General features: G+C 38.8%; 1 protein-coding gene and 1 long non-coding RNA gene across 4 annotated transcripts in view; both read left to right on the forward strand.

Annotated features, from left to right (window-relative positions):
• The window catches only part of LOC113966167, a 16,248-nt gene extending 14,828 nt beyond the window's left edge, over window positions 1-1,420 (forward strand). Inside the window, exon 3 of the long non-coding RNA XR_003533730.1 lies at window positions 1,296-1,420. This is a non-coding gene — a long non-coding RNA (uncharacterized LOC113966167). The remainder of the gene's footprint in view (window positions 1-1,295) is intronic.
• A 2,072-nt stretch (window positions 1,421-3,492) lies between these two features.
• On the forward strand, window positions 3,493-119,602 carry LOC113966181 (protein cordon-bleu-like). 3 transcript variants are annotated; one of them, XM_027680544.1, is made up of 10 exons: window positions 3,493-3,705; window positions 45,438-45,644; window positions 54,254-54,464; window positions 55,179-55,407; window positions 57,453-57,497; window positions 59,908-60,002; window positions 63,290-63,373; window positions 87,897-88,091; window positions 112,589-112,727; window positions 119,296-119,602. In XM_027680544.1, exons 1-10 carry the CDS (start codon window positions 3,662-3,664, stop codon window positions 119,337-119,339), a joined length of 1,293 nt encoding a protein of 430 aa, XP_027536345.1. In that variant the 5' UTR covers window positions 3,493-3,661; the 3' UTR covers window positions 119,340-119,602. The 3 variants fall into 3 exon arrangements, with proteins under 3 accessions (XP_027536345.1, XP_027536352.1, XP_027536360.1); XM_027680551.1 differs by lacking the exons at window positions 87,897-88,091; window positions 112,589-112,727; window positions 119,296-119,602 and adding an exon at window positions 64,764-64,986; XM_027680559.1 differs by lacking the exons at window positions 57,453-57,497; window positions 63,290-63,373 and having other exon boundaries at window positions 3,508-3,705.
• The last annotated feature ends 13,292 nt before the right edge of the window (window positions 119,603-132,894 follow it).

Raw genomic sequence — 132,894 nt, forward strand, 5'->3', positions numbered from 1 at the left:
AATTGCTCTAATTACACAGCCAGGAATTTTACAATTGTACACTAAGTCAACTCTCTTACAGGGACTAATACTTAAATTGCAACTTCTAGATTGCTGAGAATGGGAAACGGATTTATGTGGTTAAAGATGTGTGTTTGCTATTAACTAAACCTAACTGCACTAACTTCTATTCACAATTTTTTCTAGCTATAAATTACAGTTTGTTATTTTTGCTTTGGTTTTTAAGCTCAAAACTGGTTTCTGATTTTAAGATGGCCCTCAAACAGCGGAATCATAGGAAAAGATTACATGCTAGACTAGAGAAAAAGCTTGGTTAACTGGTGCATGTTAGCTAATGCTGAGCTAATTTTAACCTCTTTTTGCTACCTTACAAACAAATTCTTTGGTATTAGACTCATCTTACTAGATTCCTTACATGTTCAGTTATGTTTATACTATAAACTCAAATTCCTGAAATATTATAGGCCAGTTTTAGCAGAAGAAAAATGTAGCCTTAAAGGTTTGATTCACTACTAGCAGTGAAAGTGAGGAAATATAATGTTTTAAAGACTGTACAAAAGCATGAATGTGAAATTGTTCTGGTGAATATTTTTAAAGGCCCAAACTATTTTTCATCAAGGATTTTGTCACCTAAATGTTTAAATTTTCTTAGGAAATACAGATGAAGCTATATAGAAATGAAAGGGTTAAAAGCAGTCTGGGGGTGGGGTTGAACATGCCAGTGTCACAGACATTTTATGAGCTTGGCAAACACTCATGCAGCCCCTCTCCAAACTAACGCCCTTTGCCTAAAAAATGAGCCTAGCACCACAATTGTGGGGATTACAATGCACACTAGAAATACCCCCTTTGCCCTTCTTTTAAGAGCCAGACCCAATGCCAAAGAGCCTAGAGAAAGGCAGATTCCCATGCTGTATCACAGAGCGTACTCACCACATTTTAATCCAGATTTTCCATCAGCCAAACGGGACTGAAGAACAGGAGAATGGGCAGTCGCTTCTGCTGGTGCTTCAGGGTACAAGACTGTGAGTTCGGTAATTAATAGGCTTTCACTCTTTTGCTGTGCTATATAAAAAGAAATGAGCATCGTAAGCAAATATTATTTTGTTATTTTGTGCTTTACACCTCTGCTCATGTATATCATGGTAGAGTAAAAGTTACAGCTGAGGCAAGAGAAGTTCTTTCAGGTTCTTGAAATAACTGGTGCAGCATAATTTGCTAATGATGCAGACAGGAAAAGGTTTGGAGGGGTCTGCAGAGGTTTGGTGCCTGTGCAGCCTTTGCATCTATTCTAGGATAGGGAAGAGTTCATTAAGATTTCCAAGGAAAAAAAGGGGAGATGAAAAATGACTGAGTAAATGATGGACAGAGCTATGAAATCAAGTTCCCATGATTTAACAGATCACCATTCATTCCTGGAGCTATGGTAACTGACAGCGCACAGTTGCTGAACCAATCCACTCGCAAAATAAGGTATGTAACCTAGCCTATTTATTTTCATAAGGGCTCAGATTAAGATCATGCATGTGGCTCATTACCATGGCATGTGTCTCAGATGACTGGGGTAATTACTGAACTGTGGCAACTCAGTCAACTTCTACCCATGGTAGCAGGGAAATTAGAGATCCATGTTTTGCTTCTCTAAATTCGTATTTTTGTTTCTCTAACTACAACTAGGACAGCCAACTGCCTCCCTTGCCCTTAGGCCATCTGTATATGCAGGGATGGAGAGGAAGGAACTCTCTGCTGAGGAGATGGGAATTAAGGGAAGACCTCAGGTTGCCAAAGCAAGAAAAGACAAAGTTAAGGATGGCTATACTACAATACAGTAGTACTTCCCTGTCTGTTACACACTGGGGTAAAATACACAGTTGATCATAACATAAAAGCCTGGGTAGACATGTGCATTTACAGTGATCTCCCAATCATAGTACAGAAAAGGTGAACATGTCCTTTTCTGATACTGGCAATTAATTCAGTGTTTGAATGTTTCAAAACATTTACAGTCAGCCTGGAATGGGGGTTTCTCCAGCAATGCCATCAGCCACATGTAGCTTTTGACCCAGATCTGCCAAGTCTTGCTTGCTGATTCACCAGTCCATCTTTGGCAGGACTTTTTCCATACGTTCATTGCTACACTGAGGAAGAAACTCTAACTTTTGGAGCCAAAGAAGCTACTTGCATTTACTCTGTCTGATTACCGAACTGGGCAAGACACTTTCCAATGGGCAGAACATGCCCATCGAGCTCAAGCCTGAAGGGATGGAAGTGTTTGGGGGAAGGAGTGACAATTAAGCAGGACCTGTGGAACCATCACAAAGGCAGTCAGGAGAAATGCAAGTCAGGCAGCATCTCCCGTTCCCGTCTCAGTTCCACACCCAAATCTCTCACCGGCACGTCACTCAGCCTGCTTGCTCCTGTCTCCTGATCTCCGTGTTGGCTGGTAGCCTGACCCGTCTGCCATCTCTGCCATCCTCCCACCATGGCCAGGAAAGCAATGTAACGCAAATGGCTGGCTGGAGAGAAACTCCTGAAACATCCGAGAGGCCACGCTGCCCAACGCCGGGCACGCCGGACAGCGGGCACGTACCGCAGTAATACCAGCCAGGCTCCCCCGCCTCCAGCCTTGTTCTCCTTTCACACACAAGCGTAAGAGTTGATATTCCGGGGAAACGGCGTGAGGGGGATACTCCTAAAACAGCACACACAGATTTTTAACGCGGTGCCTGAGTTGCCGCGAAGGCTGTGCCGGCGGGCTCCCCGCACCGCCCGGGCTGTGGGTCTGCCTTCCCCATGATGAGGGAAAACCCGGGAGAAGCCTGCCTTGCCATGCCTGCCCCGTCAGAGCCCTCCAGCCCCTCTTCTTGATCAAAGCCGCTGGTAGTTTTAAAGTAGTTGTTTCTGCCGCCTCCGAAAGAAGAAGAAAACATCTGTAAGAACAGGGATGACGAGAAACGTGCGGAGGTGGCAGCGCCAGCGTCCGTGCAGGGCGTGAGGCTGAGGAAAAGCCTCCGTTCCCCGCAAGGCGCAGCCTCGGGTACAGCCGCCTGGCAAGCGCCGGATTTGCCAAGTTCGCGGCGAAAGAGGCGGAGGAGGGTTCTCGGAGCTAGCGCTGACGGGGGCGTTTGTCGCTCCTCTCCCCCACCGGTCACCCCATCCCCTCTTTTCCCACACCGCGGCGGGGGCGGCGGGGGCGGCAGTGCCTGCGGGGGCGGCGGTCGTGTTTGCGTTTGTGCCGGCCAGTCACATGGAAACCGGCTCGCAGCGCCCCCGCACCCCCGGGCTGCCCAGGCAGCGGCCAGCTGAGCCCCGCCGTGCCCTGCCGTGATCTGGCCGGGCAGCCGAGCTGTCAGTGCCCGCGGTGCGGCGTAGCTTCCCTGTCGGCCCGGTAAGGCGGGCGGGGGCCGCCCTGGCAGGGCATCCCCGCCCTTGGCCGGGCTGGGCAGCCGTGGGCGGCGCAGCCCGGGCAGTGCCGCCCGGCGGCGGGGCGGAGAGCGGGGGAGGTGGGGGCGAGGGAGGGGGCGAGGGCGGCTCTCACTCCTCTGCTCTCCTCTTTTCCCTCCCTCTCGGTACCCCCGCCTCCGACCTTCGGCGCTGCCCCGCTGCGGGATCACGTCTTGGACCGGCCCGTCCCTTAAGAAGTGGTGACGAGGGCCCGGCCATGGAGACCCTCGTGCGCCCCGGGGCCAGCAAGCCTCCCACCGGGTAAGCCTCCCTCCTGCCGGGACCCCGGCCCGGCCGGCCACTGCTCGCCTGCATGGGAGGAGCGGCTCTGGACGGCGACAGCGGCCGTGCTGGCCGGCGGGCCTCGGTGTCTTCCCTCCCTCCCGCCTGCCTCCCTTCCCTCTCGGGGCGGCGAGACGGAGCCGGCGCGCAGGTGTCGGCGCCCGGCCCGCTCTGAGTGCAGCCCGTGGGGAGAGGGGGCACAGCGGGGAGCAGGGAACGGCGGGCGGTGAGCTGGGGTGCAGAAAGGTCAGGAGTGGGAGAAAGTGCCTGCTTCGCCTTTGCCCTGCGGGAGGGGCGCCCCGGCCCGGCTGCCGGCGCTGCCCCTCCGGGTGCGAGAACGGAGAGCGGATTGGGTTCGGGGGTTATTCCTGCGGAGGTTGCTCGGGACGGCAGGCAGCCGCCGCCTGCAGCTCCCGACCCGGGCCGCCGGGGCTGGAAGCCGTACCACCAGCCGGGGAGGAAGCCGGGGACGGACCCGTCCGGCCGAGGGTCTGGAGCAGCCCCCGCGGCCGCAGAGATTCTCACCCGAGCGCCAGCACGCAGCTGCCAAAAGCCTTTGAAAGGTTTATTCAGCCGTCCCAGCTGTGGGTCCCTCGGCCCCACCGCACGGCCGTGGCAGAGGAAGGAAAAGCGCTGCCAACCGCGCATTAAAAACGCCGAAACTTGTCCGAAGTTGGTGGGTGACCGCAGTGCCGGCCGGACACAGGGCACCTGCAGACGCTGTTCCCAGTTCTTCCTGGCTTTGGTGACAGGCACCGCTCTCGCAGTACTGTTGCTAAATAGTAGTCAGTCCTAGTGTAAACCACGGGTGGGTTTGGAGTTTCTCAAGAGAAGAGACAAATAAAGAGTGTGCCAGCAGTGAATTTATTAGTCCGTTAATTAAACGACGAAAGCAACACCACGCTGAGGTCCTAAGTGATCCCTTTTGTCAGAGTAGAAGCTGGGCAAGTTTTAAGAACTGTTCTGTCTTCTTGCAGCAATTTACTGCTCTACTTCACACTGTCTGTATGGACTGAAAGAGACTGTGATTGCTTCAGCTGCGTTTTTATTTTTAGTTCTAATGTTTAGGTCATAAATTTATTTTCAACGAAGTAGGAAACAGCTTTAAAGTATGTGCTAGTGGGCTACAGTAGTTTTGTTTCCTTAGTTTGGGTTTGATAGGGAACCTTGTAGTGCCTAAAACAGAAAGTAGTACAGGGAGCAGTGGTTGAAGATGCCGTTGCTAGTGCTGTGGTAATGAAACGGTGTGTGCCATGTTTCTTTGACTTGCAGAGCGTGACATAGCTTGCTTCTCTTTTGTAAATAAAATGTTTAATTCCAGTTGCAAGTCAGCCTTTTTGATCATGACCTTTTAGGCTTCCAGGAAAAGCAGTACATAGAAGGTGCCTGCCCCTCTGTGTACTTAGTTAATGTAATGGTATAGCTACTTTCTAAAATTCTGATGAAGAGATCATTTCTGGTGCCAATTTACATGTGTGCTTTGAAGAGTAACTCAGATGCAGTGCTGTTTAAAAATTTGTCTTGGTTTGTAAAAATCCAAAGATTCATTAAAGAGTTTGAATTTGAAGTGGGAACGTGTCCTTAGTGCATCTCAGAGATGAACACTGGAGTCTGGGGGCGTTTCTGAACAAAACTCCTGAATCCTTTGTAACCAGTTTCATCTGTGTAAACTTATCCGCAGACAGACTCGGATATCACAAACAGGAACAAAAATTATGGTAACTGTATTAACTTCAGATTGCTTGTGACATGGCTCAAGGAGATGAATCCAATTGTAAGGTGCAGATGCACTTGTGATACTGTATAACAAAATGTGTGGGTGCTAGTCTGCTCCTGTGGAAGCTGATGGCAGCACTGTCATGTGCACCAAGGGGGGACTGCCCGTCTGTCTTATCTGAGCTCTGAATTTCAGCCTTGAAATACTTCTTGTTGCCTTTTCTTGCAAGTCACAGGTTCCCAGCCTGGATATGTCAGTGCTGTTACAGGGGGCTTCACTGAATGGTTCATAATTCCCTGAGTTGCTAACATCCATATTGGATATCAGTGGATATTTGGGCTCTAATCAGATTTTACTTGCTCAATGACGAAATCTGCTAGGGTCAGGCAAGTGTGGCAAGAGGACAGCTTTGTCTGTCCTTTTTGGTTCCCATGTTAATCCAGACGTGAGCTGCCTCTGTGGAGTGTGCCTGGAGACCTTTGGCTGTTAAGTCTGTTGTGACAAAAATACCTTCCTTTCATGGCAGAAGAAATGCTATACATGGTTCCAGCTTATTGATTGGGTTAGCTTGCAGTTATGAAAGAGAGGTTAAAATGACTGCAGCTTCATAATTTTTAACAAAATTTAGGCAGAGCTGTTTTGTCTCTATGTAAATCATTAACAGCAACATTATGAGTTTTCCTTGTTAAACAGTGAACAAATTTAATGTATCATTTGGTGCAGGGTAGAGCAGCTTTGCTGTGTGCATAGACAAATAAGTTGACTGTGTGTTTCATGGCATGGCTGCTTGAGAATCATACATTTAAAAGGAGGATACTGTTGTGGGTTTTTTTGTTTTAAATGGCAAAGGAAAACTGCAATTTGTGCTGGTGTTGCAGGGTTTTCCCCATTTCTCAGTTTCAAAAAACAATGGTAGACTTCAGCACCAAGAATTTTATTATTACTAATTGCTAGGCATGAGTTTTTTAAAGCTTTACCAAATCCATAGTGCTTTATTTAATTAATTATTTTTTTTAGCTTATGAAGGTGAATTTAAGACAATCAGTGGCATCAGCAGAAATTAGGATTTACTCTGTGATCATGCAACAGAAGCTAAAAGACAGAAATGCACGATTTTAAAATCTACTACCTTAGTGTCTGCATCTCCCGTTATTTCAGTAGGGAGAGCAGAGATAAACTTCTCTGGGTGTCTTGATTGGTTACTTTTTTGACCATAATATGTCATAACAGACATGCATTGGTCATAAGTGGTACAACAGGCTAAAGCCTAAAATGAGAACTTACAGGATCAGTTCTTTTCTGCTCTTTTAGGAGCCTTGCAGAGGGCAGAGCATCTTCCCCTTTCACTGTAGGCATCTCCATCTCCCACAGAAGCCAGCAGTTTGTGGGTCTATCTCCATGCCTTTATGTCTGAGCACAGAAAAGCTTCTGCTGAAGTCTGGCAAATGTGGGGAAAGCCTCTATGTTAAACTGGAGGTAGGAGCTCTTTCTTTAAGTAGGACCTTTATTTTCTGTGCTTCAATGTCCTTCCCTATCTCACAGGGCCTTATAGTACTAATAAATACAGGCACACATTAGCACACCTACTGCTGGATTGAAGTGACCCTGGAAGTTAGGTAGACAGTGTGAAACATCAGTAATGTTTACATGCAGAACCCCTATTTCTGTATAATGTGCAGAGTAGTGGATGGCAAAGCGCAATTACTGCAATTAGAAATGTAGAGTAGCAATATGGTAGAATCATAGAGTGGTTTGGATTGAAAGGGATCATCTCATTCCAACTCCCCTGCCATGGGCCGGGACACCTTACACTAGGCCAGGTTGCTCAAAGTCCCATTCAACCTGCCTTGAACACCAGGGATGGGGGGATCCACAGCTTCTCTGGGCAGCCTGTTCCAGTGCTTCACCACCCTCATAGTCAAGTATTTTTTCTAATATCTAACCTAAACCTACCATCTTTTAGCTTAAAGCCATTGCCACTTGTTCTGTCTTTGCATAGTACCAACTTTGAAGATTGCTGCCTTGACCAGTTGCAAGACTGACACTAGAGCTTTTGGGATTGTCCTTCATGTTCTGTCCCCATTTGTATCTGCACCACGCCTGCAGAATTCAGTCAACACTTCATATGTGTGCACCTGAGACAAGGAGCTTCCCTGTGATGCATTTTTCTGGCACCACAATCAACATTAGCCCTATCTTCCTCTCAGTCTGGGTCCAAAGTATTGCTTTCCATGTCAGTGGAGAGACATCACATTAAATAAAACTCTGGTAACAGTAACAGAAGAATTGTGCTTGCTATTGCAAAGAATGAAACAAGGAAATTTTTACTTTGTTTTGCAACTCCATGTGAATATAACTGTTAAGAGATTTGTAAGAGATTTGTATTTTCAGTCATGACTAATATGTCAGGATCGCTGAAGATAAGGATACTAACTGTAAAAGTATACTAAATGGTGAGATAAATGCAATGCAATCCAGTCCTGACAGCTGTTCTTTCTGAATTCCAGCTTCCCATTTCTTATATCTTACTTTCCCCTTTTTTTTTTTTTTCCTTTCTCTCAGAAATCTGCTAGTCATGTACCAGAGTAGACAATGAAATAGAAGGCTTTGTAAAATTTCTTTCATTTCTGGACTGTCTAAATATTCAGGGTTTGTTTTGACTTTCCCCATCTCCCAGTCATCTCCCATTATTTTCTTTCCCATGAATAGCTTTTATACTTTTTTATCTTGCTCTTTTATGCCACTCCTGCCACTCTTAGATGAAATTGAACCTTCTCTTTCCTACTTTCATCTGCCTTGGTTGTTCTTCATATTCTTTCCCTTGTAATTACAGATTCATTTTTCTGCAGGTTTTGCTCATGTAAATTTACGTCTCGGTCAAATTGCTAGTCTTCATGGAATCACTTCACTGCTCCTCAGGAGGTAGCACTACATTTTGATAGGACAGATTTTACTTACCATCCTATCTGGGCTGGTTGCACCAATTTCAGGATGCTGCATTAGAGAAGGGGGAGGGTTAATTACATTTTGAGCACTCTTATGGGTAGACTTTTAGATTATGCTAACCATTACAGAAAAACAACTTCCTAAATATTTATATTGAAGTCAGTTCAGTAAATACATGACTGCTTTTTGTGTAGTTAATCTGGCTAGAGATGTGATATATTTCTTTTTACCAATTAGTTCAGATCACAGTGCGTGATTATTGCCAGAATGAATGGAATTTTTTTTGCCTTCAAAGGAATGAGAGTTCTTTTGAATATGTGTATTCATTCTTAAACATCTGTCCTCATGTAGACTTCTGTTGTCACAGACCTGAATCATCTTACAAGCACTTATGAAGACTTCCTAACAATATTAATTTGAGTTAAAGAAATACACATAGGAGAGTCCATGTTATTTATATAGGCAAAAGTGTAAACACTTTTACATGACCAGCTCCAAAAGCAGCCAGGAGGTCTGTGTCAGAGTTAGGGAAGTACCTCACTTCTCCTGAATCACAATTCAGTGCCTTAACAAGTATCCCCCTGTGCCTGGCCTTTAGCTACTCTGTTAGCATCAGCAAACACTTGATTTTCTGGCAACGACTGTGTTCTGTATGCTGCAGCTTTTTGTGTTGCTCTGGCATTGTGATTTCCATGAAAATTGACAGTTTTCACACTTTAATGCTGCTTCTAAGAGATTGAGGGGCCTTTAGAAATTGGTTTCTCCATAGCAGTTTAAGCCAGCTCCTGCATTAGAAACAAGGAATGGGAAAACACTTAAAATCTGTGTTTCTAGCTAAAATTATGCTTTAAGGATCTTTGAAAAATAGCTGCATTTTCAGCTAATAGAAATTAAACCTTTATTAATATATTAATTCTCTTAATATAGAGAGTGTTTCCAGAGCTGTTAGTTGCCCATTGAGCCAGGCTGCTTATCATTAAATAAGTGATGCTGGGAATAGTGTATTGTTGTCATAGTTTCAGCATGAGAGTGTCAGAGTGATGAGCCAGGGACTTAACCCATGCCAATGAGTGAGTCACAAAGCTGTGTGGCAGGGCTGTGCCACGATGGTGCTGACACACAGCATCTCATGCCCACTTTAGTCCCCTGGCACCAGAAACAATGTCTTTTCAGTTTCATTAATCCCCCAGATAATGAGCTGCCTCAGGTGCTATGCTTTTGTGCAGACTAATTGTCATAACAAGAGGAATGGGAAAGAAAATGGATTGAGAATGGTTTTTCTATTCATGTTTCTTTGTTCTTACTATAGGTTCCAGATTCAGAGTGTCTATGGGGCAAAAAATATAATTTATTATTCCTGACCCTGTAAGTTCAAACTGATATTTGCATGTTAAACTGTATTTTGTGTGTTCCTTGGGATATGTTGTATGGAAGAGAGTTGGCAATCTCCTTTGACAGTTTCAGTGATGAAATGTGAGTTACAAAGCTTTCTTTAGTAGTCAGAAAATTCTACAACCCAGATATACTTATTTTTTCTTTTTAACATCATTAAAGCATGTAGAAAGGTGGAAATGAAGTGGTATAGGCTGCCCCCAGGTACTTGCAGATCTGCAGTAGATAGACTGCATTTTTGTGTTTGGTTCTGTGTTCTCCAGTGTCTTGTTTCATTAAAGGTGAATAATACCTGTGCATAAGTATTTAAGGCTTGTCTGTGAGTTGTTCTGCCTCTTATTCTCTCAGTGTTGGCGTGGTGTATGCAAAGTGGAACAGCTCAGTAAGGTGTGATGGAGAGTCCCTCACCTAAGTAATCAGCACCTAGGTAATGAGGGAGATATCTGACAGAAACCCCACATTCAAGGCCCTACTTGGCACAGGAAGGGCTGAGGATTAAACCCGCAGTAGCTTTTACTAAACTGAATTGCCAGGACCACCCCGCTGCCTGGAGTCTTCCTGTTTCCTTCAAGCAGGAAGTCAGGCAGATGTAAGCCTCAGTATTCCTGAAGTTGTGTTGGAGCTGGTGCTTCTATAGCAAGCTCTTAACTAGTGATTCAAAGGCTAGAGAAAATACAGTCTTTCTGGGCCACGGTTATTTTGTGGTACTAACAATGAAAACTTCGTTTACTCAACAAAATAAACAGATAAGGTGCAAAGTCATCCCTCTGTTATGGAGCTTGAGCAAGAAAATTACATTTTGTGTTATCGATGTTCTAAATATAGCTATAATGTAAGGTTCAACAGTAAGTACCAATCCAAAATTACTTAATCAGATAAGTATTACTTTACGTTTTCACCAAGGGCGACTAACAAGCAGTATAACTCTCTGTTTGCCATACCTGCTTCCCTTTCCCGTGTGTTGGGTTTTATTTATATAAAGGAGTGTTGATCTGATCAGGTGTTACTGAGGTTTTATTGTGAAGTTGAGCCAAAAGGGCAGAGCTCTGTTGTTTTTCAGTAACCAAAGATAATGAATGATTTTTTTTTTAAGGCCACACAAATACGTAGAGATTTAAAATGGGTATCGTTACTGGTTGATGATGTACTTTCATAGTTTTCAAGGGCCTGAGTATGAACGCACCATTGATTGTCGGTTGTCACCATCTCCCAGGCTGTTCCGCTTAGTCTGCCAGTCCACCTTTTCTCTGAAAAGGTAGGGGTTTTTTTTTAGGGACTGAGATGGTTTCTTCTTGGTATTTGAGCAGGAGTTTGCCCTCTGAAGCTGTGTGAGGTTCCCATGCTGTAGTGTACATAAGAACCACCAGCTGCAGAATCATCTTTGTCAACTTCTCCAGGGACACAAGAGGAAAGCTCTGTTTTATATCATCTAGATTACTTTTCTTTTAAAAACTTGTCTCTTCCTTCCCGCCCCATGCATCTCACAGCGGGCATTCTCCAGTGCTCGCCCTGGAGGTCTGCTGGGTGCTATGGCAGTGACTTTCTGAGATAAGAGAAAATAAAATAGTGAATTCTGTTCAAGACCCTTAAAAATACTCATCTTTTATTTTTGTTGTGTAGAGTTATTTTGTGGCATAACAACAATTACTTTTTCCCTGCTTTAGTAGGTTCCAAAAACATGAACAAAAAATCCAACTTATTTTATAATAAAATATATTATTTCATTTTTTCTAACTTCTGTGCTTAGATGGCTTTTCTTTCTGCATTTTTCTTTTTATGTTTGAGGTTGGTATCTTGCATATGAAGCAAAAACACCACCTAGGTAAATACATCAAGCGTGGCATGTCTGATTTCACTGTGCACAGGACATGTATTTTTCCTTCTGTTTTTGTCTGAGTTTGCCATGAGGGGAGTCTCCAAAATCAATAAAAAGTTTCAGACAAATGGGAAGAAAAAACTGTTTTCTGTGCTTTTCTTCCATCTCTGCTCCTGTGGCAGTGCTTTATTTCTGAACGTCACAGCAATGGTTCAGGGTGTTGAGGAGGGAATATCTTGGTCTGGATCCAGATTCCTTCTGTTTCTTTTTGTGGTTTTGAGTTTAGTTTTACTTTTCTGTTTTCTTTTGAATACCTTCTGATGGTACTTTTGGTACCAAGCCTACACTTTTATGGATACCAAATAAATTACTGCTGGGTTCCCTGGGGGTACAGCTCATGTTTCAGTGTCAGCACAGTTTTCTCTGCTTTAACAGAGCTGGTGGTGTTGCTCGTGGCCGTTCGTACGAATGCTCCCTGTAGGACTGGACTTTGTTTTTGGGAAGGACAGCCTTTGGCTTCTGCCATGATTAAAATCTTGGTACTGTGACACCTTCAGGTTCTCCTAAGACTGACTTCACCAATTTGTTAAATACAGCTACATATAGGTCAGATCATGTTGCTAAATTGCTGATGTTGTAATTAACACAGTTATTTATTTTGGTTGCTTTTAATTATCTGTGTTTCTTTGCCTGTATTGAACTGAGAGTCACTTGGTCACCTCATAGCAACACAGACCAGCATTGCATGCTAAAATAATGTTACGATGTCAGATGTGCATAAACTTGTGCTTTTTGAGACACACGGTCTTCTTACAGTCTTTTGGAGACATGCAGTCTTGTTTTATGGCTCCTTAAAGTCTGTTGCACAGCTTCATTCCCTGGGTAGGGACTTGTTCAGCGGAGGACAAACTAGGACCATTTTCTGTCCTCAGTGAATCCCAAACCCTTATTTACCCAGAGAAGCTGTGGATTCTCCAGCACTGGGCTGTATGTCATAGCAGACTTGCATGAGACCAGGCCAACTAGTGGATGATAGGGATAAACCAGAGTGTACAGGAAGTCATTCTCTAACTCCATCAGGTCTTTTGTAAACCAGAAGATATTTTTACTCCTGTGCTTACATTAGTAAATACAGGATTGCTATCTTCAGATTGCATCTGTTATTCCTGAATATAATGTGCTAATGTGGAATTACTTATTATTATTAAACCTAGCTTTTCCATTGTGAGACAACCATGGATGTATCCATGTGTGATTGATAGAGAGTCCAGATCAAACTTTAAATTAAAATAGAAAAAACCTCATGTTTTACGTGGGTAATTACAGAACAGAATTTTATCTTAAATTCAGAGATTTGTGGATTTTCCAAATTCCTGTGTATGTAGGAGAAGGATAAAAAGTTATACTGCAACTTTAAGTAATAAATTTAATTGGCTGGTTTTTTTTCCCTTCACCTCAAGTCTTGTAGATTGTACCAACTTTGTAAAACTATCTAGAAAGAGACTACCTAAGCACAACCCTGGAACTGTATGTTGATCTTTAAACCATGTCATGATGACAGTAAAGTTGCTTTTTATCCTAACTTCTAAGCAAATACTTGAATTCCCCTTCCAATTCTTAGATGGATTTGTGAGAAACAAGAGAATACCTTCCTGAAAGAGCAATCAGTTATTCTGCAACGAGTATTTACTCAGTTTTCAACTTCACAGCTGTCAGGAAACATTACTCTTCTGAAGAACAGGAATTGGTCAGGAATTTGTCTTTCTGAAGAAAGCAAATTGTGAATACTGGAACTATTTGAATATCAGTGGATACAAGCTGCTATTTTATTTCTTTACTTTTAGTAGTTTTGTTTCACAAGTAATAAACAATGTCTCAGGGTATATTAGCACTTGATGCCAGGATCAAAACACAGAGTCTTCCCTCTCCTGGCTCAGATGTAGTGTTTTCTTTCTAAATTTTTTATGGTTTACTGTCTTCCAGCCTCATATAAGAGAAACCAGGGATTTCATTTTTTCTTAGAAACACTTCTTTTTTGGTTGGTTTGGAATTTTGTTCATTTGTTTTTAATTTTTTTTAAGGCTGTTAGTGTAGTATTGTACAAAATGACTACTAGGGGCTAGGCAGACTCAAAGTCTATCTTGGACTCTGTTGGGACAGAGTTGGAGAGTCTGCTTGCACTTGCCAGAGAATAAAGAGCAGCAAAAGCACTGGCTAATTGTTTAATGCAATATTGGAAATGGTACTTTGATCAACTGCTCTGAAGCAGCTTGAATTTATTTGATCTCTTTAGCATGGAAGAGACTGGGCATGACTACGCTCCCATTGCCTTATTATTCAGTTCTTGAGGGCCCTGTGTGGCTTGGTTTTTCTGTGTTTCATTTGCCAGGCTGTGTGCAAATCTCAAGCAGCTTGGCTGAAATCTCTGGGTCTGCTCCTGCGTAAAACAGGTGTGAAAGGGACCAACATGGCCTTCGCTTGGGCAGATCAGTGAAATACATGTGAGTGCACAATAATCTTGCTGCTCCAAGGGGGTTCAGGTTTATATTTTATGTTAAAGTAACAAAAATTCGGTATCTCATTATAAAAATTGTTTCTTGTTTATTATTGTGTATTATCAAATTAGCCATAGTTATTTTGGAATGAAATCTCTTTGCATTCAAGTGGTTAAATACCATACTTTCTCCTATTAGAAAGATCCAGGTCTACTGGAAAGTATTTTACACATACAAAACTGCCTGAAGAATAAAACCTGTTTATACAGATACCATGGATTTCTTGCCATAAAAAGCACCGTAAATTCCCCATGCTGCTTCATTTTCATAAGGAGTTACTTGGAAAGAAATATTGCTTGCTGTGCATTGCCAATTATTTATATACTAATTTGCTACCTGAGAATAATTTCAGATTTTTAAATTCAGTTTGATATTGAAGTGATAGAGAGGAAAAAAGGTCTTAAACTATTTCATATTTTACAATTTAGCTGAAATTTACCTGGGAAGAAATTGGCAACATGGAAATTTTTTAAAATTTATATAATTTAATTTTTTGTTGGTGAGTTGAGCTTATCTTTCAATAAAAGTGGTGTATGTATAAAGAGTTTTGAGTCATTATTTTTTAATGTAAATTCCCACTTACCTGTATTGTTACAAGATAAAAAATTCTGTTCTGTATATAAAATATTAAGCAAGTAGTCTCTGTGTGCAAAACTTAGGTGCCAGATTCGAATAGCAGACCGAGCTCTCTTCTGCCATCATTTGAGAGGACATACACATCAGCCTCCAGTACAGATCAACCCTTCAATGAATGATCCAAACAGCTGAAAAGGGGAAATACATTCTCTTGCTTCTCCTTTACAGATCATCTTTTGTACTTCAGACTTTTGATTAATTTCGAAGAAATAACCTAGGCTACTACTTTTTGTTTTCTGAGCACATGGTAACAAACATGTCGCTAGCGTGAAGATTTTCCTTCCCAGCTTGACTGGGAAAGGGGTAGGCAGAGTTACTTGAGAAAACATGATGTGAAAGCTCAGATTGCAAAGAAACCCCTCATGCCCCGCTTAGCACCTGGCTATATCTGTGCAACAGTATTCAAATATTTATAAATCTTTTCATAAGCATTGTTTATTTGAAGACAAAACCCCAAATCGGCAGCAGGGGTTTTCCTGCACTAAAGTGCTTATATCAAGTATTATTTATGGTTAAAAGCTCAAAACTCCCTAGAGAGACTTTTCTCAATTTTCTATGCTATTTCTTCATTTTACAGAGGAAACTATCACTGCCTGTAGAAAAAAACCCGTAAGTTCAGAGGCATTCAATTGTACTATAGTAACTATGCAGTTAAGAAACTAAAAGTAGCTCTTATCTTCCAGCAACCAGATAGTTTTTCTTACAAAATTTGGGGAAATAAGTGGATTGGAGACTTTGTGTTCCTTTGTGCCTTCTGAGGTGTCTGTTGATTTGTTCCATAGTGCTTATCATAGAAAAGACCTCAATTCTTCAGACTTGAATTATGTAGGCTTAGAGAGGTCCACATGGGAGCTGCTTTGGAGACTTCTTTGTGTGATGTGTGAGTGGTACATGTGCAACTGCTTGGAATTGAGGAAGGATTAGAGTGTATATGCTCATGCACAGCTCTAGTCCTTGAGGACAGGCAGTCTTGGTAGAAAGCCTTCTTACCTGTGGGTAGCACAAGGGAGAAAAGCACATGGCACTGGTCTGTTTTACTGCTCATAGAAAGAAATAGCTTCTTCTTTCATCTAGCTGGTTTGGTAAGCTCTTTTGGCATTTAAAAGGAAATGTGTGACTATTTTAGGAATCTTTGAAAAGGGTACTGTATCTCTGAATTAATGTGTTCATATTTCTCACTGAGTTGCAGATGGAAGATTCAAAACTGTGGTTTGGGCAATACATGTTGATTAATATTGGAAATAAATGCTACTATATGGGACCTTGCTTATGGACCCAGCACGTCCACTGTGTCATACAGCTGTGGCATTCCTTCCAGAATTGTTCTGCAATCTGTTTACTTTGAACGAATGTTGCAGTCATGGATGGATTTATGAGGATAATGATCTGACAGACCATGCAAGCTTATATATTATAAAATTTTCCATACACAGGGAAACTAACTGTTCCCCGATGAAACTCTTTGTATGTAGGGGGTGATTCTGTTGTGTTCCTCCAGATACATGTGAAAGATGAGGACTGACGGTTATCGTTTTTATTGCTGCATATTACGGTCCAGCCGCGTTGACACCTGATGCAGACTCAAAATTGCCTGAAATTCTCTGCTGGCTTGTATAGCACAGTGAGCGTGTTTCTGTGGTTTGGCAATTGTGCCTGGAGATTTCACAAGTGGAGGAGTTCGGATCTTCATGGTTTTTTTGGGTTTTTTTTTAAATTGTCAGAAAGTACATGTACATTCCTGGGAGCTCACAGTAAATATATCTCACTTGGAGAAAACGCTTGGAAAAAATGAAACTGTCCCTTGATAGTTAAGTCTGTTCCTCCTGGTCTTTTTTTTTTTTTTAATTCTCTCTAGCAAGTTTCTAATTTTGTGGCATGACAGAAGAGCAGAACCGCATACTTGAATTTGTACCTGGAGTAAAGTTATCGCTGTTTGGGGACTGCGCTATAAAAGCATTGGAAGGAGCTCCCTCTGCCATGGCTTGCCATCTGACAGCCACATTCTGCTTGGTCTTGTGCTCTTTGGTCCTTTCAGGTCTCCTCTGCAAGCCTGTATCTCTCGTCAGAGCTGTGACTCTCCAGGTAGGCTTCAAGCAGCACTTTGGTCTTCTAAGCTGTCCTTACCACTGACATTGGCCCAGAAAGTCAAGAACTGAGCAGAGCAGGGAGTGTGTCTGAAGACACAGCTGGACATATGGTAAAGAAAAGTTTTAGGAGTCCACAGCTATGTAAATCACTTTCCTCAAGCCACTTGTCTTTTTTTTTTTTTCCTGACATCTTTCAGTTCTCTCAGCTGTCTTCCCTCACTTGGGGGTTCCTGTGCTGCAATAAAAAAGAGGGGAGAAATGTTATGCATGAACTAACAAGTTAACTTGTATAAGCATAGTAATAATCATAAAGTTTTACATTTGAATAAAAATTTTACAACCAGTGTGTTATAAGAAACACCTAAACCCTGTAGATTTAGGCTTATAGGTGAATTTAGGCAAGAGTAAAATTACTAATTTTTCTCAGTCTAATTTTAGATATTTTCAAGCTTAGACAATATGAGTGTATTCTGCTACACACCTTTGTAATTATATAAAACTGATAACAAGACATGTGACCTCTGGTTACAGATCTGAATATTGCCATCAATTCATTTATGATATTTGAATATGTGTCTGTGTTTAAGTCAGTCTGTAATTCATAATGTGTCATCTTTATTACTATTTGCATAAAGAAATATATTAGAACAGTATTTCAAGGAACACTTAAATGAGAGAACTGAGCACGTGTTAATGCACTTATTTTTTTACAGTGAAAATGTTTTCCTTTCTAAATAGCATTTAGTACTTCAGTGCATTGTTATTTTTGTCACAGAGTGCCATTTGCATGTACATTGTCACAATGTGAAAAAAATTGTACGTACAGATTGAGTAGATGGAGTTGTATTGATTTAGTACTTCAGTACATTACTTTTTTCACCCCATCCCAAAACTTCTTAATAATCAAAACAAGTGAATGTTGTGTAACTTTGTGATACAGTTATATAAGTCATGAAGTTCAGTTTTAGTAATGAAATTAAATGTAATATACAAAGAGCAGGGACCTTTTTTGTCTACAAAACTGACTTAGTCTTGAGTGAAAGTTCAGAACTTTACTGGTGGCAGTTTACTTTCATCTTTGCTGCAAAATTAATGTTTTAATGACTGAATCCAATTTTGAAAAAAGTACACTTGAAAAAATAAAGATTTTTCACTTTATACAACAAAAATACATGTCATATCTTTCAAGTTTTGGTTTCTAGACATTCTAGTTTAAATAAACTGAGGCAAGTGACCTTTTAGGGTAAGAGGAGGGTAAAAATGAGGAGTTTTTCTTACAGATAAACTCTTAATATAAAAAGCTTTTTTCCCCCTTTCAAATCTTTCCTGAGATGACAAAATCAAAAGGACTTTTGTTTTATGAAGCCTGCTTTTGATTAATTTGATTGAGTTTAATTTACCTACTTAATCTGAACTGTGCTTGTTCCTTATCGTGTAAAGTCGCTTACTGTTTCTAAATATACCCGTGTATTTTAAAGAAGCAAAGCTGTGCGTGAGTACGACCCATTCAGAGCGGGGTTGTGGGGTAGGGAGGGACCTACTGGTAACCCGAGAGCAAGAGCAGATGCTAAATTAGCAGCTGGATCGTTAGTAATGAGTCCACAAATGTCTGCTGGGAAATGATCTTCTTTGGTCGCATGTAGCGTGGGTGTATGGGTTATTCAGAGTTTCTAGCATCTAGTTGCTCTTTACCAGTGACTCAAAGGAAAGTTGTGGAGCCATGAGGATTTTTATTTGTGGAGTGACTGCCAACTTGTTTTCATTGAAAGTACAGGCTGTATCTATAAATTGTCATTGTGTGGTGTTTTTTATTAAGATGTGCAATTGGAAAATGACTGCAAGGGCAAGGAGATTGCTGGCAGTATTTAGTTACAGAGATAAGTGAAAAACACTAAAAGATCTGTGGAAAAGCAAATAACACTATAAGGACACCATTAATAATCCCAAGGTTATATTCCATTTCCACCTTTAACGTAAATAGGTATTGACCATTGACTGCAGTCAGACGTAGTTGAGATTGTGACTGGATGAGACCCTAAATTGTGACCAGGGATTATTAAATGATATATGTTAAATAGCAGCCAAGCAGAAAAATACCAATAAATAAAAGATCATGAGGAAAAAAATTAATAAGAGACCTGTAAGAAAAGTGCCAAGGAATCTGGGTTTACTTCATATTGAAAACTAATATATTTCTTTATACCTTAAGCCAATGATTATGTAAATATGTGCTCTGCAAGTCACCATTTCTCCATATCAAAGAGCATGTTTGTTTGGGTTTTTTTTTTAAGCTTATCAATTTGGTGAAAGTTATTCAAATTTCTAGTATAAACAGGTGCAAAAATGATACATACAGGCAAAAACACGGTATATGTGTACCAGGGTCCTAATGTCGCCAAATGGTTTTGTGTTTTTTTTTTTTTTTTTTTTTTTTGTTGATCAGGGAAAAAAGCCTTGTTATGGAAGGGAAAAAAGCCTTCCAGCTGACTAGAGTGACCCTACCTGCCAGTGACAACCTTGTCATTGGCAAGATTACACTCAACAAAGTGAGTTTGTGGTATCCGAGGCAGTAACTACGATCAAAACCTCCCCCCCAAAAAAAACAAACAAAAAAATCCCCAGATGGACCCTTTCCAAACTCATGTCTGGACACCCACGCAGCAGTGATTTAACGTATGAAGGTGCTGTATCCTGTTCAGTTATCCTCCTCTGGTAATTCCACTCCAGTACCAGGTCTGACTGAAGGTCAGTCAAAAGTTAAGGCTTTGGGGCTGGCAGGGAGGTTTTCAGTTAGATGTCAGAAAGGGCTCTGCGGGTCATAAAGATGATTTTGACAGAACCTTCCTTCTAGACACAAACTGCTTAGCTATTTCAGAGGGATGCACAAGATGGGTCTAGAGTTCAGGCTTTCCTATTCTGGGGAGGATGAAGAAGAAATTTTTAAACAACTGTTTCCATTTGAGAATCCTTTTCTGCTCAACAACCCAGCAACTAGACTAGGTCTTCCCTCCTTTTTTTTCCCTTCAGAATTAAGTATCTGTGTGAAAGAGAAGGAACAAGTTACAGTCAGTGCGTTTCTGTGCAAGTACAGAAGTGCCCTCCCCCCCACTAAAAAAAAGCATAGCCAGTTTAGGATTGGGTAGTGGCTATATTAGCCTAAATATGGAAAAAATTTGAGTTCCTATAACTTGTTAGAAAAAGGCAATCATATTTCTTGTATTTGCATGTGTATGTGTACACAGACATAACATTATCAGTTTTAATTAACATGTTAATGCCTTGGTAGAATAGTGCATATGTGTGAAGACCATATAATGTTACCCAGTTCCAAGTACAAGCATGGGGGTGGTTTTATTTTGGGAAGGAAAAAAAAAAAAAGAGGTTACTCTCTGGTAGCTATTTTTTTTCAGGGAAATAAAGGAGTGTGATTCTTTAGTTGCCTTTTGGCAAGGAATTGCTTTTCCTTTTTTGTACACATGACTGTAATTTAGCATTAATGGAAAAACAGAGTAGTTTGGTGTAAATCCTCCAGACAGCACACCCCATTCTAGTGGGGATTTAAAACGTTCTGGTGCATAGCTGATGTGATGGTTGAAACTGCTGTTGTGAAGCAGGTGGGATGGAGAAGGAAGAGACTTAGGCAGTTCTTTGTGATCACCAGGCACATTACATGTTACGTAATGTAATTTTTTTTTTTAATTAGTATCTCCCCTGTACAGCAGTTTACTGTGAGCCTTTGTCACTAGCAAAGAAAACTCTTTGGGGTGACACTAATATTCAGAGAGCAGTCAGGCTAACTCTACACAGTTGTATAGTTTATCCAGTTCACTTTGCATACTTGAGTCTTGTAGAATTTTTCTAAATGATAGTTCCTTGTAGTTTCCTTATATATACACTTCCATGCTTTAAACCAAAACAAAAATTAGCCTTTGTATTACTGTCTGTAATATCTTGTCATTAGTAAAATGCTCATTTTTGCATTGATTTGTACCTTCAGTCTTGTACCTGGCATGTTAGTTTTGAAGCTTTGGGTAGTATCTCTTGGTTTCATTTCCAGTGTTTAATGTCAGGTCTAAATATGAAAATGTACTGCATGATCTCTCTCCATGTGCAACTCTGTATTACAGAATTTCATTTGGTTCTGCTCACTTTCCTGAAGACAGCACTTCTCCAACATACCTTAACACTTGTCTAACAATTATGTTTTCTTCATAAACAGGTCTTAGGTGTTTGGACCTATTTGGTCTAATTCTCCTCAACTTGTTTGTACCCATGTGCCTCATTTTCTAGTGTTTCCTAATATCATGGATGATGTGTGGTAATGGCACCATGAATGATTTCTAAAGCTCTGGATCGCTCTCATGTAAATTTGTGGCAGAGTGCTGCTCAAAGCATGTCTAGGGAAGAAACCAACCATAAGCTTCAGTTTTTGTTAATTTGTGCTAATTTATATATTTGTAAATCAGGAGCATTTCTGTCCAAACTGGTGATTTGAGAGACAGTAGCCACTGTTTTTTATGAGATGTGAACATTTAATGCAGCATTTTAATATAAATTAAATAGTAATTTTTAAAAGCCCTATTAATGCAGAGAAAATGTTTATAATTTATCATAATTAAATATCTCTAGGGATTGTGGGAGCTAGCCTGGAAGGGCTAGCCAGTCTGAGGCTTTGGTCTTTAACCTTGAGCTTGTTGTGTACAACAGCCAGTGAGGTCAGTTAACGAGTCTGCAGGACAGATCTTTTAAGTTCATGTAGGCATGAACTTAAACAACACTTGGGATTGTTTACCCAGGTGTATGGCATATTATGTGAAATTTCATATCCTTTGAAACTGTGGTGAAAACAGACTCCTCTCTGGAAGTGGCTGATTGAAGTAAAGTCTCTCTGCGGATTTTATGTAAAGACCTGGAGGCTACTTCAGTGCTTCATCCTCTGGAAGAGAAGCAGCACAGAAATCATAGCCTTCTATATCCTTACTCTAGTTCCTGAGCTGCTACAAAAGCTAAAATACCTCAGGTATTCAAGTCAGAGCAACCTCTCAAAAACCCTTATTTACACATCCAAACTTTGTGTATATCAATCCTTTTTTTTTTTTTAACCCCAGCAAGCCGTTTCTGTTGGATTTGCAGTGGGAAATCTCTTTGTGTATGGCCTAACATATTTTTATAAAACTTCTTTGGAAATCAGAATTACTAGACCCAGAAGTGAAGTCAGTTCATGTCCCTGTGACAGGTAAGTTCTGCAAATGCAGATGCAACAGCAGATATCCTGACTGTGTGAACCCAGGTCCTGCACACAGAATGTGTTCCCGTGCCTGCATTGCATCTTATTGGTTGTGGGTGGGGCACGGGTGATGCCATTTTATTACACAGTTCTGGGACTGCAAGGCTAAATTAAAATACAACAGTAGCAAGCAAAATTCTTCCAGTCCACCACTGCAATAAAAAAGGAGGAACAGTTGCTCACACTGCATGTCTTTTGGTTTATGTATTCCTTCCATTATAGTATTGTCCTGGACCCTGACCATACAGTAGGCATCTGTAACAGATGAGCGAAGTTGATGGTTTTTGGCATTAGTAATCACAGTGGATTTTTCCTACAGATACAGCTGTTGGGAAATATGGTTTAGGCGTTGAGACAAAATCCTTGTGGTTTTTTAACTCACAGGAATGGAGGTGTTGAAGACTGAAGTGAAAAAGTGGAAGTTTTATGCTATCTCTGAGTTCTGTTTGGGTTTCCATGGCATAGGACAGAGCCTTGGTGAGGAGGAAATGTATTAAGAAATGCTTGTTAAAAGGTCCGATGAGTATGGGAGCCTCTGCAGATATTCTCTCCTTAAAGGTGTTTTACTGCGTGCTTTAGTACAGATCCATTATGATGTAGCATTTCTCCTCCTCCCCTGCTCCCTTCAATGTGTTTCATACCCTTTCAAGTCTGCCTTGTCCATTGTATTTCTCTGCTGGCTACACCTAGTACCTCTCAAGCCTCATCCTGCTTTTCTGCTGAGCTGAGTGTCTGTCAGGCTGCACCCTGCCAGGTTGCTGCTTTGACCTCATTGCCTAATAGAAAAGCCTGTTGATGCTGGCTCCAAACCACTCGGCTAGGGTAGATGTGCCTCTGTGCTTAGGAGGCAGGTGTAAAAAGATTTTGCTCCTGTGTGCTGGATTATTCTTGGCCAAAGTGTTTCTAAGATAACACAGGTGTTGCCATGTATAAACCCACTTCAGAGGAGAGGGTGTGTGCAGGGTTTGAAAGAAACAGGGCATAAAAAAGGCGAATCCACTGCATTTCTGTGGCATTGCGATCCCACGAAACCTGCCCAGAAGAGAAGCTAGCTTGTGGAGAGATTGATTCATGCTGTGTAAACTGAGGTTTGGCTCTGGGAGAGGACTCCTTTTTTCTTTTTTTCTTTCTTTTTCTTTGGTTTGTTGTTTTTTGTTGTTTTTTTTTTTTTTTGGGTAGGAGGAGGATTAGGAGTGTGGGAGCATCTCCCTTTCATATCCTTGCTGACTGCACACAGAGGAGCTGTTGTAATTTAGCTACCAAAGACTCACTGATGATCAGCTGCTGCAAATATAAATCCAAGATCAAGAAAAACAAAACGGGGCTCTGGCCCTGCAATGGAAATGATTTCTCTTTCACTGCCTTAGGAGGATAAATGAAGGAGGCATTATACTTAGCAGTTTGAATTAAGCTGCTGTTTGGAGTGATTTCAGGCAAAATTCTCCCCAGATAGATCACATGGTTTAATGTATCCACCTGAAAATGAAAATGCCATTATAGACTAAGTGTCATAAATATATGACTTCTTCATATAGGTCATTATAAAAAAGAAAGGTGGCATAACTATCTGGATTTTATATTTGAAGAAACATGTACAGTGATACATCCAAGGTAATAAGAGAAGAAAATCTGTCTTTCTACTTTTTCACCCACAGTTCAGTTGTGATTCTCTACTTTCAGATTCATAGCGCTTTTTGAGCAAGTTCCCCTAACAAATAGGTAGGTACAGGTGCTATCTTTTAGGTTTGTGCTGAAATACAGTGGTGAGGGCGCAAAGGGAGGTGTTCAAAAGCAGACTGCTGCTTGTAACAACTCATGCACCTTGTATGTCTTAGATCCTCAAAGTACATGGGATTTTGATTTGACTGGAAATGGTATTAAAAGGAGAGACTTTACAAGTGGTGTCACTTGCCAGTCTTAATTGGACAAGAGGTGAAAGCAGATGGATAGTTGGCACTGGAGACCATATGCTACCACGAAACAGAGGTAATTGTCCAGTGTCTCTTGGTGACACTGCTATGAAAAGCTAGGACTTTTATTTTTTGATGTTGAACCTTCTTATGAGACAACATAAATATCATTTCATTAACTTTTTAAAGCATGAGTTGTTGTTTTCTCACTTGGAGAAAACAAAGTGCATGTGTTTTGTGCGACTGCTGTTTAGTAATGTATGATATTGAGCTGTCTGTCTTTAATGTCAAATTTTCATAATGAAATACAGAAGTACGGGTTATCTTTGCAATTATGACAGCTGGGGATGATAAACTTTATATAGAGACACAAACTTTGGGAGCATATCTAAAGTGGTAATGTTCTCTATTTAGTCTGAGATCAAATTGGTAATGGGATGGAACGTGGAACTCCTTTCCAGGGACTAAGTCAGACTCATAGCACCAAGGTTACTCTGCCTGTAGCAGAATATCAGTGTCTTTTCTACAGTAAATTTGTAATTATATAACATATATTAAAAACATACTTCAGTATGTTTAATATATGTATATAACATATATTAAAAACATACTTCCTTTTTGGCTTCATTATTTGTCATTTGTTATCTCATTCTGATCTGGGAATCCTTCTTTTGGCATATGTGATTCTTGGGGGCTTGCATGTTCTTCACCTGATACGTTTTCTTGGTGAATGTGCAATCCAATACCTGTTAGTATTAAAAAGCTATTGTTGCCTTTTTGAACTAATATTGCAACATGCCAACAGGGTTCTGAGTTTTTAAGCTGATCTGATTCAGACTAAATTAATTTTGCATTTGAGTATATGCAAAACTGATCTGCACCACTGCTGTAGCTGGTGAGAACATTATGTCTAATTCTGGCAAGATGTCAGATCTGTTATCTTCTGTTAGTCCATCTTTCAGCTCCTCTGCTAGTGCAACGTTTAAAGTTTTCTAAGAGTAGAATGGGAAAGAGCAGTTTGTTTTAGGATATCCCTGAGTGTGGAAAGTATTAATGTGCATGTCTTTTTTTATCTCCTTTGAAGCTCATTTTCAAACTTGAGTATTCTGTTAGTTTTCTGTGATAGTAGTTGGCATCAGATGGAGAGATCATGAGAAATCACGAATTATGATGGCGATTTACTTCAGGTCAACCACTGGCATGGCTGTGATTTCCCGTTTATCTAGAAGAGAACAGAAAAGGAGTTCAGGCTATCTAGTCAAGAATTAAACTAGAGATGAGTAAATTGATGTGAGGAAAAATGAACAACTACTGCTTCAGGATCCATGGATCAAATTGTAGAATAACTATGACTGATGCAATAGTAAGCATTTTTCTGTTGGGAGCAATTTCCACAAAAATACTAATTAATAGTCAGGAAGTTGAATATGCCTAAGGAGTCTGGCTTTAATTCATCAGTTTTGTATTTTCTGCAACATAATGCGTAATCCCATTATACTGACTGTAAAAAACTGCTTCCGCTTTTCCTTCTTGCTCCAAAATGGGGTACTGTAGAATATTTATTGTATATGCAACAGGAGTAGAGACAGTGGTCTTTTTTTTTTTTTGCGCACAATGGCTTACTTGTGATACTGAAGGTTAGCTTTCAGCTGATTACTGAAAAAAAAAGAACAGATACACTGCGTATCTGGCAGCACTGTATTTCTCTGCAGACTCTTTTCAGCTGGAAAGCATGGCCCTTTAAACGGTCTTTGGATAAGTCTGTATAAACTGTCACTGCCATTCTTAAAAACTAATTAAAAACATTAAAGTGAGTTGTTTTAAACTGAGGGCCAAGTTGCAGAACGATAGATTTCTCAGTATTAGCTCATGAAAATATTTGTAGGTTAGGTTCAGAAAACCCAACTGTTAATCCCCCAGTGTGTGCAAAGCAGCAAAAGCTAGTACTTCATGCATCAAATTCTTCCCGTAGCCCTGCTGTTGGTTTTTTTTCAGGGAGGGTGCATTTATTCCTGCTCTTCTCACTTTCTAAACAGCTTGCCTACCTGTTATTAATGGGTATGAATTTTGCTGAAAATGTAAAATGTGACTCCTTACTATGACACAGGTAATCATAGAAATGTGATGAGAGTGAGTGGTTTAGTAGTAGTAGATAATGTAAAATAATGAATGCTTTCAGAAGAAGGGGCGTATATCCTCTTCCTTGTTTCCCAGCTGGATTTAGGCCTTTTCATCCTTTTTTCAGTTTTTCAGCTTTGCAGTACTGCACTTTCTAAGCATACCTTCTTAGCAGCAGTTGCCAAGGGAGGATCAGTCTGGCAGTCCATGTCTGTCTCCTCCTTCTGTTTGTTTATTTCTTTAATTTTTATTGTCTTTGTTCCTGAAAGTTATTTTTTTCTCTTTTTCCAGTTTACAGAAATACAGCTTTCACATTATTTCTTTTTCTCCTAATGCCTTCCACCCCATGTGATTCATGTGCTACTGTTCTGTCCCAGGCTACTAGATTTTAGAAGGGTAACATTGCTGATGTTATATCTTGGATTTACTGTATAATCAGGAAAGGATCCTAAAAAAACATCCACTGGCTTCCCATTCTCTAACTTATAATAAAATGCTATAAATACATTTCATACATGTTACATTTTGTTTAATTATAGACATTTTTAGTTCTGTTGGTGGAATGGTAAGTGGAAACAGTTTAAAATCTCCATGCCTTGTACATAGTTTCCTTGCTTTCCTGTGGGATTATTTTTTTGAGTAGAAAAAAATGAAAGTTCTCAATTTCACTGATAGTTTGCCTCACAGAAATTGTGCTCAGAAATAAGCTTTGGTAACAGGGATGTACGTTAAAGATATCGCAGGAGCGGGTTACTTCGTTGGTTAAGGAAGGGTTATTCCGTTAATGTAATGGACAATGCTGATTTGCATACCAAGGGAATTAAATGTTTATCAGCTTTATTTCTGTAAGGATTGATACAGACGATTGTTCGCCCCGGCCAGTATAGTTAGCAGAGATGCCTGTTTGCCTTTTGTAATTCGATGAAGTTCGTTCTCTAATGATGGTATAATTAACACAGCTTTGCCAAAGGAAAGGGGATTTCTCTTTTGGCTCTTGTACTTGTTACCCATTGTGAACAATAAGAACGCAAGAGCTAAAAATAGTGTCTAAAAGCACTATTTAAAAAAGTAGTTGGAGTATCCCCATCGAAACGCCGGAGAAGCGCGGGATACAGGCAGCTGCTGCCAGGCTGCTGCAGCTCGGGTTAAATTCAGGCTGAGGGGAAGGAAGGAGGGAGACCCAGCTGCTCCCGGAGCCTCGGGCACCAGAGCTCCCCCGGGCGGTGCCTGGACCTCACTACCTCTCCCTCTGCTCCCCTCGTTGTGCTCACACTGAAAACTGCCGTCAGACACCTGACGGAGTTGTTAATTCCTTGAAAATGCCAGCATTGAGAGACAAGTGTTCGGTATCAATGTGAATAATACCTTCCCGCCCTCCCACCCGCCCCCCTTTTCTTCCCTTACAAGAGAAACGTAACAGGTTTTAAAGATTTAAGACAGACATGATGCAATAACTTGAGCATTAGGGGTCTGGAGTACCTCTCCTATGAAGACTGGCAGAGAGAGTTTGGGTTGTTCAGCCTGGGGAAGAGAAGGCTCTGGGGAGACCTGAGAGCACACAGTATACAGAGCTTGTCTGCCACCATCCAGATGTGTTGCTGCATCCCTGTGCTGTGATACTGTAACGGGAAGCTGCAATTGCTTTGTTTCAGCATTTGACATTGAAGGAGCATTCCCTGACCTGGATTTAAGAAACTGCTGTTTGTTTATTGCTTTAAATATTTGATTTTACTGGATGCTTGCATGGTTTATTTTATCTCCATATACATGGAAGTTTTGTGAGTTCATTTTAATTAAAGAAAAGGTCTAGCTTATATGAATGGTAGACTTTCAAAGTTTGACTGAACTTTCTCCTGGTGTGCTGCTGGACAAGGGTAAGACTGAAGCCCTCTTGGCAAAATTTTGAGGCACTGTGTGATCCCATGTTGGTGGCCTTAGAACAAGGAATTTTACCGTCTCTGCACCTCAGGTGAAGCTTCTCACTGGCCCTCGTAGTTTACTTGTGCGGTCTCAAAAGGCACATACTGCATTTGACGTGGAGTGAAGGTGAACTGAGTAGCTCAGGGTCGGGAAAGGTGAACTGGCCCTAACAGTTTTGTATTGTTTTTACTGCATAGCTTTTTGGGGCCCGACATGAACATGGGGTTTAGTGGATCTACTGATATTGTATTCCACTGCCCTTGTTGGTTGGTGTTCTTCTATAGCCAGAGTTTGTATTCTCTCATACAAGGCTTCTTGCACACAAGCTGATGCTGAAACCACCTTTGGGTTTCGGACAGTCCAGGTGCTGCAGATTGGCTTGTTGGTAGATCACTTGTCAAGAAACTTCTATGCTTCCACATTGTCTGAGCACTTTGCTGTAGTATGCAAGTTGCCAGAGAAGGAGAAACTGGGTCATCGGAAGAGGTGGAGGGATCTGTCTGGGATGTGGAGGGTTCTGCTGCAGCAGAGAAATAAACGGGACCTTACTGTCTGGCAGCTTCTCCTTGTGCTTCAGCTTCAGATTTCCAAGCGATGTTCCTGGATGGAGAAGCCAAATGGAAAGTGATGCTTTATTTCTGTGTCTTCATTTTTGCCAGTGTTGCTGATTTTCAATTGTATTGTGCTTCACTGGCAAGGTGGTGGGGCAGCCCCTATGGGGACTGACAGAATTGTTTCCAGCTGGCTCCACTGCAGGGCACGACTGAGCCCCTCTATGGCACCAACATGAACCCCACTGGCTGTTCTCAGTCGGGCACTGGGAGGAAGATTCACCTTTCTTGTTAGATGTGCAGATCTGTATACCTGTCCTATAAATACTCTTTCCCTCACCCCCCTCCCCAGCTTATATCAAGAGAATATCTAGGAAAATACTTGGGAATATGTAGCTGTGTAGGCTGTGTATGTCTGTGGCTTTTCTTCAGACTAGCTGAAGAAGAGACTACAAACCCATAGAACTAATTAACTGTAAAAGTTACTTGTTAAATAATACCAAATGAAGTCAGAATAAGATTTCTGTTAACATCACTTTTTTCTTCTTTCAACAGTGAAGATGTTTAGGGATTGACAGAAATTCCCTTTTGTATGTATATGCATAATTAAAATGCAAAAGCACACTGCTTGTCTACTTGACACCAGTTCCTTCTGGGTATAAGTTTGCTGATTCAAGAGAGAGACTGCTAAATGAGGTTAAGGTTAAGCTATTTTATTTTTGTGAAGTGGGGATTTTTCATGCTAGCACTGATTCTTCAATATTCATATTATACATTGAGGGTGTTTTCCACCCTAAGCCTGTCCTATCTTTCTCTGCAGCAGAAATGAAAAACAATATTATGCCACATGCTATTTTCTCATTAATATCATGAGTATAGGTTCTTCTTTCTCTTCAGTGCCATCTACTCCTACCAGCTATGCAGATTGAGTGCACAAAAAGGGTGTGTGGAATTTGTAAGCCCAGCCCACATATTTTCAATTGTTCACACTCTTCCAAGTTTAAAAATAAGCGGTTAGACTTGTTATGTGACATCGTTCATATATGTTTAATTTAGTTGTCATTTGCCAAGACTATCAACATGCCAGGTATTCAGTGAAAGATTAAACTTTCAAGTCATTATTTGCTTTGAGAAAAGCAGTGGTGAAATGAAATTCTCACTCTTCCTACCCCATCCCTCTGGACCGAATCCTGTGGCCAAAGACATCTGTGATAAAGCATAGCTTGCTTTTAACAGCAGCATGGTCAGAATATCGGAATAAGGTTGATGCATTAGTAAGTCTTTGGATATTGACAGGGAAATGAGACTGCCTGCAAATAGTATTTTTGCTAATGCCTGTATGTGTATGAATGAGTCCATGTATGTGTTTGATTCACTCAGAGTGGAATTTTTGTGTTGCTGTTTATGTCAGGCATCTGTCAGGAGGCTTCTGCTTCTGGGCTTTTGTTTGCTGACTCATACAAAGCACAAAGAGTACATGATGTTTGATATCAGGGAATATGTTTTTTTACGCTCGCAGGCCAGGCAAAAGTACTCTGTTACTGTGCTTCTGGACCTGGCAGAGGAACTGCTCTGTCAAATCCAGTGCATCCTCTTGTGAGGATGTGATATTGACAATAAAGCCAACAAATGACTCCAGGGTGCACAAATTACTCCAGCATCTGTTTCCCTGGCTCTGAACATGGCAGTGATAACACATAGTTGGTTATGGATCTCTCACATCTTCCATTATTGCATGGTAATGTTTTTGCCATATAATAGCCTACTCAGGGTAGAATTAAAAAAAGTTCGGTCAAGCAGTTTCCTAAACACATTCATCTTTTGCTGACTGATCCTGGTCCCAAATGTTGTGAGATTGAACTCATCCTGCTAGGAGGCCTGAGGCAACTGCAGTCTGGGTTGTCAGTGTCCTTCCTTTGCAGTAAAAATTTGGTGATGTCCTTCTACAGAGCAACAAGGAGTGATCAGCCTGATCTGCCTGTGCCTGTGTTAGTAGATGTCTCTAATAATTTCTTTATTCATGGTATTATAGAGAAAGTTGATAGGAGGTAAAGCAATGCTGTACAGAAGTAGCTGAATCTAAATAATGAATATGATTTATATAGTATTTAATCCTACTTCTCCTATATTACTCCTGACTCATAAGCAGAAACACTGGCATATATCAGATACATATGCATGATATCATTTGGGTAAGGGAAGAGCAGCCTTTGCATGCTGTATGTCCTGTGAAAGTGTGAAACAAGCCTGTGCTTTTGTCAATTATGATGTGTAGCAGCTGTGGCTGTGGAAATGCTTTTGTTTTCCTGGAAGGAGCATGTACCCTTCCTTCTCACACTCTTGTGAGTAGCCCATGCTAATTCAGCAGCGTTTATTATCCTGAAGAAGAGGAACTAGGTGAGCTCACAGGATTAACTCGGATGGCATCACTGTTGTTTCTTCAGGGCTAGAATTAGACAGAACACAAGGGAGATAAGTCTCTTTCACTTTTATTTTGGTAGGTGTCACTCTGCGTTTCTCCTGCCTTGCTGCTTTGCTTGGGCACAGTTTATGTTGGGCTCAAGAGAACAGAAGTGTTTGGAGGAACCTGACTCTGTAAACTGCATCCAGGATTTTCCTGTCCAGGAAAGTCAAATAAACATTAGAGAGGATGCTAGATCTGCTAGCAGTTGAGTGTTCTCATCTCTCTTTGGGAAGCACAGTGCCAGCATGTGTCAAGTGAGCAACTGTTAGGCCCTGGCTCAGGGAGTGCTCCCTGTACGTTGGTAATTTCACCAATTATCACTATGCCACTGGCCTTCCTATTTCAGAGCAGGTGACCAAAGAGGTTGTGGTGTGTCAGGTCTGACTTTATCTTGTGTCCTCAGATTTCCTTGACCTCTCTGACTCATTTTAGAGTCGGAAATGATACAAAGTCAGGGTGGTAATACATGAAGATAGCCTTCCTTGCTTTTTTAATTGATTTTTTTCCCTCTTTTTTTTTTAAACATTAGTTATATTTGATACTAATGGTTTGCAATGAGATATAGTAGGAGTATATAAGAGAACTGTGTCTTTGCAGATCTAAAAGGTTGGGTGCCCAGGGCAGTACCATGCAGTCATTCCCTGCATCCCAAAACTTCTTGAGGTGCCATGCTGCTGATGCTTGACATTCTCCTGGTCCTCAAAAGTTGTGTTTAAACTTGGGGAGGCAACAAGTGGGGCTATCAACACAGAGATAAAACTGAGCTCTGCTGAGGTTCTGCCAGGCTGAAAACTTGGCTTTGTGCAAGGTCAGTGGCAAAAGTCCCATTGACTTCACTGAGTCCAGCGTATCTTTTAGTTTTTTATCAGTTGTGAGGAGAAAACTGTAGTTAATAATTTCCAAACTCTTTTGTTTTCATTCAGTGTTCCCAGGTGGTAGCCTTCAGATGGGGGCAGACACCCTTGGTTTAGCAGAGTCTGACAACAGCTTGTGTGGCCATGCAATGCCAGATTTTAATATGATTTTCATAAAAGATGAAGTTTATTTCGTTATGTTCTTTGCCTGTATTTTCTTGAAAATGTTTGTTTATTTGTCTTTTTCAACAATTGGTTTGATTTCACTTTCATTGACAGAGCGAAAGAAAAGCCTAATGTAATAGCTTTTCATGAATCTCTGGAAGGTTGGTGGCTGGTAGAGAGGACAGGCCTTTTAACCACCCCAGTCAGGTAACAGCTGCAGGATAAGGTCCAGAGTTGAAGACAGTCGTTAAGTGCTCCAGAACTGAAAGAAACTTGTGAGACTTTTCACCTTTTGTGATACAAAAAGCAGTTCGGACAAGACAAGGAACCTGAAGGAAATCAGATGTCAATTATACTGCTGTTTCTTTGTTTTTGACGAGGAAATGGATGTTTTTTCTCTTGGTTAAAATATCAGCTCTAAATTATCATGTGTTTTGGTCCTTGCATTTGAGGTATGTGCGCCTCTTGCCATTTCTAGCATAACTATGGCAGTTCACGTTACAAGGTAGTCTAATATACACTTCTTCTTGTGTGGGTTTTGTAGGCTCTGCTGAGTATGCAGCTGGCTCAGACATGTCTACAAAATCTTGCTATCACTGCTGTGATGCCCCATCAGTACATACAGAGCAGCCTCAAGCATGTTTGCAATTGGGTTATCTCTGAGTAGCATTTAAAGCTCCTAAGCAGTATATATCTTCAGTCTCTTGGTGAGGTTTCTCAATGATAAGCTGTAACACTATTCCCATTGCTTCCAGTCTGCTGATGGAATGATACAAGGTTTTGGTCTTACCCTGTGAAGTCTATAATGGTCCCGACTCTTGTCTGTCTCCTGTGTCCTGAGCCAGTGCCACATATTGGTAAAATTCCCAAAATAATCATCCCTGATTTGAAAGCGTGTGATAAAGAGGGAGGGTATTTGGCTGCTTCCTCTCTCATACGATACTGTCTGGGTGTGTTGACATACCTGATTTATCAAGATTTTCTTCATAATGTGCTAAAGTTTGCACTGCATGAGACTGTATAGTGCTCAGTTGATATCATATCCTTTTGTTTTGAGAGTTTTAAAATCCATTAAGTACCACATATGCCTACAGGACACATTAAACAGAATTTGAAATGGAAACTAACTAAACAAATAGGTTTTGCTGGCATTTGAAAATCATTAAAATGTTTTTGTTCTTTGTTGATAAATCAAGATCACACTTCAGAGTCCTACTAATCAACTGTTTGGTGTTATAACTGTATTTATCTGTGTTAACATTTGCAGTATTCTTTCTTGTCAGACTTCTGGTTTTTATAGTGATGTAGGTCTTTAACGTCCTCTGTAGAGTTGGAGCAGAGTTTATTACTTTAGTTAAGTTTATGATTTAATAAATAAAAATACTTGAATTTCAATTTAGACTAAATAGTACTTGATTCCAGTCATTTAGAAATAAGAGAATATTATAAAAGTGAAAGCAAAGTATATGTGACTCTCATAAGAAATGTTAGTAAGCAAATCAGCACCAGGAAAATACACAGAAAGTCAGCTGAAACTATGGGATTTCCTGATAAAAGAACATACGACATCCCATAAATACAGGGTCTGACAGCAGTTAAAACAGTTTTGTTGAGGTTGGATATTTCTTTATCTCATTACCACTGCATATTTGCTTCAGTAGTCTTTTTTAATATACTGCTGCATGTGATTTCTTACTGTCTGATGGAGTATAAATTAAAACTGAATTATAAATGCTAATTAAGAAGATGATTAAGAGTGTAAGGAATGTCCTGGCATCTCTGATTCTATTTCTCTGCAAGTGAATGTAAACTATATCTCACAAAAATACATCATTAGATCTTTTAAGGGGATTTTTTTCCAGCTCCCTGTAGTTTTGGTGCCAGCTTCTTCTATGACATGTAGTTTTCTACAGTTAGAATTTATAGAATAATTGTAGATTAAAAAAACTAGTATATTCATGCCTTTGGTCTTCTAGATCGGGCAATCCAAAGTAAGTAAATTGTGCCTCCTTGTTTATCCTAAAGTATGTTTGCAGACCTGGACTTTTGACTATATAGGGAACAGGGGGCACTGGACTTGGATGAAGCCTTACCCTCCCCACCCCAGGAAATCTGATGTAAGGTCAGCCATGACAAGATTATAAATGCTTATCCAAGGGCAAGTAAACTTGAGAGGGAGCACAGAGGTATTCCCGGTTTTAGGAGAGCTCAGTGTTGCTGGGAGATAAATGGCTTCAGTAATCCTGCCTGTCCTGCTATGTGTCTCTCTTGCCTGGGACCTTGTAGCTGAAAAGATCAGGTCTAGGTTTCAGAAGAAGCACAGATACCTTCTGGCCTGCAGCCTGTAAAGACATAGGGGTAGTTGCTATTAATTAATTTAATTTCTGCCTAGAAATATGTATTTTTAATGTTTTGGGAAGCCCTTTTGGGATCTAAGGGGTGCTTTGGAACTGGGCCAAGATGGCTCTACTCTGGTCTACAGCCTTTAACTTTCTGTCTGTATCCTCTTCCTTGGTTCATTAAGGTGTGAAGGTTTTCTGATCTTGCCACCATTTGTAGACAGATGAATAGAGGCAGGTGGAATAACATAGGTATAATTCTGCAAATTTTCCCTCAATGATCACTGTCTGCTTGTTTTTATTGGATCTGTTTTTATAAGGGTGAATAGGTGAAATGAACTTCAGTGGTGTATTCCTAGAGTGTCATTAAATGAGAAGTGATGATCTGTCAGCTCAGTTACATGTTTTATGTTCACCTTAGGCTTATGTATTTAAGCAGGTAATCATGCTAAACAATTCTTCCCCATCTGTACCTCAGATGGACACTTTTAACACTGTTTCTAGTTGAAACAGGTATTGATAGGAATGCTATTCTATAGTAATGTCAGTGATTTTCCACTGAGTTGCCCACTAGCTTGTAAGCATATTATAAAACTGGAATTAGTCAAAACAGTAAATCACATCAGAATTTCGTTAACTATATATATTGTTTTTCTCTGATTCTTTCAAAATTATCCCATCTCCTATATCCCTTGTAAACAGAGAATAAAGCAAGCACTTTACTGCAAGGAGCCCTAATCTACAGTCTTCAGGCCTCTATAGAATGATTCTTGGTAGGTGGTAGTATGGTTAAAAAGCCTGTGGGCACAAAAAGAGAGCACAATCTGTGATACCTTTGCTCAGTAATACAGTGCAAATGCACCTTGAATTTACATCTTTGTTGACAGTGCAAGTCACTACAGGAGAGTTTATAAATCAGTGTTTAAGCAATAAACTTTTATATTTGTTTTTTTAAATAGCCTTATTGACAACGATTGATAAGAGATTAAGAAAGGACATACTGAAATCTGTACAGCACCTATAACGCCAGGGGACATACTGTACAGTGCGAGTATTTCTGAGCCAGACTCAGGCTTCAGTAATCATATCTTTAGTCGTTGACCTCTCTATAACTCATCTTCTCATTGCTGTCACAATTCACTGTTAATACACATGATGAAGAGTAGTGTAGTTATTGGGTGTTAATAAAGTCTATTCCAACTAATAGGTTACCTTTCCAGACTTAGAAATTTCATCATGGAGTTGTGCCATCCTTACAAAAACGCAGCTGATGTGAGTGCATCTGAAGGGTGTGTATTTGCCCACAATGTGCAGAGGACACAATGCCAGCAGTACTTCCAGCCTGCTTAGAAACATTCTTGCCTTTGTTTTATGACAGTGTTTTCCACAGGTGAGCATGGTTAGTGAGAGTCCAGTCAGCCAACATGAACCTGGCTATAAATTCACGAATAATGCTGAGAAATCTCACTAGTTGTCTTACCAGATAGGTTAACCTTGTGGGTTTTGCAGTTCAGCTATAGCCATTTGCAGATAATTCAGTGTGCAAGTGGCTGTCTGCATGGTTGTAACCTTCTATCTGCTAAACTAAGCATGCTTAGTGAAGATTTGAAAGCATGGAGAACAGAAGAGAGTGCCCTGGCAACAGGGCTTGGGCGTTTGACAGTGTAAGCATCAGTATTGTGGATGTCTCTCTAAGTACATTTGGGATGTTACCATGGACAGATTTGGTGGTTTGTTGGTGGGGTTTTCATTGTTTTTTTTTTAACTAACCAATGCCATTATGCTCAAGTACGAATAACATAAAAATAGTGTAGTTCTTCTTTCCTATTTAAGCATACTACACAAAGCAGCCTAATTTAGCACAGGTGAAGGAACTGGATAACATTTCAGATGAGCATGAGCAGTGTAATGTTTTCATTACTGTTTGCTTTACTTTTATTATTATTATAATTTGTTGCTTGGAATGGAATGGACTAATAGCTCAATACTGGATAAATTCAGAAAAGAACATTGTAAGTGTGCGGGTAACAGAGGAAGAAATGAAAAATATTGGTGGGGATAGGATTGGATGGCTGGTCACTTTGTATTACTGCATTACTGGTTACCCAGGAAGTCAGTTTAAGAGCCATTGCTTAGCAATTTTTTTATTTTAATCAACATAAAACTGGTGGGTAATTTTAGCTCAGGTGCTGATGGCTAAATATACTTGAGTCCTAAAGCCCAAATATTTCCTGCCTTTGTCTGTGTTTTGATGCGTCTGAGTCTTGTCCTGTGGCAGATGTCATTGTGAAAAGAGTGAGGCTTCACCACCCCTACCTAGTGTGCCGTTTTGCTACTTTGCTTTTCCAGACCAAATTTTTTTGAAGGTGAGGCTTGTTGCACAACCTCAAGCATGAATTGATAGTGTTGTTTTGTTTTGATCACATCTCCCAAGCTAAAGAGTTAAAACTATTGGTGTATCTCTGACTGAGAGATGCAGTAGTACTGCAGTTTAGATTGCAGGAGTTTAACTTTCCAAAATAGATTATCTTGGTTAGAGCAGGGTGCTAATAACACCAAGGTTGCAGGTTCGATCCCTGTATGGGCCATGCACTTAAGACCTGGATTCAGTGATCCTTGTGGCTGTCTTCCAACTCAGAATATTCTGTGATTCTGTGAAACAGTAACTTACCTTTGCTTTCTTGTCTTTAACCACCAAAGACTTCTGTTTTTCTTTAGCATGTGTTTCAGCAGATGAGTCAAATAATTACATAACATTAGCTTCTCTCCCATTTCATTCCTCTTTACTGATGTGCAACCTGATGGAGTTGTACAGGATGGCAGCAGCTCGTAGTGTGGTCTTTGCCACACACTGAATGTGTGGGTGGTATCTCAAAAGTCCTGTGATACAGCTATTAGTGATACAGACCTCGCAGTGCTTATTCTGGCAGCGTTTTCATTAATTGCAGTGGGCATGTACCCAAATCCTGGGATTTGGCTGGTTTTTAAAAGATTTTCTCTAGGGCTTGTATCATGTTTTGTTTTGGGAACTGATACAGGTAGATCTATTAGGCTCCCTAGCATGACTGTGATTAGTAAGTGTAAAAGCCTTTGTTGGCTGCAGTGTTACTCCTTGATCGGTTAAAGCCCACCCCACATTCAGTTCCATCCCTGTTTTCACTCCAAGAGAAGGCTTTCTAAAGTATCAATGGCGAGTTACATGGCCTATGCACTACAGAAGGTCAGGTTAGACTGCTTATGGCTTCTTCTGGCCATAAAAATGACTATATCATGACACTGATATGTCAACTGTTCTGTACTGGATCTCGAGAGAACTCGTTAGTGACTGGAAGGAGGATTAGGCTTTGATTGGAAAATAACACATTACGATTCTTAATTGAAAGTGTGGGTGATGTAGATAGAAAAATTACTTGAGCATACCAGCCATAGGCTAACAAATTATTTAGCTTTCCAGTCAGAAGATGGGCTCTCAGTAGTTCAGCTATGCAGGAGTCTGAGTCCCAGCTGGATGGAAGGCCATTTTCTCTTGTTTGGCAGCTACAAGATGTTTTGCAAGCAAGGGAGTGGCCAGGTCTCTGCCATGTGTTAGGACAAATTTCAGCCTCTTGTGAAATCGGTCATTTATGGCAAGATGTCCCTAGTAGCAGATTTATAGCAGTTTACTCACTTGTACATTTGAGATTGGGAAACTGCAGCTTGTTAATGATTGAATGGTTAAGTTTGTGAAAGGTTTGAAAGTAGACAACAGTAGGAACTACTTCATTAGACAGTGTACCATCTCACCTCAAAGTGGGGATATTAATTAAATTTATTACTAACAGAATCAGAGCAGGAGAATGAAAAGCAAAATAAAGCTTAAAGACACCACCCCTCCCTCCTTCCAAATTCTACCTCCTCCCCCCCCAGCGGCACAGGGAGACAGGGAATGAGGGTTACAGTTTGTTGTTGTTTCTGCTGCTGCTCAGGGAGAGGAGTCCTTCCCCTGCTTCCCTTGGGGTCCCTCCCATGGGAGACAGTTCTCCATGAACTTCTCCAGTGTGAGTCCATCCCACAGCCAACAGTTCTCTGCTGCCACATGGGTCACTTTTCCACGGGGTGCAGTTCTTCAGGCACGGGCTGCTCCAGCATGGATCCCCCACAGGGCCTCAGGTCCTACCAGGAAAACCTGTTCAAGTGTGGGCTCCTCTCCCCGTGGGTCAGCAGGCCCCTGCCAGGACCCTGCTCCACCACGGGCCTCCCATGGGGTCACAGCCTCCTTCAGGCACTCACCTGCTCTGGTGTGGGTCTTCTCCACGGGCTGCAGGTGGATCTCTGCGCCCTTGTAGAACTCCATGGGCTGCCAGGGCACAGCTGCTTCACCATGGTCTACACCACGGGCTGCAGGAGAACCTCAGCTCTGGCATTTGAAGCACCTCCTCCCCTTCCTTCTCCACTGACCTTGGTGTCTGCAGAGTTGTTCACATGTTCTCACTCCGCTCTTCCCTGGCTGATGTTTTCATCTGCCCAATAATGTTTTTCCTTCTTAAATGTGTTATTCTATAGGCATTACTGTCATTCCTGGTTGGCTCAGCCTTGGCCAGTGGCAGGTCCATCCTGCCAGCTGGCACTGGCTTCACCAGACATGGGGGATGCTTCTGGCTGCTTCTAACAGAAGCCACCCTTGTAGCCCCCTCCACTATCAAAATTTGGCCACACAAACCCAATACAACTTCCATCCCTGCTGCTTCTTCTACAAATGCACTCATTCTGTTTGCTTCTGGCCTTTTGTTTTGTTTTTTTTTCTTCTGGCTTAGAAACTTGATCTTTAAAATATGTAAAGCTGTAGGGTTTCTCATCAATCGAATAAAATAGAAGATCCAAAATTTAATTAAATAACTTTCACTTCTTTGCCAAAAACAAATTATTTTTTCTTGTCTATTTTGGGTGACTTTGTCTTGTCTGCAAGGAATAATTTTCACCATATCTGTCAATGTGATTCTGCCTTAAAAATGGAATGATTTTTTGAAAATAATATGAAATTCAAATAGATGTTTAAAAAAAGAAAACCATAAAATAATTACATACCATAACCAGTGAATTCAGAGTGAAGATTGTTAAAATCAAACCAAAAACTTAGTTTTTAAAAAATAAAGTAATGTAGGGAACTCTAATTGTTCCCTGAGCCATATCCACATGGAAGTAATCGAATTCATTACATTTTAGTGTCTGGTGAAGATTTCAGCTCTTTAGAAAGTGTAACATTGGTGTAATATTGTAAATGTTACAAAAATGTTGTAAAATAATACTGGAAGTTACCACAAGAGTAATGCATTTTAGACCTGTAATTTATGTACTAGGTATGAGACATTTAAAGGTGTAAGTTACCTGTGTTGTACCTAATTGTAATTAATTGGTATATTTAGCCTGTGATAGACAAAATACACTTGATTTTTTTTTTGTTTTGTTTAATTGATTAATTTAAATGTTCCAGATGGCAAAGTGGAATGGAGCTCTATTTTATGATGTACGGCTGTCTGGATGAATTCCTGCCTCTTTAGTAGTTATGGACATTATCGTGCTCCCCTGATGTCTATTCTCTATCTCTCTGTGATTTGTTTGACTTTCAGTTTCTATTTTCAAAATTCTTGAGGTGCCTTAATGTTGGTGCTGATCTGTTTGTATTTCCTTTACACTTGTGTTGCATTACAATTTTTCTGAGCTGCTGCCTGTAGAAGCTGAAAAGATTTTACTTACAAGGAAAGAACTTGGCGTACTATTAATTCTGATATAGTGGTTCTCTCTTTCCCAGACTGTGATCTGGGTCTTTCCCAGACTATGATCTGGGTCTTCTTTGCTTTGCCATGAGCAACGAAGAATGAAAAATAAATGTTCTCTGACAGAGACCTGCTTCTCAGGCTAGATCAGTAAGCAGGAGTGACTTCCACCATGCTTTGTCTTGATGGTTTGGAGTATGTGTGTCCCTCTGAGCTGGGTTTCTGGCTTTGCTGTGCAAAGTGCCAGGGCCGGAGGGGAAAGGTAGCAAGTGAACGTACTCATCTGCATTTTTTTTCTCGCACAGCAATGTGCATAGATTTCCCCTCAAAAGACTGTAGGAGTGCAGTCACCTGAAAGTCAAGAATGTTTATTCCCATGTTTCCTGTTTTTCATTCAAGGGATACTGTGTGTGTATTCACTTACCACTGAGCACTCGCATTTTGGTTTATTCCTCCTAATTATGAGGTGGGGTGTACATGACTGTCATAGAAAAACCCTCTACAACTGTTCCAACCTTGTGCATTGACTAGATTGCAAATTGACTTGGCCAGACTGTGCTAGTTGTTCATTATATCAAAAATGAATGTTTCCATAATTCTGCTATGTTGAGGGTTGGTTGGGTTTTTGTTTTAGTTTTGGTGGGGTTTTCCGTGGTTTTTTTTTCGGTTTTTGGGTTTTGGTTTTTTTTGTTGTTGTTTGGTTTGGGTTTTAGGGTTTGGGGTTTTTTTGTCTTTTTGTTTGGTTGGTTTTTTGGTTTGGTTTTGGGGTTTTTTTGTTGTTTTTTTTTGTGATGGGCTGTTGTTTGTTTGTTTTTTCTTCAAGTTTTTGGTTTTGGGTTTTTGTTGTCGTTTTTGTTGTTGTTTTTTTTGCTTATTTAAAATGAATGATTAGAGAGAGGCTTGGCATAGAAAGGACCAGATTCTACAGACTGGTAAAGTGTGGAGCTCTTGCCAAAGTCCCACTGACATCCATGGGGTGAAGTCTGCCCCGCTGACATCCATGGGATAAAGTTTGCCCTATTAAATTGCCTTAGCCCTACAGGGCAGAGAGGATTATGTATGGAGCATGGTGGAAATGTGTAGGATTTCACTGTTTCACTTTCACTCTTTTATATTTTTGTGTGTGTTTTAGACCTTATCTGAAGAAAGGCAATCTCTGCAAAGCCTTGCCATGGCGGTGGAAAGTCCCAGGACCACTCCTGGGTTTTTTAGCATGGGATTGTAAAGTCCAGGTTGCATCCTGTTGCTTGATAGTTATATATTAATAAATTGTGGGTCCAAAGGGCTTCTGTTACCTTGTCTAGAAGTTTACAAGAAACTTTTCTTCATTTCTGTTGCCTTTCTTCAATGTGCTATACTACAGAAACACTGGTCTTGTTGGTCAGTTTCCTTGTTTTTCCTTTTCCATTTTGAGAAGCCTGATGCCTTTACTGAGAACAGTGCTGGTAGGTTATTTATGTGTTCTGCCTAATTATTTCATGATTGTAAGGATTTTTTCAACTTACAGTAAAGTGAGAAGGATTAGTTCAAGCCTCAGTAAAAGTCACTGTACATTTATGTATTAGAATCAGCTGCTTCTTTTTAATCTCTCTTGTCTCAAGGACCGTATGGAAGCATTCATGTAACCATGAATTAAAACTAATCATAGATTTAAGGTGTTTCCACTTCTAACTTCTACCGCAAATTAAAAGCAGGTAGGTGGTCTTAATAGGTATCTCAGTAGTGAGCACAGTGAAAGAAGTTTGTGGAGAAAACATGGCTGCTGAATTAAATTTATTTTATCTCACACTGAAGACTGGTATGCAACTTTTTTATAGTATGTTGTGTTTATCATGTGGAAAGTACCCATGCTTAAAAGAGGCTTTTAAATCACTCACTTTCTCTGTGCATTATTTTAGTGGGATAACAAAAAGGCTTTTATTATGGAGTGCTTTGCTATTGTCCTTTATAACCATTGTAGCTCTGACAGAGAAGGATGAATTCTTTTTCTGGCTTGCTTTCAATAGTATTAACAAGCTTCTAGGCACCTTCTCACTGCAGTTGCTGGAGCCTGTCAGAAAGCAGCTGCTCGTGCCAGATCCAAAGTAGAGCTAGATCTGTGGATTTCAGTCTGCAATTCATGGAGCTTCTTTCTGGTATTGAGATGTTTCAGAAAGCTGGCTAGGAAATGCAAGTCTGTGCCACGTATCACTCTACAAATGTGAACTTTAGAGGGATTTGCTTCCACTGAAATAATTTGAGATCTGTCATTTGGAAAATGTTGAAAACCAGGCATTTAAAGCAGTTGCAGTGTTTCAAGAGAATATGTAGTCATTATTGTGGAAAAGTTCGTATGAGGTCACCTAAACTGTTGCTAGGTTAGTGAGACTGCAGTGGGAATGTTTTCCCTTTTCCTTTCTCTGATCTCTGAAGGAAACAGACCTGTCCTGTCCTTTCTGCACAAAAGAAAAGGAGGACTGTAGTATCTACAAGGCCCTATCTGTGTGATGCCGAAAAGAACAGGCACTGTTACATGTTATATAAAGTGAACATCACTCGTCAATGTATAGGTGATGCTTTTGATGGTATGATGTCTGATTTGCTGACATGCTACACACACTGCCCCCCACCGCAGCCCCAAGCAGTTTTATACAAGGTTAGTAACTGCAGACTTGGCTGTAGAGTACTTAAAAAAAATTAAAAAATAAAAATAATTTAAAAAGTCACACTCTCATTTCAGAGCTATAAATTAGTATTAAGGTGGTATTAAGGTGTCTGACCTTGTTTGTCTGTTCTTGCAGAAAACCAGATGCAGCTTTGTTATCACTAGGGAACAGATATCTTGTGTAACTTACTCCTGACTTAACTTGCTGCTCCTTAATCAGCTTCAAAACTCATTCTTTTTTCACTTCTCCCCTGAAGTCTCTTCAAGTCTCTTCCATTTCAGCTGTTTTCAATTTCATGATTATTTTATTACCATTGCTTTATTTTCTTATCTTTGTTCACTGTGAGATCTGGAATTTACAAGTCCAGGTAACTCATATTTACAACTGGTTCTGCCAGGTTCAGAACACTTGCCTGCTTCTTTTCTTCCCACTCACTTTGGTACTTTGTCAGGAACACTGTGTTGCAATTGTCTCCCACATTATAGGACAAGCTTTAAAAGCAAAATAAAAGCTTGTTTTAAGAAACAGGTTGATGTGAATCTCTGTAGCTACTTATATTGATGCTGTTGGTGTTGTGAAGGGCAAGAATTACATCATTTGTAAATTGATGTGAAGTCCTTAAACTTTGCACTGCTTGATTGTAAGGCTGTGTTGGCATGATCTGGATGTATGCAAAACACCCATGTCTCTCACCATCTGCTTACAAATAACAACTGTAGCTAAAGGTAAAGGTATGTGAGCAGAAGATGAATCCCAATTTTTTTTTCTCCAATAGACAAGTAAGAGTTTGTTTCATAGAGATATAGAAAGTCAAGGCAGTTTGACAAACAGTAAAGCCTTGAACTTCCTGTCATCACCTCCACGGGGAGGAGCGTAGAAGCTGCAAGTTAGAGACTGATGACTTCATGACTCATTGGGTGTATACAGGGTAAAAAGTGAATGTTCAGGGAAAACTTCCAATGAAAGAGGAATTGCTGTATGCTGATAAATAAAGCAGTACCTTGCCCTGCATATTTGTAGAGAATGCTGTTTACTATGCACACAGGAAAGGAAAGGCAATATCTTCATCACTGCTAATTTTACAGCATCCTGCAGAGGTCTAACTGAAATGTGTATTTTCAAGGCAGAATTTTTGTAGTTGAGACATGTAATAGAAATTGTTGGTCAAATGCAATACTGACTTAAAAGTATAAGGGGTTTGGATTGTTTCTGAACTAATCTTTTTTTTTCCCCCCCTTTTTTTTTTAATGTGATATAGCTCTTACTATTTTTCTCTGCCAGGAGCTTACACTGATAATCCAAGTTCTATGTTTAGTCTTTTTATCTGTGAGAATACAGGTTATCTCTTCTTAAAGAAGAGTTGGATTTGGTATTTCAGTTCAGTTTTTGGGGTTTTTTCCCTAAACACAGTTTTGTCTTTGGCTGATTCAACCACTAAGCTTTTCAGGCTTTGTAGGGTTAGAGTGCTTTTTCTGTACTCTTCCTTTCTGGACCTCGGTTTATGTTGTTTGCGGGGTGAAAATGATGTGCAGAATTGTAATCTTTTCTTTTCCTGCACCCTAAAACAGGAAAATTTCAAAAATGCAGGCAGTAAGCCTGGGTAATAATTTCTGAGTAAATATTTTACTGCTTTTTCCATCTGTTACACTAAAATCAGACTTAAACTAGGCATAAATCTAGTCAGAAGAGGTCACTGGGGTATTAATCATCAGAGTTAATCCTCTTAGACATGTGCTTGGTATGAGGCCAGCTATTCAGAAATTTAACAGCACACATATGTTGCTTATGTGTCTGGCAGCTTGCCAATGAAGTAGACTTTGAATTTGTGGTGGGTTTCTATCTCTGTAAAGTACACTGCTTGTTTGGTGCAAGCTGATGCAGCTTTTCTGTATATCACACATTGTGCATCGCCTGCTACTGAAGAATGAGTTCCTTTCAGGGTGCTTTCAAAGACCTATAGCCTAGTGTTGTATGGTAAGAAGTGATATCATTCACAGTTGACCTTTTCATGGTGCTTCCCTGTGAAGTATGATGAGCCAGATTTAATACTACTAACTCAGAGCAGAGGAGGAGACAATATTTCAAGTAGAGTAATACTGTGGAACCCAAATATAGCTGAATGAAACCTCACCCTGCCTCCACTCCTGTCATTCTGACTTGGAAGAAACATTCATGTATGTAAATACAACTCTTTCTTGAGTCAGGTCTGGACTGGACCCAGCATTTCTGTTTCTCACTTAATTGGAGCAGGCTTCATACTCGACAGAAAAATTATTATATCATATCCCAATTATGGAACTGATTCATCCCCTGGAGCATGGAAAACAAACAGTAGGAGTGAGTGCATCATTAAAAAATTAGTGTATTTTTAGAGAAGAGGTAAACGTAAAAGTGCAACTCCATTGAAAAATTTCATGATAAAGAAAATGACTTGCATTAGAGGAATTTTTAAAAACAATCTGAGATTATGGCTGAAGGAACATATATCTCTTAGTAATGTGTTTATACTTTTCTTGCAAGAAATTATTAATTTTCTTCTTGCCTTTATTTCTCAAGGAAAAGAATGAAAGCTCGTGCTCCTCCTCCACCAAATCAACCTTCTGCAGCAAGTAGAATTCCCAGTGAGCACAAGTCCCCTGCAGAGACAGCTGTAATTTCTGATCAGAACCTTGTGAGCATGAAGGAGAACATGATAAACAGATTGGTGGACTTCACAGTCATTTTACCCAGCGGAGCGGAGCGGAAGAACACAGTACAAGGAAGGTAGGGCTTTGATTATCTCCCACTTTCTGGAGCCCCTTGTTCCCAATGGGATACTTGCTGATATTGATGTCTGTCTTTCTGAGTTTATGGGATTTCTCTGTCATGTGTTTCTCTGCATTTTGAGCAGCTGCTGCACCAGAGAGTCCTGAGAGCCATGTATAAAGGACCCTCTCTTCTGGGGCAAGAAGGATTTAGCAGCTACTGTGTCACTGGCCCCATGGACCACAGTCAGCACATGTACAAATCTATCTATTTCATGTAGTGCCAGTAGGCTTAGATTGTATCACGTTTCATAATCCAGAGTGGGTTTGGTGCAGTGGAAGTAGGTGGCTCCTGGCAAACAGCAGTCCTGACAGTATGACTGCCTGGAATCATGCCAAAAAGCAAGCTTGGAAGATGAATGATTCCTTACATTCAGAGATGCCACCTTCACAAATACTTTGCAGTTGTGTAGACAGCAAAGCATCTGCTCATATTTAGGAAGCCTTTTATATAGAAAAGTGTCTTTTTTTCCATAAAGAGGAAGAGGTTCTCCTTGTTACTTACTGTGTACAACCAAGGGCAAATTGTATTGGAAAGGCAATTTTGAGATAATTTTCTTCACTATGGAAACTCTTTCTTATCCTCATCCTCTCTGTGTGAATTGGTTTGAAAGAGGGAGATGTTACTTTAGGAAATAATTTGAAAAAGTTTTAAAAATATAATTAATACGGTGATGAAACTGTAGCAAACAATGGTGTGGTCAGCAGTAGACAAGAAATTGTAGGAAGTGTAGCATCAAATTCAGAGGATATATAGGTGCCTGTTGATAAAGCAGGGTCTGTGCTTATTTTACATTCAGGGTTTTCAGTAGTTAGTTGCATTCCTGTAGAACTATTCTTTTTGGTCTGATATATTAGTCTGTCTTAACTGTTTGCCTTTTAGTGTATTTTGATGGCTGAGAAGGATGTGTACAGCAGTTGTTATTCACTCTCAGGAGACTAGTGGAACTTCTGTGAGTCAGTCCCAAAGCCAGAGTGATGTTAAAGGTTTGAAAGGAAAGCAGTGCTTATCAGGGCTTTTAGATTAGACATGTAATGATTGAGTTTTTATGGGGAAATTTGGATTTAATGAGAGAAAGAAGAGAACAGGCCTGAGAAGTAGAACAGGACATGAAACTCATGAGCCATTAGATCCCAAAGAAAGGTGATATTTCACTGTCAAATTCAAGCCACCTGAGAGCTGACAAGAGGCTGATACTCATGCAGCATTTTGTATTGAGACATAGATAATTGCCATATGGTTAGAAAATATTTTCTTTTCCCTCAAAAAAACATAATCCCAGAACAAACAGCCCAAGAGCACTAGAAGAATGGTGTTTTAATGTGGCTTTTTGAAGAACATAAAAGCTAGAGGAGCAAAGAACAACTAGAAAGTCCCTGTACAATAAACATTCTGTGTCTTGCACAGTTGTTTATCATTACCTATCACATACACTGAGACCGAGTATTTTGTTTATTAGAGTCTTTAGTTTATGGACTAACCTGAAAGAAATGTTGAAAATGAAACTTCACATGTTTCTGTGGGGTTACTTATATCATCTGCATTAAGCATTCTAAGAAACCAAACTGTTCTCTTTGTTGTTTGTGAAGGTGTTCACTTCTCTCCGGTAACTGCATGACAGGTGTAGGCCTCTGATTTAGGTGGCAGTTAAATTCCTGCTTGTGTTAATGTGCTAATCTGCATATCACCAGTGCCTAACCTAGGTAGTAGCTGTTCTCCCTCAGCGCTGTCTTGAAGACTTGGAGTGGAGAAGTCAGTGACACGGATAGTCAGCTGTGGGAAGTGGAAGATGATAGAAATTGAGGAAGGGGGAGTAAATCATCTTAACAAGTTAAGAAGTAAGAAAAGGATACTCTGTAATGAGCCCTGTATTACAGTGCCATCAGTATGTGAACAGACCTCATATGTACTGCTGTTCTTTCTAATAACTGGAAGATGCAATTTTCTGTACATTAATACATTAATGATTTTAGGTATGTGGAATAGTAAAATGTCAAGAGTATCTGAAATTTGTAGTGGATGAACTGACTTAAGTATCTGGGTTTGGGTGAAAGCCCCAGCTTTTTCAACCTTTTGCATTGTTTTGACATTGTGAACTGAACAGCTGTGAAGACAGTGGTAGTCAGAGGTAGACATTAAATGATGAAGATACTGAATTTAAAAAAAATGTGTTTTTTTTTTAGTTTGAGGCAAGTATAACAGCCAGTGCAAGTAATGAATTTTTTTCCCCATTCACTCTTTTTATCTGTGGTGATATCATAAAAGGGCATTGCAGAAAACCTACTGTTGTTTATACTGCTGTAAATCTTCAGTATTTTTGTTGCCATCATCAAAACTGCATTCTGCAAAATCTGCTTTTGGGCACCCTGGGGAAATAGTTTTTTTTTATTGCAGAAAAATTTGCAAAACCTTGCCCTGGGCATCTTCATAATGAAAAATTATTCTGTAATTTCAAGAAAGCAGTTCACAGAACAGTGAAGTACACTTGATTATATTTGAAAAGATAAATACTGTAGGCAATTAGTATCACTTAAGGTTATTTTAAATCGACTAAGTTAAAAGTAAAAATTATATATTTTAATTTGTTCATTATATGTGAGCAAAGCAGCATGTTGTTAATTTAGCTTTGTTCTCTACGTAGAAAGTTTGTGCTATTTCAAGATATTTTATTGGAGTCTGGAACTTTAAAATAATTTTATTTATGAAAGTTAACTCAAGCTGAAAGTCTCTCCTTAAGAGTTTATTGCCATCTTGTAACGGACAATTTGTTTGGGATTTTGGAACTATGTAGTGCAGATTTTAAGCTGAATCCTTAGGGAGTGTGTGCAGCAATAGAATAGTATTAAAAAAACAGTTTTCTTTTTTTGAAATAATCGATCCCTGTGAACTCTACTGTAAAACATGTAGATGTATTTATGAAAAACTGTTAGCCTACTTCCCACTGAAAAGGACTATAAAATAACCCCATAACTATTCTATGTTTTTGGTTTTGTATGAGCACTAATTGACATCTGAATGCATAGACAGAGCGTTGGCCACATGCATTTTATGCATATAGATCTGTAGCAGATCCACACAAACTGTTAACGGGTCTGCGAGAGGTGATGGCTAGACATTTAGACAGAAAATAAGTGGGAAAGCTCACAAGAGTTACCAGAAACCTTTTCTGTTTGTGATTCTCACAGGTAATGTTTTCAATGGGTAACCTGTAAATAAAAGGATGATGCATCTGTCTCCATTCACACTGAGTGACACTGAGGAGAACTTCCCGATTAACACAGATACAGATATTAAGTGTCAGCAGCTTGAGAATTCAGTAGTATTTGAAATGCATTGTAGAAAAATGGGAATGTTTGAAGCTAAATGATGTTTGGTTTGGAGTTGTCATGGATGGCATGGATGACCAATATGCAGAACAGTAAACTGGAAAGTTGTTGCTCCTGCTCTTATCTTACATGTTACACAAATTCTCTCATGTCTATGATGCACAGAGAGAAGGACACTGGAATAAATAAAAAACTAGCCAAAACTGTAGTCCCATTCTGCAAATACTCAAGGACAGCGTTCACTGCAGAGTATGCAGAGCCTAAAGCTAATGTCATCACAGAAAGAATATTCTCATGTAATTGGCAGTAATAGACTCATTATTGCGAGTTCATAGCTCAACATACAGAACAGTGTTTCAAGAAAGACTGAAAGTGTGAAATCAACCCAGGTTGGTAAAACATGAAAGAGCTGTTGTTAGAAAAAGATAAACAGGGTGCATGGCAGAAGGTTTAAAAATTAGCTTAACTTAATACTAAATAAAAGTCAGGTCAAAACTACAGTAGTTCAATGCAGGTTAAGAAAAAAGAGACAGTCTTCCCAGAATAATTTACAGAATAATTTATATTGGAAATGGGCCACTGTAACTCACCATTTCTAGGCAAGTTGGAATACCTCCAGGGAGGAAGTTTCTGAATGTCTCTGTACCCCTTTTCCACGGCTTGACCATCCTCATAGTGACAAAATGTTTTCATGTACCTAAATGGAATTTTCTATGTTGGTGCTTGTCTCTTGCCACTTACCCTCTTGCTGTTCACTGGCAAGAAGAATCTGGCTCTGTAACCTTACCAGTTTATACTTACAGACAGCAGGAAGATATCCCTTCAGCCTTCCTGTCTTAAGGCTCAACAAACCCAGTCCTCTGCCTCGTCTTGTGTGTCATCTTAATGTTCCTTCTGTGGACTTGCTCAGTTATGGAAAATAAGAGCCAAATGTACATGAGCAAAATAAGAAAAGAAATAGAAAACATTTATGAGTGTCTGTTTATCATGCTTCCTGAACTTGTTTGGATACAGCTTGCTATTTAGTGTATGCATTTCTGGTTGTGTAGGAAAAATTTTAATCTTTACGTGAAGTGCCTGCTGTATTTTGGAGCATGAGAAAATAATAGTAACTAATGCTATTTTCTGTTTTTAAATGCAGATAGTGAGAGCATTAGAGATTTCAGGTCACCCCTTTTACACTATAGTGTTTCTTTGCCAGTCAGTTGTCACTGTAGATTCCTAATGTGTATCTGGCATTGATCTAAATAAAGAGGATTCTTTCCTCCAGTTTGAGATTTTTTTTTTTTGGCATAGAATGGCTTAGGTTGGAAGGGGCCTTAAAGATTATGTGGTTCCACCCCCCTGCCATGGACAGGGACACCTTCCACCAGACCAGGTTGCTCAGAGCTCCATCAATCCTAGCCTTCAACACTTCCAGTGATGGGACATCCACAACTTCTCTGGCCAACCTATTCCACTGCCTCACAACCCTCACAGTGAAGAATTCCTTCCTAATATTTAACCTAAACCCACTCTCAATTTGAAGCTGTTACCCCTTATTCTATCACTTCATGCTCTTGTGAAAAATCTCTCTCCAGCTGTCTTGTAGGCTCCCTTTCAGGTACTGAAAGGCATTTGTAGAATTAAGGTAGAAGGTAATAAGAAAGTTGGTTTCATTTGATAGAATACAACTTTACCCTGCACATTTATTTCTTAGATGTATAAGGCTGTATTTTAAAATGGATTTCTCTGTGTGATCCAAGGAGATTTGGCCAAACCACACCCAAAACAACTCAGTTGTTTTATGCGTCTTAAAAGTATAGGCCCTTGCTGCGTTTTACTGGAGAACAACAGGGCACAAGCAATCTGAAGCTCAAACTTGATCACAGCTTCAGCGTGATAAATGTTGCTGACAAAGTAGTTATTCTTTACTGTCCAGAACTGGCGTTGTCAAACAGCTTAGTAATTGAATATCAGGACAGAGCTGAAGTACTCTCCTTTGCTAAGAATAGTCATATGGACTTTCTTGTTGGAGTCTTAAATTGGGTTCACCCTCCAGTTTTATTTCTATTCTCTAGTATTTGCTTATCAGTCATTAACGTTTGGTGTCTGTTACACAGTGTTTGGTCTCTCCACACGAAATTTCAGTAACATCTTACTAACATAAAAAAAATAAGGTGTTTCTTAGCTGAGTAGTTGCAAAGGCAGGAGACATGTCAGTTAATTTCAGCTTTAGAGTTGTTTAGGATCAGACCTGCCTGAATTTCAAAACAGGGTATGCTCTCTACCAGATCTCAAAAGCAACTTAAAATGCAGTGCAGATATGTGTGGAACAAGATGTAAGCAAAGGGAGGACTGACTCTTTACATCTTCCAAGAGCCATATTCAGCCCAAGGTTAGAAAGAAAAGTTGGTCTAGATTAGTAGGTTACAATTCTCTTGCTGTGTTTAGTGTCTCTCGTCTGCATATGGCATATACATGGAGTTAACTTGAAATAAGAATCCCATATAACATTAAGCTGAACTGTATTACAGTTTAGAAGGAAAATCTTTAAAGTTGGTGCAGTTGAAATTTGATATAAGAATAACTTCATTGGCAAGGACTTCCCAGCTCTCTTACTTCCCTTGAAACACGGGAATTTTGAATTTTGCTTGTGAAATTCCTCTTTTCTCTTTCCTCTTCCCTTTATTTCTTTATACTTTAGAAGTTTTGTGGAAAATTTTTCTCCAAATTTACATTTTGGGAAGAGCATACTGTTCATTTTGAAGTTGTTTCAAAAGTGTTGGAGGTATTGCTTAATCTGTATTTTTAAATGGTACGGATGAAGCCTGGGTATACTTTTCATGGAACAGTTGTGTATTCTGATTAGCATGGCACAGATGTTGCAGACTTCCTTATGTGTTATGTTTAATGCATGCCTGCTCTGTAATCAGCAGTAAGATGAAACTTCAAATTTCGCTGGATTTTTGAATTGTCCATTGTCCAGACAAATTTGTTCAACTTGCATGATTGAGTCTGATTTTCTAAGATGGCTGGTGTGGATTCTGATCTTGTTGTAGTTGTGGTACTGTTGCTGCTGAACATATTTTATAATTTCAGTGGTAGATGCGTGGAATCATAAACTGTTATTTTGATGAAGTGTATTTTTTTAATATCCTTTTTACAAGAGGTAAGATAACTGTCTAAATTTGAATGATTTATCACAATATTATGCTCTATAAAAATATATTAGTGTTCTACTTCAAATAGAAAAGTCTAGCACATAGAACAGCATGTATTGTGATTTTGCCAGGTTACTTGCTTTTCTGTGAAATGATAGTAATAAGGCTGAGGGGAAACAAACACGTTCATATTTTAGTTTAAAAGCAATATGTCTTTAAACAGACAAGCTAAAATCTGTATCACGAGAACTGACACTTTCTTGAAGTGCTCACTGCTGCACAGTTTAATGAATATTCATATAAATATTGGTGTAGGTGGGATTCTCCTATAGTTTGGATTTAGTAGGTGTAAATGTCTGTTGGTTTGTGATGTGTTGCATATGAATTGAACATGGTTGTGAGATACAGACATTTTCAACTTGCGGACAGTACCAGAATAAGTCATCATTGAAATGACCTGATACGGTTTTGATTTAGGTACTGAATGTTTGTATTTAGACGGTCTCTTATGTTAGCAGTTGCCAGAGTGTTCTAATTTTTCTGAAGCCTCCTATACATGTTAATGACATCTGTTTTTTTTGTTTGATCTTCAGTCATCATCTTCTAACTGTGTTCTTTTCAGTGAGATCACATACTTCAAATTTTCCATGCTTGCCATTTTTCCAGCTCACACTGTGTAGCTCAGTTAGATGACTGTAAAGCAGGTCCTTTCTCTTCTCTTGCGTGGGAAGAGCTGTCATCTACATATATTTTAGTCTTTTGACTGTTAATAAGGAATTGTTTTTTCCATTTTCATTGTCTTTGCCATTAGCTCTCTGGGAATTTTCAACAAATTCTTGATCAGTTGTTGGCCAACAACATACCCACAGAAAGAAGATTGGCAGAGAGTAGTTTATCAGATGCCAACAGCTTGCAGTTTGAAGGGCAGTTCTTGAGCTATAGATGTAATGGTGGTAGCTAATAACCTGTGAAGGATTTTATTTTCTTTGAATTTGCTTGCATTTTGGATCTCTGTACAGTTTTTCCAGTTTAAATATTAGAAGAGATGACAGTTCTTTTGACAAATATACTGTGTATGCACTTATTTTCACTTCTGCTAGAAGACGAATATCCCACTGTATATGACAGGCTTCAGCTACAGCTGGAAGTTTTTTTCAACTTACATTGTTTTGTTAATGGCAGACACTGGTTTATGAAAACAAAACTTTTCAGAAAAATTACCAGTTATAATAAATCTGGTTTCTCTGATCCTGTATGGAATTTTAGGGGAGAAGGCTGTAAAAAAACCCCTCAGAATCATGGTAGAAGAGGATTTCTGAGGTGTGGGGGAGCACAGCTCATATTGGCTGTGTCAGGAGGTATCAAGCTCCAGTGAATATTGAGTTATTGACACAAAATGGAGTACCTCTGTGCAGAGGCATGAAATAAGAGAGGGATAGTTGCTGACTCTTTTAAACTCGCAGTTTAAGAATCACATCTGCAGTAAGAGTTACTGATAATGCAAATACTCAAAACTAGATATTTTTATATAGGGTTAATATCCTCACCAAAATAAATATGGACAGGATCTCTTGTACTTGAAAATACTGCTGGTGTCAAATGGATTTGGGGAACTCAAAATCGTAAGCTGGAAAAATAAATCTTCTCCACTGTTTGTTCCAGATTTAAATGCTCCATTTTGGGTTCTGTTATGTGATGATTCAAATCTAGGTAGAGTTTACTGGACTATGAATGCATAATTTATTTATATTTTGTCTTCATGTTAAAGAACAGCATTTGAATTGGAGAGTTTAATGTATGGATTTAGTAGATAAGATATAAGTTGTCTGCTCTTGGCTTATGTTGATTAGTGCTATGATTGGCACTGTTGTCTGCCTCAGAGTGAATAGTTAATTGCCAGCTCATAAACAGGCACTGAAGTGCAAATATATTAATTCCTACCATTTTATCTGATCTTTTTAGCATTTCAAAGCACTAGCAGTGATCACTCATAAAGATGGTTAACTAGTGAGACATCCACAGCTTGTATTGTCTTTTTTCCTCCCATCTTAAAACTGTTTTTTTCTCATGCTAATGGTGAATGTCTTCTTCCTTGCAGTAAAGCTGTGATGGATGTATTGGTTGATTTATGCAGCCAGTATCACTTAAATCCATCCCAACACAGTCTTGAACTGAAGTCTTCGGGAACTCAACAAGTTCTGAGTTACAAGCCAAACACTTTGATAGGAGCACTGGACGTAGAGACAGTATTTCTGAAAGAGAAGGTTCCTGAAGAGAAGGCAAAGCGACCTCTGCCAAGAGTCCCTGAGGTCAGTACTCTGTCGGGCTAAAATGGTCCCATGAAACATCATTTCATTCCTATGATTTCAAGCAGTTCTTCCAGTCTTTTCATCTTGGAACTGGATGGGAAAGACTTGATTGACTATAACCTGCTTTACTAGCTTAACTGTTTTGCATGCAGATTGGTAGAGGCTAGTCTAGACATTTAGACAAAATGTTATGTTGCATGTGGTTGGATAGATGGAAATCTGAAGATCGGGGTGATTGAAATTTGTAGTAATTACTGAAATGAGAGTTATGGGGTTGTATGGAGGTACATGGAGTTTTGGTGATATTTTGTTTGCCATCTTTATTAAAGATATGAGACAAGACTGATTGTTAATAAATGTATTTCACATTACTGTGAAGATTCAGAAGTAGTCATTTTCCAAATGTTTGCTGAAATTTTTATTATTCTGAATCAATATCTAATTATACTCTCACACCTTTCAGAGTGGTATTTGTGAACATTCACAAATTACCTCTGCCTCTGATTCCTTCTCCTTCTTGGCCTGTTCTTGTTAATGTCTTCTTAGTGGCAAGGGAGGTCTGAGATTTTTTTTTTTTTAAATAACATTTTTTTCAATGCGGGTTAAATTTGCCTGAGAGTAGTCAAGACAATATGGAATTCCCCAGTGCATTTCTCATTGTAAAATAGTTTAGCCATCACAGAGGTGAGACAGAGTTTGTGTTTGCTTCTGCAGAAATCTGTGAGGCTGGTAGTGAACTACCTGAAGACGCAGAAGGCTGTGGTTCGAGTTAGTCCAGAGGTGCCTCTCCACAACATCATCCCAGCTATTTGTGAGAAGTGTGAAGTCAGTCAAGAGCATATTGTTCTTCTGAGAGATGGCATAACTGGGGAGGAACTGGAGCTTACCAAGTCCTTGGAGGAACTGGGCATAAAGGAGCTGTATGCCTGGGACAGGAAGAAAGGTGAGCTGAGACTGAAAGAAGTTGCTGCAGGGTTATATGACGTGACAACAATAGTGTGGGCAACTTAAAAGCATTTGTGCTGCCATTCCTCTGGAGTCCAGTTGAAACAGCAGAGTGACATCTCAGTCCAGAGAGCAGCATGAGTTTGTTCAGTGAGCCATGTCCCGAGCAGCAGCCAGGTCAGCAACGTGCCCAGCCGTCCTTGGTTGCTCTTGGGCCCTGTGCCAGGCTGGGCTGGACACTGGCAGGGTGCAGATTGGCCTGGGGCAGGGCAAAAGGAGGAGCTTTGCTACATCCTGGAGCTGCTGTCAGTAGAGGTGTGTGTACCACAGGGGCCTCAGCCAGGCAGAGGCTGTCACTTACCTGTGCTGTGGATTGGAGAGAAGGAAAGAAGAGACATGCCATAGTCATGGCAGCTGCGAAAGCTGAGAGGCAGAGGCGACAGACCAGGGTTTATGAGAAACAGACTGGATAGGCTCAGCAACGGTTCCTAAAGAGGGAAATTATTGACAGTTTACTGAAGAGGAACTAAGAGGTATTTGTATTTGAAATTTTTTTCTCTTGTTTATTTATCCTCACTTTCTGTTCTGATAGACGACGTAGCTTAGACTTGAGTTTTATCAACCTGATTATGTATTCAAATAGCGTAATTATGTGATGTGCTTTAAAATATACCTGCTTTAAGAATACACATTGACAAGCACTACTTCCTTTGAGGTCAGAAAGTGATATTCATTAAAATTGTCTCCTGCAGTTTGTCTCAATTGGTATCACTTCCAGCACAGTAAATATCCTTATTTATTGTTTAGATAATGTCATTCTTGTAGGTGCTGAGCTGCAGTCTTATTTTTTATTTATAAAGTTATTTATTTATGTTGACGTTCTGTCTCTTCTTTCCAACTCCTTTGATAAGTGACAGTTCTACCTCTGTGTGAGTCAAATTTCAATGAGTTTAGACTTCTAAGTAAACTAAATATCTCCTTTTCCTTTGAATTGTTAAGATACTCAAAAAAGAGGTTGACAACATCATAACTCAATTGTATGTTTGTTTTAAGATGTTTACTTGTAATTAAGCTAACCATTTTGGAGCAATGTATTGAACAGGCAGAGTATTCAACAGGACTCGTTCAACATACTCCCATTACTTGTAGAGTAATTACCCTACGTCTACCTTAAAGTCTTTCCTTTCAAATGACCAGGATGACGTATATGCTCATACAGTATTGGTCCTTGAATCTGGTTGTAGCCTATACAGTCAAAACCAAGACTTTATTACAGGGCTGGGATTATAGCAGCAAATTATATTGCACTTTATAGTATGCTGCTCTCTACGTTAGATCTTTTTAATATATATTTTGTTCTTTTTTAACCTTTCAGTGTACTTTTCACTATGATAAAATCCTCCTGATCCTGAGTGCATTTCAGCCTTTTCTGTCTTCCTGTTTACTCTGTACCATGGTGTCTGAGAAAACCAGTAAATGCACATAAAATTTACAAAAATGTTTCCTTTCTTTCATCAAATTCCTTCTTCCATACTCTCATTTGTAATCTCCAAGAGGAATAAACCCACTGGTTTTAGTAGCTGTTGGTCAATGAATTGTGCTTTGAGTAGTTATCCAGCCTGTTCAGTTACCAGAACATACAGATTTTTTTAAATACTTTCCCTCTAACAAGTAAGGCATCAGAGGTGCTAAAAGCTTAGGCTGTGCTTGTAAGAGCAAATTCTAGAAAAACTCATCAGTCTTTCCTTCCCTGAAACAGAAACACCAAGTGCTGAAGAATTATTAAAAGACAAGCTCTGCTGCCACCTGCTTACTTAATTCAATTTAGCAGTTGAAGCAGCTTCATGAGTGAATCATGAATTAATACGAACACAGCTAAACTGCTTCAGTAGCAGCTCTGCATGTCTGTTGTCAGTCAACATTTTCTTCTGTAATACTTAGCAAAAAAAGCGCTAGGAATAATTAATGAATATTGTGCCTTATGAGGCAATATTAGAACTTTAATGTGTTTTCTCTTATCCTTTCATTGCCTGCCTTTTCCAGTTCCTCCATCAAAAACTCAGTCTGAACCTTCTCTGAACTATAGAGGTACTGTACAATGCTACTGAAGGAAAACTGTCTGTCACTTCACACTTTGTTTAATGTCGGTTTTGTAGATAGATCTTTAAGAATGTTGAGTAAAAGGCTGTAGAGAAACAAGCTGTTTTCAATCTGTGTTGTCTTTTCAAAGCGTCGTTTATGTGTCTGTGCTGCTGGTCAGAACAAACACACTTCTATGCATACTGCCTCTTCAGGAATTGTCATTAAGATGCCAGCAATTAACAAATTCTGCCATTTAACTGTTCTGTAGTATGATATGTTTCTATACAGATACCAAGCCTGTTCAGGTTACCTAAAGCATGATTAGTTGAATTTCAGAATTACTAACATTTCAGAGGTCTATTGGGTTGAAAATTTATTTAGTAGCAAAGGTAGAATATTTTGAGGTCTAGGAGATCTTCCACTGTTTTCAATTTACATGCAGCAAGGCATTTCAATATCAAATTTATATATACACACTGGATAACTGAAAAGATGCTGGCTTCTGAATTGTTACATGGGGTGCATGGAGTTTGATTAGATTACACCTGTGCTTCTGCTTCTAGTTAAACAGAAAATGTATGTATTTAGAATATCCTTTTCTTCCACTAACTGTGTTTTAATACATTGCTTAAATTAATTATCCTCAAGAAAGGCACGGTTAGTTTTTAACTGGCTTTACTTCTTTGCATTACTAGTAGACACAACATAACCAAAATAAAACTGGATAACTTATTTAAATTTTTGGGAAGGAAGAAAGGAAGCCCACCTCCAGTGGGTGGCAGCCATTGAGCAACTCTTAGCTCATGGCATCTTGGCTTCACTAATGCAGTACTATGCCCCCTAATCTTCTGTCATTACTTGCTGTGGCTTCCTCTTATATGGAGCTTAATACTAGAGGGAATATCTACTGTATTTGTCTAAGAAAAAGTGGTACAGATTAATGAAGACTCATTCTTTTGGGACCACCGGCAATCCCAGTTTATTGGGATTATACACTGCTTAATGGCAAAGTTGATGATGAGCTGTTACTGATGTTAATTATGCTAGACTTTCAGCATTATTGTTTACAGTTGAAGACTATGTGAATATGCGAATCAAGATCCATATCTAGTTACGGCCCAGCCCCAAGCAGAAAACCAGCAGTTTCTGATGAACAAATGAGCTTAGGCAGTGCTTAGTATTTAAGAGAAGTATTATTTTATTACTGTATTTGGTATCAGTGTAGTCGTAGTCTTTCTTAAGAATAGTTTCTCCCTGTTTTCCTTTGAGTTCATCATTTTTACAGTTCTGCTGCGCTTTGAACTACAGTATGTGCTTAACACTTTCTAACACCTGACATTGTTTATATGCAGTAGTGATCTATGTGCAAATCATGTGCTTTGTGTGATATGCAAATAAGTTTAGAGGAGTTCTGGGATGAGAATTTTTTTTTGTGAAGGAAACCTTTATTTTGTGTCGACAAAAAAGTAATTTTGAATTTGCTTCTTAATTGTTATTAAGCAAATAAAGAAAATATTAACAAAATAAAATTCTTCCCTGCAAATTAAACTTTCTGTATGCTAGTGAAATGCTCTGATGTGTTTGGAACCAGAGAGAAAGATTTTCAAGCATTATGCAGAGTCCATTAAAAAAGAGTGAGAGAGCTTTACAGTCTGTATATTGAATGGGAAACGTGGTTGTTTCCTGTACTCCATGACTGTATCATTTTGCTCATCCATCTTGCGGATGAGGAACTGAAGAGGGAAAATGGAGACAAAACAGAATGAGAATTCATACAATTCCTTAAGCAGGTTCAAGGCAGTCACATGTTTGAGCTCTTACAGACTGAAATAACTATAAAGTCCCGTCTTTTACCACCTGAAGTAAAAGCACCAAGATAAGAAAAGATGAACACAATCAGATGGCGTAAGTTCTAAGTAGAGCCCTGTTTTCAGGGGAAAGGTCTTTTTCTGCTTTATGGAGCTTTATCCAAATCCACATTGAGAATCTTTCCTTTAACTTCACAGTATTAAGTCACACCTGTGAATTGTTGAAGATATTCACTAGAATATCTTTTTTTAGGTGTTGGGGTTTTTTAGTATTACAGTACTCTATGAGTTTTAAGTGAGACATCTAACAAGTATTTCTGAAGACTAAGCAATTTGCTCATATTTTGCCTTTTAATAAGGGTTACTGAATTGTGATGAAAACTTGGTGCAGTTTGTTAAATTATTCCATTTGCCTCAATTAGATTTTGGAACATACTAGAACAAATAAAAGCTTGATGACAAATAAAGTGCAGGATCTGGCAGTTACTTAGATAATCCAGTCCATAACATCTCCAGCTTAAAAAAAATCCAGCACCAATCCAGGATGCTTTAAAATACCAAATCTTTATTTCAGAAATGTAAAAACTATTCCATTAAAATTGTTTCAGAACCAAATCGAAAGGCTTCAGTAAGCAATGATGCAATAGAAAAAGAAAAGACACGACTTCTGGGATTGTTTAACGCTGATAGAAGAAGTAGCAAGGTAAGTGTTCAGCAGTGTACTGCTTAGTAAAGAGAATTTGTTTCGTTCTAAATCTGTTATGTCTGTGGGTGGTGCCATTTGTTTGGCCTGCCTTCCTTTTCTTTCCAGGGAGTAAGTAATCTGTTAACAGGTGCATAAACTGTGTGTAATCAGTGAAGTCTGATGGAGATATCAGCTGCTTATTGAAGGAGTCAGGCATGTTGACCATTTACTTTTTCCTTTGTTTTTTTTAATGCTGTGGGTTCAGTAAATGTTAACAATGGGCCGTAGTTTCAAGCAACCTATGTCTGTTTATTAGTACTGCTCAGATTATAAAATGCATTTATGAAAGAACTGATGTAATATAGAACAATTAAGAAATCAAGTAGATGTGTCTTATGACCTCTTCTGTGCATGGGTGATAATCTCTTTTAAAGCATTATACCTTTGGGAAGCTCCGTGCAGTCACGCTATTGCCATCTCCAAGTCTGTAAACCCGATAAATCTGGTGCAGAAGTAACTTGCAGTAGTGAACTGATGGATCAGTGTCTGCTGGAGTACGTTAGGCATTTTAAACTTTGTTTGTAATCCTGAATTGGAAAATGTAGAAATTTCATATAAAATAATTATCTTCTATTGAGAAACATATACGAGAATTTTTCATTTCTCACAGAAATAAAAGACAGAAAAATTTTCTGACTCAAAAACACAGAAAAACAGTGGGCTTTTAACTTCATACTTTTCTAAAAATAATAGTGTTAACCAATTTTGATTGTAAAGTATTTAATACTCTAGGATGTCAGAGTAAAAGGGAATTTTCTTTTGTCTAGTTTAAAGAGCCCTTCAAGGCTTTTGGATTGGAATCATAAAATGTGTGTCTGACTAACTGGCAGTAAGAAACAAATGCTTGTTAATGGGCTGGTGTTTCACTTACCCTTCCAGTCTTCTCCGTCATGTTTTTAAACTGTGAAAGCTTTCCAAAATCTCTATTAGTTCTTTGCCTTTTTGATTATGATCAAATTTGGAGTGCTTTTGCTGGGGAATAGGTTCCTTTATGAACATTGTGAATTACTGTGTTGAAAAACCACGTCTGTCATAGATGCTGAACTATTCTTACCATCCTATAAAGGACACATGGAGACTGTATTTTATGAGATAAGAAGTCAGTAACTTTCAGAGTGGTTTTTCTACAGAAAATATTTCCAATTTAGAAGGGAAAAAAGGTTTAACTGGGCCAATTATGCTGTATCTGCCTGGAAGAATCAAGTAAACAAGGGAGCTCAGCTTGAGCTTCTAGAGGATGCTATGGGACTGTAGTTCCTCTGAAAGAACCAGTTATATTACAGCATGCAGTTTCTGCATCATAGTTTGTCCTCTGATTTCATTTTTACGAACTTGGGTATGAAGTCTGTGCTCTTGGAGTTCTACCTCCTGAAGCAGATCAGATTTAACTTTTAAAGTATTTATGCTTACAACCTTAGAAAACGTTGCTATGAAGTATCCTAATTCTGTGGTTACTGCAGTGGATTTTTCACAGCAGAGTTTGGGATGAGTGTTCCAAGATTGCAAACTCTTCTTCTTTTTTTCTTTTCTCTTTCTTGTGTTTGTTAACCAGAGGCAAAGTAGGCTATACTCTGAGTTTTTTTAAATACACATTTTAATAGATGCTAAGGATATTGAGGATGAATTAAGTTACAAGTAGTATTTGACTTGGGAGAAAGTAGGAACTTACAAGTCTGAGAAAGCTTCTAAATCTGAGGAAAAGGTCTTTCTTGCTGTTAGTTCTGACAAGTTAATTGATTTTCCTTGGTCATTTCTGTACTGGATTCTTACTTTCAAATGTCAGTTACTCATTAGGAAAAGAAACTAAATCAGCCACTTTGTTTAGTCAAGCAAGGAAATCACTGTTGCGTTTTACAAACCTCTGGGAGTCTGAAACCCAATAGATGGAAGATCAACTGAAAACTGAAGAACAGTGCAGCACACAGGAGCAAGCAGGTGTTAAATAAATAGCCATAATACATCTGACTTGCTATTGTGAAAGGTTTCTATCCCAAACAGCAATGAAACTGCTGAACAGTCTGAGCAGAATGAGGGTAAATAATTAAAGAGTTTTTAAGAAAGGATTTGGTAGTTTTATGAAGGGATTGTGATTTCAGGGAACTGGAATCAAAACCCCAGAGTGCCTAAACTCTGCTCTTTATGATTATTCTTACATTTTTACTCTTCCACTAGACCTTAAGTTGGTTCTGCATATTTGTTTTAATTTTTTTGTTTGTTTGCATTATGATTTGCAGTGATGTGTGTGTGTGTATGTATGTGGTCATGCACAGTCTGTATTTTTGAACTTTTTGATAGGAAGAATTGTTCAAAGTATTGCAGAGTTGCAGACTTTTACAAGGGGAAGGCAATTTCTTTTGCAAGGGAAGAAGAGTGTTTGTGTGTGTTGCAGACTGTCCTCGATCAAGTGTCACTGTACACTACAGGCCTACGCTCAGATTTCCATGCCCATACACATGCTTTCTTTCTCAGCTAACTCACTGAAAGCAGTAATCGTGGTGTGACAATACACTAGATCTAAGTTTACTAAAAAAAAGTTTCTGCTGTATTGAAAACACCATGACACAGAATGAAACCATTCTCATGGTTGATACAAATTTCTTGAAAATATTTCTTCGGTTAACTTTGTACTGGCAGGCTTAATGCCAGATCAGGTATCATCTTGTTCTCTCCATTCTAATTTTATGCTGGATCAGTTACCCTCTGTTCTCCTGCAGCTGGCATAAAAAAACATAAAGGTGGCATGAACTCCCTTTCTTTTTGATGTTAAATGTAGTCATTTGCCTGAGGCTAAATCCAGATCAAATTGGCACTGCTAAGCAATCCAGTAGAGCAGAGGTCCTGTGCAGACAATCATGGGATCTAGGCTTAAGCAGGGTGTATGCTAGTGCACAGAAACAGTTCCTTCATGGAGAAATGGCAAGGAGGAAGTTCCCTGCTTGTTCCCCTGTGTCTGTGGGTATAGCAGAGACTAGCAGTCTGGTCCCCAATATTACAGGAATTGGTTACTACCTATTTTCAACCTTGCCCAAGAATTGTTCCTAAATCTTTCTGCTAATGAATTTCTTAGCACCTTGCCTACACCAGGGAATTTTGCAGACTACTTCAGAGTCTCTCAGCAATCAGGTTCAGTACTACTGAGACAGTTTGTCTTGGTTCTGTGATGGGGTTTGGTGTTTTGCTCTGGCATGTTTTTGCAGTTTTGCTTCCTTTGCTGCTGCTCTGTAGGATACTTATTTGTGTTGCAGACAGAAGAATACTTGAGGATGAACAGAGATTGTGGTGAGGAGGATGTTTTTAGTTCTGCATCTACAAGTGAAGGAAGCTTGGATGTAAGTACTAACACAGCTTGTAGATGCTATTGCATTCCTATTAGATCCTGCAGTTTGAATTAACCAGAGACCGCTGCAGTTCCTGATGCTTTGCCAAGTAGAAGTAGAAATAGCTCATATTTTAGCAGGTTTAGTTATGTGAGTGCACAGTTCGCATATCTTCATGAAGTTAAAACATAATGCACTGTCTTCAAATGAAACTTGCCAGCTTCGCTATAAATAAAGGGGTTTTCTCAATGTTAAATTCTAAGCAGTTGTGAGAAAAAAGTTGTTTTAACCAAAGTTATAGGTTGTGACTGGAAGACAGTGACAGTACTGCATGATGCAAGAGTGTGTTTGTCTTTATCTTTTATCAGTGACATTTAAAGGGGGCTTTTTTCTTATAAAACCACACCTTTCATTTTGATCTCTATGTATGAATTCTGCAGCATGGCAGCATTCCATTTGTTTCATAAGAAGCTTGGGGGTGAAGAGTACTTTTATTTAAAACACTGGAAAGAACAGAAAGAATTTTTGTTAAGTGCTCAGTAGGGTTTGGGGTACTAAAATCCTGTGAACCACATTTAGAAAGGTTTTTAAGTGACTAACAGATTACGAATTTGAGTATTTAGGCATCTAATTAGGAAGTGTGAATCCTAAATATTTTTCTACGATTCAGATTCATGGCTAGGCTTCGCGAACGAAGATTTGGGAAGGGCTCTACCCACGTTTCTTGCAAGCGCGTTGGTGGCTAAAAAGGCCAATACGAGAAAGCCAAGTCCGGTTGCAAAAGACACAGCAGAAAGACTCCTTAGATGGTATATTCTGCAAGGCTCGATTCTTTCTGCATTGTCTTTTCTCCTCAAGAGTGATCCTGCATGCTTTCTCAAAAGCATCAGCAGCGTTATAAATGGTTTGTCTCCAGGTCTCCCGATTGGAGGCCAGAGTAGACCAGTTATGGTGATCAATATGCCCAAGGCTGAGTTGTTGCTTCAGGGAGTCCTTGTATCTTTTCTTTGGGGCTCCTCTCTTGCAGCAGCCAGTGGCAAGTTCACCATAAAGCAGGATCTTGGGGAGGCGGTGGTCCTTCATCCTAGAGACGTGCCCTGCCCAACGCAGCTGTGTTCTCAGCAACATGGCCTCAATACTTGTGATTGCTGCCTGTTCAAGAACAGATGTATTGGTCACATAATCTGACCAGTGGATGTTTAGGATTGTGCGGAGGCAGCGTTGATGGAAGCGTTCTAGAAGACGCAGGTGGTGGCGGTAGATGACCCATGATTCGGAGCCATATAAAAGAGTAGACAGCACTACTGTTCTGGTGATTTAGTAATCATAATAAATGGCATGTCTTTTTGTTGCCTTTTTTTAATTACATGACTTTTTGTTATCATATTTTCAAAACCTGGAGAAGACTCTGATGGCATGATAGAAGCCTGAAATGTGAGGCTCAGGTCTGAATCCCCCTTTTACAAACAAGTCTTTGGAAAAGGAGTGCTAATATGCAAAATGCAGAATTCACTAGACGCAGAGAAGGGTGACAGAAAAGTGTGGAAAAAACAGAAGAGTGAGAGAACAAATCTCTGATAAAAAGCATAATACAAAAGGAGTCCAAAAGGAGAAGTAGGTGGAAGAGTGATTGGCTGTGAGGTGTAAAAACACCTAACTCTGCAAATCTGTGAAGACTTCATAATGAAAGACTACTGAAATGGGAAAGCTGCTTATGACACTAAAAATTTAGGCAACACTATAAAGATGAATATATTAATAGATCTCTCTTACTGAAACAGAGTCCTAGTAGAGGGTGATATGGATGATTGAAATATACTAAGTAAAAGTATAGAAAAAGCATCACAAGCTCTGCCAAAATAAAATCATCTTGTGGTTTGTATTTGGTGCCATTTTAAAATAATCTCAGTATCTTGATACCCAAGTACTAGAAGAGAAAGAGGAGAAAGAGTAGGGATTACAAGTGACCGTGACAGTAGTTCAGATACTCTCAACTGTCTTATACAAGTGTGTTGCTTTCCTCAGAAGAGAGACATCTCTTTATTTTTTTAGGGAATTTTATAGGGTAAATCATAAATTAATTTTTTTTCCTCTGACATTGATGAAAAAAATTTTCAAAACTGTTTTGAACATGTAGGTGTCTTCTAAAGGCTCAGCTCTAAAGAGAGCAAAGGGCGCTTGAAGAGATGAAAATGTTTTCTTTTTATTTAGTTACATGAATGTGTCAGGGATTTAATTTCTTACCCTTTCTTCTTAAGAGCAATTAATCTTCAAGAGCAGCGTAGCCCTTTTTCAGTGTTTATGTCTTTCACTTCTGGCTTGACACTTGTATTTGTAGGAGCACTGATCCTGCTAAGACATAAGCACATACTTAAATGACTGTTGACACAATTCCATTGAATTTGGTACAATTCTTTTCAAGCTTATAGAAGGTATATAAGCCTTTGGGCTCCAAGAAAAAGGTCAACAATTGTGATGCCTTAGGTGAAAAATTCTAAAATATTGTAACCCTGGCATAGATAACTTGTATTAAGATAAAATTCAAGTGGAAACACCAGTGAAAGAACCTCAAACTTTTAAAAATTCAGTTTAGGAGTTCCTTATGGGCTAGACTTTGAGACCCTTGATCATTTGGAGTAATTTGTTATTCTGCTTGCTCAAAGGATATCTCATCTCTTTAGTGTAAATGAGTATTCTTATTCCAAATAAGTGGTATCTTACATAACTATATATATGACATACACATTTAGAGATCATTATATAGAAATTTCATTGCGCTAAGGTAGGACTGTTGGCAAAATGTCATCCAGTAGAGGCTTCCTCTTCTGCAGTTACCTCGGGTCTCCTTTCAATTACTGTTTGGGGTCATCTGAAAGTATTTTGCATTTGCTATGTGGGTAACCAGTGCCAGTTTCAGTTTTATTTCTGAAAGGAAAGTATTTTGCCATTGCTTTCAGCATAGTGCCAGGAGATACACTGACTGTGTCAGGAAAATTTTTCCTGCCTGTAACAAAATAGGTAACTCATGAAGTACTACCTTTTTCTCACTAATACGTGGTGGTGATGTGCACTGAAATGTAGGAAAAGTAATAATTGTGTCCGGGTTTTGATTTGGGGTTTTGTTTTGGTTTTTTTTAAACTGGGCAATATGAAGGAATGGAATAAAGGGGTAAAAAGTAAGAGACTCTTCGTGTTTATTCAACAAAAATAAAGGTGAAAAAACAAGAATGTTTTAACATCTTAGGGAGAGCTTGTAGAAATGCAAGAGAAGGCTTCGCCATGAAAATCCTCAAAATGCAGCAGTTCATTATACCACACATCAGTAAAGGATGTGAAATCCAACAGCGTATTGTAAATAAAGAAGAAATCTTTCCCTTAATCTGGGAAAAAAATCAGTTTTGTGCTAAGCAGATGAGTTTTATATTGAGGTCAACTTTTCAAAAAGCAAGTGCTATTTAAATACACTGGGGTATAAATACAACAAACAAATAAAGCAGTTGGAAGTTGCAGCACAGTTAACTGTATTCTGCTTTTTCTGTGCCGAAGGAACTGCAGTTAAGAAAAACTGGAGGGGAAAAAAGGAACTTGAGTCATCTCTGCCACTTGGTGTCACTGTCCTCAAATAAATAGTTGAAATCTGGCATTTGGAATGCAGTACTACAATTACCTGTTTTTATTTTTGGGCCTCTGTGTTTTCGTAAATTGAGAGTGGAAAAAAAAACACATCTCAAGGGCTGAACGATCTGTAGTTCTGGTGTGGACTTTGTTTATGTAATAAATCAGCTTGGGAAAGAATATTTAGAAGTACAGCCAGGAATACTTATCAGAGGATTTGAAACTTCAGCACAAAGTCTTATCACACAAGGTTTCTCTAGTTCAAATAGGGCTTCGGCAGTGCAGAGGACTTTCACCAGGACCATTTTTAAAACACCTAGTCTTCAGTGTATGACTGATTTGTAGTTGTTACCTATAACAGGCTCAATTCATTAAATGAAGCAGATAGTCCAGTAGTTCTCTGCTCGATGAATCTGCCATGCTATGATTATATATGTCCATAGGCAAAGCTACCAGGGGAAAAAAAAAAACATAAAATTTTAAATACCAAACAGTTATCAGATACATTTAGGGTATGTGTGGGGGTTTTTTTTAATTTCACATTACCTGTATAATTGCAAGATCGTGCTCCAGAAGAAAAGTTTGAACAAGTTTGCTAATGTTTGAAAAAAGTCATCAAAACTTCTGGTGCATTAGTAATCTTGGCAATCACTTCTTAAATGATGGCAAAAACTCTTTTCCTTATAAAGGCTTTTAAAACGTATATAATTTACCTTTTCAAAGCTTTGTTCTCTAACTGTAGTCTAACTTTTACATCTTCCTTTATGGCAGGAGTTATACCATTCATGATACATTTTCTCGGTTCAGAATGGTTGGAAAGAAGGATCAAGTACAATTATGCAAATGTGATTTCTCTTCAACCATGTCAGGTCCCAGGTGATCCGCTGATACCCTTTACTGTCGAGGACTTCATGGCACATGGGCAGGTACTGTTAAGGTCAGTAGGAATGAGAATACTGCCCATGTCATCTCAATGGAAGTTAATAGCCACCCACTTTTAATATTTCCTCACATCTGACAGTTACATTTGCTTTAAACTCCTGGTTTCACGTTCTTGCTTCTTGGTCTCCTGACAATGCTTGGAATGTCTTTATTTGGTATTAGCGGGATCAAATCTTGGGATAGTTATGTTGCATTTAGTACAGTTAGAGATATCTATATACACTGCCAAAGATGTAGATAGTGATCTGACCTTGAAACAATTTTGCTTAGTGTGTTTTTATTTGCGAAACACAAAACTCACCAAACAGTATGGAGAGTCTCCAGCAGACAGGTCTGTTCTCCCCACTCTTTTGCTACAGGGTGCCTGTAAGCCAGTAGTTAGATGCCAGAGGATGACTGTAGGGAAGATATAGCTATAAATGTTTTCATTTGTGCAGCTGTTCACATGATTAGAAGAAAAAGAGATTTATTAAATTTCAGGTATCTCAGGACAAGGTTTACCATTGTGGTAGAGTTAGTTTCATTTTGATATCCTGTGATACTCTGTAGAAAAAGCCCCCAAACTATTAACTTGCCTTGGTAAGACAAAGGTTTGCTCAAGCCAGCTGGATTGTGGCTGGCATTGAGAGAATTCCAGTAGGTAGCAAAGATGACAATTATCAACTTTATTTCTCCTTGTCTACTGAGTGCAGGGCAGGAAGCAGTGTGCTTTATATTTAGCAATGGAAATTTAACTTGGATACTAGAGGGAGGAAAAATTTGACTGTATGGAGGTCTCAAAGGGGAGCAGGTTATTAAAGTGACCATGAAATCCTTATTATCACCTGTAAACCCCCAAAATTTTCTAGAGGATGAGCTACACATACTTGATTCTGTCTCAGAGCAGAGGGATAGATTAAGCAGACCGTGGAGGTGCCTTTCAGCCAGATTATGACTGCTAAAGAGATGCAGCTGTATCTACCTCCTTTTGTGGATATTAACTCTCTTCGTTCATGTGAATCATAGACGGTTTTACATAATATAGTATCTTTAGATTTTTCTTACAATATGTGATAGCAGTAGGCAAGAGCTTGAAACAATGGCTGCATGCCACCAGACTTCAAGTTTTTGCTCCAAAGTGTGGTGTTACTAGACCTCTTCAAAGAAAAGGTCCTTGGAGTTAGTGCAAAAAAAAAAATCATCTCAGAACCAGCTGAACTACTCCAGCTCAACAAAAACAAAAAAAAATAGCCCGAGGCAGACACCTGGAATGGAAAGCCTCAGCATCCATGGTTAAAGCATGGTGAAGTTATAAGCTATTAAAAACAGTATCTGGTGAAGAGACATGTCGGCTGACCCCTGTTCTGTCTGTGTTGCTTAGCTTGTGCTTGCCAATTTCATGTATTCAAAAATCACTTGTCAGCTCTTGCCCTCACCACACAAAAGTGGCTTAAGATCATGAGATTTGAAAACAAATCAGCAAGGGTGGACTTCCCTCCATTTGGCTTCTGAGCGTGAGATATGTAGAAGTCACATTTCTAAACTTTTTCTTTTTGCGACCATGAAGGTTTTATTTTAGAAAAATATTACCAGGTAGTCATTGGTTACCAGAACCTGTATCTTTACTTAGAACTGTGTGGTTAAGAGTAAAATCATCACAATACATTGCATTCAACTTGTTACTTTTTTAAAGACAACTTGTAAACTTCAGTTCCTGCAGTGGTTTTAGCAGCACATCTTGAAGGAAATATTCACAAGAAACCTTCTGAGATGAACACAAAGAAATGGACCAAGTCAAATTGAATGGGCTTGAGTAGGGTCATATCTACAAAAGGAATTGGGAACAACTCTGACTGGTAGTGCCTGTTTTAAATACCTGGCAGTGTGGGCATCTGGATACTGAATCTAAGCGGCCAAGAGTCAGCTTTCCCAAATTTTGAAGCCACTATACAGCAGGGGTTGCTTGTTAAACTCTGCCCATCTCTCTCTGTTACTTGCCTCTGCTCAAGACTGAAACCTTAATTCAGCTGTGAAATTTAGGTACTTAAAGCTTTTACTCTAGAAGCTTGCTACCACTGCTATACAAAATGTGAGAGAACTAAGTTCTCTGCCTTTAGAGATATCAGCATCAGAGAACTATTTCCTCTTTCTCAAAAAAAAACAAAATACTTGCTGGGCTGGAGACTGCCTGGAACAAAGCTGCAAGGTATTCTTCATGTGGGAAGCACCCTTTTGTAAAAATATCCAAATATTCAATGACTCAGAGAGAGAGAGCAAGAGCAAGCTTAAGTATTCAAACCAGTAATGAAATGTGGTGGCAGCTCTGGGTTCCAGCGCCAGCGCCAGAGATGTTTTTCTGTGTTTTATGCTAAGCAGATGTTCCATCCAGCAAATAAGTAGTCACTGAAGCTAGAACTGGAGGAGCCAAATGGCTCCTTGCCCAGATGAATGCCCTAATCTCAGTCTCTTTTTAGCTAAACTCATGTTCATGTCCTTGAACAGAGAATAATCTCGCTCTCCTCACAAGAGGGAAAAGTTTGGTTTTTTTCAACTAGACAAAGGTTTTGGACCTGGATTTACCATATTCTTACTGAATCACTGAACTTGCGGCAGGGCTTTGGACAGGACAAGAGGTAAATACTATAGGTGTCTCTTCAAGCAGTTACGTTTTTGTGGAACCCAGTTGCTCCTGTAGCACACCTATTGGATCAAGCCCCTTGGCTGACAAGGATGAAGAGATTTGCAAGTTTTATGGAACCTGGTGGAGTTTAGGCGGGAGGTTAGAAGCATAGTTTCTCCACAGTTTTCCACAGCATGCCCAGAAGCAGAATTCAGGCATCAAAATGGAAGTAAGCGCATTAGAGGAGTATGTGTCAGGCTTATTGATGGGAAAGCGAAAACCAATGTGATTTAGGGAGGCACAACCTAACAGGAGCAAGCTAAGTTAGGCTTTCAGACCTGGGCTGCATGGCATCGTTGTGGATGTACCCAGTCAGTCTGGCGTAAGTTGGCTCAGATATCTCCCTTGGATGTTTAATTAAGACCTGGTGACACACCCTTAACCACCCAGATCCTTTTATGTCTGATTCATCTTTTGTTACTGATTTCACTGAAAAGGTCTAAAGTTAACTCACTGAAAAAAAAAATAGAATAAAGCAGCAGCTAATAAGACCAATGGCTTTTAATTTGCATTAATAAAAGCACATTAAAAAATACCCAAAGACAAACTTAAATTCCATTTGAGATTTTTCTAGTGACACCTCAACCACTCATCCTTTGCTTTCTTAGTATTTAATATTACTAGAGCCCCTTAATAGTCTATAATAGCCATGTAATTCATATTCAGTCATAATACATTCAAAATATTGTTCTTAGTGTAACTAGCAAGCATGAAGCAGTTGGGAAAATACCAGCTTTAAAGAAAAATTTATCACAGGATCGGGCTTTTCTGCAATTGGATAAGCAGAGATGCAATTCCTCAAAACAGTCTTTCACATACTTCTGTGTACATGAAATGCGTTTTTTGTTTAAGTTTGGGATGGTCTGGGAACGCGTCAGGGAATTACTCATTCCACTGCAAAGTACATTTCTTTTTGATTTGATGACAGATACCCAGAATATGTCTTGTAAAGCTTTCCAATGGTAACTACTGTAGTGAAAGGATTAGTGTGTATTTATGCCAGTGCCCTTTACTAGACAAAATCAGAAATGCCTAGTTATATGTCATCGATTCCATATTTCTAATATACAATGGAAATTTTTTTTAGACAGTAAACCTGTTTTTGTAGTGGCATAATCTGAATCTCACGTAACCCCAGATTCGTTATATTAGTCTAAAATATTCTATTAGCATATGTAGATTTTAGATACAGTAAAAATTTTCAACACCAGTTCAGGTATAATTTCTTTTCTTTTGCAAGCAATTTCTGGGGCATGAACACTAATGGGATTTGGTTTCTTTCCAGCCACTTCTGTGGACAGTGAAGACTCATTTTCATTAAAAGTAGTGGCATACAATAACATTTCTTTTAATTAGATGATCTCATGATTTCCACACATATTTGTTCGTTGGCAAAACTGAGCTGCTTGGTAGCGTGTGAAACCGTATGTCTCAATAATATCTTATGGCAGGTGAGGGAGGATTTGCAAAACAGCATTTGCTGACAGGACATAATGCATTTTACTTTGATGGGGAAGTTTTCCTAAGTGAACTTTATGGCTTAGTTTTGTCATGCAAAGTCAAACCTACATGAGGCTTAGTGGCCCTTACCGGTCTTCCTTTGACTCAAAGAGTTGTATGTATCATACAAAGACTGTATAGCACTGGGTACTGTGTGTGCTGCTCAGTTGTTCATCACCACAAAAAGAGCCCTCTAATGCCTGTAGTCTATATAGCTGTTTCACATTCTTTCTTTTTTTTTAATAGACAACTATTGTTAGGTTTTATTAGTCTTTCACATGCATCTGCAATACTGATCTTCCCCTTTGAGTTTAGCAGAAAGGGTTACAAATACTTTCAGATGTTGCTTTTTCTCTCACTCTGCAGTGTTTAATACTATTTGAATTCTCAGCAGCATTTTGGGATGCAAGCTGAAGAGGGGAAATGTGGCAAATAGCAGTCAGTCTTTTTAAAGACTTTTACAATAGTATGAGGTAGTAATACCGTCAGTCAGTTCCTTTTTTTTTTTTCAATGTCACACTTTTAAGCAAATCTCAAAATACTCTGGCAAAATCAGAAAAGTATTTCTGGTTTTGTAAGTGGTCAACTGGAAGGCCAGAAGAGAAAGCAGATCAAGGCAAGTAGTAAGACATAGCCCTGCAGAGCTCTTAAATAGGTAAGTAGTTGTAGCTCTTGGCCCCATTGAATTTTTCAGTGCCATACCAAGCACCTGTTTAAGTGTTTTGCCGGTTCAGTACCTCAGTGACCTGGTGTGAGCCAGGTGCGACCAATGTGTAGGTCATGAGCTGTGTGGGCAGTCTCTGAAGTACGCTGACATAACGAGATGGTGAGATTACCAATAGATTTATGTTGTTAGTGTTAGGTTCTCCACACCCCTCTCCTCTGATTGTAACATTTTATTTTTTCCATCGCAGCAAATGCTCAGGTACTTAGCTAGATTTCACTCTCCCAGTTTCAGCACAGAGATGGTGTGATTGCATTGACTCTAAATGGAGCTTGTTCTGATTTACAGTTGTTTGCATAGGACAAGTCAGGCCAGTAAAGTGCACTGGGGAGGTTTGCGTTGTAAAAGCCTATTGGCAATGGATTTGACAGAAGGGGGAAGGGAAGAAGAAACATTTAAGACTATTTATTAATCAAGAATTCCAGAAGGGAGGCTTTTCTTGCCTTGATTCTGGCAAATGTACAGATGAGAGATACTGCGCAGAGACCGTTTCTGCACAAACAGAGAAAGCCCTTCAAATGTAAACATTTGAGCAGCTGGCATGGGAGATTAGTGCAGCAGCAGTGGGAGGGGGTAATAGTGGATAGTGGTGCTGTCTAAATTTAACAAATGTTAAACAAGGTCCTTGTTCTAGTTTAAGGGTTACAGGTCAGAAAGACAATATCAACTAAAAATACTGGCAATTGTACAAGTCCGTCAAAGTTATTAATTAGTATTTAATTAAAAGCAACTTGCCTATCCAAAGTTGTGACATGTTCCTCCCCCCTTGCCCAAAAGGGGGGAGAAAAAAAGGGGGTTGGGAGAATATATTCTGTGTAACCTGATTGAATTAAGAAAAAAAACCAAACAATACTTTATCCTTCATCTATGGAAAGGCAACACTTTGAGACTTCTTAGTATTATTGCTTTGGATTGTGAACTTAATATAGTGTTCTACTTTTAATTTCCTGTGCCTGAATATTACATCAAAAGAAAGCATCATGTGAAGGGTGAAAGTAGTGTAAGGTCTTTTCGCATTCATATGCTGTTTAACATCATATGTTTTGGTTTTTTAAACCCTTGCCAAATAGTTAGAAAACTAGACTATATTTCAGTGTAGGGTATCTGATCATGCATGAGGTTCTTTGGATTTTCAGTTTTAACCTGTGTTTTGATCAGGCTTTTAAAACAATTCCTTGCCTATTTGTTGTGTTCCAATTCACAAGTGTTTTTTTGGAGGTCCTTTACTTTCTTTGTTTCTTTAACAGATTAAAGTACGTATATCTGTAGCCAAATTTTATGTTTAAAAAATCAAAGCTATGCTTTCTGTGCTGGCATTGTTAGGATTTTCATTGAGCTTGAAAGTATACTGAAGAAAAAGATTTCCTGGAGAAATGACAGTGGCAGCATAGTTTAGAGTATTACTGTCTTTTGGCATCATATGGTTAGAGTAACCATTGGAAACTTGATGCAGAACTCACTAGAGCCAGTGGAAAAATTCCTGCTGTTTTTAACTGGCTTTGGACCATGTCTTTTGTGAGTTGCTAACCGCTATCTGCACGAGTCAATTTTAAAATTGTTCTTCTTTGTGCTACTTTTGATTCTCTTTTGCATGTACAAAGATCTTCTGACACTTTCACTGTCATCTCTGCAAGATAAGACCTTTGTTCCTTTTTGATGGACAGTTGACACAGATAGATCCCTTGAAGTTGCTTGATTTATAGAGCATTTTCTCACTGGGGAAGGAGAAAACCCCAAAGTAAACATGTTAAGTCTTGTAGAAGATGAATTGCAAAAAGTGGCAAAGGAAGGGAGTGGCTTTCACCAACCAATAATTCGTTGCAAAAAGCAGGTTTTTCTTTGTTATCTGAAGCAGTGCATACCCAGAAGTGAGCTGAATTCTCAGAACTGCTTGCCCTGTTTAAGCTGTAGTTGTGCCAGTTAAAGTCCGAGCGTAGGTATATGTTGTACCTACTTCCATAGGTTTTTAACTTCTGCGTCAGTTAAATTTGGGACCGGGTTTGAAAGGTTTCTGCTGCAACTGAACAGTCGGGAGTGCACTTCATTGAATTTGAATACTCCAGTCAGCAGAAATAAATATATTAGAGAGCTGTGATTTCTTAGTATTTCACACTGAATTCACAAAGGAAACAAGGCTATACACAGTGGGAAAATTAGTTTCTTGGGAATAATAAACATTCACAAGTCAAGCTCTGGTGTCCTGAGGATATACTACTTAACTTTTAGACTTGGAGAAACTTAGCAGGCTATAGTATACTGCAAAGGAAGACAAAATTATGAATTTATATATATGTGTATACAAAGTGGGAAAAGACTGAACTAACTTGATCTCCAGCACAGCTGTACTTCAGTCACTTTGCAGTATCCTATATTCTCACTTCACTTTTATTTAGAAGATGGGATGGTCTAGACAAAGTTAGAGTTAAAAGGATAATAACAAGTGATCACAATAGGAAAAAAGTTAAAGGACAAGGATGTTAGAATAGTACTAAAGCATTACTTCAAAGAAAATTCAGAGGGAGGGTCTACCTCTTCATTCTCAGCCTGTTCCTCTGCACCCAATTAAAGAGCTTGCTTGATTTTTGCCAGCATGATCAGGGTATTGATTATTCTCCAAAGAGGATAGGCTTTGGAAAATCCTCCAGGGTGGAGAGGAAGCTTGGATATGAATTTCATGGTCTTGCAAGATTCAGATCCTGAATTTAATTCTGTCGTGACTTCTTCAAAGTATTAGCATATGTATTTTTCTATTCAAATTGTTCATGTCCTTTAATGAGATAAGCTTAATTTCTGCAGTATCAGTCTGTAGGTATTATGAAACAGGTGGGTTGTATGACACCTGAATGTGCTCTACTCATTGTCCAGCAGGAGAGTGTTGTCTTAAACCTTCTCTTCACCCCTTCACTCTTACACCCTGCCCTCCTGACTCCTTCTCTTCACCTGTGTACTCCTTACCACTGGTGTTGATCTGGGGCTAAATATTCAGCTGTTATAATTCAAAATAGTTTGTTGGCATCAGTACTCAAACATCAAGCTGTAAGTACAATATGAGTTTTTCTTTTGTTTTGTCTTCTGCAGAAAGCTGTCATATGTACTTGAAGGGTTGGTCTGCTCCAGTGCTGTTATTTGGAGTCAGAAGTTCTCAGCAGATAGTTTGGGAGCTTGCTTAGGCCATCCCTTAGGATTTCAGACTCAGCATATTGTACTCAGTGTATAGTGTATGTGCACACAGGCACAAACACACATGCAGATATCAGAAAGAGCTAATTGAAGTGATGTATGTAGGTACACATATGTACACAGAGGGGTTATGTACACACACATGAACACACCTAGACATCTGAAAGAGCCAACTGAAACAGTAAAATTCCTAGCTGCTGATTTCTGGTTCACGTTGCTAGAATCCTCTTAGTGACTCTGTAATTAGGATTTGTTATAAGATTTGCACTAATTTCAGAGTTCAAAAGCTGATTTGTTTTTCTAATTTAAGTTTTAAAGTCTTCAGAGGTTCTGTTGTTTTTCAGTCATATCTTTGGCAGTATTTTATCATTGCAAAGTGTAAAGCTTCCTTACTGAAAATTTACTTTGACAGTTGGATGATTGTGTTTGTCTCCCTCTAGCTAAACACCCACAGTCACCGTAAACTTCAAAAGGAAAAGTTGCACAACTGCATTCTGAATTAACAAAGTATTTGTGTCAGAATTGGATTATAGGGACTGGAGTTAGAAGCCAGATCCCTGAACTTGAGTAAATCGGAGCAACTCCTTTGACTTTAGAGAAGTTCTGAAGATCTTGGTGAAAATTTACCTTTGAATTTCAGTAGATTTTCTCAGCTATAATAAGTAGAAATTTTCAGAGACCAAAAGTCATATGTGTCAGAATTTCATCAGACACTGAAAGAGGATGAGGATTGATCATTAGTGTTTTTTGTCTCTGGAAAACTTGAGTAAGGACAACACTTTCATTAAAATGCGGAGAAAACCGTTTTTGATTTAACTGGAATAAAAATACTTTCAGTAAAACCCAGAAATTATTTCTTCAAAACCAAACAAATATACACCCAAAAAACTCATGCCAGGAACTATTCCATTCATAATTCTGGTCACCATAAAAATTGACTGTGCAGACATTAGAGAAGATATTTTGAAAATTGTATGTTTTAAGCAAAGTTTCCATCTCCTCCTCCAGTATAAATTGGCATATCTACAATGAAAATATATTGAAGGTGATCAACTCTAGTGGTTTGATAGTATCTGTGTGTTAAAAGAATTTGCTGAGAAGACTTTCCTCTTCAATAGTTTTTAAAATATTTTGAATTTCAGAAGGACATATATTGCAAATGTAACAACTCCTGTCTTCCATGAACTAATTGATTTAAAAGAATTAGTAATCCTAGAGAAAATAAACTCATATTGCAGCGGTGAATTCATTTTGCTCAAGACCTCTGATCCTTCTGATCCTTTTTGTGGTTATTTATGATTGATGAATGCTTAACACCAGTGGAAAAATGTCTTTTTTTTTTTTTTTCAGTCTTTGACCTTTTGAACTCCATTTCCTGAAGTCTATTGCCAGACCATTAATAAAGACAGAATTTTATTTTTGGCTTGGTTGTTCAACACTATTTGATTGGAATAATCTATTTTCACGTAGTGCAAAAGTATAAGTGAAAGGAGAAACCAACTTTTTCAGACTTGCAAAAATTTGGCTTTTTCCATCCTCAGTCTTCCAAGATTGCTCTCACTAGATCTGCTAAAGGCCTTTAAAGACCAAGTGTTCTTTCCTTGTTTTCCTTCTGGCTTAATCTTTTTCTGTCTTTTTTCTATACTAGGATTGAATTGAATTTTGGAGTCCATGTGAATTTTCCTCTGTAATTCTTTCTTCTTCAGGTTTCTTTAAAATATGTTTTCCCATTGGGGTCTGTCACTGGCTTTTAGACCTCTCTCGGTAGCTTTTAAAATGTTTCTTTGGTTATTTTCTTCTATTCTGCCTCATTCCATATCTTAATATGCATTCAGTCCCTACCACAGAAATATATATTACACATTCAAAACTCTATATATCAATCCCCTTTTCCTTCACTACTAAATCTTTCCCAGTTTGAATTCTGTTCATGTGACTTCTCACTGTTTTCATGACAAGTAACCATGAACATCACCATCTTTCTGGGCTAATATATGGGCAATCATGGAGTTTTCTTGCAGAATATTGTTTCTGCCCTGCACAGTCTCCTTAGTTCATTGTTCCTTCCCCAGGATATAAGCCAGTAGTCCTACCATCACATTCACTGAAGTCTTCTTCTTTTAGCTATGCTTCTCTCCTTTTCCAGACTTTTGTGTTTGAATTTCTTCAGGGACTTACTCTCTGGTCAAATCTGGTGAACATGTTCATTTCTCACTGTATTTTTGTTTCTGTCCTCACTTCCTGTGTTCTTTCCTACTTCTTTCATGTCTGCTTTTGTTCTACTTGGACAAATATCCAAAAAGAGACTTGTATTTTTCATGTTTTTTCCTATTTCCTTTTATGATTCACCAAACTCCCTGCAGATCTCTCGTTACAAGCATATAGCTATCAAAAAAAATGTGATGTGAGTAGCTGAATTTGCTGACTGTCTGTCTTTTGTTAGCTGTTCCTTTTTGGGAATCTTTTGAATTTAATATTTCTTCCCATAGTAGCTTTACATATTTGTATTTTTGACAGTTATGAAAAATCGATTTTCAAAATATGGTCCTTTTTTATAGGCTGACACATTTTGACAGTGTGTTTTGACAAAAAGTGTTGGACTTTGGGGAAGATAAGTTTTAAGCAGTCTAACCAGAAAGATGTAAATCAGCCCTAAGAGGGTGCATTTTAGACGTAAATTGATTCTGGTGGTTTCCCAAAACAATATTAAAAAAGAAGGAAAAGAAAAAAAAAGGGAGAACATTCTCTCGAATGAAGCACAGAGTTGTCCACACACTTTTGAAAGTCAAGATAAATCATTTTACACTTGTATGGAATGCAAACAAACCTTATTTTAAGCATCTGGCGACATCCCAGACTGTCACCTGCAGTTCAGCTTGACTTTGGAATTCACTTCAGATTGTGCCTGCAGCCTGCACTCCTACCCTCCACCTGAGTGACAGGTAGCAATGCTTCATTTAAACTACCAAATAGCATAGAAACATTTGATCCAGAAATGTTTTCTGTACTATGTTAGTGATGGGTTTCTCTCACTAGACTTTACATATCCAAAACAAAAGCAAGAATATTTACATTTTAGGAGTATTCAAAATGCGTCACAAATCCAGAAAGTCAAAAAAGAACCCACGTGCTTTGTGTGCTGTCATATCGCCTGATGGAATCAGGTGCATAGCACAATAAGGGCATGAAGGAAGTTGGCACATTTGGGAAGCTTGTGCATATATGTCTGTGATTTCTCTATGATATGTCTGTTACTATAAAGTGGTATTTTAAGGAACTGGAGATGCTTGTGTTTTTTAAAAACATGCTGGGTTTAGTATATCCACTTAAAAAGATACCTGTATTGGATGCGTACTGAAGCTTGTGGCTATTTCATGGATGTCATTGGGTTTATACCAATGTTGAAGTATCTCCCAATAATTTCATGTTTCAAAGATTTTTAGCTGTATTTCTGTAAATTGAGAATCTGGTGAAAAGTGGAATATTAAGTGGAAAATATGTTGGCATGTGTGGTTATGAGCTGAGGTTTGCATTTTGGACATACACTTACTTGCTTTGCTGATTACATTTGTTCAGAAAAGATTGTTTTGTAACCTGAGTTTCTTTCATTTGTGGCTAAATAGCTTCAGATTTCAGCCAAACAATTTTTTATTCCTTCACAGAACACACAGTGACAGAAAATAAATAAATTATGCATTAGAAAGGTTTGTAGCAAGTGTATCTTCACTGTGTTGAGTTGAGAGTGATTTATTATTCAGTGACAGCTCTGAATCAAAGAAGATGTGTTTCTTTTCTTTTTAATGAGTTACTCAGCTATGATTCACGAGGTCATGCATCACACAGGATGCATGCTTGCTGGTTACTTCAGTGAGTTCAGTGTCCAGATTGATTGGTGAGGACACAAATGATCTACACATGTGTCTTACAAACACTGATTGGTTTTCCAAACATTTTGGTCTTCTCATTAGTACCAGGCAGCATTCTGCCTGCTCCCACCTTCTGAGTTGTTGAGACATAAGCTTTCTTGGCAGAAGAGGGTAGCTATTTTTTGCTACTTCTGTTAGAATTCTGCTTTCTTTAAAAAATATTAATTTGTTTTAAACAAACACACAATGTAAATCCCGTTAGCTTGTCTTCCCTTCTCTGCATGTAGTGCTGCAATGGAAAAAAATGCTGCATCCATTTCTCTTGATACTATGACTTCTTCAGATTGACATGAGTGAATTTGAGTAGCAGTAATAGACAAAGAGTTTTTTAAGCATGAAGAGTAGTCTGACTCTTCATGAGTGAGAAAACCTGAAGAGTGACACAGGAAACTGGAGAATTTATTTGGAGGAAATACATTGAATTTTAAGTCACCAGAAGTGATTTAAAACCTTCAATTCTCAAAGCATTGAAGAATCATATCTGTCCTAAAATCTTGAAAAAATGTAAGTGATTTGACAATCTCTGAGTTGCTTGATTATTATATGTACATTGTTGAATTCATAGGTTTTTATTCCACTGGTTCATATGTGCCATGGTACTTTATTCATTCTTGGAGGACTCAGATTAAAGTTGTGATCTCAGACTTGCAGAATACTGAGGGGAGGTAGTATTAGTAGGTACTGATAATAGCAGCTACAGCTGGTCTTCCTGCTTCTGATTCTTCATAGTTGCAAGAATTTATAGACATGTTTATGTTTAGCTGAAATGCTTGTATTCCCAACCCATGTTTTCTAATCTACTAATGATTTGAGTTTATATTCCTAAACTTCAAAATAAAATATTTGACAGTTCATAAGAAAAGTAATCAGCTTACTCTGGATTTTTGCTGTATTCGTTCAGTATCCATCTGTGCTGGTTTAAAAGTTAACCAGCAGGGGAAATGAACTCAATTCAAAAGAGAGATTTATAAGTCAGAATAACAATTTATTAAAATAATACAATAAGTACAATTATACAGACAGATAATTGGTTTTAACCCGCAAACCCCAAATGTATAACCCAGCACCCTGGGGCATGAACAAAAGTGGTGTTCCTTGCCCCCCCCCCGAGTCCAAAGTAAAGGGAGAGGGGAAAAACCTGCTGGTGGGAGAGCTGCTGCAGTCTGGTCAAAAGTGGTGATTGCAGTCCAGTTGAGGGTGGTGGTCTCAGTCTGGTTGAGAGCGGTGGTCTGCAGTCTTCCTCTGGATCCCACGAGTGGAAAAGGTTCCGAAACTCCCAGTTTATATATTCTCCAGTTCAGGTGGGAGTGCTCAGTCCCTCCCTCAGAGCAGGGAATTCCATAAAGGGCATGAAGATGCTCAGTCCCTCCCTCAGAGGGGGGAATTCCATAAAAGGGTATCAGAGTGGGGAATTCCATAAAAGGGTATCAGAGCGGGGAATTCCATAAAAGGGTATGAGGACAAGAACATCTTCCCACCTCACAGGCCTCTACTGACAACAGTTTTTGGGAAATGGCATGGAAGGCTATAGAATACACAGTTTTGGGTTACACCCATCCAATGATGAATTGGTCCCAGCCGTTCTAACCAGGACACCATCTGATTTCCAAATGGAAAATGAGTTTTTGATATTGCTTCACTTTTTTTATATATACTATACACAAGAAGTATGCAAAAACTGAAAAAGCTTCTTGGAAGCTCTCTCTAATTGGGCACCCTCTTTGTTCTCACTGTAGTGCACAGGGCCAGAGTTAATACCCACATGTGTTCCCTACTGAGAAATTCACAGTGAATCTAAAGCCCTTGGTATGTTTCAGAAAACTTTTTTCCTGGAGGCTTCCATTTTTGTAGTTTCTTTCCTTGGGTGGTTGTTCTTTAACCTTTTCTACTGGAAACAAGGTTGGACACCAGAGGAGCTGTGGGGTGAACATAAATCACTTGGAGCTGGAAACCAAGGTTGTACTCTTAGCTGTAGAGACACTTTTTATCACATGAGCTTGCCTAAGTGAAGACAAGAAGTAATCAGATAAACTTCTAGGAAGGGAAATTGTAGTTAAGGTACAAGGAAAAAAAATTTAATGATAAGGATAGTTAAGAAGAAAAACAACATAATTGCAGATGGTGTGGACCTGTGTCATAGGAAAATTTCAGTAACCTCTGCAGTGACAGATTAGTCATGCTGCTTGAGTGCTGGGAGATAAAGTCGATGACTTTGTAAAGGAGGTGACCTCCTTGCCCCTGGTCCACAAACTTTGTACTAAAATAGGAGGAATGTGGTCAGCCACACTGAGAGAGAACTGGCAGCACCACAGGAGACAGAACGTTCTCAGACATTTCTGATTCTGGCTGTGTAAGTTCTGGTGTCTACCAAATGTGCCCTGACCACAAGATCTGGAACTGCTATCTAGATGCTATAATAGATTAATACAAACATAAGGTAGCATTGTAGTTGTACAGACTTCAAAGTATAACTCAAAACTTTTACAGTAAAAACTTGAAAGCCTACTTGCCAGACACATAAAGTCAACACAAGACTGCCTGTGTAAGTTACTATTGAGGAAATGGAATAGTTGCTTATCTTTTACTAATGTGATGTGTAACCAGATAATTTCCTTCCAATAGCAAAATGGAATGAGATAATAAAGCAACATAAAGTAAATTGCATAAAAATGTATATTTTTTTTTTTTTTTTAGTTTAGAGCAGGCAAAGGTTAACATTTTTTTTCCTTCTGACAGCAGACATTCAGCACAAGTGCTTCAGGGAGTACAAAAAACAAACTATATTCAGTGTGGCTGGTTAGAAAGGAAAATCTGAGTAGTCACAAACTTTTGTTTTATTTTGTTGGGTTTTTTTAACTGTGTCTCCCAGCAATCTCATGACTGCAGTATTACGCTTTAGTTTCAAAGCTTGGATTAATTCAGTTTCAGTATTGTCAAATCTAATGCTAGTATAAGTAATATCAGTATCATATCAAGGAAAGCAGCTTCTGAGTTCAGTTGGTGCAGTAGGTCTGACATAACCTGTCTGATGTTTTAAATGGCCAGCTGTAATCAGGTGTGGTGTCATTCAGCAAAACAATAAAAGTTTGCATTAATGGAGTTTAAATGTCCAAGAGGCATAAATATTCTTACTCCCACTGAGTAGATAGATTTGTTTGCCTGCTCTAAATCTTGCCTTTCATGTTTACCCATGGTACACTTGCAAAAAAATTATATCCTTTATGATACTTTTATTTTTTGTCTCTGTTTTGGAAAAAATAAACACCTTACTTTTTGCTGATACATCTGGTACTTTGAGTGCTTAAAAACAGCTCAATTGATTACTTTTGATTTAAAAACTTCTGAGAAGGAAATTGCATAACAAGACTGGGAGTTCAAATATGTGAGTTTTGGCAAAGAGCTGCGGAAGAAAGGCCTGGCTGTAGGAACCTCACAAGAAAAGAACTTGACATTTTGAAAAATTTTTATTGACCAGTGTGAACAGGGAACAGGAAGTCAAATCACTCTCACAGGCAATCTGCAGTCTCTTCCTTGCTGACCTTTAAATACCACTTAGTGTCATCAGAAAATCAAGGAAGTGCTAACAACAGGGCTTTGAGTAAGAGAATTATATATGAGAGATATCTTTTGAAAACAAACATAAGCTGACTCCCATTTTTGTGCACGTCTATTTTTGTAAAATGGAATTCTCACAGCAGTACAGTCATATTTTAATAGGTTAATCTTACATTTATTAATATGACATTAAAATTTTCAGAAGTATCCGTAAGATATCAGAACTTCTGTTTATTCTTGATAAGGGAGTAGTTTGAAAAAGATGTTTTATAATTTCATTCTAGGTTGATTACCTTGGAACACAGAATGGCCTCTGCTTTAGGCACTTAATCTGTCGTGTTCAGCAGGCTATGGACTTTGGTAGTCTCATAAAAAGCTGACTGCTCGGTGTCTTTTGAAAATGGGACTGGTATGCCTACCTCACCAGCTTACTCTGAACCTTGATAATTCTGTGTTTTTAACAGTCCTTCTTTATCCTTCAAAAAAGTCTTTGAAACCTAAATTTCAATTAGAAGAGCTAGTAGAAAAAAAATCCTAAAATTAAACTGTGCTTAACCCCAAAGAAAACATCTCGTACGTTAGAAAAAAAAAAAACGTTCCTTAGATTTCAGAAATTTAATGAGCGGAAAAAAACTAGCTGGCAAGTTTAGCATGAAACAATGATGAAACCCGAGGGCACCATAAGTAGGTACTGCAGCTGTTTCTTGCCTCTTTCCGATATCTACTTCATGGAATCGAAATAGACTTTGGTCCGTGGTTATGCTTCAGTACATCTTCCAGCCCCTTGCTCAACTGTTGTCTAGCCTGACTGCTGACCTATGCTGGTGTATCTGGTTTTGTGCTGGGTTTGCTTTGACTTAATTGAGGAAAAAAAAAACCAGAACTGTTTCTTTTTCTTGCTAGTTTGCATTACTTAATTACTATCTGAAATGCTAGCTAAGTGCTCTAATACTAGTGGTCTACCAAAGACTGTGATTGTACAAGTTGGGAGACATTTTTAAAAGCTTTTTGTATAATTAATTTCCATTAATTTCCTTTTTATTAATTTATTTATCTTCTTTTTCCTTTTCCTCTTTTTTTGTATGTTTGGTTTTGTTACCAGACACACAGATTTGATTAACTCATTTGGATTCTGAGCAGAACACTTGCTAACCTGTTTGTCAAATGAAATGGAGGATAAGGGCTGACTTTTTTAGCCAGCAACATTGGCTGCAATTCTTGAGCTTGGCTTTCCTCACTTACACTGCTGTAATTTGAGTAATTCAATTGGTTTTCTGATAAGAAATTAGAAAAACAAGAAATGAGAGATGGTTGGAGTATTTGGCATGTACATATCAAGTCCCTGCAATTTTACTTGATTAATATTGCATGCTCTTGCTAAACTGCCTAAAAAACAAACCTCCAAAATCCCATGATTTGGAAAGAAACCGCACTGCATATAACACAAAATATAAAATCTAGGTTACGTATTGTCCATCTAGATTAGTTTAACAACAAAAGATGAACCGTGCCAAAACCACTTGTGTCAGTGTTTTGTGTCCAAGGTTGTTTTTTTTCTCTTAAAGCTAGTGAAAAGGACTACATACATGGGAGAGTTTGAAGGTCTGCCTTCAGTTAGACAAAGCTCTTATTGCTGAATGAGAGGGCTTTCAAAACTACTTTGAAATTATTGTCATTCCATTCCCCTGGAAGCCATGGTGGGTTTTTATTTTAGGGAAAGTGTCTTTATATGAGCATTCTTGAAATGTTTAGCAAGGGAATAATGGGCTTGGTATAAAGACTGGACTTGCAAAAGAAAGCATAGATGAATTTCCAAAGTGTTTTTTTTCTTTCATTGAAGTCTTTTTATTTTAAACTATTTATAGTGTCATGTAAGTATTACTTTTTTTTTCCCTGTATCTTCTCTTAGGAAATCCAAGCTTAAAAAAAAACCCAACCAGCTTTAAAATGCTTAGTTGTTCATCACTGTATTCCTTTACAATGATCTGTTGCCTGGAAAAGGATTCTAGTAGCTCTTCAACCATAAGACCTTGAGATAGAATTGAATAGGATATTAATTTTAAACTGCTTATAGCCTATCTTCTTACCAGCACCCTGTATTTGTAGTGGTACTAGGGAAGTCTTAGGGAGTTCTTATGACTTGTATGCATCTTTATCTCTTACCAAAAATTCCTTAACCTTTTTTATCCTGCAAGGAAAAGCAAAGAATTAATACCGTCACTAAAGCATACCTGTAGAATGCACTTTGAAATTATTTTGTCCAGTTGTTTTATAAATGTGTGGAAAGAGGAGACTACTTCATCTTTCACCCTGTGAACCCTGTCATTTCTGTAGGAGTAAACAAATTTTATTTGATAAAACCAGGTACAATATGCACTGAGAAGGACTTAAAACTTGTGGCTTACAGATGAGATCATTATTTTTTCCACTGCCCAAGATATAGGGCCAAGAAAAGACTGTATTTCTTTATAAGATGAGACCTAAAGTTTTAAACCCCACCTTCCACTTTGAGCTTTTTTTCTTCATTTGCTAGAAGGGAAAAGATGCTATTGATGCCATTCAGTTCAGAGAAATTGGTGATGAAAAAGTTGTGGCCAATAGTGCTTTAATCCTTCAGTAAAACTCTAGTCAGGTAACATGCCCTGTTTGTGCTAAACATACTATTCCAAGATGAAAGGTACTGTGCAGTGTGCAACATAAAATTTAACAAAAGCGTCCTAAGTCAGTGATGGTTATTACATGGGCAGTAAATAAAAGACAAGACACAAATCAGTTTGCATTTCAGTTGCTTTCACAGGAATCTACATGGAACTTTACCAGGCAGTCAGATGCCTGTATTAGATACATCTTTATTCCTTGCTCTATTTTTTAGCTCTTTATGCTTCATCAGTGCTTCCTCAACAGTCCTAAAATTGTGGTTTTGAGCTTGCTGCCCCATATTTTGAATTTTACCTAAGCTTGCACTTCGTATTTGTAGAAAGGAATTATCATGCCATGTCACAAATTAAATTCACTGCAAGTTGCACTCCTAGACATATCCAGATATCCACCACAGTGATGAGGGAGATATATAATTGAGGCAAAACATTTTCCATCACTTTCCAGATTGGACAACTTAGGTTCAAAGAGCTACTTTTTTAATAATTATTATTTATTTATTATTAAAAAATTATGGCATTTGTGGTGGCCATTATTTCCTGCCAGTACATATTCTGTGGTTTTGAACAAAATTCCACCAGAAGGCTTTATGTCCTTGGTGGGTGAGTTTTGCAAGTGTGGTAACATGTTCTGTTGTGATAAGAACAGCTATATTCTCATCAGTCTGTTTCCAGGATAGCTATTCTGCTCCAGGTGATGGTGAAGTGATATCAGTGGTGATTCCACAGAAGATATTTCTGGGAAGAAGTTACAGTCTCATAACTTAATTAAACAGTAAAATCTTCAATTTAATATTAAAGGTTTTCTTAATTAAAAACAGAAAAAGGTGACTCACAGATTTTGAGGGAAAAGTTTTTGCATGATTTTTATTAACAGAGTTTAAAAAATTGTATTGAATTTTAAGGGTCAAAGCTAAAATCAAAATACACATTTTCAAGAAATCATGTGTACTAGTCTTTCATATTTGTAGATTTAGTACTATATGACTGCATATATTTTTGTTTGTATATTAATATAATAATGCATTGAGACCTTGATCTGAAATCAATTAAACTTTTTTCATTGATTTTATTAAGTTTTCAATGAGAACTAAAGTAATTTTTAACATCAAGAAATTATTTTAAAAGTTTTCTCCTTCTTTCATCTGGGCCTCTTAAAATCCAGGGTGGTGCCTGTCAGTAGGATTTCTTTTCACCAAGTTAAATCGTTGTTTTCAGTAGATTGTAAGTGATTATTCTTGATTCTGCATGTAAATTGGAAATAGTTCACTGGTAGCAGAATATTTCTTGTGTAAATCTGCAGTGAAGACTAAGGTAAATCAGGCAGATTGTTGGTAAAATAGACAAACCTGGGACACTGACAGCATTTTATTAATACGGTGTTCTCATTTAAGAGTAAATCTTCCTTCCAGAAATGTGTGATACTTGTAATTTAAATGCACCTGCAAATGCATTTGTATAACTGTAATTATGTGTCTTGATGAAGTTTATATTTTAAATAGCAAGCAGCAGTAGGGTTCCCATCAGTACTACTGTTAAACCGCAGTAGGTGCTTATCGTGTCTCCTGTATTATTAATACTGCCTGTAAGCTTTGTTCCACTTGACCTTTAGAAGTTTCCAAAAGTTACAGTTTGCAATTCAGCAGGTTTGGCAGAGGTACATACATGATTATTCATATCATTGTTTAAACGGTAACCAGATGTGTCTTGTTTTTCTTCTTTCTTTCCCATTGTTTTTAAAGAGTGATGTTAATCCAAGATGTTAATCCATTTACAGGGTTTTTCCACAGCACCAAATTCCCCTTCGGTGAATTCTCGTTCCAGTAGCCTGGGTCCATCACTGTCCCTTGGTAACATCTCGGGAATGACAGCAAACCCAGAAGTGAAAAAGCGCAGAGCACCTCCTCCACCAGTTGTGACACCAGTGTTGCCGAACGTGGAGGTGAGAGGTCAAGAAAAGACAGCAGCACAGGTAACAGTGACACCACTGAATGGGCTTCTTTGTCTGATGTGCTGGGTACCATCATGAGATCTAAAGCCATTCACAGATATTTTGGCTAGCCACTAACTACAGCTGACCAAAACTTGATCTTACAAAATAAAATTATCAAAAGTGTTGGAGTTTTGTACATATTTACTGAGCATTATTGAGACTGCCCCAAGCTTTCTCCCACATCAAGAATCCTTCTAAATTGGAAACGTTTTGTGAGGCATTAACTAAAAGAAAGAGGGTGAAGAAAATGTAAGGCAGAAAAGCTGGAAACTGTATAAGGTGACTAAGTATCCTTATTGGCAAGGGCATTCCTGGAGAATGGGTGACAGTTCTACTGAGTGACAAAAACCTTCAGCATGCTGCTTTGTCCAGATACTTGTCAGGCTATCGCCTGTGTCCCTGTGCCGGTGCTATCATGGGATACCAGAGTATCTGCTCTGTTTTCTGAGTAGCGCAATGTGACCTTTATAGCAGTGCTCTGGTTTTGCTTTTATAAAAGGTCACTGTTCCTCAGTACAGTTATTGAGAATGAAACAGAAATGGGGGGAAACCTTTCTGAGGACCTAAGTCTTTGAAAAGAATAGAGCTAAGGGAAAATTAAATTGCTCTTGCTTTTATAGTGACACTCAGGTATGTATGTTAACATGTGCAAGCACGTTAAGTCTGATTCCACCAGCAACAAATAGTATTACATTGTAAATGTAAGCTGTAAAAATCAGTGTGTAAAGGTATATATGAATGCCAAATAAGAATGCAAGGAACCAATACCATCAAAGCTGTGTAATGTGGACTGACTCTTACCTGCTTAGGGCTTATCACCTCTGTGGTGGACTGATCTTTGGAAAGCAAACTGTCTTAGTGCAAAATGGGGTCAGGAAGGAATCTTTTAGTTCACTATAGAGGAGGAAGAGTCTAATGCTCAGTCTCACTGCCTGCAACTTTTTTATTTATCTGCATTAAGACATATGCTATATGCCTGCTCCAGTGAAGTATTGTGTAAGAAAACTTGATGCACACTCTTCGTGAAGGACTGTAGATTTTTATTTTCGCATTCTTAGGATATCTAAGTGTGATTGCTGGAACAGAGCAGTGTTCTGTTCACCTACTGGAGTAGGTGCCTTTGAAATAGAACTCATTTACAGACACAACTGAAGAGAAATAACAATGTACTTGCAACATTTGGTGCACTTTTTTCCTCAAAATTTCCTTTTGAAATTCCTACTGTGAATATTTTATGAGGTTTGTTGTGTCAAAAGAGTGTCATCAGAGTCAAACATTTAAAGTGTTTGAGATAAATAGATCTTTTTGTACAAAAATACTATGGCATTATAACTCCTAAATTTGTACAAGTATGGTAATCACAGACTACATTATTCTGCCATTTTCTTTAGCTGATCTCCCTGAAGTGTGGCATTGAGATTTTAAATTATGACGCACAATAATGCTGAAAATGTAACCCCTCTTTAAACATGTTAACATTTCTATTTTCAGCATAGGTTAAACTGCTGGTTTTCTGAAGCCATTGGAAGAAAAGTATCTGTTTTACTTATCGCAAGTAGCATACAGTACGGTGTCAACTTCAAATTCTCTTAGTCTGAAGGAAAAGCTATTTTGAAGAAGGGAAACAATGAAAGTTGTGTCAGAGGATTTTCCATGATGAAGTTCATTTTGAGCAAAAGAAACGTCCTGTGTAGCTGACAAAGCCAACAAAAAGCACAGTAGATTATGAGTACAGGTGCTAGAGTATGTTTGACTGCATTTGTTGGGTAAAGGATGTCTTTCTGAAAATGATGGCATAGGTCAAAATATTAGAGAGTTATAGTGTGTTTCTGAAGCTCCCAGACTGAAAGTTGCTTACAGGATGCCATGTAGTTTTAACAGAATGCATGGAGTACAATTGAAATAAAGCACAAGTTTCATGAAGCAATCAAAAACTGAGGGAAAAGATTAATTGTTCAATGTTATGGGGCAAGGTAGCAACAGAGATATTGTTTATAAGAAAACCCAAACAGTTCCATTTTATCTATGTGCAAGCTAGCCAGTTTGCTGTGAAAATAGAGTAAAAAATCTTAGGGTGTAAGTTTATTTCTTCAGTTTATGGGAAAGAATTAGCACTGATTTTTTTTTTTCAGGGAAGGACGTCAATTCCTTATTAATGGACTTCCTTCCATAAAAAGATAAGATGTTTGTTTAGAAAACTTTATTTATGTGCAACTGTTACTAACAGGAAGATCCTGCAAAAGGGGAACATGTTTGTTTCCAGTGAAGCTAGCACATTAATAGAAAAAGAAAAAGATGGTATTCTGAACTTTCAGAAGGTTTTTTTCTTTTTTAGCTCTCGGGTTTCATAAAATTGTGTAGGAAATCAAATACTGCAGCTGTTTACTAATACCTGTAGTTTGACTTTCCAAACCAATAAGCCCATTATTTTTAACACATTGTTATGTTCCAGGCCATTCAAGCACAGATGATTCTTTAGGAATGTGTATCTCATCTCCCTGCCTAGTGGTTACAATCAGAAATTCCCACGTGTATGAACACAGGGTGTTTTAATTCATGCTGTACATTTAGATTATCTCCACTCACTTTCCTGGATGAGTGACTTACTGCAATATAATTTTACCATATTGCAGCTTTTGTTCCTGTGGGGCTTAAAATAATTTATCTCCTTGTGGATAAGGCCTCTGCAGTAACTTACTTTTTATTGCAGCATCATTAGTTTTCCATGTCTATTTGAAGGTAGTGTTCCCTCTGTAACTGTTTTAAATCTCCTCTAGAAAATATTCATGTCTGTCTAGAGTGTGCTGAACATGCGCTAAGTAGTTTACAGAAGAATTCAGAGTCAAAGAAAAGAGTCTACAGATGTCTTCCCTGGAGACTTCCCCCTGTCTTTTTTTAAACATTTTCCAAGAGACACTATTTAGAATAATGAGAAGTCACCTGAAAAAAAATTCTTCAAAAGACCCAGGGTATGTAACAATTTCAATATGAAAACTAGGAGGTTTGATGCTTAAGAAGTAATGAGGTCCCCTCCTTTCTTAAGTTGCAACATGGAGCACACACCATCCAGAGAGTAGATCAGAACAGTGTAGGCGTGAGCTAAAACTGAACACCCTTTGCAGACAGTCTTTGTTGTCTGTCACTGCGCTCTAGATGATGTGCTAGAAGAGTTGGGGCCACCTTAGGGTAGGCATAGTGTAAACTGATTCCCCTACCTCCCACCAAAAAGAGAGGAAAGCCACACGTGAAATCTGACAAGATTACACATTAGAGACTTATTCAGTCACCTTTCTTTAAAAGAAACAGAAGTATGTTTTTCTTGGAAAAAACTACGCTTTTAGAAGAACCTGGAAGAACTGTCAAATTGAGTATTTGAGTCTCTTGAAAGTCAAAGTATTATGTGCTACAAATCAGTTTATGGGAATAATTACTTTTTCATTTTTTTTAATATGTACAGGGAAATACAGAAGTTGGAGTGAGGGGAATCAAAAAGATGGCCTCAGGGACTTTTTCAAGAGCCTTTTCTATGAAAAGGAGTGGTTTATTCAGAAAAAGATCATGAGGCTTTTTGGAGACAACATGGAGTTAGATGAGGGCTCTTCAGTGCCTTCATGAGTTAACTAGCTCTGATGTCAACTTCAAAAGTCAGAAGTGCAACTTGTAGACTGTGATAAATGAACTGTGTGCTATTTCAGCTGCTGTGATTTTCAGAACAGAAGTACTGTCTCACAATACGTAGATGTAGCAGGAGGTATCTGAGATTTGTTACTAGCCAGTCAAATTCCTGTACTAATAGAAGAATAGGACAATATGTCAGATACAATATTCTAACATTTCTTTCACAGACTTTAATCTTAGTTGTTATGTGGCAAGACAGTGGGCTTATATAAAAAATGTATTGTTTTTAGTGCAGGTGAAGAACCGGACTCACACTTTTAGAAGGTTGCATTATAAACCAACACAATTTTCAGGTTTATTTCCATGTTTATATAGTTTCCTGTATGTTGCTGTAGACAAACTAATGTACGTAACATACTGTGGATTTTGCCCTGCTTCTTATCTGTTCCTCTCTCCTCTCCATTTAGATCTCAAGCTTGGGTTGCTGAGAATGGTTATTGACTCTGAATTCTTGTCAAGGCCATAAATTTAGAGCAGGATACTTGCACTCAGTTTTTTACCAAGGCTAATGTTTTTTCACCACTTATAACTTATTCATTGAAGAGCCTTACTCATGAATAAAAAGGAATATTGCAGCCAAAGAGAACTTACTCAGATCATTGCTGGCAGTTTTCTTTCTTGTTGTCCGCCGTTAAAATAAACCAATTTTATGCCTAAATGGCAAATTTAGCTTTAAGAGAATCATTTTAATGTGAACAAATGTAAATGAGACTTTCCTGTCTTTCTTGGAGAAAATAAGATACACTAAAAATTTGCCAAATTCTTGCTTACATAGAAGATATTTTAAGTAATTGCTATGTTTTTGCCATCTTGATGATTTCTTATACTGACCACCACATAGGGTGGCTTTTTTCTTTTTTTTTTTCTTTCTTTTTCAAGTGTTTCTGTACTCCCGTTGGACATAGCAGCCTCCTGCAATGTGTGTTCTCTGGTTCTACTGTATATTGCACTTGAAAGAGTTATGATTCTGCTGGCAATCATTGATAGGAGTGCTGCAGAGCTAGCAGGACCCTGGGTTAGGCATCCTGCCTTTGGTAGGGTTGCCTTTCTCACAGCAGAATTTGTGTCACAGTACTATTCACTGTCCTTTTATACATAAACCAATATAAATTGAATGTAACAGGGATTGAAAGCTTATGTCCCTCTTGTTTGATTGAGCATATTAACAAGTGTGTCAAAAGGAGGAAAAATACTCTAGTGAAATGTCCTTCTGGAAGCCATTGAATTTGTGCCCATCTGCAGGCAACCTTGAAATACTTTAAATGATATTGCAAGTGAGCACAGCATGTAGTGAAAACATACCTGGAATTCATTCCGCTGGCAAGAGCCACAGAATAATGTTCAAGTAGTAAAAGTAAAGGACAGGTGGTGAAGGAAATACACTTATTAATAATTTTATATTGAAATAATAATTAACGTACTAAATTTGTTCAAAGAATTATTAAACCATAGACTCATCCAAATTTTCAGAATCAGTCCCTGAATTTGCAGTTCTCAAATTTCCCATGTCTGTGTGTGTATGCTACAGGCATGGACTTGGAAGCCACTTGGAACTGTGACTCATTATCTTCTTTAGAAGTAAGAAGTATTTTAAAACAGTGGCCAAAATTTTTAGAAATGGTTAGCTCAGCTGTTCGTAATTAGGAAGCTGAGTTTGGAGCTTGATGTTTTCTGAACTTTTAAGATGTCAGAAGCTACGTTTGGTTGCTCAGCAACTCAGTAGCTGGCCACTGTGATTTTAATATCATATTATTTTTCACTGTGCCACCTTCTGTTGCAAAAGGAGTTGAAATTGAGATTGTTAGTATAAAAATTTGAGCAAAGCAAACATTTCTTCCACTAATGTCCCTCCAGCACAGCAGGGTTTTTTGCACAGTTATTTTTTATGCATGTTTGCACAAAGTGATAACTACTCTTCCTCCTTACTTCTTTTAATCGAAGGCCACAGATTTGTGGTTAGCTGGCTGCAAGGATGATGTTGATCAGTGTGAAATCACATTTTTACTGCTGTTCTCCTCAGGTTTTCAAAATTAATTTCCCTGCAAATTAAGCCCTAAAGTGATGAATACAGATCCTGTAGGAATGGTGTGGAGTGAGTTTTTGGTATGTACATCTGTGTCAGTAGGGATGCCATCAGTAGAGCTCTCTGTCTGTGTGCCTTGTGAGTCCTGAATCTGCTTTGTCCAGAGTATTTCAAATAAATCTGGTATGTCAAATAATAATACTCCTACAGTTGTCTTTCCTTCTGAGAAACAGCCAAGTGATTAGGAAAAAAGAACCTGTGGTTGTGTGGGTGACAGCCTTTTTTTCTCACATATTTTCTTGGACTACGAAAATGGTCATTTAATGGAAGAGGCATGATACCAGCAGGGACTGCAATTGTATGGAAGTTGAGGGGCGGAAGAATCACAGCTGAATGAGAACATCTACCACAGCTTCTTGCAGAACTGAGATGTATCGTAGGCAGGTGTCTAAACCCACTTAATTAACATTACCTCTAGAAACAGTGTACTCTCAGCAGCTTACTGTCTGCTGCCTCTTCCTTTGTGCATCTACTGTAATTTATTATTGTCATAATTTCCCTCTGATCAGAGTCCTGTATCCCAAGAGGAAAAGTTTCCAATTAGTTTAGATTTACCTAGTTGGTTGATCCTAGTTGTTGTAGAAATTATTGTAGTCATACTTGGAGGAGGGGTTTGCTTGATTTTTGTACTGAGGCAGGATAGGTTTATGCTGTAGGTATTTTCTTCCCTTCTACCTCGTACTTTATGTCTGTACTATTGTATAAGGTGAAGGGTAATGGGCAGTTCATGGGGGACATCTGACAGTTGTATTCTGTTTTAATAAGAAACCCAAAATTCAGCAAAAGGGTGGATGTACTCAGATTAGTTATCTCCCTTTCATAGGTTACACCTAAGCCAGAAATGTCTACTAGAAGTCAACAAGATATGAATGCATGTTTTTTTTATCATCTTTTAGAAAGGAAGGGAGGTTTCTTTTGACTAAGAGGTCTTCTGGGTGAGGTCTTCTCAACCTTTTTCTTATGACACATTTCCTTTCTCTCTTAAGTGTTCTGTGAATGTATTTTTGTTTTGCTTTGTTTTGGTTTGTTTTTTTTCTGTGCAGCATCCAGAAGTCTGCTTTGAGAGTAACGGATACTTTTTTTCACATTCTGAGGAAGGATGCAATGAATCAGTTTCTGCCGTAGAAAAAGATATTTTTCAAAATGTGTCTTTTACTTTTACAAAATACTGCATCTTCTAGGTCACTTCTCAGGTTTTTGTAAGTTTACCAAGGATATGAAAGCAGGATTTGTTCCAAAGGAGAAGGGACAATGCTTGACTGAGTTTTTAATTTGTTTAAAATGTTGATTAGAAGTTAATTAATGACTTTTTAATTTTTCTGATTCAATTTTCTTTTTGTGCACACAGGCCTGAAAATGTGAATGGTGCATGTTATTTTTAAAAGTTTCTTTGCCTTTGTTCATTAACTAAGGTTGCCACGAGTGTTAGCTGTGATCTCCAGTGTTTGTGGCAGACTTGTTAGAATCCTCAGGCGCTATGTGATATCTCTCGACGGCATTTTTGTGGTGAGGGCAAGGATATTGAATCTTTATTAAAGATGCTCTTTCTTTAGGACACTATTCAAGTGCCTAAGTTATGTAAGCCTTAAAGAAGGAACATAGGTTTTTTTATTAGAGTTTGGATATTAGGTGCTGGAGTGCACATTTACTGCTGTATAATGCCAGACTAGGAGGCTGGGGCCTTCCTGCACAATTGGCAAGAGGCAGTATTTTAGTAAGGTCAAAGAGTAGCTGTCTCTATCTCTGTGTTGATGCAGATAAATAGATATTTATTGATAAACCAATTAAAAATGGAGATTACATTTATTTCTCTGTATTTCACATCAAATTCATTTAGCAATTGCTTATTTTGGATGTATTTGGCTGTAAATACTGCATGGTAATTACAAAACTTTCCATTAGGCTTTTAGCACCTATCTCTTTTTGGTGCTTTTATTCCAGTCATTCTGTCTGAAATTTTGTTTAGAAGCTTATTTATTTAATTTATGCATTTCTATAAATGTTGAGAGTTTATGAATATGATGGCATCTTTTTCCTTTGCTCATAAAAACATATAGAAATAATGTATTTTGTCTTACTCTGTGGCCAGAGGGTTTTCTGCTATTCTCCTAGGATGGTAAAACAGTTCAACCTTGCTTTACATTTTTCACGGGTTAAGGTTGCTGACATAGGCAGATGATGAACATCAAGCTTGTATAATAATGTAGTTAAGGAATGCACTTTAGTTCCTGTGTGATGTTCCATAGCAATCCCAGCTGCACTAACCCTCTGCTGCAGTAGCTCTTCAGCAGCTGACTGTGCCCTACTCATGACTACGGCTGGATTTCCCAATGCACTTGGCACTATAAATGAAATTTTTAGGCTAGGTAAAATTTTCGGGGTGGTTTTTTGTTTTGTTTTGGGTTTTGTTTTTGTTTGGTTTTTTTTCCTTTAGAATGGTAGCACTGCAATCTCAGTACTTAGGAGAGCAATGAAAATCTGCTCGATACTAATGTTTCACTGTTAAGTACCTTCATGAGCTCCTGTTATTTGTGCAAACCCAGACACTTAAATTCTTCCACAGGAGGATGCAGGTGCTAAACTCTTTTGGCTGCTGGGTTGTTGATATTAAAAATTATGAGTCTTGTCTAGTTTTCGGTGCGCACGGAGCTCCGCGCCTGGCCGGTGGCCCTGAACACGCCATGCGGGACCCCGCTAGGCTCGGGGGCTGCTGCAGGCGCTGTGCAGGACGCCGCGCCGGCCCGGGGGCTTCGCGCTGCGCGCGCTCCGCGCGCGCGGTTTTGGACCCCAGGCAAGGCCGCGGCAGGAGAAAGGAGAGAAAGGGGGAGCCTTGCCAGCGAGCACTGCACCCCCGTGGAAGATGAGAGCACAGCTTCGGAGCACACAGAGGTTTGCCGTTCCAGGTTTGGGGAGGGAGGGAGAGGGGGAGGGGGACGGAGCAGAGGGATGGGTGTTGAGCTGGCCATGGGGGTCCTTCGACTGGCGGGTGGGAGAGCAGGGCTGTCCCGTATGAAACATCACATCACATGTGAGCAGTGCACCTGGAATTTGTGGTAACACAGTGGGGGAAGGATAAGGTCTGGGTGGACAGAGGTTTCTTTTGATTGATGGGGGTCCCGGCCAGGCTGGGGCCTTGTAAGGTACCTCAGCCTTGGACAGGTACGGGGGCCAGAACGGTTGGTCAGTTTGTTTGTTTGTTTGTTTGTTTGTTTGTTTGTCTATTTATTTCTTTCGTTTTGGCTCTCCTGCGGCTACTGCCCAGGTTTGGCATGTTCTGGATATATTTGCTTTGCTCTGTTACAACCTGAAAGAGTGGGCAGGACAAAGGGTTGTTACTGGAAATAAAAGACCTGCCCAAATCGTTCTAACAGGAACGTAGCCTATGTACCCCTGTGTGGTTGCGAGCTATGCTGGCGAGGGTTCATGCCTTCGGTAGGGTCGCCCATGCCAGACAGGTCAAAACCATAGGACCAGATAAACTACATCCCTGGGCAGGATGAGCTCATTAGCCTTCTGGCAGTCATCCTAGGAGAAGGACAACTCTCATCCCAAACCCGGGCAGATGGAGCTCGCTTAGCCCTGGAAGGCCATCCATCTCAGAGAAGGTCACTCTAATCAAACCTACGTCCTGAGGACCTCGCTGCCACCGTCCAAGCTTGCTCGGCCCTGGCAGATGAACCTCAGGATTAAAGGGTGGGTTCAGTTCCGCGCATACTGCATCTCACCTAAAAAATCCATTGCGCAGGCTTGAAGGCTTTACCCACATGCAAAAAGTCCTGTAGCGACGGGCGAGGGTCGAAACGGTAGGTGAAAGATGCACTGGGAGCCGCAGACTCAACCCTGCATACAGGCGGTTCAGGATATTGGTCATTTGAGACTGACGGAGATGAGAGTCTCTTGGGGCAGCACCCTGAACGACCAAGCAGCCTTTTCAAGGACAGCACTGCTTGCTCCACTCGGAGAGGGGCCTAGAAAAGGTGGCCTAAACAAAGCTCATCTCCACCTTCACCCGGTTGGTTAACCGCAGACCGACGGGCATCTTCTTCCAATGCGGTCGCACAAAGAGCAAAAGTCAAAGGCATGCACCTGCCTCCAAAGGTGTACTCAAATTAACTCTAGCATGTTGGAACATCAGAACCATGCTCGATTCTGCCAATAGTGGACGTCCTGAGCGACGTTCTGCCCTAATTGCCCATGAACTGGGTCGTCTCAACATCGACATTGCTGCTCTCAGTGAAGTTCGCCTTCACGAGGAAGGCAGCCTCAGAGAACATGGTGCCGGTTACACACTCTTCTGGTCAGGTAAGCCCAGAACCGAAAAACATCTCTCAGGTGTCGGCTTCATGATCAAAAACTCCATTGTCCCTAAACTCGAAAATCTGCCGACAGGTCACTCTGACCGCATTATCTCCCTACGCCTTCCACTAAACAACAAGCAACACGTTGTCATCTTCAGTATATATGCCCCAACTCTCCAAGCTGACCCTGCTGAAAAAGATAAATTTTACACTGACCTGCACTGTCTTACCCAAAAGGTGCCCGCAGATGATAAGATCATTATCCTTGGTGATTTCAACGCCAGAGTAGGTAAGAATTTTGAAGCCTGGAAAGGAGTATTAGGCAAGCATGGTGTTGGAAACTGCAACGATAATGGTCGACTTCTGCTAGAATTCTGTGCGGAGCAACAGTTCACCATCACCAATACTATCTTTCAGCAGAAAAATAGTCTGAAGACAACCTGGATGCACCCCAGGTCTAAGCATTGGCACCTCATTGATTATGTCTTGGTGCGACAGAGAGATGTCCGCGATGTCCTCCATACCCGCGTGATGCCCAGCGCAGAATGTCAAACAGACCATCGGCTTGTGCGCTGTAAACTCAACCTTTATCTCAAATTCAAACCCAAAAGGGGCAGTATCCCAAGGAGAAGACTCCAAGTTAACGATCTCCAATCAGCCACAGTAAGAGAAAGATTCCAGGCAAACCTTCAAACTAAGCTTGATAACCATTCCACAGATTCTGCAGATTCCTCTCCCGAAACAATTTGGCAGCATATTAAAAGTAGCATCCTGCAATCCTCTGAAGAATCCTTAGGGTTCTCCCTCAAGAAGAACAAGGACTGGTTTGATGAAAACAATCAAGAAATCCAGGAATTGTTGAGGAAGAAGAGAACCGCCCACCAAGCACACCTTGCACTGCCTTCCTGTCACGCTAGAAAAACAGCCTTTCGTCTTGCTTGCAGCAAGCTCCAACAGAAACTCCGTGACATCCAGAACAAATGGTGGACCGATCTAGCTGCAAAAACTCAACTATGTGCAGATACAGGGGATCACAAAGGATTCTATGAGGCCCTGAAAACAGCATACGGGCCTACATACCAAGTCCAAAGCCCACTACTCAGTGCAGATGGTCAAACGCTTCTGACAGATCAAACCTCCATTCTGAATAGATGGTCTGAACACTTTCAGACTCTTTTCAGTACCAACCGTGTAGTACAAGACTCAGCAATTCAGTCCATCACACAACAACCAGTGAAATACGAATTGGATACTGCCCCCACTCTAGGAGAAACCCTCAAGGCCATACAGCAGGTGAAAATTGGCAAGGCAGCTGGGGTTGATGGAATTCCACCTGAAGTCTGGAAACATGGGGGCCTTGCACTCCATGCTAAATTTCATGAGCTTGTGGTGCGCTGTTGGGAACTAGGCGAACTACCTTCAGACCTTCGTGATGCAGTCATCATCACCTTGTATAAGAAGAAAGGTACTAAATCAGACTGTTCAAATTACCGTGGTATTACTCTGCTCTCCATTGCTGGCAAAATCTTGGCAAGAATACTCCTGAACAGACTAATACCCGCTATAGCAGAAGAAATTCTACCTGAAAGTCAGTGTGGCTTCAGAGCCAACAGGAGCACCACAGACATGATATTTGTTCTCAGACAACTGCAAGAGAAGTGTAGGGAACAGAACAAAGGTCTCTATGTAACCTTTGTCGACCTCACCAAGGCTTTCGATACTGTGAGCAGAAAAGGTCTTTGGCAGATTTTGGAACGTTTAGGTTGTCCCCCCAAGTTCCTTAAAATGATCATCTCACTTCATGAGGATCAGCACGGCCAAGTCAGATATGGCAACACACTTTCTGAGCCCTTTCTAATAAAGAATGGTGTGAAACAAGGCTGCGTTCTCGCTCCTACCCTATTCACAGTCTTTTTCAGTATGATGCTTCAAAGGGCCTCGGCAGACCTCGATGATCAGGACGGTATCTACATTCGATATCGTACTGATGGAAGCCTATTCAACCTAAGGCGACTGAAGGCCCATACTAAGACCCTAAACCATCTTGTCCGGGAGCTGCTCTATGCTGATGACGCCGCCCTTGTTGCCCACACAGAAGCAGCTCTGCAGCGTTTAACATCCTGCTTTGCAGAGGCTGCTGAGCTCTTTGGGCTGGAAGTCAGCTTAAAGAAGACAGAAGTTCTCCATCAGCCTGCACCTCAGGAAGTCCCCCACCGTCCCCACATCACCATCGGCCAGTCAGAACTCAATTCAGTCCAACAGTTTAATTACCTAGGCAGCCTCATCTCCTCAGATGGTAAGATTGATGGGGAGATAGACAATAGGTTAGCAAAGGCATACAGTGCTTTTGGAAAACTCCATAAACGAGTTTGGCGTAATAAACACTTGAAGAAAAGCACCAAGATCAGTGTTTACAGAGCCATAGTGCTGTCTACTCTTTTATATGGTTCCGAATCATGGGTCATCTACCGCCACCACCTGCGTCTCCTAGAACGCTTCCATCAACGCTGCCTCCGTACAATCCTTAACATCCATTGGTCAGACTATGTGACCAATACATCTGTTCTCGAACAGGCAGCAATCACAAGTATTGAGGCCATGCTCCTGAGAACGCAACTGCGTTGGGCAGGGCACATCTCTAGGATGAAGGACCACCGCCTCCCTAAGATCCTGCTCTATGGTGAACTTGCCACTGGCTGCCGCAAGAGAGGAGCTCCAAAGAAAAGATACAAGGACTCCCTGAAGCAACAACTCAGCCTCGGGCATATTGATCACCATAACTGGTCCACTCTGGCCTCTAATCGGGAGGCCTGGAGACAGACCATTTATAACGCTGCTGATGCTTTTGAGAAGGCACGCAGGATCACTCTTGAGGAGAAAAGACAACGCAGAAAGAATCGAACCTTGCAGAATATACCATCTAAGGAGTCTTTCTGCTGTGTCTTTTGCAACCGGACTTGCCTTTCTCGTATTGGCCTTTTTAGCCACCAACGCGCTTGCATGAAAAATGGGTAGAGCCCTTCCCAAATCTTCGTTCGCGAAGCCTAGCCATGATTAGTTCCTGTGTCTAAGGAGCACGCTCTAGTTCCTTTGTCTAAACAGCAGTTGTGCAAAGCATTCTCAAGATGATGCACTGGAGACTGCAATGCTATCTGAAATAGAAAAGATTGTATAAAATAACTGTATCAACTGTATCTGTATTAAGTCTCTTTCTACTACGTGGAGCAAATAAATAGAGAAAAAATTACTGAATAGTATTGCTAAATGCTACTGAGGTCACATTCTGGGTTTTCATGAAGAAATTCAGAGAAAAAAGTTGAGAGGTAGAGTTGGTGTTTGGAAAGTATAAGGGAAATTAAAAAAAATGTAAGCCTCCTCACGTGGCTTCTATATTGGACAATTTACTAGAAATATAATACAGAATTAAATAATAGAGAATTTAGCTACTTGGCATCTTTGTAAAGATAATTAATAGGATAAATGTAGCTTTAGTAAAGCAGAAATCCTGCTTTACAACTCACTCAAAGTGCTCTTGATGCATTCAGCAAACAGATGGATATGTGTGATATGGTTGATACAATGTCTGAGTTTCCACAAAGCTTCCAAGTTCCCTCATGAGGAATTTATTGAGGAAAATAAGTCTCCATTCCATAATGAGGAAGGTCATCTTACTCTTAAATAACTGGCAGTAAAGAAAAAAGGAATTGTGAATTAGGAGTAAATGATCCTCTCATCTAATGGTGGAACGTTGCAGCAGCTTTGGAGTATTTGAGGACCAATGTTCATCATATTAAATGACCTGGGAATAAAAATGGTAAAGTGACAAAGTTTATTGCTCCTACTTAAGTTATCCAGCTAGTAAGGACCAATGCTGAGTATAAAGAGCAACTGTTGAAAGGCCTTATGAGATTGAGTGCTGGCAGCACTTGCAGGTGAAAGCAGTTAAATTCCATGTAGGGAAGTGTAAAGTGGTGTACATGAGAAAAGGCCACTGGATTTCCTGAAATACCTTGCAAAATACTGATCTCTCAGTTGGCAATAGAAGACGTATTTATTTGAAAAAAAATCAGCTCAAAGCTCAATGGCAATCAAAAAAGCAAATCGGACGCAGAACATTTTAGGAGAGGAAAAGAGGGTAAAAAGACACATTTATTACACCATTGTATGTGAGCTTTATTGTGCTATCTTAAATACTACAGCAGTGTTCCCCTTGTTTCAGAAGGGTATTACAGAATAGGACAAGACTCATGGAAGGACATCAAGGGTAATGAAAGGTGTGAAGTAGTTTAGTACAGGGACAACAGTGCCACTTCAGTAAACCGTGATTCTTCATCTTGAAAAAAGTGACTGAAGACTATGGATAGGGGATTCGACTGTTCAACCAGCCATTACAAGAGCATTTGAAGCTAGTAGGAAATGGGCAAACCCCCAAAGCCAAAGTGTGTTGTTCTTCATGCAAGCAGTCCACCAGGGTTGATGTGGATGCTAAAAGTTTGTGTAGGCTTAAGAGGAGACTGAACAAATGCTACAAGGATGACAATTTCATTGTGAATTTTTAAATATAAACCACACTAGGAAGTCTCTGACATGAAGATGATTGGTGACTGCAAAAGTATTTGGAGGAAGGTAGTATTGAACATACTTTTCTTCTGCTGTTCTCTAGGTGTTTGCCACAGTCTGATACAGAAGCCTGAGCAGAACCCTTGATCTAATCCATGCAGCAGTTTCTGGAGAATATCCAAGAGAGTCATGCCCAAATTATTGTCTCATATGATTTCATATCACTCCAGAAAAGTAATTCGCAGCATTCACAATGACTTCACCAGGTCTTCTTATCAGTGGTAATTTGATGACCAGGCAAACATGTCTCTCATTTAAAAGCAGAAACAGCTGTCTTTGATTGCTATTCCCAATCATCGATCTCTTTGTTTAGTGCTCCTGAGTGCAAAACTGCATTTGCAGAATGAAGCCATAAGTATTGCCAGTAAATCCTATGACCAATAAGAATTTTGCACCATGAACCCTCAAGCAATTTGCCTGGTATAGATTTTACAACTTAGTAGTGTAACTGCAGTATCAAAGAGCCCCACGGGACTCTGAGGGTCGTATTGCAGCCCCCTGGGCTGCATCTCCGAATATTGAGATGCACTTATGCAGCTCATATTGCTGGTGGCTGGGAGCTTTATGGGTGATGTCCAGTCCGCTCTACTGAACATATACCTTTCTCTGACAAAAGCAGCATGAAAAACTTGATCCCTTTGCATTTGAACTCAGTATCAGATCCAGATGCATGCCAGCTACATTCTCTAGATTTCAGGTCCTCTGAGGAAGGCACGGTTGGGACACTTCTGTCTTGTGCAATGATGGGGCTGTTGTTTTACATAACAAATGATGATATTTCTACCTTTCAGGAGATAGCAAGTTGAATAGATCTCTTCAGGTGTGCTGCTTCCCTGCATCTATCCACTTTTGCTCGAAGGATTGGGAAATATTTCTTAAATATGCATAAAGGTGGAACTTTTCTTAATTACTTTCACTTAATTGCCTGAATTTCCAATTTGAAGGCCATTTGTTAATTTTTCCTAAAGAGCTTTAAATATGACATTGAGTTAGCTGAATGAGAAGTATTCATACTTGTTCGTGTGTGACAAAACAATGATCAGATGGCAAACGTGAAAACAGCCGTCAACACATATAATAATAGACAGATAATGTTTGCTGTACAGTTTGGATGCTTAATTTAGCTAACAGCTGCACTCTGGTTTGGATAAATGATGCAGGCCCAAATTAAAAGAAAAGAGTAAAGTGCAGTGATGGCTGAAGGCTTATCTTGCTGTCATGTAAGGCATCAGATTTAGGAAGGCTAAAAAAAGCTGCTAGGGAAAGGGAGTAATTTGTGCTTCTTTTATGAGAGAAACAGTTCCAAAAATTAGTTCTGGTGTATGCACACTTAAACACATTAATTCTTTTAAAGTAGTTATTAAAGACTACAGCTAGATGATGCACGCAGTGTAGAGACTACTTTCTCAACATCTTCAAAGAGTATCAGTTAAGGATATGTTATAATTTAATATTATATTACAGAATTTTCTTCTCTATGTATCTAAAGAATTCCATTGTTTCAATCCAAATTGCCACCCATCCTCTATACTGCTCCTAATGCTCAACTTTGTGTTGCTGCACATTTATTTACTAGCAGCCTGTGTCTCAGTTTAAAACATGCAGAAAGCATTGTAGTAATTTTAGGTAACAGATTTTTTTTTTAGGCAGCCAACTTATTTTCCAGCAGCTTTTGTGTCCTTTCTTTTTTTCGAACTCTTGTCCTGTAATTTTAAATAGAGTAAGGTGTTCCAGTGTGATGAATTAATTAAAAGGAATCAGCTTTCTCAATCAAGAAATGATTACCTGCACTTGATTATAATTTTTCCTGAAGTTTGGCCAGTGTGAATTAGGATGTTAGTGTAGAATTTCAGTGGAAGTTTTCATGTTAACCAGAAGCTGCAGCCTCTCAGAAGTGCAAGGGGAGGTAAGACTCATTTTACAGTGGACCTTCGAGAATCTCTCTTTACTCAGATAATGTTCACAGTCAGTTAATATGTTTTACACCAGAGGAACTTAAAATTTTGAAGTCTGCTTTAATAATTATGCCTTTTTATGAAATAAGAGTACTGCTTCTTTAACCTATGAAAAAAACCCTGCTACAATGTAAGAGGAATCCACTGATGGCTTTATTGCAGTTTTAGAAATAGAGTTTCTAAAACTTTGTCTAGGAAATGGTAGCAATGTCAGTTCAGTGGTGATTTATATTGCTTACCTACTTGAACTGAAGGCTAGACTCTGTGAAGCGCTGAGTGTTTCACATTTTGACTTGGATAGGCTGTTGCTTTAGAGAAGTGGAAAACATAATTACAAAATTTTGTAAGATTCCTCCATGGTCTACTTTCTTGTTGTTTTCTGAAAAGTAGTCCAGTCCTGCACTCTAACCTGCGTAGATACAACCTCTGAATTAACATCAAAGTCAGAGTGACCTGATGATGCTTAATATGTGTACAAGAACACAAGCAAGATGAGCTTGCAGTGTCTTTATATTACAATTTAACATAAATCACATAATAATCATGCGAGAATAGAAGATTTGTTTGGCAGGAAGATTTCTGGGTTTTTTGCAGGAAAACATATGTCTGGAGAGTTGACTCCTTGAATTATGTGCAAGAAAAATCCTTGGAATAGCCCTTCTGCCAGCATCAATAGCGCTCTTGATCTTTTGCAGTAATCCAGTTCCTTCTGGCTGTGAGTTCATGGTTCACCTGCCAACTGTTTCTGAACAGACTATACTACCTGCCTTGGGAATAATACCACAACTTACCATCTGGTGAGATCATGATAATATCACTTGACCTCCACATGTGGTCTCTGTCAAGCACTTCATTGAAAACTGGCAAGACATTATGGCCGGAACATACTGTTCTATGCAGCCCTGAATTTTGGCAGGGTTGCAACATTTAGTAAGTAAACTTCATCTGGCTTGCAAGTCTCAGACAAATAGGACAGGCTGATGTCATCATAAGCTTTAACTCTCGTTAAAGAGAAAGTATGTGTCAAGTAATTATGAGGCTTTGTTGGGCACAGTATTTAGGGGAAGTTAATGGACAAAGATCATTTTGAGCAACAAGACTTCTAAAGAACTGGCATTCAGTAAGCAATGAAAAATGACCCTAACACCGTGCTTAATTTAGAAACTGGCTTTGCATCGCTTTTCAGATTTTGCTTCTAACTCCACCTTACTTAGATCCTAAATTAAAAAGGTAAAGAAATTACAGAATAGAAAAATTAACTAAGTAATGCGTGCTGTGTTAATCAGGTTTAATTTTATGGCTTAATAGAATACCATTCTAGTTACTGTTTAGCCAAATAAGAAAACAAGGGGAAACATCACAAGTATAATCTAGTAAAAACTGTTCTCTGCTACTTCAAGCTATTTTTCACAGAATTGTTAGAGTTAGAAGGGACCTCTGGAGATCATCTAGTCAAACCCACCTGCAAGGCAGGGTCTCATAGAGCAAGTTACACAGGAATGCATCCAGGTGGGTTTGGAATGTTTCCAGAGAGGGAGACTCCACGACCTCTCTGGGCAGCCTGTTCCAGTGCTCTGCCACCCTCAACGTAAAGCACTTCTTCCTCATGTTGAGGTGAAACTTCTGCGTTTTAGTTTATGGCCATTGTTCCTCGTCCTGCATGACTCTGGGCACCACTGAAAAGACTCTGACACCATCCTCTTGATGAGATACCCTCTCAATCTCCTCTTCTCTAGACTAAACAGATCCAGCTTCTGCAGTCTCTCCTCATAAAGGAGATGCTACAGGCCCATAATCATCTTTGTGACCCTTCCCTGGACTGTCTCCAGTAACTCCTTGTCTTTCTTGTACTGAGGAGCCCAGGACTGGACACAGTACTCCACATTTTTTTGGGATTATATTCACAGTCGTAGCCCAAAAGTAGTGGAAATAGGGAAAGCAGAATGCAAATGCAGTTCCTGTGATGGCATGCCACTAAAGTTTTTCATGTCTTTGAAGGATAGATGGTGTAGGTCAGTGGGAGAAATAGGCGTGTCATTTTGTTTGCAGTGTGCCCATCTTAATGAGAATATCATTTCTCAACCCCTGAGACCTGTTCAGCAATATGTTGGTGGCACTTCCAGGCATGGATGGCAAGCAGTGTACTATAGTGCATTTCTCTAACAAGTCTTCACAGCAGAGTCTATTTGTAATTTTGGATGACAAAAATCTTATACTTTTGGGGGTTAGTTTGATGTAGAGACATGTTATGCTACAGTCCTAGTAATATATCTAATTGAGACTGTGGTACTACCTTATTATTCTCCCCTTTTCTTGGTGTCAGAAGATTGTGAAAGTAGAGACTTTTGGCTGCCCTTCCTAAGTGCTGGAAGGAACTAGACTTGAGTAGGCATTTGCAGTGGGTAGTGGGAAGGAATGGCACAGACCAGGTAATCTTTAAAGGTCCCCTCTAACCCAAACCATTCTATAGGTTTCATGAAATTGGAAAGAAATTGGAAATTGTCACTTGACTTATAACCCACACCATGTTTCCCCAGCATTCTGTGTGCCTGCAGAAGGAGAGGGCTGATAGAACAGGGTAGAACACTGGAAATAAGTCAGGTATGTTTTTCTCGAAATGGAGAAGACTGCTAAGTTAATTGCCTAGGATTTAGCACTAAGTACTAGAAATTCAACTTGGCTATCTCTACAGAAGAAAATTTTAAGTCTAGAGGGAAACTTAAGCTCCAGGGAAGTATATCCCTTAGTGGCAGTAGAAAGGGTAGGTCTCCTTGCTCCTTGTCATACATTTGTGTGAATTACCTTCCACTTTCTATCCCTACACAGATTTTAGGCTGCTGACCATCCCTTTGGCAGAAAATTGGATGAAGATGCAAAATAAATTTTGCAGATCTTTATAACATTTATGAGATTTTTAAGGACAGACAAGGAGACCAACCAGTTATCCAGTTTATAATCCTGGGTGTGAGACTGAGAAAGAAAAGGTGATGTATAAAATCCTTAGTCCAGTTCAAAGGCAATCACTCAAGATGACATTGATCATACCAAACTCATGGACAAAGTTGTCAGAAGAAATATGAACTGGAGTCCTACTGTGTATTTTGCAGACTAATTAATGTTCATTTGTTCTGTTAATTATATAGTTCTAACTAAAAAGGTAAGCGGTGGTTGTTTTTGCCATTAATCTTAACAGCAGGTCACTTTGCGGTGGTTTTAAAATATGATTTTTAAGTGTTTGAGGAGTTTTTGTTGGTGTCCCCCCCCTTAATGAAGGCATAAATGAGGAGGATTACATTGTATCTAGAGAAACGAAGGAAGTTCAATTCTTTGCCAACGCAAACATCCGCAGACTTGTGTAGTCTACATGTTTCAATGCATGTGAAAATATTTGGTGTTGTAGAGTGATTTCCGTCAGTGGAAATAATACTGCAACTAGAAATGAGATTTTGCAAAGAAGGAAATCACAGCTATCTTAGTAATTTAACATCTCAAATTCGTTTATGGATAGTTTCCTGTCTGACACATTTAACTGGACGAGCTAAAGTGTTTAAAGATTAGAATGAAATTTTTAACTGCCCTTGACCGTGACATTTCACAAAGGGTGTGTTCAATAAAAACAGATGGAAAAATGAGCTTGCCCCTTCACCTTGTACTGCCTTTCTTGTGTCAACTGATTTAGCTTTTTGTCACCAATCAGCCAAGTATTCAAGGACATCCTTGGCTTTTGTCTTCTTCATTTTATGAATAAAATAGTCCAAGAACGTAGCAATTTCCGTAAAATCCAGTAATGCTAAGCTTTTTGTCTTTTATTAAGACTGAGATGTTTCTGCAGTCACAGCTTGATTTTTGATAATGAGTACTAAATTGTGTTAAACAGCAAAACTATAAGAAAAAATCTGAAATTAAGTGGCATAGGCTTAACGATGCAAAATTTTGTAATATCTGATTAAAATATTAATGGTAAGATTATTTTCAGAAGAATGATGCAGTTTGCACTCTAGTTCTAAGCCAGATTTCCCACTTAGCACCTGAACGCTTCCAGCAGCAAAACCGCTCAGAAGCTGAGGCCATGAGTATGGCTGGGGTGAAGCCATCACGTGAGACAAACACAGTGCAAGGAAGGACCGTGCAGAATTTCAAAGTCAGAAGTGCGTGCCCTAATAGAGAGTGGTGTTGTCAGGATTGAAAAGTGGTTATCTTGCTCGAAGAGTTGCTTGTTATTACTGTGGACTCGAACTCACGTTGGCAGTAGCTTGGGAGTCTCCCATCTAAATCTGTTCCACAGGAGAGTGACATGTCCAGAGTAACACAAGCTATTGTGTCTAGTCAGTCCAAATACCAGTCATGCTATCCCAGCATACGTATTCGTATGGTTTATTTAAAACTAAGCCTATTATTATTTTATTATTCATTTTATTGTCAGGCATGTAAGATCCTACACTGAAAAATCAAGATGTACAGAACTAAAATGACCAATGCAGAGAAACTGCTTGCTAATTTCTAAAGTGTAGTTATTTCTATGCATTTTATCAAAACGACAAGTTTTCCAGATAATACCGTCTTTAAAATTGTTCCCATGTGCCAGACTTTTTAGTATCTCTGTGTATGTTGTTTTTGCAATGTGTTGTTGCATGGGATCTTACAACTATTTTAAGTAACCCACGCAAATGCCTTCTGCAACATAAGAACATGTTTTTGGGAGACATCATACTGCTGTCTTTGAATGCAGTTTGTAACGTACGTGTGGATTGGACATTCATTTTTTAATCAGTGGGACACTACTCAATAAGGAAACAAGGTAGAGAAGTTCAGTGCTGAATAGACAGTTTTATTCAGTGTAACTTACAGTGGTCAGCCTCATGGATTGCTCATACACCCAGTTTTGAGAGCTCACTGAATTTTCCTTTGTCAATATATGCCAGTGAAAAGCCTAATAATGTATGACCTGTCCAGGGAATATTAGACATATGAGTAAATGTTGTTTAAGACACGTTAATGTTCAGTTGGGACTTCTTGTGGTTTCTAGTGCTAGACATGTTGAAGCATCTGTTGCCCTGTGAAAATGCAGAATCAGCTGGGCAGAATAGCTTTTGTATCATCAAGTTTAGTGGAAAGATTTATGTTGCCGTTCTGCAGCTGAAAGATTTATCTCTCTGATTTTCATAGAATGACTCCTTTTGGATCAAAATATTTTTTCCTCAACTGCTTTAAATTATGTCATAGGAAAATATCTTTCAATCCAACCCCATAAATCTTCCTTATATACCATTCTACCTCTTGTCTTTCATAGAATGCTATAAAGGATCAGCGCAGTTATGACTGTATCAGGAGTTTAAATCTTATTAATAAAACATGTGTCTTTTTTTTTGAGAACATCTTGTAAAATGGCTCATAATTATTTCAAGATTCCTTGAAATCCTTTGTGAAGGGAAGAAGTTTGTGATGGTCCCACACATAGGTTGGGGTGATACTGTTGTTTGTTCAGTTACAGGTTAGCTCTGATTTTTTTCTGTGGATTGCATTTAAACATTCCTGTAATTCAATAGGCATTCTGACCCCACACGATATCATCAGCAGCAGGTGTATCAGAATCTGGCTTGCTTAAATCAGAGAGTATGTCTAGTCAGTGTGGGATGATGGAAACCAGTTTGTAATCAGGGCATGCCAGTAATTGAATCCATGTGTTCTTTTTCCAATCCTTTTTATTGACTTCTAAAAATAATTTCTACAGTTATTCACTGTTTCCATGAATAAGACAATTTGTATACACATTAGCCAGTTCTTCTGTAAAACAACTCAAGATCATGATGTGTAACATTGCATAAAAAGTAGAAAGAAGCAAGAGAGTATAGGAGCTTCCTTCACACAGTTTATATCATATGCTATACTCAACATCCGTGGGACATCCTTTAAAAGCAATCCTTATTCCAGACATAATCCTATTGCTGATATATGTGTATCACCTGTAGCTACATTTGAGCAAGAAGAAAATTACTTTGAGGAGAATTTTTTTAGATATTGAGCCTGGAAAATTTTTAGGTTTTCAAGATTTTTCCTTTTCTATGGCAAAATTATAGGGATAATAGTAAAAAGAAAAATCTGTTGTCATAAGACAAATGTTTCATGTAATGTTTACGAAAATATTGAGAAGAGTGATTTGGATTTTGAAACACAAACTATGCACTTTTTTTTTTTCAACATCTAGTCACATATTGACTAGACCCACTAAGGGGTTTTCTATTAAGGCACGGTTAGAACTGTTTAGATCTGTCTGTCAGTCATCCAGACTTTCTCCAATAAGTGTGGATGCCTACTACACCACAGATACCTACAGTTGTTCAGGGAAAATCTGTTCCAGGTAACATAAGAAGGTGCTCTTCACTTTTAGTGTGCATATTTGCTACAAAGATGCAGCTCATCCTGGTTAATGTGCTCTGTATCCTGTGCAGCTACTACCAAGTTTCTCTGTGAGGAGGATGCAGGTTCACCAAGAAGGGGTGGACAGTGTCCAGTTGGCATGTGGCATGGTGGTTAAAACATCATCCTGAAAGGTGGGGTTGGAAGGTTTCTGTTTTATAGTGTAGCACTCTCCTGAGGGCTAAGTGAGGGAGGGAGGCTCTATTCATGTCCTAATCTTTGAAAATTAATTTCTTCTCAGATTTTTTCTCAATTTAGGAAAAGACACCTATAAATGATTGCCTTTCCTCTGAACTCTGATGGCAGCTTTAAACAGGGTGAAGCTACTATTTGTTCATTGAAATCTTCCACATAAATTGTATTTTAAGGCTTCATTAATCCTCTGGATTAAAGGAAATATGATTATTATTGTTTAGACCTTTGAAATAGTAGAAAACCACTAGGCAGTTCTGTAACTCAGATAGTCTGTATATATAGATCTATATTCTGTATATAGATCTTCAGGAATATCAGGGCAGACAGAGCAGTTAAGTCAAAGAAGTGAATACTGAGGAATACCAACAACATGTCGTGTGGGCAGCTCCCATTACTGTCTGCTTCAGTTAAACCTGGTACTGACTGGTGTTATCAGTACCTTTCAAATATAAAACTTCAACAGATTTTTCTACATGTTTTTATTATTATTATTATTTTTCTGGAAAAAGGAAATAGAGCTAAGTTCCAACAAGCTACAAAAAATACTATTCAATCCATTGAAATTCAAGTCACTTATAATAACATTTTTCATATTTTTAAAAGCAGCATAAGTAGTATGAAGTCTTGGCATATCAACAAGCATGTTACAATTATTGGAAGCCAAGGTGTTACAGATCTTCAGAAGTATGTTTGTGAAGTCCAGCAGACATTGAATAGAGTACAGTATGATCTCATATCATGCAGGCAAACTGTCAATTCTGATTCTTCTCTCAGAAGTCCTTAAACAAGAATTTGAGAGGAAAATAAAAGAAATGAGAGAGAATTTATTCCCTATGCCTACCAATTGGAGTATTCAACCATAAGTTAAGGTTTGAAGAAACCAATGGGAAAAGAAGATTATACTATGGCTCAAACTTAACAACACACATAGTGTCATACTCAACTTTGCTGAGCGTTGGGCTCTCTAGTTCTCTTTTTCCAAAATCATCAAATGCCTACTAGATTTGTATTTCTGCTGTAACACTCACCTGCAGGTCTCGTCTCTTTCCTTTTCTGAGTGCAATATTAATGTACCTCTTTAATTGCCTGTTGTCACTATTAAATGTTCATTATAAATATACTGTGCTGAGAAATTAGGTCATATGACAAACACCTTTTTTTTCAGTTACTGTCAATTTACAACATCAATAAAACATATCCTTTTTTGTGCCTATTTTTCAACTTTACTAGATATCACAAGGAGCATCCCTGAATGATTTAAGGAAAAAGAAGAGGCGTGCCCCTCTTCCACCAACTGCATCTGCTCCACCCACTCCTGCTATGCCAAACAGGACAGAAGATAGGGAAGACAAGAAGAAGAGCACAATGGGTGAGAGGCGTTCTTTTCTCCTGTATAATCCCTATGCATGTGCTTTCAATGATCGCTGTTTGAAGTTGCCTTAATTCTGTTACGCCATGAGTTTGGAAACTTTTGTAACTTGGGGAAAAAAAAATACACTTCTCTGCGGAATGAAAGTCTGGAAATAAGTCTTTGTATATTACCTCTTTTTTTTTTCTTTTGAATGGCACTGTTCAGAGTACCATAGGGTAGTAAAATATAGATAATACTCATCAGATTATTTGAATATTTGACACAAGGTTTATATACAAAAGCGCTAGCCCTGGGCCTATTCTTTGCCTTTAAGATCATAATCACTTTTCTAGTAAATGGAAATACAGAAATAGTAAATGAAAATGCTAGTAAATGGAGACAGGCCAGGCAATACTGAATGCATGTGAAGCCAAGAAGTGGCTAGAAGTAAAGTACAGCCAAGCTAGTTCAGTGTCTCCTCCTGTTCCTAAAGCCTGAAGACATTTGATTTTCATGTAGTCTTCCCAAAGTTTGACATCAACTGACAATATTCAGTAAAGCTTTTCTTTCAAGTTTAGTCCTCATTTTTGTTATAAATTGATCTCTGCTGAGTCTTTAGCTAATCAGTAGAAGAAAAGAACTGGTACTCTCGAAGGAATGACATACATAGCTGGAGACAACAAAAGAAGCTGTAGCCTTCAGCTGCATGTGACACCACATTTACTCATACAGGAAGACTGAAAAACATTTTCCCTGTCATTATCTGACTGGTAACTTATTCATATTGGTGGAAGCTCTACCTGAGTGAGGACCCAGAGATTATGCTTTTAGCAAGCAAAGTGATTTTATGATGGGTAAAGATATCAGATAATAACCCCACATATTGAAACTCATTTTTCAGTTCATTAAGAGAATCATTCTTCAAGTGCTGTAATGCACTCAGTGCACTTCAGTTCATGCCTTTGACCTCATGTTTTATAAAGTGCCTAAGACATACAGATATGACATTCTGTCATACATAATTGCTTGCATTACAAATGCCTCACAGTTTAGAAAGAAACCTCTTGGCTTTGTTCCAACATTTATTTTCAGTAGATGCTTCACATTTAATGCCTCAGCATTTGTGGAGCAGCAGGAGTCCATTATCGTGTGACATGTTCGACTCCATTGATATCTCTTATTTAAATCCTCTAAGGGGAATATTATCACTGTGCCATATAACGCAAGAGTTTTCATCATATTTGCTTACTTTTAACCACTGCAGATGTCACACTGTTGCTTCTTGTGCTTTCCCCTACTGCTGGTCACTTTTTGATGACATTTGATGCATTAACTTTTTGTAAGTGTTCATTTTATTTTACATTGGTACTTAAAATGTTACAGATGAAATAAAGCAGAATAGAGCCAATTCAAGTCCATTCAGTACTATGTACATAAGTACTTGCTGGCCAGACTCTGCTCATGTAGGATTCTGTAGTATCGTTTACTTTAATGGAGCCTTATTATTTTACACTGACAAAGAACTCGTACCACAGTAGCCCTGTCTTCAGTGCTTTTCATTTTCTGCTACTTTCTTGAATGAATGTGTTCATTAAAAGAAAAAATGTTACATCCAGAGAAGGTTGGTAAAACAGCCTCTCTTCAGAGCCCTTGCAAGAAAACAATGAAAAACCACAGATGGCTCTGAAAGCATGAGATAAAAGCTGTGAAAAAAGCAAGACTGTAGTGAGGGGAAAAACGTGCTGCAAGACATAGTCAACCGCATGATGGAAAAAGCATTAAAGCTACCTATGTATCTCTCAAGTTAGCCACGTGAATCAAAGCAAAAGATTCTATCAGAAATATTCTCAAACTGGCAAGTTCACTTCAATAATGAACCATTTACTGTGACTACCAAGTATTGTGCCAAATTTCCTCAAAGCAGTAAAAAAGTTCTTGTGTGTTTGCCAGCATAAAATTCTGTCTCTGGAAGCTAGTGACTCCTAAGTAGAAAATTGTAATGGTTTAATCTTTTTTACTCCCTCTCAGTGCTACTTCCTTTCTCAGCAGCCCCAAAGCATGAGCCTGAGAGTATAGGAATGATCAGAATGGATCAAACCAAAGACCTGTCTGTCAGTATCCATCTTCAGCAATGACCACAGAAGATGCTTAAGGCAGGGTATGAGAGCAGAACAAGCAGGTAGTCGTGGTTCCTCAGTGCACTTTCAGCCTTTAAGGACTTTCTGAATTGCAATAGCTCTAGTTCTGTATACTACAAACAAGCTTTCTAATATTGGAAGTGATTCATATAGTGCAAAGGTGCATGTATTTGTTTTGTTATTACACGTAGTGTAGAAATAAACCCCTAGCCAAAGTTATGAGCATTTCCTTTGATAGATTCAAACACTGTTTTGTAGAAAACAACTTAATCATCTGCTTCTATACAACGTCAAAATAATAAAAACCTATTAAAAAAAAAAGAACAGAAAAACCTGTAAGATATCTACTTCAAAATACTAACCTGAGACATCTTTCTCTTTCTCTCAGAGTCAGGAAAATAGCCACAAAAAGTATCCTAGATGTCAACAAATTCAGGTAGTTTTGCACTTTAGAAGACAAAAATAAAACACATTTTTTACATTTTCATACATAGCTTTTTTAAATCTTTTTTTAATCAACTATTTTTCTCCTTCCTTATGTCTGCCAAAACTGGTGATTTTAACTGTTAGTTGTAATGTACATGTGTGTGCTGGACCTAATTCTGGTCCCATTGCTGTTGGTTTCAGAAAGACCTACCTTTTTCTTCTCCCTTAGTTATTTGGGAGTAAACAAGAGCAGAATTAGACCCAGAGAGACGTTGGATGTGGGTAAGGGAAAATCAATGTGTTTTTAAAAAACGGCAATAAACAGAGTGATCATTATCTTGCAATGAAGTAACTAGTCAATTGATCCCCCTGTAGGTGATGGACGGCAGGTGCCACAAAAGCCTCCTAGAGGCACCACTCGTGGTCCGCCCCAGTTAGTGATCCCCCCACCCCCACTTTACCCTCCTCCTGGCAGTGACATTGTGGATCCAACAGAGTGTTACAGAGAAGCAGATGTTACAGCGCCAACAGAGCTGGTACCTAAACGTATGTTTGAAAATATATGTATTTTCATCTCGATTCTTTTGATGATTGCTTTCAGGGTTAGCTTTTCCAGACTTTCCTCTCTGCTCTTTAGACATCGATGTCTGTTTTTCCCCCTTATTTCAGCCTGTTGTCTTTCAAAATGTCCAATGCAGTGTAACTAATGAATATAAAGTAAACAAAACATTTACTTGGAGAAAGTTTTGGAGATAATACCTGGTCATTGTATAGAAGCATTTAAAAATAACCATCAAGCTTTGTGGCTATGCGCAACTGAAAGGAAAAAATCTGTTGTATTAATTCCCCATGTTTGTTTTTCTGTACTAACATTTTTTTGATCTCCCCAGAGACAAGCTCCTTTGAGAGTCATAAGGTCTATCAGTCTAGGTTGAGAACTACAGGGTATTCCCTTAGGAAAATTAAACCATTTACAGGAGCTGTATATTCTTAACATCTTTCTTGGCAACTCTGGATAGTCCTTTGTGTCTCTTCACCTTGGGGCATAACAGTTATCAGACAAGTACAGTATTTTCCACATCCTTGTGTACTTGTGAAAAGCATGTTTTCGTGCTACTATTTCGTGCTTATCCACTGTCTTTAAATCTTTGTACACAATCCAAGTCTTTGATCATGTATCATGTTCCCTGTGGGCTTGCCCTGCACACCCATGTAGATCCGGTAAAAGCAGCAAAGCTCTGTACATTATGACATCTCATGGACGCACTTCCTTTGAAGGCTGGGACGGTGTCTCCTAACCATTGGATAGAGAAACGTCTCTATTAGCTACTAAGTTGACAAAAGATCTCTTTCCAGGACATTTTCTTTACCAAAAGTATTCTGTAGGTAACAGTTACTCTGATACATTAATGTTGGTGTGTTTGCTGTTGATTATCAGCTAAATCTAAAGCATTATTTTTCATATCTGTGCTGAGGAAATACAGATTGATAAGTTTTATTGGGGGAAGGGAAAGAAATTAAGGAGATCATACTAAGAGAAAACCTGAATCTTATTGAGGATTAACCCTAAGTCATTTTTACCAGCGCATGCACAGAAATCATATAATACTTAAAATCTTTTTGTTCTAGATACCATCAACTTGCCTACAATGTTTTCTTTATTAAAAATCCATTGTGGCCTTCTTTGCATTTATATTTCTGCTTCATTTGAGTTTCTATCACTGTTATTTTGCAATGCTTTCCTGATCTACCTTGGTGATCAAATACCCTTTAATCAATGCAGCACTGATTTAATCAGTGCGATCATTTGCTCTTAAATAAACACGGCATCTCAGCCAAAAAGATTTGATTAAGCTTGTTCATGGAAACATAACATGATTTTTTATTATCCTCAATTTACTGAGAGCTTAGTGGGTACTTATTTTAGACTTAAAGCATCAGTTGGAGAGGGACAAGTTTAGCTTTATAATTATGCTGTGTCCTACCTAGATAAAGATAAGTGTATAGATTTACACAAGAGAAATGTGTATAGATGTACCCATGAGAGACAGCAGCACGTACAACAGGTGTTAATTATATTGCCTAATGCCATTCTGAAAGGTGCTTAGATACTGTAGCTATTGAGCTGTGTAAGAACAGTTTTGCAATGATGTTTTTTATTGCCTGAGAATGCCTCAAGCAGTGCAAATAGGACTTGGGCGGTAGATTCAAAGAATAACAAAATTTTCAGTCTTCCTAACTCTAAACTTAGTAAATGTGTTTTCTCATAGAACAAGGTGGGAAGGACGATAAGCCGCTGATGCCAGCCGTTGATGAAAGGCATATTTGTTCAGAAATCACTCTCTCAAAAAAGCTTTCTCTCATGAAGATTGTGGTCTTCCTTTGCTGAGTGGGTGACTGTCAACAGCAGTATGTCTTTCACAAGATAAAATTCCCACTCAAAAATAAAAATTCTGTGATCATGTGGAGTTTAATTTCTTACTCCTTATGATCTGCCACTGTCTGTGGGGCACTGTGCTTCGCCCCTCATTCCTTTCCAGCAAACACACAGTTGTCCCATTGTGCTCTGGGAAAACCATCTTGAAGAATTTTCGTTTCACAGAGAATAGTGGCAATGACTCTTCATGGAGTTTTCTAAACTTATGGGGAGTGTAAATAATTCATGAATAGGGCCTTTAGTAAGATACTTGGGCTTTTCTGTCTCAAACTGCGAGAATCCCTTCCACAAACAAGAATGCAACAGTTCCTCACAGTTTTTGCTCTTTAATCTTTATATTTTCATTACATGACCTTTCCTCTTAACTTTCGGTATGGTAGAACCTTAGCTGCATGTTGTTTGCATGTTTCAAATGACGAGTTTATGGGATCCTTTCTCCTTCCTTATCTTACTAATTAGATTGTTCATGGCCTATGATTCTAAGATTGACTGAACTTTGGGAATGCAGAAATGGAGATTGTTGCCTCTGTTGCATGGCGTTTGGTTATCTCCCATGGTTTGTAAAGTTCCCAATATATGAGTCAATGATAAGCTCTGTGCTACTTTACCTCACGTAAAGAATGCACATAATGAAAGACTGCTACACCTAGAGAAGTAATTGAAACGTTGTCTTGAAATGTTGTCCGCTAGCTCATTAGAATAACTTCAGTATTCCCGTGAAACTCCACAATTAGCCCTTTATTTGGCTAGTTATGGACTATCATTGAGATATGCTGTAAGAAATTAAAAGGTCTGTGAAAGAGAATAAAAAATTTGCCTTCCTGTAGAGAAGGAGCCTCGTCCCTATATCTAATTTTTAATGTTTTTCATTATATGATTGACATATGAACAGGTCATACAAGCCACTTGACAAAATCTATGATGGTTTCACAAGCAGTTCAGTCATATTTCTTCAGTCACCGTAGATGTATATCTAGTCTTTAGCAGTCATTAGGGTTAGTCTCTGAAAGTTGGACTTTGTTAACTTGAACCAAAAACAGGTAGAAACACAGAGGAAACTTGATTTTCTTACACGTGGTTCTAAATCAATTGAGAACTACATGGTACTTGGCAGGGAGTTTTGCTGGCTTGTCATAGTATGCTGCCTCAGAAGGCATAGTGACCCAGTCTTTTCTTTCTTAGAAGTGGTCTCTAAAGCAAGAAAACTTGTACGTGTGACTTAAAAGGCTGATACTGCCATCACTACCCTTATTCATCCAGCCTGATCTGAGGCTAAAGAATGAAGTTGAATCTCCAACATCATCTATCTTGTACCTTCTGGAGAATTAAAATTCAGGCCAAGCAAAGCAGAATTCATAGACTCACTGCATATCAGTAGGTGTTGTGCTGTTAGGATGGAGTTAGCTTATACAAGAACCCAGGGAGTTAGAGCATCTGTGGGATTCTAAATTTTAATACATGTGCTCATGCACCTACATCTCCTTTGGGTATCTGAATCTTTAATGTTACTGAGCATGCTAGCCATTCTGCTGACTGATCTACACAATATTTATAATTATATCCTTTTACTCTTTTCCCCTGACAGTCTACTGTTGTGCATCATTCCCTTCATACACCAAGCGCATCTGACAGACCTTGCCTCTTCCTATGACCTTCATACTTCTGAACTTCCTGTTGCCTCTACTACCCTGATTCTTCTGTTGCCTTCCTTTCTCCCCTGCTGGAAAAGAACCTTTTTTTTCTGACTGAGATTTTGGCTTCTTTTATTTTTAAACTCACACATTCTCTTTTAATTATTATTGATTATTTTTGGTTGTGGTTCATATTAATTTGTCAGATGTATGCTCCAGAACTGTATGCTGTGTTATATAAATCTATATATCAGCCTCAAAGATATTATCTGTCATTCTTTTCCACAAGATTCTCTTTATTTTGAGCCATGGTTTAATTTAATTTGGTGTTTCAAAAGAGTGTGCTTTTGGGACGGGGTGTGTTACTTTCCATACTGTCTAAAGTTTTAGTATAAAGTTTCTAAAAATATTTTTCATTTCTAGTTTCTGCTAGTCTAGGTATAACATTTTACATTCTCTATTTTTTCTATTTTTCTTTTATTGCATCTGTTTTGTTCCTTTGGAACAAAACTAGAACTGGGCATGGCCCAGTCAAGTTGAAGTGCAAGATTCTTTCTATATCTTGGCTATCAATCAAGCTGCCAAGAAAAAAAACAGGAAGATCTGTTGGATCTATAAGGGGCTTAAAAAGAATACCAAGAACCAATACCAAATGCACTGATTCATAGTCTTTCATCCTGATGCTTAGTACGAGTAATTTTATCTCGATCCTGAAGACATCCTGTGGAAATAAAGGTGTGTGTTCTATTTCTGTAACAAAGATGCAAACACTTTGCTTGAGATAAATCTCGTTCCACAAGTCTTCTTTTTACACTTGTACTAGGAATAGTCAGTGAGTTCTAATTAAAATATCAGCTTAAGGTTTGTACTTAGCAAAAACTTCTTTGTGCTGCATGAAGTTCTTCATGTGAATGGTCCATAAGACATGTATTTTTAATCATTCTGAACTACAAACAGAGGTTTTATGAGTTGTAATGATGCACACACCCGCAACTATTCTGACCCTGCAAGTACTGTGCTTTAAGACATTCATGTTATTTACATGAGTAACTTGCAATACATAACTCTAATTTAAATGATGAAAAATTATTGGTTTACCCTCAAGCAAATAATCATATTCATCTTGAATCCTTTCCAGGTAGGCGAAATGGAGAATAAGAAAGCAAGGCATTCCTACAGATAATGTGGAACATGGCTAAAAAAGGGTTTGACAGTTTTTAATACAAATATGACATGTAGTTAATAAGTTTTAAGTATTCTTTGGAATGTATACTTAGTACCCTAAGGGTCTTCTATTAAAAGCGGAGTAGAATTGAACTCTGTGCTGCCAGGTACTTTGTAATACCTTCTTAAGACAGGACAATGGTTTAATTTTAAGTCTTCTCTTAAAAAAAAGCAAGTGGGTGTTCACAATGTGAAGATTAAGAACCTAATTTACCCATTCTCATTACTCTATTTGCATCCTATTTGTAGCTCTGTAGAGTTACATGCTCCATGGAGTTCAGACTAGTATAAAAATGAAATAATGAGGTGGTCAAACAACATTTTTTCTATTGAGTACAATGTAGAAGTACTGTGTATTGTCAAAGCAATCCTTTGCATTGGCACAAGTTTTCCTTAAAGGAGGCTCAGGTTTTCAACAAAGTTACATTTTTAAAGAAAAAGTTTCATTGCTTTGAAGGAAGACAGCTATGGTTCCTCTCCACATAGCTGACATGTTTGCTGTGAGAAGTGGTCTCTTTTCAGGTGGTCTGCTCATTAAACTCTTAAAAGCTGTAGGTGAAAACACCAGAAGTTCATTACTTACACTTAATTTGCCTTTAATTAAAATTCAGAATTTTTGTCTGAAATATGTTTGTGGGAATTAACATTTTTTGTGGAATTCCTATATCAGATATTTTAATGACCAATTTAAGATAGCCAGATCTGCCTTTCAGAATTTAAAAAAAAAAAAAATCATTGCTTATGCTAGCTCGTATCCTTTGTTTATTGTGATTTCAGAAGTTCCAAGTATATATGTACTATTAAACAGAATTTACAAAAAAAAAAATCGAAAAATTTCTGCATCTTTACAAGGAATCATATTAATTATAAGAAATTTTACTGTGACATCAGCATAGTTTAAAACCTCCTATTACTGTATGCAGTGTGGGAAAGAACTTTCAGTGACACTCATTAAATCCAAATCCATTCAGTGGAATTGCATAGATACTCTGTTTCACAATTGTTAATTCATTAATTACGTGCATGCAAGGGGGTAAAGTGTTTAAGCAAAGTGTGATTGTGGGAACATGAACTTGCTGGAAGTTTGCTTCATGAGCACCAGCTCAGTGCTGAGGTACAACTGGGGAGTCCCTGCTTGTTCCAGGCTTCAGCTCAGGGTTTCTAACAGCTCCTCAATTCAGCTTCTGGAAGAGAATAAGAGTTTTTCAGTCATTTTCAATAACAGGAAGGAATGTCAGTTTAGGTCCATTTGATGGAATCTTAAGTTAGCAATGATGTGAAAAGACAGTGGCTTGGGTTTACTCCTTTTATTTTAACCTTGGAGACATTAAAAATGTAGTGAGAATGACATGGAGACGTTGATAATAGATTGGCTACTATAGTACAATTTTTCATAAAAATTACCAGAGTTAGTAAGAAATACATTTTATATATTCAGGATTTATCTGAACAACCAAACAGCTTGTTCAAATACTGTCCTTCATGGTAAGATATCTGGGGTGAAAATCAACTAAACAAACAAAAAAAATGGAAAATATCATTGAATCCTTTCAGGAGGACAAGTAAATGCACAGGTAACTTATAAATCAAAACAAATTCCAGTGTTACAAATCCAGTGTCATTGACATCCAGTTCTCTTAGGGAATAAGGACAGATGTTTAATTTATTATTAGATGTTTAATTATTATTAAACCCATTCTGATGAATGTGCTCAACCCATACAAGATCCAGTGAATTAGAAACAGATTAAGCTTCCTGGTGCACAGTATTTTACTGATATCTTTTTGTACATTGGCCACCAGAGGGAGCCAGTGTTGTCCAAGAGCCGCAATAGGAAGCAAGCAGGAGTAATGTTAGAGGTTAATTTTAACCTAATAGATCCCACACTTGCACAAAGTTTTTCAGTTCTTAGTTTTCAGAGTCTTTTTTTTTAGTAACTAAAAAGAAAAAATAAATTTTTTTCTAGTTTTTTTAAATCAGTCTCATCACAAATAAGAAAATGAAGATAAAATCATATTTGCAGGTGATGCCACTGTGATGGTGTCTTCCAGGTCCACGCTCAAATTTTTCCTCTAAGCATTCTTGCAGAGGGTGGTGGCATATTGGGTTGGCTATTATATTGCATAGATATTGCCTCTATATCTATGACAGCTGTGTCCAAGGTGTGGTAATCAATGCATATAGTTGGTATACATACTTAAGAAGTGCATAGGAGTAGGTCAGGTTTAGTGCCAGAACGAAAAGACTGTGTTCTGCTAGAAGGATTTTATCATCTTGAGTCTTAGCATTTTAAAAGCATGACCAGATTGGTTTAGTATCCATCTTCTTTCACAGACAAATGACTTCATTACCAGCAATTCAGTCATTCAGAGACTAAAATCTAGGATTCAGAGATTCTCAAAACATCTTTAAATATCTTTTCTACATTTAATGCTTGCTTTTCTTTTCCTTATAATTGGAATATTTGAGGATTGAAATGAATGTTGTTTTTCCCACTAAGCAGATTGATTTTTTTTTTCCCTTTTCTGATGACAGGGCTGTAGGATACTAAACTTTGAACACATTCCATATTTATCTTCAGAAAATGTGCTAATGGTCCACCACTGAAACTTATTCTGGGCAGGTAAAATATGGAGAGAATATTCTAAATATATTAATGGGAAAAGGATATATTTCTGGTTTTGTTCTATTTTAAATGGAATTATTTAAAGCTTTCTGTGGCATCTAGAGTGCTCCAATAAGAGAAATCATCCAGTTCAAATTGTATGATGAATTGCAAAGACCCATGATGCATTTGTTTATTAAACATATGGCCATCCTGTCTATCATATGCCCATCATCTGTCCCTCTATTCTGCTTTTTTAAAGTAAACTCTGTGGTCATGATTCTCATACCCTCATGATTTATGTTTACAGCCACTTTAAGCCCTCTTTATTGTTCTGTCCCAGTATAAAAGTGCTTCTGTTTGAGATTTGGGCCATGTGAGTATGTATGACAGCAGTTCTGCCTTCTGAGCTTGGCTTCCAGTCACTACCATGACTCTCAATATATATTTAGGACATGCAGTAGGCACCATTTAATTTTCCATACTAAAATACATGTTATTTTAGAAGACAAAATGTAACTTATTCCATCCCTCGAAAATTACAGTCATGTTGTTCTCACGTCATTGCAAAACTATGGAGTCCCCCTCAAGACCAGTGAAACAAAATTGCTGTCACTGTTATTCATGTGTTATTCACACTTCTTACTCATAAGCTTCTGTTATCGCACCTGTATGGCTAGAGAAGTCCACTGCTAGAATTCATAGGACGTTGACAAAACAAAAAGTGGCATAATTAATTCTTTGTTTATCCAGAAGAGCTTACACATAATAAATGCTGATTTTTGCTGAGATGGAGAAGGAGGAAGGTGACCTTGTGTATTTCTCTTCAAGAATCGGCTCCTTTATTCCTTGTTTATTGTAAATTATTCTGTGATACTCTGGCTTCAAGTGGTAAATGGCTGTTGAAAATATCAAGCCCAGTAGAAAGAATGAAGCTGATAACATACTGAATAGGTATCAACTACTGGGTCCTTTATATTCCTTCAATGTACCTTGACCATGAAAGATTTTTTTTTTCCTCTTCACTTCTATTAAGAAAACTGTAAATTTGAGTCACCAGATCTGCTTCATTTTCTCGTGCCTTGATTAAGTTCTAAAGAGGGAGACTGAGTCCTGGGTACAGCTAACACTGTTTTGAAAGGGGGTGTATTTTGTATTCCTTTACATGTTCACTCTGCTGCCTGCCTGTATTGGAAATAAAACTCATGATTTTGGAGACTTTGAGGCAGAAGTCAGTCTGACTGTAAGGGAGCACAATTACTTTGAATATTCAAAGAAAATATTTTCTGGTTACCTAAGTATGGGACTGGACCCCAGTGAATCAAATAATCTTTCTAGCCTCATTTCCTGATATTAAGGTTTTTAACTGGTTATTTAACTATTTCATGGAGCGTGGAATAAACCTTAGCTTCATTTCTTATCCTGACTAAATGTCAAGACATTTCTCTTCTAATTCCCTTGCAGACCAGCTCTGCAATCTGCAAGTGATCTGTGGATAAACCGCAAATGTTTCTTCCAAGTGAAACCCAATTCCCTGTTTTCCTCTTCCTTAGTCAAAATAAGAGCAGTTTAACTGTGGGAGCGGTACCTTTAATAACTGAGTGGCATCTTAAACATACTCTGCTGTCCTTGAATGGTGGAATATGAGGAAATCATCACACCCACACAAATAGAGCGACTTACACTTTATCAGTAACAAGCAGGACTAAACATCAGTGTTCAACCAAATACGTGCATGTGATGCGAGTGTGAGAAGTTTCATCCTGAGTATGAATTTGAAGTTATGCTAGGTTTACACATTAGGTAGGTATGGACCACATCAAACTGAAGGTTGGTATTTGACATGGCATTGAAATTTGGAGTGCAAGATGCTACTGATTCAAATGCAGGCAATGCACAGGTTGCTACAGAAAGCAAACTGTTGAAAATTTTTGTATTCTCTGTTCCAGGTAGGTGATAATTCTCATACCAAAGTGCTTTTCCATCCTTAGAGATACTCGTACTCAGCTTTTCCTATTACCACTTCTAAGACAGTAAACACTGACTAAAATGCCTTCCTGCTTTCTTCTAAGAAATTGAGAATTCTGGCCATGCGCATTCACTTCTGGGTTCTAGGGCCTGAGGGAGCAAAAGGCTGAGAGCAGAGACAGCGTCTCTTTTGTCAGCTCCTTTTGTGGATTCCATAATTGGTTCCTGGCATGGATAAAATAATTACTTTCTAACCTACTACCATAAGCAAAGGTGAGGTGTAATGGAGGACAAAGACCTAAAATAAAAGACGATGGAGGAAAGAATGAGAAAGGAGGACTATGACAGAAAAATACTATTTTTTCTTTTAAGACTGTTGTGATTAAAAGCTGAAAATAAAGTTGTTAAATATATGGTAACTTCCCATAAACAATGAAAAACTGGTAGGGGAGTATCTACTTACCTGTTAGTGCAAACAAACAAAACAATTTTTCTGCTTCAAGCATCTGATAAAAATTATTATTGATTTCTGATTTTTAAAATGTGTGGGTTTGCATTTTTCTTCTTTTCTTCCATGTTTGTTCTTTTTCCCTCAAATTTGTCACTTGACAAGAAGTTAAAAACTAAAAGGGAAAACATTTTTAGAGTTTGTAAAAGCATGAAATTGGTTTTTTCTTAACTAAGTGGAAACGTGAAACAGCTCTGTTTTTAGGATGTCTATAGGTGAAACAGTCAAGACTTAAATGAATATACTTCTTAAATTATAAGAATTATGAAGAATTATTTAAGAATTATAAAGACTGTAAGAAAAAATAATTACTGACTTTAAGTTCAAGTTAAGAGCTTTCTTTACCTGACTTTTACTGTAAGAGATAGAGAATTTTGGGAGGTAAACAAACTCTTTCATGACTTGTTCTCCAGAAAGCGTTGCAGTAGACTGCTAAGGACTGTAGAAGGGTCATCCTGTATAATTTCCTGGGAGTAGATGATACTTTGGGGTCTGCTGCATGAATGCCTTGGTGTTTTGGTTTTGTTCTGAAACCCTTTTTGAGTACTGCCAGTCTCAAATTGTTAAATCAATGCTCAGGAGTGACACAAATTTTTTTTACCAGGTAAACCACTTTTTCAAAAAAAAAAAAAGAAACTGCCTTTTTTTCCCCCCAGCATAGATCTTATTTCAATTAAACGCAATGTATATGAACATTTTGTTGATTATTTATAGGTTAAAAGTGTATTTTTTTACTTCTAAAATCTTCGCTGCTTTCCTTCAGAAGATGAGAACAACATACTGATTAACTGACTAGTCAGTTAAAGAAACTTAGTTTTAAGTGTCCAAGTATTCCAAATGAAAACATTTGGTTAAAAAAAAAAATAGCAACATGCATATGCTGTAATTTGCTTGTTTGCTCCACTTCCTCGTGGACATGCCCAGCTTCCTCTGTACCTGGCAGCTTTCCTATTCTGTATTCATAACGCTAATCAATGGGATTCAGATGTTCCTGAAATAAAATCATTTGTCTTCAGTCTGCTCTTACCAAGGACACAGATTGTACTAAAAAGGCTTTTCTTCACTTTCAGAGTGCATTAAATACATGCCACTGTTCATAATACAAGGCTTTGGCAATGTATCGATTGCATTCTTTTACAGAAAAAATCCTTGCACAGGGAAACTCCTTGCGTTTTTTTCCACAGAGTTAAATTAGTGCCTGTGAGAAAATTAGCAGACTGAAAGCAATTGAGACAGAAGTCTTTAAACTTAAGTGCTGTAATGGGAAGAGTAATAACAAACTACCGGCATGATTCTGTGCTGGTTTGATAGGGTCTCTCTTAAGGTGAGTGGAGAGTTTAATAATCCCATGCTGAAATTATGAGCAACCAGGAGAAAGAAGGTAAAGTTTGAACATTACTGTACAAACTGTACTGTACAAAGTGAAACAGTGGCCAGTCACACCTGCTAAAAAATTTTCCAAACACAATCCTTGGGTAGTGGTTTTAGGAAAAAAAATTAACTGGTTCTTTGGATTTTAAAAGAGGAGGTTCCTTTCTTTTTTTTTTTTTTTTTAATTTGGGGTAAAAATGGGAAAGAGAGAGGATAATAATGGATAAAAAAGGAAAACATAGATGGAGATGAAAATCACAGAAGCTTGAAATTCTTGCTTTTCAAAACCAAAATAGATGTTAGGATTTGAGAATTTTTCCTTTTTGTTTTTTTTTTTTTTCATTTTTCTTCTTTGGTTTCTTCCTTCCTTCCCCCAGACCTCATCAAGTACTTAAGCATTTCTTTTGAACTTCTGCATTAATGAATAAGTTCCCTGGTATCTAAACCCCACTATGCTCTGGGTTGAAGCTTTCCTATTGTTCATAGCAGCCTTCCCCCAGGTATCCCTGGTACATGATAGAAAATGAGCTTTTATGTCAGCACATATATGAAGAAAGTCTCCTTGCTCTGTCCTTCTACCTCCTTCTTAAACTTTTGGAACTGAACTTTAGACTGTTATCCTTCCTGACTATTTCAGGAGAAGCTGGTAGCCAGTTTAAAAGTTACTGGAGGGTTTCATAGACAAATTTAAAACCTACAACAGGATGACCTTCTCAGCCTAATTTCTGTAGGAACTGAGGCTAAAAAGAAAGAAACTCAAAGACATTTTGAAATTTCCCGTAGGAAAAATGACCTTTTATGCTGATCCTATTTAAACCCATTAACTCAGGTGAAAAATTCCCTAAACTAACTTATCTGTTTTGAGGGTATGATCATAGTGAACCTTCAAATTCTAGAAATGGCCCTGCTCCAGCAAAGCACTTAAGCATGCTTAATCAGGTACCCCATTATACAGCATGCACATTATTATTGAATGAACTGTGTAAATGAAAGCCTTAAAATGCTTCACATGAATAAAAATGCAGACAAATTTTCCCTGTGGGGATTCATCCCATGCAGGAGATATCTGCAGCTTTGCATTTTAATCAGTGAACGGTCTGATCCTGCTCATGCTGAAGTCAGTGGCAAAACTAACTAACTGCTGCAGTGGAAGCAGGATCTGATACTAACAGCACATAATATGATAAGGAGGAATTTATTCCGTGGGTGTTCAGATGATGACCTGTTTCTTGCATCAGGCTATTGTTCACCAGAGCACCAGAGATGGCAGTGCCATTAACATTTTACTATCTGCAAATCAGTACAAAGCTTAACATCCAGTTACCACTCTTGCATGTTTGCATTTCTTCAAGTTAATAGGGAAAGAGAGCCCCAGGGCAAAGCGTGATTGATGAGATAATTGACTTCACAAGAGGACTGTGGAAGAGCAAGCCAAATTCAGCTCTGACTTAAGCATTCCTATCTCTGCTTATGTCTGAAATAATCTGATGTAGTCCATCTACCATCAAAGACGAGTGGTGTCATGGCAGCAGTGCTCTTCTTTGAGCATTTTTTTCTCTACCTGTCCTTCCCTTCTTACTAGGCTCCCAGGGAGAGCTTCAGTGTGCACTTCTGAAAAAAATAACTTCATGGCTGAAGTGTGAGGTGGAGTTCGTAGAATCAAAGAATCATAAAATGGTTTGGATTGGAAGGGACCTTAAAGGTCATCTATAGTCTAACCACCTTGCCATGGGCAGGGATACATTCCATTAGACTAGATTGTTCAAAACCCCTGGCTTTGAATGCTTTCAGGGCTGGGGCATCCACAACTTCTCGGAGCAACCTGTTCCAGTGTCACAATAAAGAATTTCTTCCTAATGTTTAGTCTAAACCTACCCTCTTCCAGTTTAAAGCCATATTCCCTTGTCCTATCACTACCTGCCCTTGTAAAAAGTCCCTCTCCAGCTCTGTTGTAAGGCTTCCTTTTAAGGAACTGGAAGGTGCTATGAGGTCTCCCCAGAACCTCCTTTTTTCCAGGCTGAACAAACCCAGCTCTTTCAGCCTGTCTTCACAGAAGAGGTACTCCAGTACTCTAGTCATCTTCATGGCCCTCCTCTGGACTTGTGATACCCTGCATTTGATTCTTGCTTCATGCTGTGGTTGCTTGGCTATGTCTGTGTCACTAAAGAAATCTGTCTCTTGCTATCTTTCCATACAACCAGTTGCCTCTATGGGCTTCTACAGCATATCTGCAGCTATTTCCTGCTAGCATAGACCCGTGGGGCCTGGCAGTGTTTTAGATGGTGAGTGCGATTGACATGCACTCTCCTGGCCTCACTGTTCTTGGTTTACCCACATCCCAGCTCAGGAGTCTGGTCTTCAAAGTGCCTAGGAAATGTCCTTTGAAAATGGTACAATGCCCTTTTGGAGGATATTGCACAAGATCTACAGGGAGATACTCCAGTCGTCAGTTTTGTTCCGTGCAAGAATAATTTTTTCTTTACTGGACAGTTTCAGTAGCCAACCTGTCTTAGCAACAAGAAGTGTTCAGATAGTCCAAGTAGTTTCTCACCAGGTATATAGTTTTATTGACATCACTGGATGTTTTACAGCTATGAAAAATACGATAGCAGAGTAATCAAGTGTGAATGTGCGGTAAAATGTGTAATAACTAAACTGGGAACAGAAACATGCTCTTCTAGGTTAAAATATTTCTGGAAATATAATTGCCAAAGTAAACCACCGGCCTGAGTTTATTGAAAAGCCTCTTGGAGAGGGAAGCAGATATTCCATTGATCAGGAGATCCAAGAGGAGTCAGGTAATGTACATAAAAAATGGTCAGAATAGAGCTTTGTGTCTTTATAGTATGGAGGTGTATGAAAATGTTTTCATATCTAAATTTGGGGCTAGCTGTTAAAAATCTTCTGTGTAGGCCTTTACTTTATTGGTGGTTTGGCTGAAGTATGTTTTGACCAATTAAATGAAGTTGTTTTGTGCCATTCTAATTGTAAGTTAGAGAGGTGGTTTGTGCATGAAAAAATTTTCTCAGGGCTCTGTCTGACTTTGGATTGTGTTATAAGTACTATCCTATTGAAAGGTAGAGATGTAAGGGGAAATGATGGATACACTGATGGGGGAACTGAAGGGTGACATCACATATCTGAATGGACTGAGGTACTCCGAGGGTGGATTGGAAAAAAATTTGCAAGAGTGATGAAATCCCATTTTGTTAACCATCACTCCAGCCTGGAGTTCCCTCTTACCTTTTGGTATGGAGCAGAACCATTATTTGTTCCCATGACTGCCTAGTAAGTCTGCATTGATAGGAAGGGGTTTTTTTCTCATTTGTGCAGCAGTTCTCAGTAGAAGTGCTTCTGTGCCTAAGGCAGGTATACTTTGTCCCCATAAATAGAAAGCAACTGCTCAATTTTTTTTATTTTTAGCTGTTTAATACCTAATGGTTTCAGTAATCGATAGATTATTATAGATTGACCTGATTCTCTTCCACCTTCCCTAACTTTTAAGTCACTTTTAATTAGAAATAAGTACAAAACTGTGAGTGGTGTGTCTGTACTATGAAAAAGAGCTCTTAAATCCCACAACTGTGTGTGTACATGTGTGTATGTGTGTTTGGTTTAGGGTTGGGTTTTTGTGTCTCTTTGCTGAGTTTGCTGGCAGCTAGTTGCTGGGCAAGGAAAGTATAATTACAATGCAAAAGTGTTTTATGTTTTTCTCCTCTGGATTATGCTATAAATACAAAACTGTAGTAGAGATTTTATGGAATTGTTAACAGACAAAGTAAGGATGAGAATTGATACAGAGTGCACTGGGGGAAAAAGATAGTGAAGTTTAAAAATAAAAGCTTCTGTGGTCTTAAAAATCACCTAATAAAACATTGTTTTATTGCATAGGTACACTAATCATTTCTGGGTTTAATCATTACACTGGATATGCTTTTCATGCAGTTTTATAGAGTGTGTTCTCTGAGGTGGCTCATGAAAATCACCTTCACAGTCCATTTGTTTAGATTCTGCAGTGTGCATGAATGGAAACCGACCACCTCTGTAAAGGATGCGAATTGCCCAAATCTATCACTTAAGACTAATAATTCCCAGAAAAATGTGGAGAGTGGTTTATGTCTTCACCAGGCTCATTACATTGCGCAATCTCTGGTTTTAGATCTAGATTTTCCTTTCCCTCTATGGTCCCCAAAGAGCCCCGTTATTTAACACGGCAAGTTACCAGTGTTACACATGGTGATTTATGAAATGCAACTCTGAAGTTATCTATAATATTCTCTTAAATATATTTTCATATTATCCTCCTCCTTTAACCTGCTTGTTCATAGTTTTTTGAACTGCATGGATTATGCACACTCTCCTCACCCTGAATAAAGGACCATCTAGAGCCCTGAAAGCACCTTCTGAATCATTCTAGTTTTCTGTTAAACTTAGATAGTGAACACCAGGAACTGTTGTGAAAGTCTTCCCATCATACTTCATTGTGAATAAAAGGAAATGAACGAACAATCCACACTACTCATTCATTTTCTAAAATCTGTCCTTTCCTAAGCCAAGTGGTTATGTGCTCATGTTAATCAAGGGAAGATCTACTTTGACAAATGATCCTTTTTCTGTCAAAGAGCATTTTGCTCTTCATGTCACTTTTATGACATCTGATCCCTTTGAATAAGGAAGGCTAGTTACTGGCTATGATGTAGACTTGTCAGAGAGTCCAAACAAGTCTTTTATAAAAGCGAGGAACTAGTAGCTTCACGGGAGTGCCAGAAAGGAGAGGATGAAAAGCAGTTTAGCAATAGCAACAGCATTCTAGGTCAAATGGGCTTTGCAGAGGTCAGAGAGGCTTTTTCAATCACTGAAGAAAGGATTGTGGGAAAGAAATAGGAATAATAAAGTTCAATATGTTAATTCTTCTTGGTCTGAAAATCTGCGCTGTATTAGTTCAGAAATTTTTCCTTTCTTGTTTGGCAGGTGGTAAAAATAAAGGTCTGAAATGGGAGAGTGTAGCAGACATTTACTTGCAGTGGTAGTTTCCTCTCAATCTTTCAAGAGCCAGCAGACATTTTAGGTAGTGTTGTTTTGAGAGAGAGACTTCACAATCATTTTCAGTATACATTTGAAAGGAAAATCAAACATTAGTGCACAGACATTCACAGTTACTTTTACATGGGAAAAACAATAGAGGGACTGGAACACTCTTCAGTTCTCATTCCCTGGCTTGATCCTATCTTGTATTGCCTTTGGTGTAGGAAACACCTTTGCCAAAAAAACTTTTGTAGAAGTTACAATACTTTTCTGTTGTGATATCAACTAAAAACAGACAAGTTTAACCTCAAGGGAAGTGCTTAACTACCCAAATTCATAAGGCAGGTTAAATGAGTCCACATTGCATTTATTTTTCAACCAAAGGAGAGTAGATCTAGGTAGCTAAGTTAACTGTCATTAGTTTGGGATTAACTATGGAAATGCTGAAGATTCACAGTGTGTATCTAATAACACTCCATTTGTAACTTTCTGATGGTATGTCTGGTGAGACATCCTTTGTGAGTCTTTTAATTTTTTTTGTTGGCTAGCATGTAAAGGAATGGATTTACTGCTGTTTGCGGGGTTTGTGCAGTGAGAATAACTGCAATTAAAGAATCTATTGGAAAACATAAGCATGGGGCATGAGACTAGGAAGGAGACTGAAAATGTCTCATTGTGTGAGAACTGGGAGTCACATGCAGGACTGTGTGAGTCAGCAACGTGCCCTTACAGTGATGAAGCACTAACCACAGACTGGGTTGCACTAGCAAGAGCACAGCCAGCAGATCAGAGAAAATGATTACTCTCGTTTATTTGGCTGCCATGAAGCCACATATGAGTCCATTGTCCAAA

Source organism: Neopelma chrysocephalum, unplaced genomic scaffold (assembly GCF_003984885.1).
Source record: "Neopelma chrysocephalum unplaced genomic scaffold, ASM398488v2 Primary Assembly neopelma1_22b, whole genome shotgun sequence".
Taxonomy (NCBI): Eukaryota; Metazoa; Chordata; class Aves; order Passeriformes; family Pipridae; genus Neopelma; species Neopelma chrysocephalum.

Bases quoted from the DNA above. Each gene is read 5' to 3' on its own strand.
- LOC113966181 (XM_027680544.1), top strand. From the start codon at position 3,662: ATGGAGACCCTCGTGCGCCCCGGGGCCAGCAAGCCTCCCACCGG. The intron at 45,645-54,253 runs GTAGGGCTTTGA...TCTTCCTTGCAG, and splicing joins AAGAACACAGTACAAGGAAG to TAAAGCTGTGATGGATGTAT. The intron at 57,498-59,907 runs GTACTGTACAAT...AAATTGTTTCAG, and splicing joins ACCTTCTCTGAACTATAGAG to AACCAAATCGAAAGGCTTCA.